This window comes from Mya arenaria, chromosome 13 (assembly GCF_026914265.1).
Source record: "Mya arenaria isolate MELC-2E11 chromosome 13, ASM2691426v1".
Taxonomy (NCBI): Eukaryota; Metazoa; Mollusca; class Bivalvia; order Myida; family Myidae; genus Mya; species Mya arenaria.
In genome coordinates, this window is record NC_069134.1 from 8,146,673 (window position 1) to 8,290,851 (window position 144,179).

The following is a 144,179-nucleotide window of genomic DNA, read 5'->3' on the forward strand; positions in this document are numbered from 1 at the left end:
TCAATTACATTGATAAAATAATCATAAAACACATCGACTCCGATTAATTGTCAATGGCTAACAATACACATAAATTGTATACGTTTAATGCTGTTTAAATCGGTACAAATTACTAGTTAAAAAGACGGTTAGACGGTCATTATTTAACTTCAGCAATCTTCACTTTTAAATTATATCCCCATTTTAGTCATCAAACATATCAAATGTTTTTCAGTTGTGTGACAATAGAAATCAGTTTACGTTTTAATTATATCGAAATGAAAATCAACAGTCAGTTGTAATGAACACCATTCATTTGTTATGGAAATTATTCAAGGTTTTAACAAACGATCATTTCATCCACTTCATATATTTTTGTTTATCTGAACTGTATATTCATCAAACAGAATAGTCCAACTGAAACTGAAAAGGTACTCCAACCAGACTGGTGGCTGCTCAGATATTGTTTAATGGCACAAGGGCCTAAAGTCAAGGAGACGTAGAGGGCACATTTATAGATGGCGCGGCTTTACCATCATATGGTAAGACAAACAATATTGCTACAGCTCTAATGAATAGCTATCAGAAGTTAGTTATAGCTGTTTAAAACTGTAGCTATACATTAGAGCTGTAGATATAAATAAAATACAAGGGACAGTTGTATCTATAGTATAGCTACAGCTATAAACACATACTACTCTATTGTAAAAATACTAAATATACAGCGGTAGCTGTATTTTTGCGCCGACAGTTATAATAGCTACAGCTGCATTTGATAGCTATACTTTGCAAATATAAAGTAAGCTATTAATTACAAGTATACCTTTACGTATAAAGCTTCCAACCAGTCACTTGGTAAGCCATCTTGCCGTGCACTTGGTACGCCATACCAGGCAGCAACTTGATCAAGTGGCTGGCTGGTATTGAGTACCAAGTGGCCGGCTACATGGCTTACCAAGCGGCTGGCTGGTATGGCGTACCAAGTGACCGGCTAGATGGCTTACCAGTCACTTGATACGCCAGACCATCCAGCCACTTGGTATGCAATAAAGTCAGCCCCTTGGTACGCCATACCAGCCAGCCACTTGGTAAGCCATCTAGCCGGCCATTTGGTACGCAATACCAGACAGCCATTTGGTAAGCCATCCAGTCAGCTACTTGGTACGCAATACTAACCTTCCTCTTGGTACGCCATACCTGCCAGCCACTTGGTAAGCCATCTAGCCAGCCCCTTTGTACGCCATACCAGCCAGCCACTTGGTAAGCCATCTAGCTGGCCACTTGGTACGCCGTACCAGCCGGACACTTGGTAAGCCATCCAGTCGGCCACTTGGAACGCCATACCAGCCGGCCACTTGGTACGCCATGCCAGCTGGCCACTTGATAAGCCATCCAGTTAGTCACTCGGTACGCCATACTAGCTGGCCACTTGGTACGCCATTCAGTAAGTCACTTAATACGCCATACCAGCCCACCACTTGGTACGCCATACCAGCCGGCCACTTGGTACGCCATACCAGCCGGCCAGTTGGTACGCCATACCAGCCGGTCACTTGGTACGCCATACCAGCCGGCCACTTGGTACGCAAACCAGCCTGTCACTTGGTACGCTATACCAGCCGGCCACTTGGTACGCAATACCAGCCGGTCACTTGGTACGCCATGCCAGCTGGCCACTTGATAAGCCATCCAGTTAGTCACTTGGTACGCCATACTAGCTGACCACTTGGTACGCCATTCAGTAAGTCACTTAATACGCCATACCAGCCGCCCACTTGGGACGCCATACCAGCCGGCCACTTGGTACGCCATACCAGCCGGCCAGTTGGTACGCCATACCAGCCGTTCACTTGGTACGCCATACCAGCCGGCCACTTGGTACGCAAACCAGCCTGTCACTTGGTACGCTATACCAGCCGGCCACTTGGTACGCAATACCAGCCGGTCAATAAGTTCGCAATACCAGTAAGCCACTTGGTACGCCATACCAGCCAGTCAATTAGTTCCCCATACCAGCCGGCCACTAAGTGGAACGCCATACCAGCCCACCACTTGGTGCGCCACACCAGCCACCCACTTGGTACAGAAAACCAGCCACCCACTTGGTACGCCATACCAGCCAGCCACTTGGTACGTCATACCAGCCGGTCACTTGATACGCCATACCAGCCGGCAACTTGATACGTCATACCAGCCTGTCAATTAGTTCGCCATACCAGCAAGCCACTTGGTACGCCATACCAGCCGGTCACTTGGTACGCCATACCAGCCGGCCACTTGGTACCAAATACCAGCCGGCCACTTGGTAAGCAATACCGGCCGGTCAATTAGTTCGCCATACCAGCCCAACACTTGGTACGCCATACCAGCCAGTCAATTAGTTCCCCATACCTGCCGGCCACTTAGTAGAACGCCATACCAGCCCAACACTTGGTACCCCATACCAGCCGGCCGCTTGGTACGCCATACCAGCCGGTCACTTGGTACGCCATACCAGCCGGCCACTTGGTACGCAATACCAGCCGGTCAATTAGTTCCCCATAACAGCAGGCCACTTGGTACGCCATACCAGCCAGTCAATTAGTTCACCATACCTGCCGACCACTTAGTGGAACGCCATACCAGCCCAACACTTGGTGCGCCACACCAGTCACCCACTTGGTACAGAAAACCAGCCACCCACTTGGTACGCCATACAAGCCAGCCACTTGGTACGTCATACCAGCCGGTCACTTGGTACGCCATACCAGCCGGAAACTTGATGCGTCATACCAGCCGGCCACTTGGTACGCCATGCCAGCTGGCCACTTGATAAGCCATCCAGTTAGTCACTTGGTACGCCATACTAGCTGGCCACTTGGTACGCCATTCAGTAAGTCATTTAATACGCCATACCAGCCGCCCACTTGGTACGCCATACCAGCTGACCACTTGGTACGCCATACCAGCCGGCCACTTGGTACGCCATACCAGCCGGTCACTTGGTACGCCATACCAGCCGGCCACTTGGTACGCAAACCAGCCTGTCACTTGGTACGCTATACCAGCCGGCCACTTGGTGCGCAATACCAGCCGGTCAATAAGTTCGCAATACCAGCCAGCCACTTGGTACGCCATACCAGCCAGTCAATTAGTTTCCCATACAAGCCGGCCACTAAGTGGAACGCCATACCAGCCCAACACTTGGTGCGCCACACCAGCCACCCACTTGGTACAGAAAACCAGCCACCCACTTGGTACGCCATACCAGCCAGCCACTTGGTACGTCATACCAGCCGGTCACTTGGTACGCCATACCAGCCGGCAACTTGATACGTCATACCAGCCTGTCAATTAGTTCACCATACCTGCCGACCACTTAGTGGAACGCCATACCAGCCCAACACTTGGTGCGCCACACCAGTCACCCACTTGGTACAGAAAACCAGCCACCCACTTGGTACGCCATACAAGCCAGCCACTTGGTACGTCATACCAGCCGGTCACTTGGTACGCCATACCAGCCGGAAACTTGATGCGTCATACCAGCCGGCCACTTGGTACGCCATGCCAGCTGGCCACTTGATAAGCCATCCAGTTAGTCACTTGGTACGCCATACTAGCTGGCCACTTGGTACGCCATTCAGTAAGTCATTTAATACGCCATACCAGCCGCCCACTTGGTACGCCATACCAGCTGACCACTTGGTACGCCATACCAGCCGGCCACTTGGTACGCCATACCAGCCGGTCACTTGGTACGCCATACCAGCCGGCCACTTGGTACGCAAACCAGCCTGTCACTTGGTACGCTATACCAGCCGGCCACTTGGTGCGCAATACCAGCCGGTCAATAAGTTCGCAATACCAGCCAGCCACTTGGTACGCCATACCAGCCAGTCAATTAGTTTCCCATACAAGCCGGCCACTAAGTGGAACGCCATACCAGCCCAACACTTGGTGCGCCACACCAGCCACCCACTTGGTACAGAAAACCAGCCACCCACTTGGTACGCCATACCAGCCAGCCACTTGGTACGTCATACCAGCCGGTCACTTGGTACGCCATACCAGCCGGCAACTTGATACGTCATACCAGCCTGTCAATTAGTTCGAGATACCAGCAAGCCACTTGGTACGCCATACTAGCCGGTCACTTGGTACGCATTACCAGCCGGCCACTTGGTACCTAATACCAGCCGGCCATTTGGTACGCAATACCGGCCGGTCAATTAGTTCGCCATACCAGCAGGCCACTTGGTACGCCATACCAGCCAGTCAATTAGTTCCCCATACCTGCCGGCCACTTAGTAGAACGCCATACCAGCCCAACACTTGGTACCCCATACCAGCCGGCCACTTGGTACGCCATACCAGCCGGTCACTTGGTACGCCATACCAGCCAGTCAATTAGTTCACCATACCTGCCGACCACTTAGTAGAACGCCATACCAGCCCAGCACTTGGTACGCCAAACCAGCTAGTCACTTGGTACGCCATACCAGCCAGCCACTTGGTACGCCAAACCAGCCTGTCAATAAGTTCGCCATACCAGCAGGCAACTTGGTACGCCATACCAGTCATTCACTTAGTTCCCCATACCAGCCCACCACTTGGTCCGCCATACCAGCTCACCACTTGGTACGCCAAACCAGCTATCGACTTGGTACGCAATACCAGCCAGCCACTTGATACGCCATACCAGCCAGTCACTTAGTTCCCCATATCAGCCGGCTTCTTGGTACGCCATGCCAGCCGGTTAATTAGTTCGCCATACCAGCAGGCCACTTGGTACGCCATACCAGCCAGTCACTTAGTTCCCATACCAGCCGGCCACTTAGTGGAACGCCATACCAGCCCAACACTTAGTTCGCCATACCAGCACACCACTTGGTACGACATTCCAACCAGCCACTTAATACGCCAAACCAACCGGACACTTGGTACGCCATACCAGCCAGCCACTTGGTACGCCATACCATCTGGTCACTTGGGAAGACATCCAGTTAGCCACTTTGTACGCCAAACCAGCCAGCCACTTTGTACACCATACCAGCCAGCCACTTGGTACGCCATTCCATCTGGTCACTTGGTAAGCCATCCAGTTTGCCACTTTGTACGCCAAACCAGCCTGCCACTTTGTACACCATACCAGCCAGCCACTTGGTACGCCAAACTATCTGGCCACTTGGTAAGCCATCCAGTTAGCCATTTGGTACGCCATACCAGCCGGTCACTTGGAACGCCATACCAGCCGACCACTATGGTACGCCAAACCAGCCGGTCAATTAGTTCGCCATACCAGCCCACCACTTGGTACGCCATACCAGCCAGTTACTAAGTTCGCCGTACCAGCCGGCCACTTAGTACGCCATACCAGCCCACCACTTGGTACGCCATACCAGCCCACCACTTGGTACGCCATACCAACCGGCCAATTTTTACGCCACACCAGCCGGCCATTTGGTACGCCATACCAGCTAGCCGCTTGGTACTCCATTAGCATAAGTCATCACAACCCGTTTTCACACTAAAATATCAATGAATCATTTATCAATAAAGTTTAGGGTTACCACCTTGGAAGTGAATACACAACTGTTCATTGGGGGTAAACTGATGTTTGGTATTTCAACCTCCACAACATTCATCAATAAGAGCATAATTAAACCTTAAAGCCTACATGTAGACAGCATCGAATTTAAGAAAATAAAGTATAAAATAACAAAGATAGCTCTGTTACGATTCGAGAACAGACACGCACCCAGCATCGCTCAAGAAGGGTAAGTAAAGGTTGGCATAACTTGAGACAGATTGTTGTATAGATAAATTTCTAATTATACAAGCTCAGAGAGAACTCTCGTTGTCCACTATACAACAATAATGTGAATAAATGAAAATATGCTAAATAAATTTGGATTTGTCGGAATGATAGTCAATTTTAATGACTTTTCAGAAATATTTTAACAATTGCCCCAACAACCAAATTAAAGAACACGCATAACAAAAATAGAAAGACAGTCCCAAAAATCCAAATTGTATCATCGGCGATTTAAGTCGCAGTACCACCTCGGATTAGAGAATAAAATAAAAGTACGTAGATAGCTATGATAAAGTCTCAGATAGTGTTTGATAAATCCCCGAGATTCACACAATGCTTTATTAAACAGAAATGGATGGGAAAACCCAAGGGATTCCCTTACTCGACCACGGATTGAAAATAGTGGGGCTAAATCTGTGCGCACTAAACCGCGCGATATCATCATTAAATTCGTCAGCTACAGGGCCCGCAACAAGATGTACTCATGCAATCCGAAACTCAAAAACACTGGTTATAAGGGTGTCTTTCTGAATGAGGACCTCACCAAATCTAGATGTCACCTTTACTACCAGTCTAGAGTGCTAGCGCAAAGAAAGCTGATCAACAGCACTTGGACCTCAGACGGCACCATAATCATCAAAAGCCACGCCAACCGCTACTATCGAATTGAGTCTGAAAAGGACTTCACATCTCTCAAACAGGAAGAGGGAAACCGTGGCTAACTTTTGTTCGGCAGTGTAGTGTGCACTGGTAATCCAGTCATGTTTATACTGGTCTATCGAATCGGTCACCTTTACCTGTTCTTATGACATTGTTACGCCGTATTGATTATTCTAGCTACGTTGTATAAACCCTATTTTCGTTTTAATTTATTCGCAATTTTCACAAATGTATTTCCAAAGTTGTTTAGTATGTATGACGTACAATGCTTACATGGATATTGTCATATATTGATAACTACGATACTTCAATTTGTCGTTTAATTCTAAATTTACATTAGATTAAGGTAAAGCCTGCATTATTATGAAACTATCTAATAATGTCATAAGGTTTCAGATCGGCAATGTGGCCAATTGACATGCCTTTCAAGCGCGGTGCGCTCTTTCGTATGGGCGAATATGCATTATATTCAGTTTCATTACTCTGACCTAAGAAATAGGATAATGACACAAATACTTTATGTTACCTAACTATTATCATGTAGTTTATATGGCATTGTATTTTGTAAAGCCAATTTATACATGTAGTTTTACTCTTTTAACATATGTTTGAGCTTTGTAAAATCACTAACATAATGTTTGTATCTTTGCATATTGTTCTACGTTTGTTTCGATTTACCATACACCACCAAGATTTTAATGTTCCTGATTTTTACATATTAGACTTATACTCACATTCAGTCTTACTTAAAGCGAGTATTTATCAACTAGTAATGATCGTAGGCCTATGCTCATATATTAAGCTCTTTTTATGGTAATGTATACAATTTCTATTATATGATATACCAGAGCTTTCGATAATTAAAAACACCCCTTTAATTAAATATCTCACCTACCCTTTTGTAGAATGTGTCCACCAATATCAACCTTTTCGCATCATGCTATACTTCATACCTTGATTGCTTTCTATTTTAGAGCGTTAATTCTCCATTTCGTTGTCATGTGTTCCTTTGTCTCACTTCGATTATTATGCTCTTTTTTCCTCACTTCTATTTCATTCTCGCATTTTAGTTTCATAGGGTGGACTGAGTCAATCCATTTATTTTTTGTCAATTTATCGATTCGCAAAGTTAAGCAGGTCAACTGAATATTGTTTCATATTTTTTAACTCACGATTTCACGAGATTAAGTGTTGACCAAATAGAGGTTGTCATGCCTCATTTCTGTATTTCTGCTCGATTCCCTTTGTTATTAATGCTGTTCTTCCCATTACCAATACTCAATAACAACTGTAGTATACTTTCATTGAAATCAAACTTGCATAGTTCCTATAATGCCCATCTCCTCATCTCTTTTGGAACTTCGACGTATATTGTAGGCGAAACATATTGTAGAAACGCAAGATTTTCATATCAGTGTACCTGTAGCATACTTCTGTTTGTTGCACTTAGTTGGTTAGGATATCTTTTACTATTATCCGGTGACATTCACCCGAATCCTGGCCCAAGCTCAATAAACACCACTTCTTCTGACAGTTCGGTCGGGGACAACTCTTGTAACCTATCGAAGTTTTTAAGTAGTCCTAGCTATTTTTCTGTCTTGCATTACAATGTTCAAAGTCTAGTACCGAAATTGGACTTACTGTCCAGTGAACTTTGCTCTTTCGATATACTTACATTTTCTGAAACTTGGCTTTCTGACGTCATCTCTGATTATGACATCATCATAAATGGTTTTTCTGGACCAGTTAGTAGAGATCAGCATGGAGGTTCGTACGTTGGTGTTGTCGCCTATATTAAAGATGGTATTAGATTTGTCCCCGAAGAAATGATATTGAGTTATTTGATGTTGAATGTCTCTGGTTAGAAGTCAAGATCAGTAGAACAAAAAGTTTACTTGTTGGCGTTTTCTATCACCCTCCCAATTCTAATAACAACTATTATAAACTCATTGAGGATTCAATTGGGCTTGCGAGAGAAAGCGGGATCGATGCTATTATTATAACTGGCGACTTCAATCTCAACACACTTCATGATGTTTCTGGTCGTAAAATACAATCATTGTCTCAACAATTTGGACTTCAGCAAGTCATTTCGGAGCCAACGCAATTTACCGAACATTCATCGTCGATTATCGACCTTTTATTTGTATCCAATCAAAACTCTCTAGTTCATAGTGGTGTCAGTGATCCATTAATCGACCATAACATTCGTTTTCATTGTCCTATATTTGGAATATTCAGATATCATAAACCAGTTAAAAAAATAATTCGACGTCTTATATGGAAATACGACAATGGTGATTATGAATCATTACGACAGAAACTATCGGATGTTGATTGGTCAGCTGTGAAGTGTAATAATGTTTATGACTTTACTTCAAATCTTACAAAAACCATCACTGATATTGCTAGCTGTTGTATTCCAAGCAAGGTTGTTAATGTTAATCATAAAGATCCCCCATGGATGAATGCTGATATTAAATTAAAAATTCGAAAACGCAAAAGGGCGTTCAGAAAGGCTAGGTCCAGTAATAATCCAGTACACTGGTTAAAGTTCCGTGGTCTTAGAAATGAAGTTGTTGCTCTGATTCGTCGGTCCAAATCCTTGTATTTTGATAATCTTGCTTCCAAACTCAAATCCAGCGAAATTAGTTCGAAAGATTGGTGGAAAACTCTTAAATCCTTCATTAGTCCGGATACATCCAAAGCTATTCCTCCACTCCTTAACCCAGCTGATGGTGAACTAAAGACAGACGAACAAGATAAGGCCGATATTCTGAACGATTTTTTTGCTCGTCAAACATACATTGACGACTCCAGTCAAACTTTGCCTCTGCTTGATTCAAATCCTACTCATGATATTCTTAATAACATCCACATTACGCCATCTGAAGTAAAAGATGCGATAAGTTGCCTGGTTGTGGGTAAAGCATCTGGTCCTGACGGAGTAAGCAATCGCATTCTTCTCGAAGCCTCTGCTCAACTCAGTCAGCCTTTGTGTGATCTGTTTAATGATTCATTAAATACTTCTATTATGCCGTCAAGTTGGAAGTGTTTAAATGTTTGTGCAATTTTCAAAAACGGTGATCCTTCAGACCCATCAAATTATCGTCCAATATCACTCCTAAATACTATGGAAAAGGTCTTTGAACGGATTATATTTAAACATGTCTTTAACTTTCTCCGTGATACTCACTTCTTTACATGTTTTCAATCCGGTTTCATGCCCGGTGACTCTACCGTTAATCAACTAACATATATCTATAATAAGTTCTACCATGCCCTTGACGAAGGTCTTGAAATAAGAGTTGTTTTCTTTGATATAAGTAAAGCCTTTGACAAGGTTTGGCACCATGGCCTTTTGTACAAACTCGAACATGCAGGCATATGTGGTTCACTTCATTCTTGGTTTTCAAATTACTTGGAATATCGTCGACAAAGAGTGGTTATTCCAGGAGCCTCTTCATCATTTTCTGAGATTAAGGCTGGTGTACCCCAAGGCTCTATTTTAGGCCCCCTTTTGTTTCTTATATACATTAATGATATTGTAAATGATGTCAATTCTAACATCAATTTATTTGCTGATGATACTAGTCTATTTGTCATAGTCGAAACACCCCAAGTTGCAGCTGAGCAACTACAGTCCGATATCAACAAGTTGTCTCATTGGGCTGACAAGTGGCTTGTGAAATTTAATCCATCTACTAGTAAATCCGAATCTATGGTGCTAACCAAAAAAAGATTAAAGCCCCTTCATTCTCCTTTGCAAATGTTTGATACAGTGATACCCTCTGTAGAATCCCATAAACATCTCGGAATTCATATATCTGAAGATTGTAGTTGGCATGTTCATATTGATTATATTAAAGATAAAGCTTGGGCTGGGATCAATGTGATGAAACGGCAAAGATTTCAATTAGACAGGTGATCTTTAGAAGTTATTTATTTATCTTTTGTCAGACCAATCCTTGGATATGCAGACGTTATTTGGAGTAATTGCACCCAACATGAAAAGAATGAATTAGATAAAATCCAGACCGAGTGTGCCAGAATTGTAACTGGTTGTACACGTTTGGTTTCCTTACGTCTTCTCGAAGTTGAAACTGGCTGGGAAAGTTTACAAACTGGGCGCGAAAAGCACAAACTTCTCCTTTTCTTTAAAATGAAAAAATGGGTTCACTCCTGATTATCTTTCAAACTTGGTTCCCCCAACAGTAGGGCAAGTATCAACAAGATCTCTCAGAAATTCATCTAAAATCTCCATTCCTAGAACTCGCACATCATTGTATATGAACTCTTTCCTTCCTTCGGCCATCTCTTCCTGGAATAGTCTTCCAGCTGAGGCATCTTCTTTAGATAACGTGTCTGGTTTCAAAGAGTATCTCAAGTCAGTTACTTCTAAATCTAGCAAGTTATTCTATTATGGAAAAAGTAAGCTTCAAGTCCTACATACTCGTTTACGAACGGAATGCAGCTCATTAAACCATCACCTTTATTCGAAAAACATCGTATCTTCTCCACTCTGTATTTGCGGACGCCAAGAAACAACATATCATTTTCTTCTTTTATGTCCACTCTACTCCGATCATAGACTTTCTCTGATCGACTCAGTGGAAGCACTGACTGAAGTAACTCTTCGTTCACTATTGTATGGTGCTGACACCCTGACTGAAGAACAGAATTTCAAACTGTTTGATGCAGTCCACCAATATATTCACTTAACAAAAAGATTTGATTAATCGACTCCAGTTTAAATCCATCCTATGACTTTTACTCTGCCTTCCTTCTTTCCTTCTCCTATCTCAACATAGCTTATCATTATCTTCTTTTGCATTTCTTTTTTTTTCATTATCTGATATTAAATTTCTTTAAATTTGAAATTTTACCACCGTTCTATCTAAAATCATCTTACTACTCTGAGAGCTATCATATCAAACCTTTATTTAGTAAAACCTGTATTTAACACTATTGCAAATAACCATTCAAGGAAAGGAACTTTATTAATTAGTTCTACCGTTCCAATCCTTTATTTTATATGTTTGTAACAAATGCTGTATTGTTGTTTTTCTGCATAATAAATATGTTTAAACTAACAACCAAATTAAAGAACACGTATAACAAAAATAGAAAGACAGTCCCAAAAATCCAAATTGTATCATCGGCGATTTAAGTCCCAGTACCACCTCGGATTAAATAATTAGAGAATAAAATAAAAGTACGTAGATAGCTATGATAAAGTCTCAAATAGTGTTTAATAAATCCCCGAGATTCACACGATGCTTTATTAAACAGAAATGGATGGGAAAACCCAAGTGATTCCCTCACTCGACCACGGACTCACTCATGATATGCTATTGAGGTAGGTAAGTGGGAGGAGCATAGTACTTTACGAACAGAGTTGTCGGACTCTTTTTGAGGTTTTTCGACTGGAGAAAATATAACTAGTGAAAAACTGAACATTATCAAATGAAATTACACATGAAGAAAATTAAGCTACTGTTTTTGAAATAAATGTGATGCCAGCATCTTCGAATGAAAAATATCCATGGTGTTTAGTGAAATAGGCCGATTGAATGTGTCGATACTAATTGTCTTATTACTTCCCTTTTATTCAATTAAATATAATTTTGCTTTCAATTAAAATATTCTATGAAAATAACAGTTTAAGTATATTTTTTTTGCCAGCGTTTTCGTTAACCAATACGTTTGGTCCGTAATACCGTTGAAGAAAGGGAGCTGAAATATGTCACGTGGGTCAGTTTTGATTCAAGAAACAACGTGTTGTTGTTTTCTAATTAAGTCTCAATGTACAGCCATGTAGAATAGACAACAATTGAACACTACGGTGCGTTTTAAATAAGTTGATGAATTCGGAAACATTCAACTGCAATGACGAAAATCATGGCTTCCGTTATCGTACTGTATATCTGAACGGTACCATGATTTTATATCGAGCAATGTCCTTTCGAACAGTAGTACTGCAGCTCGACGCCCTGACTCGAAAATCAGTTCAAGTACCCCAAAAGTGAGGTTTTAGCCTATGACTAGCTACTCCTACTCGATGCCAGTGACCTCATAAAGCCAACCATTTGGATACAATGTGGACAGGTGTGTGAAATAAACACCCGCCACACCACATGCCAACCGCAAATTTGATATGTTATGCTTTATGCCAACCTTTTCTGATTGTTATTTGATATAAGAAAAGTGTATGTGTGTTTAATGTACCATTTCCTGCTGAGTCGTCAATTTGAGTTGAATGCACCATCGGTTAGTTCATACGTTCTTTTTATCGAGTGTTTTGAGTGTTTCTCTTTCAAGGCAATTAAAAACCTGAGTTTTTAAATCATATAAAACGCGATAATGTCTTCAAATGAAGTCATCGCTGACGATAGAGGAGTTTTACAATGTTCTGTTGCGGATTCTAAATTCTTTCACCTGCAACAAATCACTATTTAGTCTTAATTTATACCACCGTTTTGAAACGAACCGGTAATAATGCTTTGTTTTGTTTTTGACAGTTTATTATCACCATTACGTTCCCACGTGTTTCAGTGTTTCCCCAACTGATGTAATAGAACATAAACTGTTTTCTAATCTTGGTTTACTTGAATTGTTCTTTACCATAACTCAGTTAGCTGTTACATTATAATTATAAGCCGTGTAAATGCACTTTTCTTACTAGTACAATGCCCATTATCGTGTTTCATCTGTTTAAAAGCTATGTTATTGTGTAATACATTAGTTTAGAATATTAGTAGTATTGCGTATATACGCTGGCGTCTTGAACATATAACTCTTTATACCTTTTATGACTTGCCAAAGGCAAGATGCCAATTTGCCAATAAAAAATGTAAACTTGTAGTGTCGACACTTTTGAAATAAGTGCAAGGAATCACTCCTCTAACCATACAGATCCTCATCGAAACAATAAAATGAAGCTCTTTTGTTCTTTGCAGAATATTATATTCAGTGAATACCGTTCTCGAACTCATGTTTTTGTGAACAGGTTTTCTTGAATCCTCTTGCTTACATGTCTGTCATTGTTTTGTTTTTGTTCGGAACAGTCTTGGCTGTCCTTACTTTATGTTCATTTCCTGGAACGCCGCTGTGAGAAAAGTGGAAAGTTCGTACAATATCATCCTTTGCCGGGAAGTTTCTCATGTATGCTATAAGCGCTGCTTATTTTAAAGTTGTTGGATTAACCTCATGCTTTGAGATGACATTGGATTTGACTGTTGATTTCTATACCGCATACATTTTTAATATAATCCAAATGATTCGATAGGAAATTACCCCAGTAATATAGAAGACGAACTTGTTTCACTGAATGCAAGAGGATCATGTTAGACATTACAAAAACAACTCATACAAGGCTGCACAGACATAACAAACACAACTCATACAAGGCTGCACAGACATAACAAACACAACTCATACAAGGCTGCACAGACATAACAAACACAACTCATACAAGGCTGCACACAAAGATTAAATAGCAGCACAACCGTTGGTTGTTAAATAAATGATACGGTTGAAATGGTTAACAAAATCCCTTGGGATGAACAAACGCGGGGTTTAACCGGGTTTTGAATAGTAGACAATCGAACTCTTTATTCCACATTCAAATACTAGCAAAAATGAAGTATTAAACAGTTCGAAATGAACCTGAGGACAAACTCATTATTGAAGTTATTTGACGCCATCATAATGATATTATTATTATCAGATCGAAAGACAACTTCAACCGACAACAGCATAGAGACATCGTTTGAAAATATTAAACAACGTACGTCTGGAAAAATCCAACGCACGAAGACACATTCCGCCTCATGAAAGGTTTAATCTTTGTATTTTACTGTAACAAATAACTGCATCATCATGCAAACATGCGAGGTAAATAAATTAGATAAATTAACAAAATACATTTGATTTCAATCTTCTTTTCGTATAGACATCTGATAAGAATTAATGCAGCGAAGGTGATTAAAGTGTGGGATTTAAAGTTCGTTTTGTTTTCTATTTGTGTAAAAGGCTTTATTATTGGCCAGTATTTACCATTCTCTTATCTTTTAATTGATTTATTTATCATGTCTAGGTGTGTTGGAAATGTGCCATGCTTATTGGTACTCGGGTATTAATTAATCAATTAAATTTTATTGAGCATTCATATGCGGCAATCCTCAACTGTTGATATGCAATATGCTGAAGTTTGTGCAGTTGTGTGCGGTATTTTATTGGTTTCTTGCCTGTTTACTATAGTTGATGGGGTTTTCCACCGTAATGCACTTTTACAAGACTTTAATTGTTTATTTCTAAAACCAATTCTGATGTATAGGGCGGAAATTTGGCGATACGACAACAATGATGTTTAAGAAAGAGCTCATCTACGATTGCTTAAGTATGAATCTACTCCAAATTATATAGTATATGGTGAAAGTGATATTGAAGATAAAATGCCTTCTGGACAAAATAATTGACTACAGTTAACAATATAACGAAATTTTTGTCAACGTTCTTTTTGTATTACGCATACTTATTCGGTCAACTATAATGACCAACTATTGAAAAGAAATTTCCCATGGACTCATCATTTAAAATGGATCCGAGTGAAGCAAATGTGGGGCTAAACAATATATTGGAGTGTCAAAGACTTTTTGAACCCCAAATGGTTGAGGAACGAAGTTGAGCAAGATTTTAAAAAAATATTTGAAAATAATTAATCATTCAAACGTCTAAAAGACCAACGTTTAACAGAAAATTAAAAACAAGATACAGCATTGAGCCATGCATGTTTTATAATCTATATACTTACATTTTCTAGATAATTATAGCACGAAACAATTGACTCTCAATTGGAACTGATTACTGGAATACTACATAAAAGAGTTCGTTATAATTGCATAGATAAATAACACGGTGAATTCCATTTTCTTTTCGAGTGTTATCTTTTTGATGAAGAAAGGAAGATGTATCTGCAAATAATGTGTTGAAACCTGAAAAGTACCAGGACAAATCCGCGCGCCTCGTTTAATGGTTTAATTTATATATTTTAGAACTAAAAATGGCTTCATTGTACAAACGTGAGAGGTAATCATGGACATTTTAACCATACATGTCCGTGGTTTAGATTAAATAAAATATATACAGACTACATTTGAAAACAAATGGTAATATCTTTTGATCTTAGTTTTCTTGGTCGAAATGTGCAGTATGTGACCAGTAGCCATGTGTATAAAACTATATCATTATTTGGTTTTATCAAAGTGAGCGGGGAGGTTCATTGATTGATCAATATTTATCCAATAATTACTATTAACCAATCAAATAATTGAAATGTTCAAAGTAACCGAAAGATAACCTGTGACGATGTTTGAAGTGCCACGTTGAATTATGGACGTGAAATAGGGGGGGGGGGGTCAAATCGAAAACATTGAGCGTATTCACTTAAAGTTTTGCAAAGATATACGAGCTCATGCAATATGACAGTTAATGGTGAAATAGGGAGATACCCATATACGTAATTTAAAATAAATTTTGGTGTAAAAGTCATGGTATGAAAAAGTAAACAACAGTAAAACTTTATGTACGCATAAATAATTTAAGGAATTCTATATGGATGGTTTACCAAAAGAATTAAGAATGGCTTTGTCTTAGCTAAGATTGCCATCTCATACATAACATATTGTAACTGGCCGATATGGTCGTAATAAAACTGATAGAGCTGATCGCCATTATACTTTGTGTAACTCTAACGATATTGAAGACGAATACCACTATGTCTTAATATGCCCTGTGTATAACAATATCAGATAGGAGTTGATCAAACCATTTTATATTAAAAACCAAAGTATGTTCAAGTTTTTTGAACTAATGAAATTGCAAAACATCGTTATAGCAAGAAATCTATTAAAGTACATTTATAAACCAAGTCTGTCCTCTTAGAAATGCTATGATTGATAATATGTTTTAGACTATAAAGTAATATAATGATATTAGCCTCCCTGTTATTCCAGATATATATACCATTTACGCTTTAATTTAGATATTTAACATTTGTATTTTTGAAAGATGTTGCTTCTCTGTTATGTTTTTGTCTTTATTTGTTTTCCTTGTAAAATGTCATCGATGTTTCATTGTGACCATGTTTATTATTTTTTGATGCATACCATGTTTTGTCAAGAAACTGTTATTTACATGTTTAGGACAATAAACAAATGAACCAAGTTTCATACAATTGTCTGTACCTTTACACATTCCAACACTTTATTAAGTCCCCAAAACAAGCACATACAAGCACTGCACAGAGAACAATCTAGTCTAGTCTAATTAGCATAATTAGTTGAATGATGAATCAACGTACTTGACTATATATAAGACATTAAGCATAGTATAAAGATAAACTACACACTAAGATGGAACGGGATGCCGATAGGTGTTGGTTGGGAATTTAACAATAAATCTGACATAACTTATATATATATATATACACTGAAATCCTAAACAAAAATAAGTATACAGCTGATGTTTTTGAAGGAATATGACATTGAGAACAACAACAAGGGACTTCAAGAAAAAATGTCTCAAAATCGTCTTAATTCTGGAAAAGGAGCATTAATAACGTCAAAGCCTTTATGCCGTGGTCACTGGGGCTGTAGTCTACATACATACACGTTACCGTTGGACATGACATTAGCATAGACCTGATATATCAATGGGAATCTTGGTACACATGTTTTGTAATAAGTCGACAAAATGCCATATTTTAGTTAAAACAAGTATTATCACTCAATGTAAAAATGTAATTTTTTTTCGGAAACGGACTCTCGTTGGCGCTTTGATTGTGTTCCTGACGTTTTCTACATAATAACCCCAATTGTATATAACATATGACTAGCCTTTTTTGGCGCCATTTTAAGCGAAAAATTGATTTGTATTGATGTTTAACATGCGACCAGACAATATTTCCATGGTGCTACAGATAAGCGGTCTTCAACAAGGGAAGTAATTACGTGATGACAATAAAAGGTAGTTCGATACGGGTATTTTTTTTATCTTTGCTCATGGGCAACTTAAGGATTTCAAGCGTGGTCTTATCTAGGGTGGGAGAAAGGGTACTTCCATCCTATATAGCGTCAACACCATCTACAATTATTTCCAACAGAAATCATATCACTGATAAATGAATAGTTCTTAAACGTCTTATTGCGAATGCTGACTACTTTTGCCGACGACAAAGCACTATGTTGAACATCGTCTTAATTGATACAACCTCCTTGAAACTAGTCGGTCATGAGGTTTTATTTCTTGACATATAATTATTGTCCTTATGTCCCCTTTTGTTAGGTCTGTGATACACGTGTCAGTATTGTTGTTTCTTCTCAACTGCTGTATTAGTCTGGACACTTGAAATAAGAACATACAATTATTCTTCTTACTACATAGCAGTTCGTCCTCGAAACAGCGGATCGAAGCTCTTCTATTGTTTGCAAACTATGGTATTCAAGTTTAATTACCATTACTTGCGCCCTCTTGATCACATGTCTGTCAAGTTCTGTTATTGTTTAGAACCATCCTTACTGCATCCACATTTCCTGTTGCGTGGCTATGAGAAAGGTTCTGGATATTAAAGGCAACATCCGGTCAATGTCATCCTTTGCCCGGAACTAAGGTTCTTATATATTCCATGTGTGTTGGGTGTATAAACATGCTTGCATTACTCTCACGTTTTGTGGTGAAAATGGACTGAACAGCTATTTGTATATCATGCCATTCCAAATGAAACTAAAGGACACAAAGCGCATAGATTAACGAATCTATTTCAAACTTACTAGATGCAAGATGATCAGGTTAAACTTTACAAACAAAACGCATGCATGCCCGCTCCCAAAATCCAATAGCAGCACACGCATTGGTTGATAGATAAATGATAAGGTTGGAACGGAAACGGAAAGCCATTGGACTCAATAGACTCGAGGTTTTACCCAATCGCACGCTTGATCCAAATTTGAAAGTAAAGTTATTGTAAGATAACTGCCATCCAGTCAAAACAATATGAAATCAACACCATTACCAGGTAGAATTATGAATGACGTTTAAAACACAACACCGGCCAACGATCATTTGCAAATAAAAATAGTTCGTTATCCCGCCTCATTCAAGGTGTAATTGGTGACTTTAAAGGTAACTGACTTCAGAGATACTCACGGGGGATATTAGCCCTGTATGTCCGTGATGTTTATAAACATAATCATATATAATGACTATATTTGATGAATGGCCACGTGTGAAACTACCATTCTTATGGACATCCGATCAATTTATTACAGCGAAGGTGCTTAAAATACACAATATAATGTGCATACAAAGCTGAATTGGTAGCCCATATTTAGCATTATCTTTTTCTGAATTGTTGGTCGTTCTTTCCTCAATCCCTGTGAACATTGCTAGTCTAACTTTTCAAATAACCTCAACTCTTTTATAAGAGTAGATCTATATGCGATTTGTCCATGGTTTTGTGATTGTTGTATCTTGGTATCCTATTGGTTACTTGCCATCTGTTATCCGGTATAAAAATTCTTGTAAAGTTTCTCGGTCAAACTTCTTGTTTTTCATCATATTTGTTTAAATAGATATACGTAGGTTAAGCCAGCAGGGTTTTACCAAAGCTTTTAAGCAGTTTTATGTGTTGGCATCCGTGTTACCTCGTTGTTGACTCTACCTCCATGTGTTTGTTCACTCGGATTCTTCAGATGGTGAAAAAACAATTTCAAAGCATGAGCTTGCAGATTGCAGTCGTGATTTCTTATCATGTCTAATTTAAATCAAGTCTAGTGTGTGTCATGGACGGCTATGTTTACGTCATTCACAGATGGAAATACCGGAGATTGTACTCTTACGCATTCCAACACTTGATCTAATTCCCTAGACCAAAATAATCTACCGCGTGGATGCAGCAACTGCACAGATATTGAGATACTAACAAAGGAGTCATAAATCTATGTGTGCGATCAATCAAAGTATTTTAAGAAATAATAAATAAAGCATATAATAAATAAATCATATTGACATGTCGTTTATTATTATTATATAATGCACTACCGGTAAATAGAATAGGTGTTTCTCCCACCCCAGATAAGTAGATCCAAAATTTGACCATGCTGGAAATCCTTATCTTGCCCACAAGAAAAAGTACACCCAAAAAGAACCCGTTTGTAAAATATAATTAAATCATTCTTTTACCATATTTTGTTTAACTGAGATGGGGAGAAAACGCATCTACCATGGCCGCTCTGGGAGGATCAGAGGTTGATAATGATAAATTTAATAACTGAACGCATAGCACCATCGCTCTGGTGTACGAGAATGTATGAAAGGCTCATCCCAACCCCCGCGGGGGGTGTTCAGCGGAAACTCAGTAAACTCTTCATATTTGAGGTAAATATACATATGGGAACTTAATGATAAAAAAAACACACAATTATTTGACAGGAATTTGTCATTGAACACACTGAAATTCATTTTGTTGAATTAATGAGTTTGAGGAAAAAAGAGTAAAATCAACATTTACTGTCTTGTCTAATTACTTGATGAACTCGTGCATTTTGTTGAATGATGGCGATAAAAAGATAACAGGAGGTATTGTTAAGCCTTGGTTCCGTGGTCTTCGGTGCCATTGTCATGTTGGACATGTCATGAACTCGGCATGAAACTAAGGAGAAGACGTAGTAAGTGCACATTTAAGTGATGTCAAGGTAAAAGTAGTTCTTGGAGTAGGCCCCTTTGTGAACTGTAACGTTGGTCTATAAAGCATAAGTTCAAGTGCCAGGAGTAATTGCTGTCAGAGTATTGGGTCATCATGATTGACTTGGTTGTGTTTAGACATGTCTATAGGATTGAGGTCTATTATCCGTGTTACAACTTCAGTTATTTCGCCATACGACTTCAAGACGGTAGGCAGTATTCAACCCAAATCGTTTAATGAAGCTTTAAAGCCGGTGTTATAGGTGTTTTAAGGTCACAATAATGACGTCTGTGAAATAAGTTTTCTCGGCTCGTTCCGGTAGTTGGTAGTTGAGTAACAGTTAACGCACCCACAACCCAAATGAAAGAAATCATACACGAGCTCCTTAGCGTGATTATTTCAGTCACGAGGATAGTGGGTGACTAAGTGTTTTGTTCCATGTCGTCAAGGCCAACGTTGGATAACTAGAGTGCAGTGTAATTGAATAGCGCTGTAAACTATCCGCACAACGAATATTGCTATTGAACGTTAAAGCCCCGCCTACATGTTACCGTTTTGATATAGAAGTTCACGTTTAGACGAAAACATTTGAAACACTCTTAATCATGGTACACACAATGATTTAGAAGTCTAGTGTTTGATGCAAGACATTTCAGGTAAACAGGAACGTGAATCAAACTCCACTCGAGAATGCTCACTTTGATGGCATTTCCAGATGAACCTGATTACAAAGATTCATGACATAATAAACTCCAGATTTATGGAAAATATGACCGGTTCTAGATAGTGCACATACCGTAACATTCTCAAAAAACACCAAACTTGAGATATAACTACCCTTGAGAAGCATTAGTACCCTTCTCCATGTCACATGAAACAATTTGGAGGAAAGCAGATACATAAGATAAAATTAGGTTTTATAACGATTTCTTTGCTTTCTATGTTCTTTTTTTCTAAGTAGAAACATAAATTCTGATGCAAATGTACATTAACATGGGTTGCTTTATTTGTGTACTTTTATAATTAAAGCTTAAAACAAGAAGCTTCATTACAAAACATGTTTTGTATAGTAAAATCACCGCAGTTTTGTCGGAAAACACGTTGTTTATCAACTTTCCCTGTGTTTCTGAAGTGCGCTTGGCTTATTATTGCATTAACGAGTTACAATAACATTACACATTATGCATTCCACGTTGGCTTTTTTATAGGATGCTGCAATACGAATCGTAAAGCACTTCCACGATAAATTGGAAATTTACTGGCTTAGATTTAGATTTCTGAAACATTGCACATTGTTCTGTTAATAAACAAAACGGTTACTAAGGATTGGTATTATCAAACAAATGTATTTGTCTGCGAACTCGATCAGTTCACATTGCTTTTTCCGCTACATTCTTTAAGTTTTCTTTGACGTTGAATTTAGTAAATATTAGAATACTTAATGGCTCTTTACAGCATTTGACCTTAATAACCCACCAGCGGATCCAGGTCCAAATCGTCCAAGTTTACTTTTTATGTCAATATCGGAGAAAAAAATATCAGTTTTAAAATACGCTTAAATGCACCATTTCGGACTTGAATTGAAAGATTCCTGGGGGAGTCCCTGCAAACCCGCCTGCAAACATTTTAAACCATATAAATTCCAGTAACGGGGGTGGGGGGTGCGCGTTACGCCCCCTCTGACGTCAACTCCTGGATCCGCCCTGGTTACATTATTGTTTGATGTCGAAAACAAATATGATGAGGTCACTGGTTATATCAAAACGCTTCATTTATCACAATGACGATGGTAAAACAAGGATGTTGCATTGAATACCAACAACTTCTTTTACCCAAGCCATGATTTGTCATATAACTCTAGTCGACTATGATCGACCTATAACACAATGTACCAAAACTTATCCCGTGAAACAACTAAAAGGCTTTGTTTGAAATACATTTAGTAAAATGAAATGTGATGGGCAAAACGTTAATGGTATACATCTTAACCGAATCTGTAGCTTTAAATGGCTTAATAATAATAATGATCGTTGACATTTGTCATTTAAATGATAACATCTGTAATGACTGAAGCTCAAACATGAGGTTACTGAAATCATCACTTTCGTTTATGAAAATGCGACAAACCTAAAATAACTGACCCATTAATGGCCCGATTGTTGTAGAATTCTCCATGTTTTACTAGTGTCATGAAAGCAAAATTTGAAACGAAAATAATTGCTATTTGCGAAGACTCCGCTGTTACGCGATGCATACCAATGTGATTACGGCCCAATTTACAGACATCAGAACCTAATGCATGTTCCGAGTAACATTTTAAAAATTACATTCCTTCCACATTTTAACGCTCGTCCAGGAAAAACCACTTACATTGACTTTTTTGTTTTACATATTTGTTCACAATTTGGAAAGTACTGCTAAGTTTTATATCATTACAAATGTCCGTAAAGATATTTTGGGAACAGTTTAGATATAAGTGCTTGATATTAAGTGTGATACAGCACACGCATGCAATAAAACAACTTGGAGTAATTAGTTTTATTGGATATACATATGACTTCAATTTTAGTAACAACTACATTGGCAAAATACTACAAAAGATAAAGATCTCTAATAGTGTCACATGATTCACAACAACAACACTGCTGCCTGTCTGGAAAATGGCCAAAACATAATTGTAATATATAAATAACTGCATTTCCGTGTATAAATGTGTATATCAAAAAAATCCAAATCCTATACCATGTTACACAATACCAGTTATATAAACAACTTAAAGCCCGCCAGCAAAAAGAAATGTATACTTGGTGGTTTGGTTCTTATATATGAACATGGTGCAGATATTTTATTGCAAAAATAACAATTCAGAAATTATACATGCAGTTAAATAAGATTGAAATTGTAATTTCTCAAGACCAAGGCCAGCAGGATAACAGTCGTAACAAGTCAATAACAGACTGAAAAAAAGATCAACAGATGAAGAAAATAAAATAATACTTTAAGATATCCACAAAACACTCAGTAATAAACAAAACAACTCAAACCTTGTCAAAATATGGTAACTCATATTGACTGGTTGAGATTTTATTTTCAAACATGAGATCTACTGGCAAACTGGTGAACCAAACCCCTGAATGTGTATCATACAAGAAAAACAATCCAACCCACTCTGACAATGGAATTAACATTGAGAGAAAAAATGTCTCATGGCACAATTATTATTTAAGATTGATTTGTTTACTCACTGACTCAAAATCCCTTTTGAAGAAACCTTTCTTTAGAAGTCTTTTTTTGGTAATTTGAAATACTGTTGTAGAAAACAGAACAATAGCAAGGTGTGTAAGAATAATAGTTAACGAAAACAGAAAATAACATATAAAACATTCATAAATATATCACAGACATTCAAAGATATGTACTAACACGTGTTGAAAAACTATCCTTCATTCCAATGAGGCTTATGTTAGTGAATGTAATATTTGAGTATACTTGTTTCCTCAACTTTCTATTAAATAGTTTACCATTGTGAAATATGAAGATAATCTATATAAAATACTAGCATTCCAACCCTGTGTGAAAAATTCATGTATACATAGAGCTCTAGGAACTAAAAATTTAAAATACTAAATAAATAATCTAACAAATTTTATTATAAAAACACTATATTATATAATATTTAAGTCATTTTCTTTTAGATAAAGTTTTTTGGTGTTTTTCAGCATTTCTAAGAAGACCACTATATAATTTCCTAATGTTGTTATTAAAAACGTCTGTATGTGATGTTCCCGTCAATTCTGCCGCTCTTTGAGTCCAGTACTGGCCCGCATCTAGATGCACCCAACTGAAAAATACAGGAGAATTTCTTTCTAAAACATACTTTTTTGTAAAAACAATATCTAACCAATTGAAGCAGTTGTTTAAAAAATATAGCATTAAAAGCAGAAAGCAACTAAAACAACAAAATTGTTTGGCTTCTATTTTACTGTCTGGGATATTAATATATCAACTTTTTGTTAACTTATACAAACAAAAAAATGGAAAATAAAGAATACTTTCTTTTTAACAAGTTAATGACATTTATAGTTTCATATGTCTAGAAGAGATTAACTCTTGGACTGAAATACATCATTAAAGGAATTAATCTGCCAAGGTTTTGACAAAATTTCTCCTCAATCTGCTCATGTTTCTGACAGGCCCACCTATAAATTACCAGCTTCAATGCAAATTTGTTTCAAAAAACGTCTCTAGACCCATTTAATTTATAGCAGTCATACGAAACCTACAAAGCTATTTTCTTTGAAACCTTAATGTCTAAACCATCCTGCCCAGAATAGTAAATGATATTTAAATTTTCATAACTTTAGTGTTCTTTTACATCGATTTGTGTTAGAATACCTAGCTAGCATGCACAAATGCGAGCTTTCATTTCACCCCATCATAAATTTAATGTAATTGAAATCCAACAAAAGCAAAACTGCATTGCAAAAAGCATTGTTTATTTTTGTCTAGTACTCTGACAGCATTAATTCCTTTGTGTAAGACATGCAAAACCACAAATAAAATGTAGGCAAATCTTCAGACTTAATGAGTCATGATTCTTATTAATCCTTGGCAGAAATTACATCTCACCAATTTTTTACAAACATTTTGGCAGTATTTCATGCTGATAAAGATTCACAAAGGATAGTTAACATGTTTACAGAAGAACTCAGTCATTCTGTTTGGGCCATCTTTGTTTGCAGACACAAAGGAATTCCAAATACACTTCTCATACGTTTTTACATATACAGAATGTCTTCACATACATGTAAGACAGGCTTCCTTTTTTCATCACTTTTAATAATAATATACATACAAATAGTGTTTTTTTTTATAAAACTCCAATTAAACTTCTATTTATTTTTTCTTAATGAATACAAATAATTTAAAGCATTAAAAGGTCCTGTAAAACCAAGCCTAGAAACTGAAACAAGTGCTCAAGAGTTGTTTCTCTTTTAAAATATGAAATCTTAAATGTATCACAGAATGTCTTCTCATGTTAGACATTCTACCTTTTTTCTATCACTTTTAATAATGATATACTGTATTAGTTTTTTCTAAAACTCCAATTAAACAATTATTTAAATTTTCTAAATGAACACAAATAATTTAATGAAATGGTTCTGTAAAACCAAGTCTACAAATTAACATCAAAAGATGAAACAAGTACTCAAGAGTTGTTCCTCTTACATGCACTCTTAAATGTATCCTGTTTTTAATAACCACTTTTGTTTTCTAATTTCTTTACTAGAATCAGGTCCATGCTAGAATGTATCTTAGATACATGTACATGCATAAGATAAATTCTTAATTGACAGTTTCTGTTTCAAAGAGATAAACAAAAGCGGCTGCAGGACAGCACGTTCGACTAAACCCTGCATTGTCTTAGAAATGAATGCATTAATGATGTAATATGTGCCGGTCAAAAACAATTAAAACAAGTATAAAAAAGGCAAATAAAAAAGTTAAAAAAAAGAAACAAAGTCCATCAAGGGCCATAATTTGGCTTAAGGATAATATGGCATCATGTTACATAATTGTATAATGGCCGTCAACAATGGGAAATGAATGAAGGGTATGGGAGTTATTAGTGAAAATCTAAACTTGTCCTTTAACTTTAAAACCAAACACAATTTCCCCTTAAACCAAAATTCCTAGTCCACTCAGTGGCCATAATTTGTATTTACGTAGAAATTGAGTTAAGAAATTATGTTACCTAATTCTGCAATGGTACTAAAAAAATGTGCGAAGTATGAAGCGAATTGAATGAAGGGTATTGGAGTGAAAATGCCAGCTTGCCGTAAACCTTTAACCAGATGACTAAACCGATGCTGGGCGGATAGTATAGCCCTCCTTATTCTTCGACTAGTCGAGCTGTTAACAAATTGCTAAAAGTGACCTCATACATAAATCTCAGACTAAACGAACACAAACCAAAAGCATGCTCAACTAAAGTCAGGGCTGAAAACTTGGAAACAAAGCTAGTGATGAATGATTTGTTTCTTTTAAACAAGTGAATAAAACTACATGTAATACAATAAACATAATTATTATCTGTAACACTTTTTTGTAATTTTCAGTGATGATATTATTCATCAACTATGTATCTGGTAAAATGCAGCAGCCCTTTGAATGAAACAGAGCCAAGTTTCCAACCCACTCGATGTCAACACAACAGACGCACCATACACAACCAAAATAATAAAAAAGTTAATAAGAACCTGTTAAATCAAATAGCGGGGATAATACCTCCGGTTCCTCGCAATACTTGTGTCAAGAGCAAGATCATCCATAGATTTGCGCAGAATCTGAAACAACCAGTTGGATTATAGTATGCTTTTTTACAAATGTATAAACATTGACAAAATCCAGTTTAATTTGTACTTTTGTCCTAGAATAATTGCACCAAGGGCTTCATATCTGCTGTGCTGTTCATTCTCCATGTTAATATCCTTTCTTATTTCAGTGGCATTGGGAAGACAGATATTAACTGATATCAAACATAGTGAAGTCCAATTCCTTTGAAGAAATTGAAATGTATGTTTCAAAGTAGTGGTATCTGACATACAGGCGAGTATCTGATGGGTGATGGGCTCCTGCTAAGAGCAATAGCGCGGGCCCTGGCGCGGGAGCGAGCTCTCTCCACAGCAAGTTCAATCTCAAGCTTGTCTACAGCGGAGAGCCCACCAAAGCGAGCACTGTAGGTAGGTCGGTACAGGTATGGGCTCACAGAGCGGGGTCGTGGAGTGGACAGGTAGGACCGGGAAGAAGTAAGTGCAGCAACTTCCTCATCTGGAAGATACAATGTAACGGATGAGTGTCAAGTCAATATTTGTTTATTGTCAGATTCCATATAACATTTGAAACATAAGCTATATGTATATTTTGTTACCAATATATTTTACCAGTGTCATGTGAACATAATGAAACAAATATATGACCTAATGGAAAATAACCCAATTAAATTTTTAATTGAAGTCATACTTGCAACCAAAAATCATATATTGAACCAGTTACACAGTAAAATGTTTTCCCATATATTTGCCACTATAATAATTATGAGGGACTGTAACAGTGACTAAATAATAAAGCGTTACAAACATTGGGGTACACTTACCATCATCTGAGTAGATCTTGGTGGAGTAGACAGGCAGAGAATCAGCTCCATCCCTCAGCACCTGGTCATGCAAAACACAATATTCATAACTGCAAGGATTTTTTTTTCTTCAAATTTTACTTTTGAACATTGTATGTTGTATCAGTTAAATTATTAATGTCATGGAAGTAGATATAGATGAATTATATGATGAAAACTGCTTCATGATATTACATCTTTTACTTAAATTATCTATCAATTTACAAAAACTGAAGCATTACTTAAAGTATCATTGTTTTATTATTGGTAACAGTGTCTATCATCTAAAATGTTTCTAAGAAATAAGATGTTTTGTATACTATGGGATTGTATCACATACTACTGTTTGCAAATGAACTTAGCATTTAAAGATGTTGAAGCATTCAACAGTCGTGGCTTTTGTCCCGCCCAAATACACCTTGAGACTTCTAAATCAAGTGCAAAATCTATTATTTGTCAATCAACTTCACACATCAAAGATAGCTGACTGCCATTGTAAGTGGTCAAGTGTATTCTTTTATGTGTATCAACATGGAAGTTATTACTTAAGGACTTAAGGATAGGCCGACACACCCTAGAAGGATCCATACATGTGCAGTTTGGATCACACCAATTGAATCATAGCCTTACATCACACTCTTTGAAGTGCCAAAAACTTATTGTGTGAAATTGCTTTTATGGCAGTACTTATTGACTGTCTTTTTGTTGCAAAAGGACTTAAGGATAGGCCGACACACCCTAGAAGGATCCATACATGTGCAGTTTGGATCACACCAATTGAATCATAGCCTTACATCACACTCTTTGAAGTGCCAAAAACTTATTGTGTGAAATTAATTTATGGCAGTACTTATTGACTGTCTATTTGTTGCAAAAGGCATTATGATCAGGCTTTTATTATCTGATTGAGAAGTACACTTTGCTAAGTTTATTTGGGAACAGCAGTATTTCTGTATTACAAGTTTTACCTCCTTGACAACCTGTCTTGACCTGTATGATGGACTATAGTCGTCATCTGAGCTAACTACAAGCAGACAGATGCACAGACAGTGAGATACAGTCATGCTAATGTGGATACGGCTTTACAATAAGTAAATTGCATTGCTAGCAGAGTAAAGAATACAAAATACATATATTTCATGCAATTATATGTAAAGCATACATTTTAGGCTTTATGCTGTATAATTAATAGCTCAATGCATATCTTAATTGTAAGAAATCTACCTTATTAAAATAAAGCTGAATAAAGCAAAACATTATTTATGTACAGTAAATGTACACAATGGCTGCATGTACCTCATTTTTCAACAATTTAAACAACTGGAATATTCATTATACAAGTAATTAATAAAATGTATGCTTTTTAAAGGCTTTCACATCTTAAACATAACAAAGAGACAACAGCTCTGAAAATCAGGAAAGTGAATGAAGACTCTTGCTCAGCTTCCGAACATCTGTGCTGGCACAATAACGGGTTGTGTAGCATACATTGATACAGACAGCTGTAAACATTTGTATCACTAGCTCTAATCTGGATCCATGTACAGGTTAGCGAGTAATATAAACAACAGTTGAGGACGGAAAGCTGTATTGGGAGTTACCGTGTTGTCTTTTGAGTCTGAATCTGTTTAAAAATCACATCATTATCAATATGCCACAACATATGTAAATGTCCAAAGCATACAACCTTATGCATGGCATTCAATAGCTAAACAGTTAGTATCATTAGTCATTTTAAACTAAAAATGCATATTCCCATCCATTGGGCAGCTATAATTACCTAGAATATAAAAGATAAGTAATTGCATATCAATATCTATGTATTTATTATATCATTAACATGATGTTTTTGTCGTTCTATTATGAGTTGTAACTATGGATGGTATTTTACCCCAAACATTTTAAACTTCTCCTGTTTGTTAGTTAAAGCCATTCAATGTACTTTTGCCTACCCTGTATACATTGTATTAATTGAGTGAACTGAAAAACTGAAGTGATAAAATATAGTAACTGTGATACTTTGTAATATATAAACTCAAGAAAACAACATACATCATGTTAATTATTAATTAGTAATGTGCTCACAAATGTCCATGGGGGAACACTTAAAATGCTTACTCTTTCTAAAATAAAGTTTATTGTTAAAAGCATGTGAATAATGTTTCACATAGAAAGAAATCATTACCATAAATAATCTCTAAAGAATTACCGTAATTTCGCACAATGGACAATTATGTTTCCACATCACAATGAATACATTAAAGCATGCTACAAAATGGCTCAAGTGATGCGATGTAGGACTGCGGATATCCTTGTGTACCTTCTTCTTTCTGAGGTCGCAACATGGCATCCCTGTGGGGTGAAAATTGGGGCTGTGACCCCAGTAGGCATGCCCAAAGTAGCGTCGGTACGCCCGACACACAAGGCAGTCAACACCCGACATGTACACACAAGTTGTTTTGGAGCACCTTGGACATTTTGCAGAACCTAGCTGAGCTTTAGGCTCATAGGATGCTACAATACGTGATCAAGTTTTACAAATATAAAATAATTTCACAGCTTTGTAGCTCGGGGACACTTCTATTGAATTCCGTACAAAACTTTATTTACTATCCTGAAAGGCAATTACATAAAAAGTGCATATTTTAAGAATGTTTCTATAATGATCTGTTACTATTCGGCTGATAAGTTGAAAAGTACTCTTGTACATGTATATAATTATTAAGTTTTCATTTATTCTTTGTTTATAAGTGAGTGTAAGCCTTATATTACAGCTAGGTCATATCCTATATTTGTTGCATATAAAGTGAGTCTCACCATATCCTGATAGAGCACTTGTTGGCCTGGAGCGTGAACGAGATCTGGAACGTCTCTTCTTCCCCTTCCCTCCCTTGAGTGCAGGGGCCCCAGGGGTGCGACCAATGAGGCTCGTTTCCAGCTACAAACAAGGGACACTACTGTATACAAAAAATCCAAAACTACTAGAAAATTACACAATTGTCCATTGATTGTTATACACAGTGCTTAGAATCATTATAAAAATGTGCATGGGAAATTGTAAATGTACACCAAGATACTTGTTGTGAAATATATAAAGATAGAATATGTATGCTTTTACATTCTGATATATACAGCAGAATTTCATCAAAATATATCAGTAAAACGCTATACATAGCTTAGGTTTTAAATATTACATGATATCCGACATTGACATGACTTGATAACTCCATTTACAAAAATGACATGACCTTAGGAACAAAGAACCTAAGATGCACTGCATTCTATTCATAATGCTGCATGCTACAGCTTGCTTATTTATAGGTTGAACACATACTGATAATAAATAAATTTATGAATACAAAAATAGGTGTATTTAGCACTAAAGTTCATACCAAAGAATACAACTCTTGAGTTTAAAGGACATTTTTTCCATTAAATGTCAAGTATGTTCATTCATATGACATCTAATAAGTGCTGTCATTAATGGATAGTTTATTCAGTAAAGGATTTTTTGTATACATTCACAGCACCTCTCAGGGGAATATTAATGTTCTGAATGGCTGATCAAATAACTTAATACCAGTTTATGAAAAACAGATCAATAGAATCCATAAAGGATCAATATGTGAAAGGAAAATCAAGGAGTAGCTTATATCAGTAAAATAGTAGAAAGTGTTCCAACAACTCTAGTAGGTTAGATTTAAAACATATCGGAAAAATATTCAAATATCAGTATCTACCTTCACCCTTTTGCTACTACAAAATCTATGAAACATTTTAAGACTCTACACAGATTATTAATGAAAAGCACAGCACCAAGATATCTAGAGAGTATTTGGTTTATGATACAGAGAGATAAGGAACTAAGATTAAACAGGGAGTTTTGATTCTCATCTGTCACTTATTAGAGGTTATCCACTTTCATGGGTTGAACCTAGCTAGTATTGATGAAGAGACATGTGCAAACACGCCATAGGTGTTCTAATTTCTTCAACATTAACATTCTCTTAGATCAGTTTGTTACGGCCTGCTTTGCTATTTAGAAATTATATATCAAAGTGCATATTATAGGTAAAACAGTCAAAGATATCCATGAAAATTGATTGAAAAAATATCTGATTTTATAAATACAAGTCCACTGACATGACATGTTCAGTATATTTAAAATAGAAAGGTTGGGATTTTTTTATATTCATCTGCTTGAATCAGAAAGAATGTCATTTTATCACAGTCATTTCACATTGTTTTCAGATATATTAAATTACAAATTCATCTCCTTCTTACAAATTCATCTCCTTCTTATTCGTCTTTTTTATCAAATTTCAGATGAGAATCTCAAGATTAATTTTCTGACTTAGTAAGAAATGTTAATAAATAAAAAAAAAACATGCTGCTTTAAATGTGAACCTACATGTCGTACAACAAATGGTGCTTTGCCTGTTTCCTCGGACATACTTTCATCAGAGCTACGTACCCCTGACTTTGACCTGGAACGAAAAATAGATGAAACCGTAGGTCGCATGTACGACGGTTCAGAGTCATACTCGGCCTCGTCTTCCGAGTCAGAGGAATACGACCTGCCGACAAGAGAAAACAACAACATTATATACAATACAGCTTGGATTTGTAATGACAATAAATCAAGGCGTAAAATGATTAAAAGAAATGAAGTTTGCAAGTAAAGTATTTCTGTTCTGGAGGGTGTATCAATATTTTACTTTATTAAACTCCTTACTTTTACCAAATAACACAAACAATTGTTATGAACCTTTAAAACTCTTTTTTCTGGAGAATATAAAACAAACACTTGAATATTCAAATGACTAGAAAGACTCTATAAAAACCTTACATCTAACAAAAAAAGGATTATAAGAAACTGAGAATATGTTAAAAAGAAAGGCCTTACAAGGATCAAGTAGATTACTTTTATCCTAGAAGTTACACTGACAGGCAGCTACATGTACAGAAAAGGCTAACAAATACTATAGTATGCTTGAATAAAGCTGCATAACAAAATTGACTGTGCCTTGGTGATTAGCAAAATACAAAATAAGTGCTAACAATTCCGATTTGTCAAAGCAGTTTGTTACAAATAATATAATAATGATCAACAATTACAAATCAAAGGTGACACTGAATATTTTATTTTAAAGTAGAGAGTGCATCAATATAATTTACACGAAGTTTCGAAGCTTAATATAAAAAACTGAATAATTTTAAAAACACTCAAATAATATAAAAAAAACGATTGTTTACATGGTGAACATACAGTTGAAGGGATACATGATATAAAAGAAGCAAGGTTAAATGTACAAAGAATCCACCTATACAAAACAAAACAAAAATGAAATGTTATTCTTGCAATAAGAATTCAATAAGTTTATTCTGAACAATACAAATAAGAAGTTTGTTTGTCAAAAGGGATAGTATGTGAGAGATCTTTTTATTTAATTTTCATTCTTTTAAGAAAGCATAGCAGCCTTGTGTAATAAAACATTTTAAAGACACTTGCATAAACAATTTCATACTCAACAAAGTGTTGGCTGGAGCTTAATAATTATCATAGATCAAATGTTTGCTACTACACGACATACCTAGTAATGGTGATACACAGATCATCAGCACTGAATATAAAATTTTATTCAATATAACACAACACAAATAATACAAGGTTATATAATGTAAGTACGTTCAATTCACCTTAACAATTTGTAACTGTATGAAACATATTCAGACATATATACCAAAGTTAACCGAACACATCAGTAGTGAAGAACAGAACATCACTAAGACTAATATACAAGGTTTGCCTTACAATACATATGTGTGTGCTATTTCAATGCAGGGCCAATAATGTCAGACTCACCTGCAGGCTCTGGTTCTGGACAGTGACCTTGACCTAGTGAGGGAGCGACCTCTGGACCTGGAGCGAGCACGTCTAGCCAGCTGCAAAATGATGCACCATTTATTGAAATAAAAAAAAACATGCGATTGTGACACTAAACTGTTTAAAAAGCTGAGCAATAACCATGTTTTATTGAATTCAGCATTAGCCAAATAGGTAAACTAACTTGAAATGCGTAGTTTTGATAATCTATTAGGAATCTTCTGTAGTTAGTAGTCATGCCAATTTACCCTTTCTTCTTCTAAAGCATCTTCAAGAGCATCAAGTTCAGGTGAGCGAGATTCTTTGATAACAGTTTTGGTGGTGAACTCCAGCTTTGGTGAGATACCCTACAAATAGTCACAACAAATGTAGTTCTGGGATCAATAAAAATGCATCAATTGTACAGTGGCAGAACTGCATGAAATGGTGTCAAGCAAACATACAAAGAAACAGAGATCTTCTTAAATTATACTGAATGAACATATATATATATATATATCTGTACAAATATATAACTGTATAAGATAGTTGCATTTTTATCTAAGTGAAGCAATAACTATCCTAAAAAGTACATAAAGTTCTTTTGCTTAAGACATGTATGAAAAATAAAACAATAAGTTATATTCAAAGTGAGCATGATTGCTTACTGGCCATGCAATAGTGCGTGAAAGGAGGATTTCGCGTGAGTCTGATGTGTATGAGGGGCACAGGGATGGGTATGGGAACAGGAATTCCCGGGCACTTGTGGAGAACGAGGCGAGGCGGATAGCACCATTAGAGTAGTCAGAGTACTGTAGCAGCTCTACCACTACAAGCTCATCTGAAAAACAAAAACAACTAGTTGTCATTTGATAATAATAATAGCTATCATAGTAACTTGTGAAAACTTTTCTGATACACCAAATTTTGGGCCTTTATTACTTTATCTAGACTAGGGTTTACATAGTTTGAAGTCCTTCTACTCAATGAACCTCATACTTCAATTCTGGCAAAAAAATAATTTGTTCTGAACACTGAAAACATTTGTTACAAGCTTCAGCATAACTATTTCAAAGAAGTGGTATTCAATTAAAAGTGATAACATAATCATTCAAAGCAGCTTTTTACCTTCTAGAAACTCTGCAACATCCTGAGGATCTAGTGCTGTGTAGTATGTCTGAAATGGATGCCAAATTATAATAAAAAATACATGATTATTATGGTGGAATAACAAATATTGATATCATTGATTATGATAAAAAAGCCATTGCACATGGAAAGGGTTTTGTTTTAATTCAGAAAATGGCAACAGACCTACTGATTACTGGAGAAAACCAGAAATGGCATTATAATCAGTTGTTTCAATTTATAAATTAATTGAAATTTCAAGTTAATAGGAAAATGATAACGCTGTTTAATTATTGAAAATGAATATATGAATTACCTTCTCAAACCTAAATGGCTCATGCAGAATAATTGGGAAGACAGATAAAACATTGCGAGTATTTCTGTACTGTCCAAACAGACTGATACTGATGTAACAGTCTTCTCTGCTTGGCAACCATACCCCAGGGGCAGATACCTAAAATGTAATAGTTTGTGCTTAGTAAATCAATAACTGAAAAGGACATAAATCAATTTAATAAACCTCAGAGAACTAAATTTAGGCTTCATCATTCACTATTTTGTTTATGCATTAAAAATGTAGATCTTCAAAAAAATTGTCTTAATTTTAGTTTCTAAAATTTCATGTAATCATTTGGCTGCAGCAAATATGGCAGCACTATGATTGATCAACCGCAATCTCATTCCACTTCTCTGCTTTACATGTCAAGCCAAACATATTACAGCTCTTTGTGGCTTCTGATAAATATTTGATAGCAATAAATAAGTATGTAACAAGTGTCGTTAAAGTTCACCAGCCAATACTGCACTACCGATATTACAACATTTATGGTTATAGATCAATCAATACTACAAGAAATCAATACATAGTACTACCTTGGTTTAAATACACATCTACACATTTATCAATATTTATGACCGGTTTAATTACTGTTTTTCCAATTTAATTTAAACATGACAGTAAATAACTTGCATATCAACATTTTATGCTTCTTGAATCATTTCCTTCCAATTCATTTTTTAATCAGTTCTTATATTTAAGGAAAGTGGATAGGCGGGACTCCATAAACAAGAGAGTGCTTGCTCTTTGACTTTGTTAGTTGTATGCATTAAGAATAATATCTACAAAAATAACATAAATCTCACCCGTTGAATATTAAGATCCACAACACATCTCAACGCTCTTCTCGGCATTGTTATTTGGTACGGTTATATGAACTTGCAATGCGTATTTACAAAAAAAAGCTGAAATACAGAAACCCCCAACCCGTTGCTCTGGTTCTAAGGACGCCCTTGTATCGACCAATCAAATTGCTCTGACATGATTGGTCTATGGAGAAGTAACTATGCTTCAATGACTATTTTCATAATATCCTATGTTTGTCCTTGCATTTATTTTTTGGTCTTTAGTTATTTTTTTCATTTACAATATCCGTATTTATCCTGTATAAATCGAACATTAAATATGAATATGCACATTTAAGAAATGCAAATAATGGCTAGTCCCTTGATTATGCGTGTTCTCATTCGGAAATTCTCGGCCAATCCCATTTCGATGGAAAATAGGGGAGGTGTTCCGAATGATTTACGCTAGAAAATATTCTTTTACAATAGCACAGTCATGTATTTAAAACAATTTAATACAATTTTCAATGACGAGTATCTTTAATTTCAGATTTTTTTAGCATAAAGAATCGCGATTTACTTGATTCTTGAAAATACCTCAATGCAAGCCAGGTACGATAGAGCAGAGTACGAACCAAACGTAAACAAAGATGTCAGATTACGATAATGTCTGTAGAGGTTCTTTAAAACTAAAAGGAGTCTCGGATCACAAGATAAAGAAGTATGTATACCATATTATACGAAGACGCACATAATCTAAACTACTGGCACCGCAGTTATATCAATTTTAAAAGTTTTATATGTAGGGTATTACATGTTTGTAATGTATTTTCGCGATCACACTTTATGTCAGACTACGTAATACCTTTTACTATTTATTTTCAAATCATTTTATTTCTTCTATTTTTTTATCCTCTTTTTTTTTCAATTAAATTCTACTACGTATTCGATAATTAAGGATTTATATTGACCTGTTATTGTGTGATACGATTGGAACATTCTCGGTCGCTTGTTTCATAAAAATACATTATCAAACTGTTTAGTAGGCTGCGAAATGTCAACATCATGCCATCAATGTTGTTTTGATTTACACCTTAGTCCAGTATATATCTATCACTGGGTCATGGACATTATTGACCATGGACATTGCGAGATTGACCATTCTCTAGATTGTCCATAATGTCCCAAAATATGGTCCGTAATGTCCCAATATATGGTCCGTTATGTCTGGTCCGTAATGTCCTCCTACAATTTAGTACAGAGTTACAGATAATATGTGTATTTGTGTAAATGCGCAATTGAAATCATAGAAAACACAATTTTTTTAAAACTAAGTGAGTAACCAAAAGCACTCAATTCGGTCAACTTATTCAACCTCAGTTAAAAATAGATCATCATTTCCATGATTGGCATTGACATTTGAAAAAAGCTTCCTGTTGATTGCTGAGTAAATACCATGATACAATTCATAGACCCATGCTGCAGGCAGGTGGAAATCATATTTCAAATTAAAAAGGGGAGAAAAAAGTAGAAGTAAATAAACACAAGCAAACGCTTTGACAAATTATTAATGTCATGGTTGCTCTAGTCAATGTTAGTTATGCTAAATGTGTGTTTTGATACTTTTGTTTATTTTCAAATGTTAACATAACAACAAATTACAGTATTAAACAAGTAGAAGTAGAGTTCATTTTGTGGTATGACTTGAAATAAAATATTAAAATAAGATTATTTTCGCAAAATAACAATTTTAACTAAAATATGTATTTCAGTCATAACCCTCATTTTACATTATTAAGTTTGTACATGTTGCTGTTTCATATCACACCAATTAAAGAAAATTGTTCATTGTTGATACTAAAAAAAAAAATGGTGGGGAAATACAAACTTGAAATACTCATTGATAATGTGAGTTACCCAATTTATTTCAAAAGTATTGACTGTTACAGTGTAACTTTGTTAGTATATTGCTCGATAGGTTCTTACTTTCATTGAACACTAATCCAAATATTTCTTGTCAAATTAATAATGTCCAAAGCTTGATACAATGTGCCCTTTTAAGTCGTTTTTATTCGCCATCCTTTTAAAACCTGGCTAAAATCCTGCCCTCAGTAAAGCATTTAAGGTTATATGTAACTTGCATTTGTAAATGATAACAATGAAGGAAATCATACTAATGAAAATAAATTAATCCAAAGGAAGAAGAAGAAGAGGGATAAAATTGACAAAGAGGTTGCTCAGTACCTGGAGAACATTGAGGCTGAAGCCAGTGGATCAGGGGAGCAGAAGAAACGGGAAGACCGCAGGACCAAGGCCGAAATCGCCTTTGAGAAACGCAAGGAAAAGAAGGTGGGCATCGCATGTGTGGTTTTTAGAAGTAATATAAAGGAATGAACTGCCTTGCAACTGCAGTCTTAATTGATATTTTGTGTAATATTATGCTCATGAATTGTTCACCTTATAAAACCAATAAATGACCGAATGGGACTTCAGTAGCTGCTTACTTCTGAAGCTTTCTACATTTATCCTGCAATAACTTTTGCAGAGACATGAAAACAATGCATGTTAAGAGCAAGATCAGGGAGTACAACAATTAGGAACAAGAGCAGTCACAGTCTGCCATATCCCCCACCAAATAAGAACAGTATCAACTTCTCCTTTTGCCAAAGAATACCAGTGAACATTAACAATGTGCTATAACACTGCAGCTAGTGGTATGGTTACTGTGCACTGCACTTCTCCTCAATGTGATCTATCTGTCTTAGATGTTTGAAGTCAATACCTCAAAAGTCTTATTCTCTGTTCAAAAATAAGTATGAATATTAACTAGGAGATATATTAACTATAAAAAATACTGCGGCCAGAGTTATGGGTCCTGTGCACTGCACTTCTCCCTAGTGAGATTTGTCTATGATGTTTGAAGTCAATACCGCGAAGACCTTTTGAGTAATGCTCTGGAAAAAAATATGTAATAAAATAACACAGAAACTAGAAATGTGTCCATAGGACACGGATGCCCCCACTTCGATTTTTTGTCACAGAAAATAAGCCATAATGATTATTCAGGATAATCTGCACATATAGGATAAGTTGAACCCTAAGTAAGGCCCTAACTCCTAAATGATTAAAGCGATTTCCATGGCTATCGAACTTGATCAAGATATTATGGTCACAATCATGTATGTAAAGTTTGGTGAGGATTGGACACATACTTTTCAAGAATTAGATTGGAAACATATATTTTTGAAGTATTTTTGGCAAAAAAGGGCGGTAACTCCTAAATGACTAAAGCGATTTCCATGACTATCAAACTTGATCAAGATATTATGGTCACAAACATGTGTTTAAAGTTTGGTGAGGATTGGACAAACGGTTTTCAAGAATTAGATCGGAAACAATCTTCGGGACGTACGTACGTACAGACAGACAGACGTACGTACGGACAAGGGCAACCCTATATGCCGCCACTTTGTGGGGGCATAAAAACTAAAAAAGTACTGCTGACAGAGAGTTATAGTTCCTGTGCACTGTACGTTTTGGAAATGAACTGTATCTGAATATGAATACTTGAGGCAGAGTATAGAAAACATTCCCAGTTGTCATAAATATAATAACTTTTGTCATTCCATCATGAGATTAAAATTCAATAAAGACTTTATTATCAAGTATTTTAGTGTACGATTATTATTCGTACTGCAATGTATAAGAAAATGAATGACTGTGGATTCTGTGTTGATATTGTAGATGGCAGAGCAAATAATAGAAAAAGCTACAAAGAGTCATAAAGAAAGAATCATGGTAAGTTTTTATTATTAATTAAAATTTACCAAACAAATATAGCATTCATTTGTCCTATTGTTGGTATTTAAAAGCAATAGTTATACCAGATATTGTTCCGGAGTTCATCGCAGTTTGTTGCATTTGTGGATATAACTGTGTACGGGTAATTATAAGGGGCCAGGCATTTTGGCATCTTACCATTTCGGCCCCTTATTGAAACTGGAGGCATTATAGCCCCTGTTTATGATGACTTCAGCCCCTCTCTTTTGAAGGTTAAGGTTGATGATGCTGCTGTATGTAATAAATAAAAATGTGTTTAGATATGGGTGTTGATTTCTGTTATTGTTATCTGTTAATCATTCTACAATTTTTTTCTAAAATGAAGTATTTCCAAAATATTTACAAGAAACAATGACTTTTATTACAACTTTAATTGACATTTATTTAGTTAAATGTTATGTATCTAAAAAGATTTTATCTGTTGCAAAGAATTGAAGATAAAGTTTAATATCAATGATGGATGGGCATATAATGGATGCATAGGATGTCTAGTACACCCACAAGGTGATGTGAGTGAGGAGGCTGTAAAGAGTGTTGGGAATGTCTATAGTGGACATATTTTACCTGTGTGTTCAGCTGTATAATATAATATTATAAATTCATTGTGTTTTCCATTTATCAAGTTTATTGTTCAAATGGAAGGGCTGAAAAGACTCAAAGGCAGGGCCCAAATAGTGAAGGACCGAAAAGCACAAATACCTAATTATAAGCAGTAGATATATATTTCATCAAGGTTACTATTTCAGTGGAGAGAGAGAGAGAGAAAGTACCGGTACATGTTATAATTGATGTTACCAAGATTGTATTGTTATTTATAGGAGTTTAACCATCACCTAGACAGCCTCACAGAACACTTTGACATCCCAAAGGTCAGCTGGACAAAGTAGAAATACGGTCTGAACTCTGGAAGCTGGCTGACATTATGTGCTCCTGAACACTTGTTGGGATACTTTGTAGGGAGGGGATAGAAATGAGAGCAATATCGACTTATATAACACATGATTTATGCCTATGTTGTAATATATTTCAGATAAGTAATGTCCCCTTTCCAGTTTCATCATATTCATCATTAAAACTTTGAAATTATCTGAGTGGCATATATACACAAATATATTCACCTGTCATGACATACTCTGTAAGGTATGGTAAAACCGGGCTAGCTTTAACCTGTATATTTATTGTGTTTTATTGTCATTCTTTTAGATGTAAAAATGTGCATTTGTAATTGGCAAAATATCTGGAATTACAAACGAACCAAATTGAATGTACAAGTCATTATGATCAAGATGTAAACTTATTTGTAATTTATCTTATTCTGATTCACATTTCATTTACATCATTTGGTCAAGAAACTCACATTTTTTATAACCCCCTGGGGCCAATTATATTAAACTGGATACTTATTGTCTTTGTTTGCTCATCCAAGCAATTTAATTGGTCAATAATAACCAACCAATAAACATTTCAACTAACTTTAACCGAACCACAGAATTAACTACCGTAGTTGTATAGAATTGGCTTCAGGTTAGGTTTTGTTTATTTTCAAAACCTGTATTGATGTGAACTTTGTCAATAAATTTACTATAAAACTGTTTTTTTTTAGTATTCATCATTGACTGTTTCGGATTAATGTAACTTACAATCCTGGAGGGTAATTAGCGGTAGAGATACAGACAGTAAAACCTGATAAAAAACTGGAGTACTAAATTTTATTATTGTGTGTGACTTCTCAGTGTTTTAGCCGATTTTCAAATTTGACCAGAACATTGTGACCGTTACCAGTGTCACTGAAGATACTGGTAATTTTCATTGGATAAAAGGTATTTAAGATATCGCCCAAACAGGCAATAAACCAATTATATTTTTAAGAAAAGGTGTTTAAGAGACAGGTCATCTAATGATCAAACTTCATCTGATCATAATGCCGACAAACATTATCACCATGTTTCAAGATATTCAGTGTAAAAGTTGCATACATTTGGGGTTACTGAATTGTTTCATGTGATTATCAAACTTAAACTGAACATAATGCCCACTAACACAATCACCATGTTTCAAGAAATTCATTGTAAAAGGGGCTTAAATCTGGTGTTTCTGTATTGTTTCATGTGCCATTCAATCTTGACCCAGGCTTTATGCCTATTAACATTCACCAAGTTTCATCCTGATTTTGTGATAAAAACTGACTGGATAAATAAATATGCCAAATATGGTATATTTTAGTGTAAAACTGGTAACCCTGATGTTTCTAGGGAAATTTATCTCACAAGCAGTTTTTTCCTGAATGTTATGCCCACAAACAATGTCACCAAGTTTCATCTTCATTGGTTCAACATATATTTAAGACAGTCTGCACAAAAACTAAAACAACTAAATTTTAATGTAAAATAATCATAACTTTTTTGTAACTAGGGCAATTTATCTAACAACCCAATATGTATCACACTATGCCAACAAACATTGTTCCCAAGTTTCATGAAGATTGGATAATAAACCTTTAGTTATTTTCTGCACAAGATATCTCGTACGCCAACATATGGCTCAAAATTCAAACGTAATAAATATACAAGTATGTTGCCATTTTAGGTGAAACAATAAATTTATTTGACAAAGTAAAATGTGTGGTTTCATTTTTATTTTCAACAGTACATGTTTAAGAATAATTGATAACTATTTAAGCTTGATTCCTCGTTTGACTGCAGCCCTTATACCGGATATCTCTCCTCCATATTTATACGTCTCTGTGCGTGGCTCACGGAACTGAAACAACAAATTCCATCATACAACACAAATGTTATTTATATGTATTGCTTTAAAAAAATCAGAAGATATATCCAATTTTAATAACTGTTTTAGCTACAATTATTTCTACAATATCTATTGAAGAAATACTCTATATTTTACATTTTACTTAAACTTTCCTTAACATGAATTACTATAGTGCACTATATATATATATATATATATATATATATATATATATATATATATATATATATATATATATATATATATATATATATATATATATATATATATATATATATATATATATATATATTAAAAACTATAAATAGAACTTATAATCAGCATAAACCACTGTCATTTTACACACACACATATATTTGTTTCTGTAATTCTCTTCAATGACATCATTACACTGCTTGTACAAAAGATGTATACAGAATGACTTCTGTGCATCCTGAGAGATGAAACTGGCCCTACCTGTCCCTTCCTCCTGATATTCGCCTTTCGGAACTTCATTCGGTGTTTCACTCGTGGGTTGCGCAGCTCCTTCTTCTTGTGAGCTGTCAAGCCCTTGTTCTTCTCAATCTGAAAGTGACAATTAAGGCAATGTTCAGATTTATGCAATAATTACCAGCAGTCACACTTAAAGGTCAGCAGCCAAGTGTATAAAGCTTATTTATGATTTAGTTAAAACAACGTTAGCCAAAAAATGTATTGATTGGTCAGTATTGATACATTAAATACTAATAATCAATCAAATCATTTAAATATACAAACTAGCCTGAAGATAACCCTTTAATTTTATACACTTGGCTGCTGGACTGTACTAGATAGCTGGCAGTACATTTTATGTACCAACAATGCATTCAGTTAACAAGCATGTTAATTTTTCTGGAAACATCGAGTTCTCCAATATACATCTACTCTGTTTGGTCAGTGAAAGATTTGTGGATGATTCTTATGTGAACCAGTACCTGGTAATTGATGGCCCGTTTACCGTCCAGCCCATCCTCTTCCTCACCCTCATCTCCTACACCAGCCAGCATCCTGAAGTGAATTATGTATAAAGGAATTACTTTAAAGCCAATTCTTGTTTGTTTGGTGGCAGTGTCTATTTTGAAGTTGTTGCCTTGATAACGGATTAGAATAAGTAATAGCATTAGAAAAGACCTACAGAACAAAACCATAACTTGCAAAAAATCTTATCTCATTCACTAAATAGATTTTGTTTCCTCAAAAAATATCAAATATAAATCAAACAACTTTCCCTCTCTCAAAGCATTTCCAGACTTTGAAAACTAACTGTCAATAATTTCTGCAACATTTTAATCAACTTTACAAAACCCCTACTATCCCAACCCTAACTCTGCTTCAGCCTACCCTTCCACATCCTCCTCCTCTCCCTCCTCCTGCCCCTCATGATCAGGACGCCCTGCCTTCATCATCTGGTAATACTCGAGGGCTGCACGCTCATCCTTTGTCTCATACTGGTCGCCTACAGCCTTCTGAAAGTGTAGAGGTAAAATACACACTTAAAAAATGTGTTATACAGTCAAACCCATTGGCTCGAACTAGATGTAAAGAACTGATTACTTAAAACTGAAAGTAAACACTCCTGCTTGGCTCAAATTTTTCGAGGCTTGAAATATTTTTGCCCAACCCATGATGTTCGAACCATCAGGGTTCGACTGTATTTAGTTCCATGTTGGTTACCAAAAAATGTGTTTAATAGCAAGAAAATTGATAAAATTAAATACAATCCAGCTGAAAGTATATCTTCAATTCAGATATTAGCATTTTTTATGTAAAGATGGTTAAATTCACAGGCCATAGAGAACAGATACTAATGAAAAATTATGAAGATTTCTATTAAATGAATTTGAAAACATGCTCTCAATCATCCCAAACTGTATTATATATAGGGCTGAGGGCTATTGCATTTAAATCCCAGGATTTCTTTATTTTGCCTTCCTTGTTTTATATGATTATATAAAACAGCTCTAACCTTAATCTTTGTTTTTTGAACTCCCACATCCTCATACAGGTCATCAGACTCGGCACCATCAGAGTCAGACACCAGCTCACTGATCTTGCGCTTTTTTTCCACCCCCTTACTGGCCTTGGAGCGCTTTCTTCTACAATCAGATGGATAATTTAAGATGTTGGGATATACTGCAGATTTCATATAAGGCAAGAGTGATGCTTTTTTTTGTATTCCCACTCATTCTTGTCTGAATACTCTTTCTAAACATTTTTGAAAATATAGAATATTAGAGAAACTGCACTGAAATTAAAACAAATCATGTGAAATGCTTAAAAAATTAAAACTAAATTTTCCCATCCTCTTTATTTTTCAAATTTGAAGGATGGTCTAAAGGCTGGGGTTTTCATTTGTTTCTGCCAATGGCATTAGAATGCAAAATAAACTAGAGCTGTAACAGGAGTGATGATTACGGCCTGGACACAAGAACGCTAAAAAATATTTGCTTGAAAAAAAGCCATTACTCTGAGGTTATGGTGTACTGCATTTCCACTTATTATGCCTTACCAAGTGTGTTGTTAAATAATAATCCATTGAGTAATTTAACAAATTAAGGAGTTACGCTGCTGACAAGGAACAGTAACAAAGGTCAACAAATCTGATATAAGCTGAAATAAAGTTATGGTTCTTGTAAACTGCACTTTCTATCATTGTGCTTTACAACTGTATGAAGTTTAATTAAATTCCAGTTTTAAAGCTATGCTCCGCACAAGAAAAAAGTAAGAAAGGGCGTTTACTCTGTAATTAGTTGGAAAAGAGTAAAGCACTTTCTCTTATTGTGCTTTACCATTGGAATGCTCCATTCAAGAAAGAGTAAAAAAGTGCAATTATTCTGTAATGAGCTGAAATAAAATTATGGTCGGAGGTCGAGTACCTTGCATCGGAGTGTATAAAAATATTTTGGGGTTTTCAAGTAGCTTTGACCCTCCAGTTAAGGCCTCGCGCTACCCTAGGGGAAATCGAGATATTTAAGATGACGTCCAATTGAGAGAGGTTTTGTTGCGAATACCATCAATTATTATGCAAATGCATCTCGATTTAACTTAACAATGTATTTATGCAATATAGGTATCATAATAGCATTATAAAGACACATATTTACCAAGATGGCGTCCAATATGGCCGCCAAAAAAGCATAAATTAACACAGACTAAATAAAACGGGCATAATCGTTTACAAATGTATAAAAACAATAGCATTTTTCTTTATTTAAAATTACACTGTAGTTTATGGTAGGTATTAATAGCTTTAGAACAATTACTACATCAGTTCTTAAATAGAGAAGTTAGTTTGTTAATTCAAAGATTTATATATTCGTTTTGTTTGCTTATTGTAGCAATTTTCTTATGCTTGACATTTACTAAATATTGAACATGACATATACGCATTGTTGCAATGACAGCAAGAGTGTTGCATTGAGTATTTGACTGACATAAACATTTTATCATTTTAAGCACATCATATGAGGCCACTGAAATTTGTTTTGGTAATATTATTGGGACCAAAGATCGCGTGTCCTTTTTTCCCAACCAGTTTCAAACGGGTCCTGGTTAGGTTGGTCTGATTTAACTGCACAATTCCAAACACACGTTTGAAAATGTGCTTGCTTGATATTGTCATTAAATGCCTCTGCTATTGGGGGTAGAGAAGCAAGCTTTGGTGCACACGACGTCGCTTTCCTAACCTTAGAACTTAATACCTTCTGTAGAACCTCTGACATGTCGTCGTCAACAACTTCCATGCTGTAACATTCCGAAATGAAACGAGTTGATCCTCGGTTGACTGTCGAGTAGTTAAATGTTTCATCTCAAACACACACGAGTGATATTCGCTTTTAGTACCTGCAATACTGTGCCCTTACCTGTGACGTAGCAGCAAGTAGTAGTATCTGATCCGGATAGTGCGTGTGCTGCAATTTAATCCGGAACTATACGTTTGTATTTGTTGACTGTGACTGTTATATCTATCAATAATCTGTCTTTCACAGGTCATTCCGTAATAACTTTGTTGATGATTTGTTCCAGGTAATGGTGAAGAAGAAGAACAAAGCATCGGTATCGTCTGAAAGTACTCAAATGCCTCTATCATTTTCATTTACTATACTAACAATTTGATGAGCAACAATGTTGTCAGCTTCTTTATGTGTGTTGCGCATGTCATGACGCGTAATTATTACTGTTGGTGTAACTTCACTTGGTGATTCTTCATCTCCACTAACAATAAGCACTCACATGTCTAGGGAATGAAATGTTGCTACCGACATGATCTCTTTCTGAGGAGGAATTTGCATTGCAGTTGTCAACTGATGTACGCGCTTCGTATGTGATCCTCTGTTTTCCCGTGTTTCAGTTTCTGTGCTGTATTGCCTCTATCAGGCGAAGATAGGTAGCCGTCTATAATTGTCGATGCTACTTGCTTTGTTGCAGAACGTGCTGACACCTGAACTTGCAAATAATTTTTCAGCACATGTTTTGGATTTGGAAAGTCACATTCAAGACATCGCTGTTGGAACATGGGACAACTCAGGTCAGCAACCATCACTCTTGTAAAAATTAATTATGTCTTAAAGACCTTCGTATCACCAGCTTGTATACCCTTTTGTGTTTCAGCTTGTGTTTTGGGCCTGTATTCACTTATGGCCTAAGTCTGAGTTAGAGACTTAGGCCCAGAAAAGCGAACATTTAATGTTGTTAAAAAAATGCTATAACATAAGAATATATTGTCAATAGTTATATTAGAGATATTTTCAAACATTTAAGAATTCAGATTTTTTTGCCTGATTCTCAAACTCAGATTTAAGACGTTAGTGAATACGGCACCTGATCTTGCGACTTATCTTGAGATTGAAACTCCCTGGCCAACCATTTTCAAATTCCTTCATTTGTTTGATTCCAATTTTCACATCTTGATCAACATTTACAGTTTCTGGTGCTATCTGACCTGTAACTAAGTTGATGATTTCATCAGGGTAATTCGACGGCTCCAATGGATTTATACAGTCATTTATCGCTCCCTGCAGTGATCTATGATGGTTGCAGTCACTCAATATTCTTGTCTTCATTTCCTCTTTGGGTTTATAATTAGATGGCTTAACTTGTTCACTATTTGCAAGGCTGGAGATATCTGCCTCCAACCTGCTACAAATGTGTAGACCAGGCAACCATATCTTGGGTGTGTCGGATTTCAATGTAATACCAATAATGCCTTATTTTCCATACCAGTATCTCATAAATGTTGTCTCAATGAACATATCACTCGAAATGCCGTTCCAAACGCCAAGAATGAGACGCATCACATGCTCCCCTTTCCGAAATATTTCCCTACATGAACCGGGCATTGACTCCACAGATCGTAAATAGGAGCGGCAATACCAAACATAATGCACGTGTCTTGCTGCAAAGAAGTAGGGGATCGTAGATTTAATAGCTACCAAAATTTATGAAAACCCTAGTCAGTTTCTTTTTCAGCTATGATGTTAAGGTCACCCATGCTGTCTATAATACCACTTACAAATGTTTCTGTCAGAAGTTCTTCAGAAGTAAATTGGAATAAAAATGCCATTGTTTTTTTATACATATATGTAAACGGTTGTGCTCGTTTCATTTAGTCTGTGTTAATTAATGTTTATTTTGGCGGCCATATTGGACGCCATCTTGGTAAATATGTAATTATATAATGTCATTTGTGATATCTATATTGCAAAAATACATTGTAATGTAAAAACGAGATACATGTGTATAACAATTGATGGTATTTGAAACAAAACCTAACTCAATTGTCAATTTTCTATGTTTTGGCGGCTATTTTGGATGCCATGGTGGCCTAATTATGATATGAAATATTTTAGAATTGATCGGTTTGCAATAAAAATACATAATGGTATAATTTTGAACAGGAATTAATGCATTTATCCAAATTACTAGTCAATTGTTGATTTTGGTAAAATTTGGTGGCCATCTTGGACGCCATCTTTAATATCTCGATTTCCCCAAGGGTGGTGTGAGGCCATCAAACAGATTCCTTAACTAGGGGGTCTAAACTACTTAAAAAGCTAAAAACATTGTTTATACACTCCGATGCAAGGTTCAGCCAAAATATCCCATTTGGCTGCCGGACAAATACAGTAGTTTTCAATTAGCTAAAATAGAGTTATTGTACACTGCTCTTCTTCCCATTATGTTCTACCAGTGAATGTATTTTTATTAAATTTTATCCAGTAGTTTTGAAGTTATGCTCCGGACAAGGAAAATTGCAAAAGACCGACCGATTGATTGACCAATAATACGATACTCCCTTCCAACATTGTTAAATTATTTTATTAGAATGTCTTTTCAAATCATCACAGAAATAGAATTTGGCAAGTCAAAGCAAAGAATCAAATTCATCTAATGGAGAAATTATTAATCTTCAAAAAATTGTTATCCAATCAAAGTTTCCATTACAGCAAAGCACATGAACCCACCTGACAATAGTGCCTGTGGGTGTTTGTATTGGGGCAGGTGTCAGGGTGACTTCCTCCCCCGCAGCCAGTCTCCCAACAATGTCGTTTACCTCATCCTCCATCTGGCTGTCCAGTGGGGCCAGTTGCTGCATTATCTGTGAAATATATTGGTCATATGTACTGGGTTTTTTTTATTAATGATCACAAATTGTGAAATAAACAAGTGTAAAAACTTCACATCTTGAAATCAGTTGTATTAAAAATGACATGTTTACTGCATTTTTTTAATTATAAAAATGTATAAAAGTAGTACAACAGTAAGTGTTTAAAATTGAACTCCTAAGAATTTTATTTCCTCAAAAATAAAGGCTGTCCATTATAACCTACTATGGTCTCATTTGTATTCAAAGTGAACTACCCAACCTGGCTACAAGTATATGTTACTGTAGCTTACATTCCTGTACTGGAGGAGGCGTTTGATGACGGGGTGGTTGTGTATGGGGGCCTGCTTTGCCTTCAACATCAGGTAGAATAAGATGTTCATGCAGTAGCTGAAAACACACACAAAAACAACTCTTTTTAATATTAAACGCAGACCGTATCCTAGAAAAACAGTGAAGATATAATTACGAAGAAGAATAGAGAAGACTATATATATTTTCAGATATTAATTATTAAGGGTAAGCTAATTATTATATTTTAATGTATGAATATGGTTACTATTCCGGTAGGTTCTAAAAAGAAAACAGCTGTTTGCTTGAAATGATGTTAAGAGATATAATACTTTTTTACATTGGTAATATAAATTAGTCCCTGACTTGCCCATATTGACTAACAAATGAACATATGGATAGGTATTGAAAAAGCACAAGAACACCAATAACTTCAATAAGGCTGAACAAGGGATGGCATTTTATAAAGCATGTTAACATAATGACATGCACACTTGAACAAGAATGTGGCTTACTTTATGAGGAGCTTAAACTTTGTGTGTACATAGTCAGCTGCCTTGCCTTCAAATTTTTGGCCGGCTATAAGGTCCTTCAGGGGTAACCACCTCTCCTGGAGTTCTGTCATCTATATTGATAATGCGGACAATATTTTAAATGAAACAATAAACATAGTTAATATCTGTTTCATACCAATTCGCATAGTGATTTTTATCACATGATTCTGCATCTATTTTTTTTTTAAATAAATTTTCACTGCCTGTTCTTTAACAATTGCGATTTTTTTCTACTTTGGGAAAATTACAAAATCATGCTTAAAAATAATATATAATAGCAAATATACATGTTTTTACTTTTTAATGCATACATTATGCTATCAAGATTTTGTTTATTTTTTAACCAATTCATTGTTATTTTTATTCATTCACAGTATTCAATAAATTGGGGAAATATTATGGGAAAAATGAAAACATTTTTGCAAAGGGAAACAGCCTTTTAAAGGCAGTAAACTGCACCAAAAAAATCACTGTGCATACATGACAAATATTTATTCAAGGCTTTAAAGTGGCATGATTTTAACAATGAACAAATTTTGTCAACTTGGCCCTTCATACCTTTGTTTTGAAATCATCGATCAATGTCAAGAGCTCAGGGGATTCCTTTTTCAGCAACTGAAAAATTTATCAACAAAAATGAAATATGGTTACCGTATTAATATTAACTACAAATATGATTCTTTGATCACCTGGGAGGCATTTCATCAAAGAATCGTAGGTGCGATATTTTACCTAGGGTTATTGATGGAACAGCCCTCAGTTCTTCAATTTTGTGTAAATTCATGAATACTGCTACCCAGTAAATACACTGTAATACTATCTTTGCCATAATAATATGTGTAAAATCATGTACATCATTAGGGATCAAATACTGAAGTAGCTCACATGTACAAACAGAAGGTATCATACACCAAGCATTACTAGATGTCATAGAAATCCCTTTTTATAAGCTCACTTTCAACAAAAATACCCTCAGTGAGAGTGTCAGTCTCACCTTCAGCTTTTCTTTCCGTGACAGTTTGGAGAGGTCCTTGGTGATCTTCACCCCCTTCCCATGCACTTCCTTGGCGGTGGGTTGAGGACCAGGGGAGGTGGTAAACAGGTCCAGGCCAAGGTCAGCCTCATCCAGCTGGGCAGCCATCTGTCGCTGGAGTTTAAGGGCCTCCCGCTCCTCCATGGCAGCCTCACCATCATCCTCTTCCAGGCCCTTCAGATCTTGGTACAGTAGGGATAGAAACTGTTAATTTAATTCTGTGATGAATGAAATAGTACATTTGCCTTTTGGGGGCAATGTCTGGACACAAGTAAACAAAACCTTTATCTTAACTAGATGCCAAATGATGATATGTCAAGCCCATTAAAAGAGCCTTTAACACAAACATGCTATGGTAACACAGAATTAAAAGGTTGTTTTTTCAAACAAAAACTAATGTCTCTCCCTCTGCACATTATATAAGTATGGAGCCGACACCATTTGTGACAGACAGACAGTTATTTCAAATCCTTTGTTTTGGACATTTATTTATCCTTTTTGTACATAAAAACAATTGTTTTAATTGTGGTAAATCTTATTTGGAAGTAAAAGTGCATCTTATTATCTAAGTTATACCTTGAACTTTGAGGTACAGACCTGGGTCTTGTTCATGACAGGCCGCCTCATCATTGTGAGCCTTTATGGTAAGTTATTTGAAAATCCTATAATGCATGGTCAAAATATGGCCACGATAGAGCCAAGTCCAGACAGGCACACTTGTGCTTGCACTGACACACTTAAGCACATACACAGAACTTTTGGCACACTGTCAATACAGCAGAGATAAGGTTCAGTTTTGACAAGTCCTATCAACTAGGATTTAAGGCAAATTTTAACAAGAGCTGTCACAGAGACAGCGTGCTCGACTATTCCGCTGCTTTTCAATGTAAGGATTGAAAAGTTTTGGCAAAACATGCATGAATCACTGTTAGATTAGATTTCAATGTAATACATGATGTGCTGAGATATTAACATAAATGTGGTTACATGGAAAATTTTAACCAGAATTTTTAAGTCTAATAATAAAGGGCCATTATTTGCAAAATACCGTTATCTAACTTGGTTATTCAATTATGTTGAATACCATTGTATAAATTCTCAATGCAACACATCAAGTAGTTGCTGAGATATTATCCTACGTGTGCTAACATGCAAGACCTTAACCAGAATATCTAAGTCTCATAATAAAGGGGCAAAAATTATATAATATGAAATATAGAGTTATATTATTTGATTAAAGAATAAGGTTAAATTGTTGGGAGCCTGTGTGTAAAATTTCAATGCAATACATGATGTATTCCCAGAATTTCTATGTCAAAAAAAGGGGCCATTATTTGAATTTAATGCAAATTAGAGTTATCATACTTGGTTAATTAAGTAGGTTGGATGGTTGAGTACCATTGAATCAAGTCTCAATGCAATACCTCAAGTAGTTGCTGAGATATTAACCTATGTGTGCTTGCATGCAAAACCTTAACCAAGGTGTGGCGCCAACGCCGACGGTGAGTAGTATAGCTCTCCATATTCTTCGAATAGTCTAGTTAAAAATGGACCGGGTGCTAAAGGAGAAAAGAACACATTGTATCAGACTCTGAGGAACTTGAACATTATGAATTTGACAGAAAATGTTAGGATGTGTACTTTATTAAAGAAATAATGGTTTTCAACTGTCAAAGCCACTGTCAAGTTTGTATGAATTAAAAATTACATTTTCTTTTATAATCAAATCAAAACAATTATTCAATTATCTTCAGCATTTATTTTTATGAAGGCAGGACCGTGACAATGCTTGTCTTCAACAGGGCCGACTACCAGAAAAGTACAGGTGGAAGCATCTTTCCATAACTCTTGAGCTTAAATTTATATCAACAGAACTCATTTTGATCTCTGTGTGACCTTGATCTATGAGGGACAGACCTGGACAAACCGCCTCATCATTGTGAACCTTCATGGCAACCTTCATGCCAAGTGTTTGGAAAATCCTATGATGCATGATCAAGATACAGTCTGGACAAGGTCCAGTCCAGGCCAGTCCTGCTCAGTACTCATTGTGACATTTAACCTCTAAGTGTAACCTTGAGCAATGAGGTACAGACCAGGGTCCTGTGTGTGACAAGCTGTTTTATCATGGTAAACTTTATGGCAAGTTTTTTGAAAAGCCTATAAAGCATGGGCAAGAAACAGGCCGGACAAAGTTGAGACGCACTGTCACATGCCAATGTGACTGCTATGTTGCGCTCACTGCAAGTGGGCTCAACAAAAAATCATATTATGTTGAAATGTGTGTCAAACAATCAAGTCAAATACATGCAAACCGTATTTCCTAACATGTACATATTTAATTTATGATCTGAATAGAAAACTCAAAGTCACGAGAATAAGAAAACCTAGTCAAAAGAAAAATGTACCTATGTCGTCATCTCCATAGTACTTGCTGCGTCTTGAGCCCCAGGCTTTGTTGTCTGGAAGACCTTAAATATATTTAATACCCTAAATTGAATATTTGTCAATTAGGTTGTTTCTACACTTTGGTGTGTGCATTAAAATATTAAACTTTAATATGATAATGGTACTCAAAAAATAAACAAGCAGATTACTTTTTCTTTAAATAAGGCATATATTACAGTTTCCAGAAAAGAACAGTGACTTTGTTACTACTTATTATGACATAACCCTGTAATTTTTATATATTATGCAGCCCCATTGTTCCTAAGATCTAATAATCTGCTGCCACCTTCTTCCTCATCCTCCTCCTCAGACTCATCCTCCATGTCACTGCCAAGGTCAGCCTTGTGCTGCAGGTGCTTCACGCGTCGCAGCTGGGCCTTCAGCTCCCGTATCTCCTCATCATCGCTCTCCTCCGACTCCAGGTCCATAACACCCTCCTGATGGAAGGTAAATGGACATAACTTTATTAATTAAGTATTATATGATAAACAAAACACTGATTGCAAGCAATACATTAGTCCCCTACTGGTTTGGTTTGTCACAGAAACAATATTTTTTTAAAAATCATTATAAAATGAGTACTTCATTGGCAAATAACAGTACTGCAGTAATCACTTAAACACAAGATTATTATCCAGATTTCATGATGAATGGAACGACATTCCTGAATCTTCTCTTGTCATAGCACCCACTTTTTTGGGGCGACAAAGTAATAAAATAACATACCAAAACAAGAGGCCCAGAAGGGCCTATGCTCTACTGGCATGGCTTTTGCGGTCATATCAATCCAGAGCATGTATGTATGGGTAAAAGGCTACAGACATATACTTTATGTTTTGTGTTTGGGTTACCTGAAAACGTAGGACGTTCAACATCTGAGCCCAGAAAGTATTGTAAGCAGATTAGTTGCATGAACTATTTTAATATGTGCCAAGTAAAAGTCATCTGACAAAAAAAATGCTTGCAAAACTGTACTCATAGTAAAAATTTCTGTAGTTTTAAAAGTTAAAAAAAGTTGGTCAAAAGGTCAAAGTCAAGGGCAACCTAGGACAACATTGATCAATTTGAACAAACATTCACAATCAATTGCGCTGAGATGGACGAACACACAAAAAGATTTTCAAACCTTTCCAGATTTATGTTTATCAAACCTGTGAACCCTGGGTGTGGCCAGTAATGACACCAGGTGCATAACTTAAACATTCACAACCAATTTTGTTAAGATGAATGCGCAAACTACAGAACTTAAAGCTAAAAAATGGCCTTTGGGCTTTCAACAAGAACAAGGCAGAGTAATTCACAAAATCAACTGCCGAAGCAAAAAGCAAATTGTCTCTCAAAATCCTAGACTTGCAAATTGTCTCCCTTAACTCTAGACTTGAATTTACATGTACATGTAAACTTGGCTAAAAATAGAATTCACTCATGCAGACTGGCTAAAAATTTCTTTAAAACTTTCATGGCCCATAATCTAGGCATTTATGGGCGTATCTGGCTGGTTTTCGAAAGGAACCGAGCTGTAATGGATATCTAGATACTGTACAAGTTTCATCGAGATACAATCAAAACTGAAGACTGTATCGTGTTCACAAGCAATTGTTTACAGACGCACGAACGCACGACCGCACGGACACACGGATGCACATACTACGTACACATTACCATCGCATAATTATAAATAAAATATTTTTACTATTTTCGGAGCCATAACAACCACTGTTTTTGTCCAACAACTAAAAGGATGTGCAAAAAACCTAAAAGCACTATCTGCAAACCAAGTTTCATAAACAAAGCTTGCATATTTCTACAGGTATTGCAGGTTCCAGTCAAACTAATTCCTTTGCCGTTAATGTTATAAAAGCGTGAAAAGGCAGAAGAAAAAATATTGGTTTCAAAACACCTCGCCGAGGTCTGGGAGCAAACCCAGTAACAAATCAGCATCAAAATGTCTAGAAACATACCCAGTAACAAAACACCAGCCAATGGTCTCGGAACTTACATCAAAAAAGAAATATTGACATATAGAGGGAGACTAGAAGTTTAAGTTCAATAGTTCCACTGACCTCATCCGACATTGGACCCATGTCTTCATCCTTGAAACCTTTCTCTAGCAAAACCTGCAATCAAAAGTTCAATTAGGGTTAAAAATTCAAGCGGAACTGTCAGAATAATTGGACTCTTTTTTTTATTCAAAACAATGCTTGATGATTAAATATCTACTTCATTTATCAATACAAAATCATTTTAACTTTCACTAATGAACCTTTAAAATAAGTAAAAAAAATTTGGTTGCTAAAATCAATCTGATATTCATTAATTAATATAATTTATATATTCTAATCAACTCATCAGTTCAGTTTGAGTTTTTTTATTCCTTACAATGGATTCCAGGTAAAAAAAATCCAACTCAATAACATTTCAAGAATCCAACTTTAGCAAAGCTCCACCAAGAGTACTTTATTTTAAATCAGAAATAAGAATTAGGTATAAACCCTAGTATGAGATATTTCTTCATACTATTGATTGATATTCCATTCATAAAAATATACATTAAACAAAAACAATAGAATTTGTTAAATTAAAAATCCAAGAGGTCAGTTCCGTTGTTTCTGGCTTTGAAGATGCAAAAACCTTAAAATAGAAATTTCAATAAACCAGAAAAAGTTTATCATATGATGTTATGATATCACCAGAAAATCGAAATCACTTCATAGTTGATGAGATCTTGTTTAATCCTTGCACAATTGTAAATGGAAGCAGTGTAAACAATAGTTGTTCGGTATAATAAAATAAATATCAGATGCCATGGATATCTCATAATGTAAACCCTCAAAACGTTAATGCTTTCAACTCGTTCAACATTAATGCTCTCCGGTTTATGTTATATGCTATCAACCATGGTATCTGATGTTTATATATTGACCGCACTTAACCCAGGTTAGTTATTTCAATTAATAAAAAGGCAATAACTCTTGCATTACTGACTTGATTTAGATAAATGTGTTAGCACCATTGTACTGTGATAATACAGTCTTCATATGAAATTTTTTAATACGAGAGCAATAACGCCTGTGTTACTGATTCCATCTAGACAAAACTAATGAGTGCACCACAGCACTATAGTTATACACAATTCACATGAGTTTCATTAACATCTGTCACTGAGTAACATAGCCATGTCACCATATGGACAAACTTAAAAAAAAATTAATAATTTGAGGCCAATATTGAGTTACTAATCCAATCCAGATGAATCTTGCATGTGCACAAGTGCTTCAAAGTTACCGTATAACTTGACATAAGTTTCATAAGTTTCTGTCTAGTAGTTACAAGGTAACAGACCAATTGACACATGGGCAACAGCCGCAACACCATACCAATATCCCTCCGTATTGATGGGGGACAATAACTCTGCCATGAAGTACAGTATAGATAGTTCATGTATGATGCACTTCTTTAAAAAACAAAAATAATGTACACATAATTTTTAACAAAGTTTTGCTGAGATTGAAAGGAATTAAATTTTAAATTGAACTTAAAGATAAAATTTTAATCAATCTGACAAGATGAACATCTTATTCATGCAATAGAATTGATGAAAGTGGACCTTTTCGCGACTGGCGTGAAACTCATCGACATCATCATATATATACTCCCTGGACTCTGGGTCTGGTTTGTCCAACCGTCCGTATAGGCGCTCATCATCAGACGCATACTCCGGCACTACCCCATCACTCTTCTTCTCAACACCTTTCTTCTTTCCCCTAAATATAGGTCAATGTTTTATATCGTATCTTCATATTTTACGTTTATTTATTCTTTTAAGGTAATATATTTGTCTTATGATGTATATTCACTGTTGTTCTTATCAGACTGACCTACTAGTATGTTAAATTGAAACTTGAAACTTGTTTATTTGATTAAACGCCTATTTTTACATAAAATACTCAATGGCGTTGTACAATACAATGATAAAATATTTTAAATAATTTAAAGATATAATACTATCTAGACATCAAACATACTTAATTTGAAATAAATTAAAAATAAATAAATAATTAAGCTAAATACATCGTTAAAGCAAATAAAACAAATGACATGAAGTAAGATAAATTAAAATATCTAAAAATAAAATGAATATAAAACATAAAATAAACAATCATCGCATGCTAATTTATCACAGTTAGTTTTCCACTGTTCATTGTTCAGTCACTGTTTTTAAAACAACATGTCAAATTTTCGAAAGTAATGTGTCTTCAAGTTCTTCTTAAACACTTCTAACGATTTCGATGTTCGTATATCAGATGGCAAATCGTTCCACAGGGCTGGGCCAATGGTACTAAAACTGCGATCAGAGAATGTTTTATGTTTGTTTGTTGGTACGACGTAACAACCCACACTGGATAGCGAAGAACGAAGATTGCGTGGTGGTTGCTTTACTGTCAACAGATCTACTAGGTATGCCGGTGCCTTTCCGACCGAGCAATTGTACATGATGGTTAAAATTTTAAAGTTTATCCTAGCTTTCACTGGTAACCAGTGTAATTCAAACAAAGATTGTTTGGAGCTTTCATATTTGCCTCGAGAAAGCACAAGTTTTGCACACATGTTTTGAATTCTTTGCATTTTCTGAATATCACAGGCAGCAATGCCATACAAGATGGAATTACAGTAGTCAATGTGTGACATTACCAGTGAAAGAACAAGAATCTCCGTTGCCTCTTTGGTCAAATATTTTCGAATGTTTTTAATTCTCATGTAGTTTAGCATGGCTGTTCGGTTACATATAATAATTAAGTTACATATACGTACAGGCTGTTTAAATCGCTCATTCATGTCTTCACTGACTCGGACAGTCAAAACAAATTTACGTTGATATATCTTTTAAAATGATTGATAATGGCAAACTGGTCTATGTTTAAAATACATGTGTTTATCGATGTTAATTTCGTGATTCCACCTTGGACCTTGGACCAATAATAATTTTACTCCCAGCTTGGACTTGGTCTAGTCCATATAAACAGCCGTTTCAGTCTTTGATGATTTTTGATTTGGCGACTCTACGGGTCCATATCCCACTTGTTGTTTTCCTAGCCAAGAATGACAGATCCCAGCACTAATTATATTGAGCGGAAAAATAACGGGCACATGCTAGATGGTTTCAAAATGGCGATGCTTTATTGACAGAAGTCGATCTTAATTAAACTAATTATTTGTGTTTCATAAAACACTTAAGTGTAATAAGTAAAAAGTATTGGCGAAAATAATTAAATTGTAACTTTTGTGTTTTAATTTAACAGTAAAGTGTTACGTATTGTGGAGTAACAGTTGAAGAATATATTTTACATTGGTACGGCTCAGTTGACTTGTGGCATTTAGGGAACAAAATGAATATCCAAATGTTAAAAAAGTTCCCTAAACGCGTATTATTGTGGCTAGATTTGGTCATAAACTTTTGACCAAGTCAAAGGTAGAATCTAGTCTAAAATTATAGACGTGTTATACGGGATTCTTCCAATCCCTAACGAATAAACTGGTTTGTGCAAACACAGGGGGTGTTTGAAAAATATTGAAATTGTATAAAGTGAAGTATTTTATGGTTGAAATGGATAATAAAGGTTTATATTTATATTTTACCATGGAAGTGCAAAATTATTTTGCACAAAACAAGCATTAATGCATTAAAACACATTATTTACATTTCCAATAAAACAAAAGTTGACTGACACAGACAACAATTATGCCAAGCGGAACAACTCAACCGTAGCGTAATTATGTCGGTCAAAAGCTATTCATAGCTTATGTTAAACTGTTGATGATAGTACCCGAAAATAAATAAATATTCACTGACTTGACTTAATAACTCGGCCACCTCCAACTAGCTTCAAGATAGACCTCGTTAATACAATCGTAACAACTCGGCCATGGCCGAAATGTTTTGATTGTTGTAAAATTGTGAACTGCAGCCTTAGAGGTGCCTATCATGTATATATTGTCATGTTTTGATAAAATGAAATGAAGAAAAACCCGTCATAATTATTCGTTGGATAACTCATAATTATTCGTTGGATATTGATTTTTTGTGTACGGAACTAATATAAAATAACATTATCTGGTAATATTTCATGTTTTTATGATATTTTATGGACACAATATGCTTTAACCCGGAATCCCGATCGGAACTACCCACTTTTCGTACAAAACAATTTGTACGTGAAGGATTTGCCCTATCAAAAATCGTAAAAAAATCCGTCAACGTACATTTACTTTGGACTAAGGAACACGAAATTAACATCGAATTTTATTCATTTTTCTGCTCTGCTAATTTTAGCTGTCATTAACACAGGAACTGAACCGCTTTAAAAGAGAAATATTGATATTCTACTTACTTTCGTGGCATTATATGATAAAAGTATAGTAAATTAGTTTCACATGTGTTTGTTTTTATTCTCTGAATTGCTTTTTTTACAACTTAATATAATTTTGACGGGACACTGGATTTACCGAAACGCGCTAAATTACCGAAATACAAATTTAATTACCGAAATACGCAAGAAAATTAACGACATACGTTTTCTTATAAACAAAAATATTTATCCTATTCATATATTAGTTATACGCCTTGTAGCCTAATACTACACAAAAAATATTTGGAAATAATGAATTTATTGCCAAAATAATTCCGCTTATTTAGCAAGTAAGAAATATTTCCGAAATACGAATGAACGGATCCATAAAATTAAAAGAAAAACAATTAAATACATTCGGTTATCTATTTTGTTTTTCGATCATGCTTTACACAAGACATATTCATATGACTGAGATAAAATAGGGAAGGATGCACAAAACATATATATATTAATGAGTGACATAAAATATGGAGCGCTACAATTCAAGGTGTAAGGTCGTTTAACTTAAACTATACATTTCAATATCATTTACAAAGACATATATACATATGAATGACATAAAATATGGAACAATGAAATTAAAATGCAACACGTTGTGTTATACTTTTTAAAAATATAGTAACTAGACACTATAAATGATATTGAGTTTTAAGAAAATAGTAAAAATAACCACTGAATGTACCATGCTTAAATATGGTCATAAATATGGTCATAAGAAGAAAAAAAGCTGTAACTACCGAAGTATATATCGGCATAAGTATATACATTGTAAACGGATGCCTTGAATCAAATGATTATTTTGTTGTTGTTTTTTATTTACAAAAATGTGTTTTTCTTATTTACAAAATTTTTTTTTTTTTAAATATAAATATAATTATGCAGATACGTTCAGTATTGAAATAAACAGTAATACCTTTAAAAAATCTCAATATTTTAATAAGCATGGTGCACAAGAATTAATAGCCAGTTTTGCCAGTGTCTGCAATTTGGGGCGGGATAAGTCTGAGTCTGCCGACGAACGCGGGCGCTTAGTTCTCGTTGTACGGACATTAACCAGGCGTTTGCGGGGTGATACAGGAATCATGTGGACATCCGCTTTAAAAGTAAAATCCACTCGTAACTCATCTATATTAAACAAATAATTTTATTGATTGTACAGATATTGGAACTTATTTTTTTATTGGAAAGATTTATATTCAAATTTTATTGAAAATGGTAAAAAAGTTGAAGCAATATTTCGAGAAATGATCGTAAATCGAAATGAAATCCAGTATTAGAGAAGTAAAATCCACTATATGTGTAAAGGCAATAAAATTATTTGTTAAAATTAAATGAGTTAGAGGTATTTCACTTTTTACGTGGGTTTTACGTAAAATCCACTGGTATTCTGTATCGCCCCGCACCCGAAATAGATGTAATTTCGGACAAAATGTCGTCGCTGGGAGAAGCGCAGAAAGAGTTGAAAGAGTTATTGAATTCAAAACCTACCAGTATCGCACCATTGCCATTTATTCGTGTTTTGTCCGTCTTAAAAATTCCAGAAGGCTCATCAACAAAGCTGACAACATTAAAAACAGTTGAAGCTGCAAAAGCTGGATTTACTGGTGGTAGGTGAAGGTCAAGAATCGGATGGTTTTGGTGTCAAAAAAACTCTTTATAAAGTGTTGTTGTTTTTTGGTTATGAGATACTGTTATGAGAATACTTACGTTGTTCCAACTGTCATTATTTCAAAAACCGCCAAAATCGAAGGACTTGCCATAAACAATTTTGTAAAATTTCCGAGAACCAGGTTTACCAGTAGTATGTGTAGACAATGCAAGTATCATTCAAAGTTGTGTTTCATTGGATATGTCAATGAAGTTCATGCTTGCCACAATCACAGTATATTGGTTCAGTCTGCTTGTTTTTTTTACATTAATCATCAAATTTGATTGACCAAAAAACAAGCTGGAAATATACTAAATCATTAATTTGCTAAAAAAACAACATGTAGCAATAATTTTAAAACGGATACATTAAAATAAATAATGAATTAAAACTGCTTCATATTTCGGTACTCCAAGGACAAAAATGGCAGTCCTTTACTGTGCGATTAATTAGGTAATTTTCATGCAGATTGGTAGTATCTTGAAAAAAAATATCATTTGGTCTTGAATCCTGCATAGTCTAAAATTATAGACATGTTATACGGGATTCTTCCAATCCCTAACTTCTAAACGGGTTTGTGCAAAAACCGGGGTGTTTTGAAAAATATTGAAATTGTATACAGTGAAATATTGTATGGTTTAAATTGATCATAAAGGTTTATATTCATATTTTACCATGTAAGTGAAAAGTTATTTTGCACAAAACAAGCATTTAATGCATTAAAACCTATTACTTACCTTTCCAATAAAACGAAAGTTGACTGACACAGACAACAATTATGCCAAGTGGAACAACTCGACCCAATCGTAATTACTCTGCCACATCCGACAAGCTTTGAGATAGACCTCTTAAATACAATCGTAACAACTCGTCCATGGCCGAAATGTTCCGATTGTTTAAAAATTGTGCCCAGAAGCCTTGCAGGTACCCTTCATGTATATATCACTATGTTTTGACAGCAAGAAATGAAAAAAAACACGTCAAACTCATAATTATTCTTAGGATATGACATTTTTATGTATGGAACTGATATATAATAACATAATCTGGTAATATTTCTTGTTTTTATGATATTTTTTAGATGTTAAATGCTTTAACCCGGAATCCCGATCGGAATAACTACCCACTTTTGATACTAAACAATTTGTACGTGAAGGATTTGCCATATCAAAAAACGTAAAAAAATCCGTAAAAGTACAATTATTTGGACTATAGTATGCAGTGCTGATGGAAAATGTGGGCATTTGATGGGAATTTTATCAGCAGTTTGTCCTCACAGGATGAGGATTTTACCCGGGACTGACTGGACCGAAACTCAAAGTCCCTGCTCCGGAATTGGGGGAGCCCTGGTAACAATTGACTGGTGCATAAGACTGGCATTCAATTTCAGTGTGTTTTTTAAAGCCTGTAATTGCTTCCAACTGGCTCCAAACTAACATAAACACACCTTTAATTCCAGTGAACATTTATTAGACAATGTTTGACTGTGACATGTTTTATACTTTACTATTATAATTGTCCATTTCAGGGGTGTTATCAGGACTATGGGTCACAATAATGGATCAGAAATATGAGGTATCTACAACGTTTACCTTCAGGAAGAAGGCCCTCGTGGATAACGCAGTTCGTTCTGGTGTAGCTGGAAGTAGGTTTTTTACATAATTGAAATTCTTATACATGTGCATATATTTTAAAACATTCAACATCGAGGACTTGGCACCAACAGCACCTAATTAGTGTGAAATCATATATCTGGTAAACTGTTTGCCAGAAAATTCTAAATTTTAATGTTTCATGACATAGAAAACACTATTTTATTGAATATAAGATCTAAATTTTAATGTTTCATGACATAAAACACACTATTTTATTGAATATAAATATGTTAAATGCTTGAACTAAAGTAAATTTATGTTCTGTTCTTTTCTGCTGAGATATTGTCATGGCCTTCAGCCCGCTCATGTCATTAGCAATGTCAAGCAGTATTTTTACAATGGCCATTCAAGATTTTCACAAGACTTGTTTTATCAGTGTCACTGTGACACAGTGCATGTGTGGCAAGGCCTTAAACCCAGCCTAAAATATTAAGTTATACCTTTGACTGACTGAGAAATGCTGTTGTCAATGGCTGGCAGTGAACTTGCTCCTGTATATATTCTCTTATTTTTGTTCTTGATTTTTCTAAAATTAATTGAATGTTGTTATAACAATAAGAAAAAAAAATATGGGAAGTGGGCTGAATATGGAAAGACAAGTGGTCTGAATATGGAAAGTGGGCTGGATATGGAATGTGAGCTTTAAGTAGGCTGTATATGACTTGACTGGATATGTCAATGGCAAACTTTATACTGGTAAGCTGAATATGGTTAGTGGGTTAAATAAAGCATTCTGAATATGGAAAGTGTCTTAAAGTGTACTGCATAGGATAAATGGGCTAAATATGGTAAGTCTGCTTAATATGGTAAGTGTGCCAAATACGGCTAGTAGGCTGTCAATGGGCTGAATATGGCAAGTGTGCTGAAAATGTTAAGTGTGCTGTAAGTGAGCTGAGTAAAATAAGTATGCTGAATATGATAAGTGGGCTGTAGTGTGCTGAGTAAAACAAGTATGTTGAATATGTTAAGTGGGCTGTAGTGTGCTGAGTAAAACAAGTATGCTGAATATGTTAAGTGGGCTGTAGTGTGCTGAGTAAAATAAGTATGCTGAATATGATAAGTGGGCTGTAAGTGAGCTGAGTAAAATAAGTATGCTGAATATGAAAAGTGGGCTGTAGTGTGCTGAGTAAAACAAGTATGCTGAATATGTTAAGTGGGCTGTAGTGTGCTGAGTAAAACAAGTATGCTGAATATGATAAGTGGGCTGTAGTGTGCTGAGTAAAACAAGTGTGCTGAATATGATAAGTGGGCTGTAGTGTGCTGAGTAAAACAAGTATGCTAAATATGATAAGAGGGCTGTAGTGTGCTGAGTGAAACAAGTATGCTGAATATGAAAAGTGGGCTGTAGTGTGCTGAGTAAAACAAGTATGCTGAATATGATAAGTGGGCTGTAGTGTGCTGAGTAAAACAAGTATGCTGAATATGATAAGTGGGCTGTTGTGTGCTGAGTAAAACAAGTATGATGAATATGATAAGTGGGCTGTAGTATGCTGAGTAAAATAAGTATGCTGAATATGATAAGTGGGCTTTAAGTGAGCTGAGTAAAATAAGTATGCTGAATATGAAAAGTGGGCTGCAGTGTGCTGAGTGAAACAAGTATGCTGAATATGATAAGTGGGCTGTAAGTGAGCTGAATAAAATAAGTATGCTGAATATGATAAGTGGGCTGTAGTGTGCTGAGTAAAACAAGTGTGCTGAATATGATAAGTGGGCTGTAGTGTGCTAAGTAAAACAAGTATGCTGAATATGTTTAGTGGGCTTACAATAGTAAGTAGGCTGTAATTGTGCTGAATAAGGCAAGTGTGCTGAATATGAAAAGTGGGCTGAATATGGAAAGTGGGCTGAATATGGAAAGTGGGCTGAATATGGAAAGTGTGCTGAATATGGAAAGTGGGCTGAATAAGGCAAAAGGGCTGAATAAAGCAAGTGTGCTGAATATGGAAAGTGGACTGAATATGGAAAGTGTGCTAGGGGGCTGAATGTGGAAAGTGGGCTGTGAGTGGGCTGAATATGGAAAGTTTTATATAGCAGGCCTTGTTGGATGGAAATGATGGCAAGCATTTGTACAAGCCTTAGTGTGTGTTCATTCAAAATTCTTATTTTAATGACTGCCTACAATACTGACTTAACAAGGACTTAAGTTTATGTATCAAACCCTTTGTTAAAACAATGACTCTTAAATATTTAAGAATATGCCGGAACTTGAAAGGTTATCATTTAGAAATACAAAGTTTTATTAATTCTGGTTCATATTCAAAATCTTTTTTTTTCATTTGTACATGCATGAAAACTAGCCATAGGGACTTTCATTTAATCATAATATGCAAACCTACAATAACACAAGTTTATTTTTTCATTTCTCTATTTTTCAGTAATACTGGGTGGCACATTTGTGGGAGCAATGGAAGCCTTGGCCAGACTGAGGAATGGGAAAAGCGACGCCCTCAACGCCTTTGGAGCTGCCTTTGCCTGTGTTGCCCCGTTTGCTATATACAGTGGGTGTCTTTTATTTCATTTTTATGTTCCCCTAAGCGAGAAACATATAGTCTTCACCAGGGCCGTAACAAATAGTCTCCACTTGGGCCGTACATCCTTCCATTTGTCCATCACACCATTTTCAGTAGAATGACTTCAGAACTAATAATAGGATAGATATAAAACTGTATATACTATAGATAAATGACAGTCGGAGTAAGCGCATTAATGACACAAGAACAATCATGCATATGTTTTTAGTTATCTCCTCCGTGATTTTTTTGTGTGCAATTTACTGTCTTTTAAAGGCTGTTTCCTCTTGCGAAAAACTGTTCATTTTGCCCAAAATTTTATATTTTTTCCCAACGCGATAAATGTAGATTACATAAACAAAAAAAAGCAATGTATATTTGCCATTATATTAGCTATTATGGCCTGATTTTGTATTTTTCCCAAAGTCATCTTTTTTCCCAATTTGCAAGGCACAGTCGGTATAAATGATTCCCTAAAAAATCACTGAATTGTGTCTGTGAAAAACTAAGCATGTACAAACTAGAAGCGCCGCAATGCGACGAAACCAGGTTTTTGTTTTGGGCAATCAGAAATTATAGCCAATTAATTTGTTGTATGACTTTATCTTTACTTTTATCAAAAAGAGAAGTAACTGAAAATTACTCTAATTAAGTTTCTTATGTGTAAAGAGACGTAACTGAAAATTACTCTAATTAAGTATCTTATGTGTTTAGTTTCGCTGCAACATTCATACTAAGTCTCATGTGACCTATTTATTTTGCATATGACAATGATTTAACTTTCTGCAAGCCAACATCACTGAATACCAATGACAATTTATTTTTACAAAGCAAAATGTTTAATCTGATTATTAACACTTTTATAAAATGCAAATGTCAATTTCAATGAAAATTCACTGTTTGCTGAGCAATATTTGAGAAATTGGTGAACATATTTAAAATCATATTCAATGTTAACACACTCTTATTTTGTCACACCAAGTTTTATCAATATCTATCAATGCTAACTAAAGTTATTTGGCGGACACCATTTTTAAATATTAGTAACAGTGACCTTTGACCCCACCCCCCTCAAAAGCAATCCCAAGCTAGCTCTTTACATAAGCTACCCACACACCAAGTTTAATCAATATCTATCAATGCTATCAAAAGTTATTTGGCAAAAAACATTTTTCTATTTCAAGTAACAGTGACATTGACCGTAGCCCATCCCCACTCAAAAGCAATCCCAAGCTAGCTCTTCAGATGCTACCTACACACCAAGTTTCATCAATATCTGTAAATGCTAACATGTTATTGGGCAGAAACCATTTTTCTAATTTTAGTAACAGGCGACCTTGACCTTAGCCCCACCCCCCTTAACAGCAATCCCAAGCTAGCGATGTACATAAGCTACCTACATACCAAGTTTCATCAATATCGGTCAATGCTAACTAAAGTTATTGGGCAGAAACCATTTTTCTATTTTAAGTAACAGTGACCTTGACCATTTTTCTATTTTAAGTAATAGTGACCTTGACCTTAGCCCCTCCCCACTCAAAAGCAATCCCAAGCTAGCTCTTCACATAAGCAACTTACACACCAAGTTTCGTCAATATCTATCAATGCTAACTAAAGTTATTGAGCAGAAACCATTTTTCTATTTTTAGTAACAGTGACCTTGACCTTAGCCCCACCCCCCTCAAAAGCAATCCCAAGCTAGCTCTTCCTATAAGCTACCTACACACCAATTTTCATCAATATCTATCAATGCTAACTAAAGTTATTGAACAGAAACCAATGTTTGACGCCCGTCCGCCCGCCCGCCCAACGACAACCTCATTCTAATTACCCGGTTTTCGTTGAAAACCTGGTTAAAAATGGTTTTTAAAAATATATAGTTGGCAATTAGAGCAAGTGCAGTGCACAAAAACCATTATCCTGTTGAACATGTTTCTTATTAAAGTTATTTCCCTTTCTCCAGAGATTTTTGGAAATGTGTGTTTTTCGAGGCCCTATCTTGGAAAACAGTCATGTATGATTGACTTTCCAAAGTGGTCAATTGTATATGGAATAATTTATCAGTTGTTCTTTTCCTTAACTGTCTGCTTTAAAGTAAAAAAAAGTAGTCACACTGAAATATATATTTAATTATCAACAGCTATGAAATAAGTTTGTTTATAATAAAATATTTCAAAAGTAAACATCTCTGTTTTATTAATACTTAGTACTACAAAACTAAGTTACCTAGTATTATTTAATATAATTGTATGCATATTTGTTTTGTTTTTCTTACAGGGCGTAACCCAATGATGTTTTTAGCAGCCGGCATTACATGGGGCTCCATTGCCGGAGCTTTAAGACTTGCCAGTGGATCTGAATACTCTTCCTTTTTGAAGCGTGAACCCGATGCTCCGTCACAGCCCAGTATCTACCCTGAAACAGTTGTATACTTTGAAAATCTGAAACGTGAAATGGCATTTAGAAAGAAGCAGCAAGAAATGAATGAGGCGTGTACGAAATAGATTTTGGAAGGGATGACAGCAGGGAATAGATTTGTGACTATAAGTGTTGAGAAGCTTCTGTGCAGGGTTTTCATTGGTCTCCATCATGTGAAACTTAATGGCTGTTAGAGAGCTATGTAACAACTTATTTATATACTGAAAGCTGCAGATAATAGACTTTAATATCGTCATATTGAAATATGTTAGAAAAGGAGACAATATTTAGTGTTTAACTGTTTTCAGAAATAATAAAATGTTTTGATTAGGAAATAGAAATTTTAATTGAATATATTCCTTTCTGATTTATTTCATGCCTTGCTGAAAAAATGCATATCTTAAAGGATGGGAATTTTCTGCATTGTTTTACACCCATCATTGTATAGAAATCATGTTATCCTGTCCATGGTTCAATCTTACATTTTTTGTCAGTCCATTTTTGGAGTCTTTATACACACATTTACTATGATTGATATTAGCTAAGAAAAATGTTTTGTTAAATAGAGCATAGGAAAATGTGTTCTGTCATGGTCACTTTATTGAGCAGAGGCCAATGCATTGGGTCATGGTCACTTCATAAACCAATGGGGTAATTTGTTAGGACAGTGTCACTTCGTAGAGCAGAGAGAAATGTGTTCGGTCATGGTCACTTTATTGAGCAGAGGGCAATGTGTAGGGTCAAGGTCACTTCATAGAGCAAAGGGGTAATTTGTTAGGGCAGTGTCACTTCATAGAGCAGAGGATTATGTGATCTGTCATCGTCGTTTTATTGGCCAAAGGCCAATGCATTAGGTCAAGGTCACTTCATAGAGCAAAGGGGTAATTTGTTAGGGCAGTGTCACTTCATAGAGCAGAGTATTATGTGTTCTGTCATGGTCACTTTATTGGCCAGAGGCCAATGCATTAGTTCAAGGTCACTTCATAGAGCAAAGGGGTAATTTGTTAGGACAGTGTCACTTCGTAGAGCAGAGAGAAATGTGTTCTGTCATGGTCACTTTATTGAGCAGAGGGCAATTTGTAAGGTCAAGGTCACTTCATTGAGCAAAGGGGTAATTTGTTAGGTCATGGTCACTTTATAGAGCAGATGGCAATTTGTAAGGTCAAGGTCACTTCACAGAGCAAAAAGGTAATGTGTTCTGTCATGGTCACTTTATTGAGCAGAGGCCAATGCATTGGGTCATGGTCACTTCATAAACCAAAGGGGTAATTTGTTAGGACAGTGTCACTTCGTAGAGCAGAGAGAAAAGTTAGGTCATGGTCACTTTATAGAGCAGATGGCAGTTTGTAAGGTCAAGGTCACTTCACAGAGCAAAAAGGTAATGTGTGAAGTCATGGTCACTTTATTGAGCAGAGCGCAATTTGTAGGGTCATGGTCACTTTATAGAGCAAAGGAGTAATGTGTTAGGTCATGGTCACTTCAGAGAGCAGAGGGTAATGTGTAAGGTCAAGGTCACTTAACAGAGCAAAAGGGTAATGTGTTAAGTCATATCACTCTATAGAGCATGTGTAAGGTCATGGTCTTTGTATAGAGCAAAGTGTATTGTGTTTGGTTTAGGTAACTTTACAGAGCAGAGGGCAATTTGTTAGGTCATGGTCACTTTATAGAGTGGAGAGCAATGTGTTTACAGTTTGGTGAAGATCACATTATAGAGCAGAGGGTAGTGCAATAGATCAAGGTAACTTTATAGAGTAGTGGGCATTGTGTTAGGTCATGGCCACTTTATAGAGTTGAGGGTATAATGTGGTCGGTCAATGTATAGAGCATAGGCCAATTTGTGGTAATGGGCATCAATCATTGGTTTTACCACCAAATAAGCTACCATTGATGGACACTGTAATGAAAGTTGGTGTGTAGGTAACTTATGTGAAGAGCTAGCTAGGGATTGCCTTCAAGAGGGTAGGGGTCAAAGTCACTGTTGCTAAAAATAGAAACAAGAGGCCCAAAAGGGCCTATGCTCTACTGGCATGGCTTTTGTGGTCATATCAATCCAGAGCATGTATGTATGGGTAAAAGGCAACAGACGTATAGTTTATGTTTTGTGTTTGGGTTACCTAAAAACGTAGCACATTCAACATCTGAGCCCAGAAAGTATTGTAAGCAGATTAGTTGCATGAGCTATTTTAATATGTGCCAAGTAAAAGTCATCTGACAAAAAAAAATGCTTTCAAAACTGTACTCATAGTAAAAAATTCTGTAGTTTTAAAAGTTAAAAAAAGTTGGTCAAAGTCAAGGGCATCCTAGGACAACATTGATCAATTTGAACAAACATTCACAATCAATTGTGCTGAGATGGATGCACGAACACACAAAAAGATTTTCAAACCTTTCCAGATTTATGTTTACCAAACCTGTGAACCCTGGGTGTGGCCAGTAATGACACCAGGTGCATAACTTAAACATTCACAACCAATTTTGTTAAGATGAATGCGCAAACTACAGAACTTAAAGCTAAAAAATGGCCTTTGGGCTTTCAACAAGAACAAGGCAGAGTAATTCACAAAATCAGCTGCAGAAGCAAAAAGCAAATTGTCTCTCAAAATCCTAGACTTGCAAATTGTCTCCCTTAACTCTAGACTTGAATTTACATGTACATGTAAACTTGGCTAAAAATAGAATTCACTCATGCAGACCTGGCTAAAAATAGAAAGCATTTCTTTGAAACTTTCATGGCCCATAATCTAGGCATTCATGGGCGGATCTGGCTGGTTTTCGAAAGGAACCGAGCTTTAATCTATATCTAGATACTGTACAAGTTTCATCGAGATACAATCAAAACTGAAGACTGTATCCTGTTCACAACCAATTGTTTACACAATAGCATTTTTTTATACTATCAAGGGCCATAATCTAGGCATGCATGGGCGGATCTGGCTGGTTTTCGAAAGGAACCCAGCTCTAATGGATATCTAGATACTGTACAAGTTTCATCAAGATACAATCAAAACTGAAGACTGTATCGTGTTCACAAGCAATTGTTTACAGACGCACGACCGCACGGATGCACATACTACGTACACATTACCATCGCATAAGCTCTTCTGGCCTTTGGCCAGTAGAGCTAAAAATGGTTTCTGCTCAATCTTAGTAAGAATTGATGGATAGTGATGGAATTTTGTTTTATAGGTAGCTAAAATGAAGTGCTAGCTTGGAATTGCTTTTGAGGATGGCTAGATCAAAGATCACTGTAAATAAAAATAGAAAAATGGTTTCCGCCCATGAACTTGAGTTACAATTAATGGATAGTAATGCAGGTCGGTGTGTATGTAGGTTATGTGAAAAGCTAGCTTTGGACTGCTTTTGAAGGGGATGGAGTAAGGGTCAAGGTCACTTACTTTAAATGGAAAAATGACAGAAGCATTGGTTTATGCCCAATAACTTACATTGATGGATAGTAATTAAAGTTGGTGTGTAGATAGCTTATGTGAAAAGCTAGCTTATGGTTTCTTTTGAGGAGGACCAGGTCAAGGTCACTGTTATTTAAAATAGAAAAAAAGGTTTCCAAACAATATCTTATTAAAGTTAGAATTGATTGATAGTGGTAAAAGTAGGTGTGAAGTAAGCCTATGTGAAGAGCTAGCTTTGGAGTGTTTCTGAGGGGGATGGGGTCAAGGCCAATGCCACAGTTACTTTAATTAGAAAAATAGTTTTTGCCCAACTACCTGAGGCTGCTACTTTTTCCAAACTCATCCAAGAAATGAATTGGCTATAATTTCTGATTGCCCACAATCCATATCAAAAACCTGGTTTTGTCGCGTTGCGGCGTTTCTAGTATAAAAACATTTACTGAGGGTTGAGTTCACATATTCTTAAATCATAACTGGTTATTGTTGGATATATCTTACAGATGAGTTCATGTATTTTTAGATCGACTATTTGAAGAATAAGGAGAGCTTTACTACTTACCCTGGCGTCGGCGTCACACTTTGTTAAGGTTTTGCATTTAAGACTTTATCTCTGCCAATACAACACATATTGCATTGAAACTTTGGATATGTGTTTCCAACTATCTAACCATCTTAATAAATAAAGTTTGATAACATTATTGTAAATATATCAACTAGGAAATTCAGGTTACGGTCTTGCATGTAAGCACACATAGCTTAATATATCAGCAACTACTTGATGTATCACACTGAGACTTTACACAATGGTTCTCAACTATCCAACCTACTTAAATAGCCTAGTAAAAAAAAGAGTATGTACTCTACCTTCTGACAGAGGGGTGCTAGGGAATATATACTCTACCTTCTGACAGAGGGGCGCTAGGGGGTATATACTCTACCTTCTGACAGAGGGGTGCTAGGGTGTGTATACTCTACCTTCTGACAGAGGGGTGCTAGGGGGGTATATACTCTACCTTCTGACAGAGGGGTGCTAGTATGTATATACTCTACTTTATGACAGAGGATGGCTAGGGGGTATATCCTATACCTTCTTACAAAGGGGTGCTAGGGGGTATATCCTCTACCTTCTGACAGAGGGGCGCTAGGGGGTATATACTCTACCTTCTGACAGAGGGGTGCTAGGGTGTGTATACTCTACCTTCTGACAGAGGGGTGCTAGGGGGTATATACTCTACCTTCTGACAGAGGGGTGCTAGTATGTATATACTCTACTTTATGACAGAGGATGGCTAGGGGGTATATCCTATACCTTCTTACAAAGGGGTGCTAGGGGGTATATCCTCTACCTTCTTACATAGGGGTGCAAGGGGGAATGTATTCTACCTTCTGACAGAGGGGTGCTAGGGGGTATATACTCTACCTTCTGACAGAGTGGGCTAGGGTTCATATTATCTACCTTCTGACAGAGGGGTCCCCTACGGCATATTTTCTCTACCTTCCAACAGAGGGGTGCTAGGGGGTATGTACATTACCTTCTGACATAGGGGTGCTAGAAGTCATATTCTTTACCTTCTGACATAGGGGTGCTAGGAGGTATATACACTACCTTCTTACAGAGGGGTGCTTAAGGTCATATTCTTTACCTTCTGACATAGGGGGTGCTGGGAGGTATATACACTACCTTCTTACAGAGGGGTGCTAGAGGTCATATTCTTTACCTTCTGATCGAGGGTTACCAGGGGATTATACACTACCTTCTTACAGAGGGGTGCTAAAGGTCATATTCTTTACCTTCTGACAGAGGGGTGCTAGGGGGTATATACAGAACCTTCCAACAGAGGGGTGCTAGAGGGTATATTATCCACCTTTTGATAGATGGGTGCTAAGAGCTATAGATACCTTCTTTCAGAGGGGTGCTAGGAGGTATATACTCTACCTTCTTACAGAGGGGTGCTGGGAGGTATATACTCTACCTTCTTACAGAGGGGTGCTAGAGGTATATACTCTACCTTCTTACAGAGGGGTGCTGGGAGGTATATACTCTACCTTCTTACAGAGGGGTGCTGGGAGATATACACTCTACCTTCTTACAGAGGGATGCTGGGAGGTATACACTCTACCTTCTTACAGAGGGGTGCTGGGAGGTATATACACTACCTTCTTACAGAAGGGTGCTAGGAGGTATACACTACCTTCTTACAGAGGGGTGCTAGGAGGTATATACTCTACCTTCTTACAGAGAGGTGCTGGGAGGTATATACTCTTCCTTCTTACAGAGGGGTGCTGGGAGGTATATACTCTACCTTCTTTCAGAGGGGTGCTGGGAGGTATATACTCTACCTTCTTACAGAGGGTGCTGGGAGGTATACACTCTACCTTCTTACAGAAGGGTGCTAGGAGGTATACACTCTACCTTCTTACAGAGGGGTGCTGGGAGGTATACACTCTACCTTCTTTCAGAGGGGTGCTGTGAGGTATATACTCTACCTTCTTACAGAAGGGTGCTAGGAGGTATACACTCTACCTTCTTACAGAGGGGTGCTGGGAGGTATATACTCTACCTTCTTTCAGATGGGTGCTGGGAGGTATATACTCTACCTTCTTACAGATGGGTGCTGGGAGGTATATTCTCTACCTTCTTACAGAGGGGTGCTAGGAGGTATACACTCTACCTTCTTTCAGAGGGGTGCTGGGAGGTATATACACAACCTTCTTACAGAGGGATGCTGGGAGGTATATACACTACCTTCTTACAGAGGGGTGCTGGGAGGTATATACACTACCTTCTTACAGAGGGGTGCTGGGAGGTATATACTCTACCTTCTTACAGAGGGGTGCTGGGAGGTATATACTCTACCTTCTTACAGAGGGGTGCTAGAGGTATATACTCTACCTTCTTACAGAGGGGTGCTGGGAGGTATATAATCTACCTTCTTACAGAGGGGTGCTGGGAGGTATATACTCTACCTTCTTTCAGAGGGGTGCTGGGAGGTATATACACTACCTTCTTACAGAGGGGTGCTGGGAGGTATATACACTACCTTCTTACAGAGGGGTGCTAGGAGGTATATACACTACCTTCTTACAGAGTGGTGCTGGGAGGTATATACTCTACCTTCTTACAGAGGGGTGCTGGGAGGTATATACACAACCTTCTTACAGAGGGGTGCTGTGAGGTATATACTCTTCCTTCTTACAGAGGGGTGCTGGGAGGTATATACTCTACCTTCTTACAGAAGGGTGCTAGGAGGTATATACACTACCTTCTTACAGAGGGGTGCTGGGAGGTATATACACAACCTTCTTACAGAGGGGTGCTAGAGGTATATACTCAACCTTAATACAGAGGGGTGCTAGGAGGTATATACTCTACCTTCGTACAAAAGGGTGCTAGGAGGTATATACTCTACCTTCTTACACCCCTAAAATGATGATGATGATGATGGTGATGCTGCTGCTGCTGCTGCTTTTGTTGCTGCTTTCGCAGCTGCTGCTACGACTACTACTAGTACTACTACTACTACTACTACTGCTGCTGCTGCTGCTGCTGCTGATGGTGGTGGTGGTGGTGGTGGTGGTGGTGGTGGTGGTGGTGGTGGTGGTGGTGATGATGATGATGATGATGATGATGATGATGATGATCCTGATGATGATGATGATGATGATGATGATGATGATGATGATGATGATGATGATGATGATGATTTTTGCTAAATTAAATAAACTACTTACGCTTGTTACGCTAAAGAACGTTCGTGAAAATGGGGCCTGGGAAACAATAAACAAGATCAAACTGATTATACACTTAGGGTCATGGTAGATCTAATTCGTACACAAAATAGTTGACAGCTGTATGTAAATATTATTTGAATTAAATAATGTTCATATTGTTTCATAACATGTAAGACAAGCATGCTGTAGCTTGTTAAAGGAAACCACATACCTGTGTAATCAACGTAGATTCACTTTTATGAATGAATTCAAACCGCCATGATATGATTAAACAATTGTGTCGTTAGACGTGTATTTAGCGATTAGCTTGGTGTATGGACAGACTACAGAATGGAAGTAAAGAAGGCTTAATTAACAGATGAATGAAACTACTGTACAATTCAACAATAATGCTTGCTCATCAAAATTTCGCTAGTTACGGTATATCTGTGCTAAATGTCCGTCCGTATGCTTTCCACCTACCCATCCATACGCGCCTCAGTCTGTCCACACATACAAGTCTGTATGTATTAATCTTTGTACACTTTGTACACACCACTCATGAAATTACCTTTCAAAGGTTGATGTATAATGCCTAATTTTGCCTACCGTGTTTTAGCAAATTTGGATATGTCAAAAGGGTTAACGTTGACGATTTTAACACGTACGCAGTTAACATTTGCAGCGCAACGGTATTCATTGAATTACAAAACCTGGTGAAATAACAACCATCCATGACTACTTCCAAATTCTTGTTACAGCCTCTTGGCTCTGTAGCTAGCAGTCCTTACATGTATATGTATGTTAATTTCTCAAATCGTTGGCGAAACTAGGGTCCGTTCTTCATAGATCATAGTCGATTTGAGACGCAAATTGCAAATAACTCATTGCCATAGTCTTGTATTTTTATTTTGCTACATATTGGTGTAAATTTAATTTTGGCCAGTATACCTGGACACAAAGTTAATTAAAATTTAAAAAAAATATCACCTTGTTGCTTTGTGATATTCTACAGAATCAAGATGATGGAAGTAACGACTAATATACTTTTCTGAAACGCGCCTGTGTTCCTTTGTATTTGAACGCAATCCCATTTTCAAGCGCAAGAAACGTCAGAGGGCGGAACACGGTGTATCCAGCTATAGAAGGCAAGTGGGCGACGGAGTGTAATTAATAAAGTGTCAGGGCAGGCGAAATAAACGCTCGCACGTCCTGACAGCCTTGGTCTGTCAAACAACCCCCGACATGGGACGGTTCAATTACCTGTGTGCTTGTGGTGGATTGTTGTTTCTCCGTGATATTTTAACTGAAACTGATCCTTTAAATAATAAGGTAAGCGCTTTTATAAGCTTACAATGTTTGTCTTCTTTAACCGCCGTTTCTGTACCTTTTCGTATTTTGGTATCTTATTTACTAGCATGATTAATAAGCTTCGACGTCCTTTCTGACAATCATTTTTGTGGCAAATATAATTTTAAATTTTGTCCAAAAGGAAAAAAAAGATCAAACTTTGCTTCATGCACCAATAACTATATGATATGTATTTAAGAATATTTGACGTCTAATTGAAATTGAACGTTAGAGCGGAAATAAATTTAATTAATTTTCTTCTTCCGGTAACAAAGATGTCAAGTCACGTGACGTAACTCGTTAACGTGCACTGGGTGGCCACTTCAAAACACCTTGGTCAGACCAATAAATTACGTTAACGTTTGTCGACGTCTTCCTCTTGTTATGGAACGGTGTAAGACACAGATGAACGAACTTAAAACAACAAGATGGCGGCTTAGGGCGGGTAAAAAGACCCTGGGGGACAGGTTATTATTCTTAAACGGCAGACGACAATTTACGCTACCCGCCACGTGGTCAACGTATATAATTTGACGTTCAACGCTAATGATCTTCATTCTCGCTCGCTAACGTTAAGTGATAGCAGTTAAGGGTTTTAGTTAAGTGATTTTTCAAAATTGAGAATATAAATTCTTCAACAATTTCTTAAGAATTTAGCTATCTTGATAAGTAGGGGACTTATCTTTATGGCTAGGGGCTGTAAAGGGGGTTCGCTTTGCAAACATACCTCGTTCCTTGATATCAGTGTTGTTATCAGTCCAAGGATAAACACGGTTGGACATTGGGTAAGACTAACCACGCTTCATGTATACTGACCACCGATAGTGGACACTGCGCTGGACATTGCTGTGAACAATGGGACGTTAGCTGAATTACACAGCCTCAGAGGTAAGAAAATATGTTGAATAATATGTAGTTTCGTCTATTTCACACTTATACTTCAAGTTTTAAGATGAATACCATGTTTTCACTAAAGGATGTCAAGTATATTTAATTTGGGGGAAATAAAACGTAATAAAACCGTCAATTTTCATGTACTGTCTTCGTATTAAGTTTAGAGTAAAGTAGAGCGGTGGTGAGTTTATGATTTAGATTATGCAAAAAATTACCATATATGAAATTATTAAATTATTCAAGGAATGAAATATTTTTAAAAAAAATATTTGCAACGGCGTATTATATAAACACGATTGTTTCGAGAATAAATGTTAAATATTTTAGAACAGTCTCGCAACTTTATAAATCCGTGTTTCTATCATTTCACTTCACAGCCTAGTGCATACATTGCGCTCATTTCTATACATGTATTTCCATTTTATCAAACTCGGTAATAACTGGGTTTAATTAGGTTAAGTTTGTTCTGGACAGGAAACTATGCTTGTATTGCAAAATTAATGGTTGAAATATATCAGGTTAATATAGAGGTTTATTAGAGGTATACGTTTATGATGTGGCTGAACAAATAGCCAGGGGTCATTGTCATTCATCATAACTGTTTACGATCATGTCGAAAAGTCATAGCTCTGGTCATATAGCCCTTGGACAAGTATGGTCAAAGATGGCCGAATCACGTGGTAACTGGGCAACGCAAGATAACGCGCTCGAGACATGATAACGTTCTAATCAGATAGGCGAAATGTCCAGTTTACAACGCTGGTCAAGTTTCAAAAGCCTTTATTTAGCCCGAACAAATATACTTGATAATAAAATAACCATGTATCTAAAGGTTGGAGCGACTCTTACGCCATATATTCATTGCAAATTTGTGTCTTGCAGATACCATGAAAGTAAATCCCCTTGCTGTCATGACTAGTATCGAAATCAGAAAATCCATAAAAACAATGACCGATAAAAATAAATAAAAGCTTAATATCTTTGATTATATTTCCTTAAACATCTGAAGAAAATAGGAGTAACATCATGAGTATACTGAAAAGGATGTGCCCAAATTAGTTTAAGAACGTTTAATACATATTCTAAATTTATTTACTGATGAGATTGGTAAGTGTGCGGTTTCAGTTTCAGCTGTAAAAGCCAGGGGAGGGGAGGGGGGGGGGGGGGCATTTATTGCAGTGACTGAGTATTTAGAACTTTAATGCGTACCATATGGTACTAGTTCTATAAATAAATCCAATATGTTGGCGCATAATGCGGACTATTAACGAAAATGGAAATTATGGTAGAGTCATATTTTCGTCATTTTGACAGAAATTAGTATGAATTGAACTTAAGCCAGTATTACTGAAGGCGCACAATGGAGGTTGATGTTATTTTCTTTTCTAAATGTTAATTATCGTGTTTAACTCATTTGACTTTAATGTTATAAAACACGCATATGATCTAGGTACAGATAAATAAATATTAGCGATGTTTTGATGCTTTTTTTTTTATTTGGGTTGTTATAACTCGTGGCCCAATCCCTTTGTATGTTTGTTATTTAATTATTTGTCTCAAATTCCATGTAAAGCTGTTTATGTTGTATTGATTGTTACATATTATTCAACTTAAACTATTAATTTGGGTAAAAACAACAACAACAACACTCTTTTATAAATGCTAATATATTTTCATCCGTACCTAAACCATATCAATTTTTAACGTTCAAGTCAGATGATATAAACATACTAGTGCATTAAAATTATATTTTATTGTTTTTACATAAACTTAATATTGCGCGCCTTTGAAGGTGAAAAAAGTTAAGATGACAAAAATCAATACGTTGCCATTTATGACGATTATACAGCTTGAAGATGACTAAGTTACGACTAAGATCCTTTAATGAAATAATTAAAAGGGCCGCTGGATAAATAGCGTTATCAAAATTGCCGGTTTTTCTTTTTATCCTTGACTATTACTTCTGCCACATGATTAAACACATAGGTGAATAATCAATGCTATTTTGCCGGAGTAAACTCAATGAGCCCTTCTCTGCAACATATGTATGCAGCAAATTCAAATTAAAGTACTTATTACTTACCAATCAAGTATTGCTTATTACATTACCAGCAGAATGTCAGCGGTATAAGTCACGTTATAGCCAGGAATATTTATTGTTACCAAATATCAGACTGTGTTGTGCGAAACCACATATACCATCATCATATAAAATTATGAGTGTATATAAACATGCCGAGTACAGCAGCACCAGACCAACTCTGTGCTGTGTAGGGTCTGGTTATGAGTGTATATAAACATGCCGAGTACAGCAGCACCAGACCAACTCTGTGCTGTGTAGGGTCTGGTTATGAGTGTATATAAACATGCCGAGTACAGCAGCACCAGACCAACTCTGTGCTGTGTAGGGTCTGGTTATGAGTGTATATAAACATGCCGAGTACAGCAGCACCAGACCAACTCTGTGCTGTATAGGGTCTGGTTATGAGTGTATATAAACATGCCGAGCACAGCAGCACCAGACCAACTCTGTGCTGTATAGGGTCTGGTTATGAGTGTATATAAACATGCCGAGTACAGCAGCACCAGACCAACTCTGTGCTGTATAGGGTCTGGTTATGAGTGCATATAAACATGCCGAGCACAGCAGCACCAGACCAACTCTGTGCTGTATAGGGTCTGGTTATGAGTGTATATAAACATGCCGAGCACAGCAGCACCAGACCAACTCTGTGCTGTGTAGGGTCTGGTTATGAGTGTATATAAACATGCCGAGCACAGCAGCACCAGACCAACTCTGTGCTGTGTAGGGTCTGGTTATGAGTGTATATAAACATGCCGAGCACAGCAGCACCAGACCAACTCTGTGCTGTGTAGTGTAAATAAACATGCCGAGCACAGCAGCACCAGACCAACTCTGTGCTGTGTAGGGTCTGGTTATGAGTGTATATAAACATGCCGAGTACAGCAGCACCAGACCAACTCTGTGCTGTATAGGGTCTGGTTATGAGTGTATATAAACATGCCGAGTACAGCAGCACCAGACCAACTCTGTGCTGTATAGGGTCTGGTTATGAGTGTATATAAACATGCCGAGTACAGCAGCACCAGACCAACTCTGTGCTGTATAGGGTCTGGTTATGATTGTATATAAACATGCCGAGCACAGCAGCACCAGACCAACTCTGTGCTGTGTAGGGTCTGGTTATGATTGTATATAAACAAGCCGAGCACAGCAGCACCAGACCAACTCTGTGCTGTGTAGGGTCTGGTTATGAGTGTATATAAACATGCCGAGTACAGCAGCAACAGACCAACTCTGTGCTGTATAGGGTCTGGTTATGAGTGTATATAAACATGCCGAGTACAGCAGCACCAGACCAACTCTGTGCTGTATAGGGTCTGGTTATGATTGTACGTTTCGTTTAAAGTACTGATAAAAATTCACAGCATCTCTCAATGTTTAAAATTGATCTAGTTTTCCTTGGCCATCAACCTTTCTTTAAATGCAAATGATCAAATCGTTACGTGGCACATGGCGTTTTCGCAGCAAGTTCTGCCCCGCTTTCCCTATGGACTATCCCGTGCTATCAGGTGTCCACTGTTTTACCTGTACATGGCGACGCCACTTTCCTAGACACACTGTACATGTGGAACTTTGTAAAACAAACATTCCAAATCTTCACGATAACCTTTTCATGGATATTTCGACATGTAGAAACCGGACTATACAACGCTTTTCATAATAGGTTAGTAGCACTAAACTTGTACTCCTACCGATTATGCTGAACGACTCATTTTAGTTCGCTATAAGCTGGAACTAGTTACCTAACAGAATGTTTCAACAAACTTACTGAACAATTTAGTTCGAAGTAGTCATCTTTTTTACTATTAATACAAAAGTATACGAAGTTTATGCGGTCGCGCTTGTTTACAGTCAGGTTAATACTTTGGGAGAGTGAAACTGAATAAATATAGTTGCTGATGTTGTCAAATCTACACCAAAAACAGCTAATGACAGCCAACAACATTGCCAACAAAGTAAACAGATAAAATAATGTGGGTTTTTTCTCGCCGATGGCCCAAGGTAGAGGCTAGGCTGATGATTCATGCAGGTGGGTATACTTTCTTTTATCTTTTGTTTAAACCTATATGATGCTGTGACACCTCACTCTGCCCTAATGTAGACACTATACCTCCGGGTTTACACTCACACCGTTACTAATATAAATTCCTTCCCCTGGGCATCAACCTTGCTGCTTTAATTCATGAAAACGACATACTAAACCTGCATCAAACATTTACATAAGGCAAAATACAAAGCTAAATTATAGTTCCACTGTTGAAGAAATATATATCAAGTTTATAGGCGTTGAAGCCGTAGATTTGAGATATAAAAGTTGATTGTGCTTTTTTTATACATGTACATCACTTATATCATTCACGTTTGATCATTCAATTCATCTAATGAAGTATATACGCAGTATCGCTATGACCAATTACAGCATGCCATGTGTTGTTTTGATTTGGTTCTTCTTGTGTGACATGTTTATTGTTTGTTTACTTCATGTATCTGTTGAAGTAAGTCCGCATAAAAATGCTACTTAAGTTTCTAGCATTGTCATGAACACTTGTTAAAAAATCAAAAACTATTCTACCAACACGCATGGACAGATACATTGTCAAAGGAGTCGTACACATTTGATTCAGTTACATCAACTTACGATTGAAACAAAGACAGATGAATAACAAATGTGATTGTTCAGAGTTTGACGTTACTGTGACAAAACTATAGTGATAGCTTGTGTTATATCCAACCACAATTCATGATGGAGAAAGTAAAACCATATCAGTTGATTACGGTGACATTTTGACCTCGATTTTGTGTTTTCATATTGATGTTTGCATTCTGATGGTGAAATGTATAAAGATATCGGAGGCAGTTGAAAGAAGAGGGACTATATTGTGTTTTATCTAACGGGTGATAACATGTTATGTTACTTTTACAGGAAAGATGGTCGCTGGCGTGTTATATACGTCCTCGTGGGGCTGTATAGGGACGGAAAATGAGCGGGGAAAATAAAACACCATTTGAAACAGGTGAAGTAGACATTGAAGACATTTGTAATGAGCATGTTTGTATTTGTCAGTTTACATAGGAGGTGGTCAATACATGAGACTCAAGAATGGCACAATTTTTTAAAAGCTCAACTCATTACCAGAAAAACTTCACCAAAGAAGAAGGATTTCGTTGCAACCGGCAGATAACAACAATGACTGGAAGCTTCATCCTCAACCAATCAATGAATTTCGTGAATAAAAGCAGAATCCATTGTATAAATATTTGTATTATGCTGTTATTCACGAAAGAACAAACAATATCATCATGAAATTATACCGGATGAAACGGATTATCAACTAGAAGATGAAGAAACGTCATGTGAGAATTTCAGAGAAAACGAGGTCAGTAACATTTTCTTCTTTTTATATATATACAAAATACATTTTTTAATTGTGTAAAACTTTCACACTTTAATATCAACACATAATGCTGTCAAACATCTTTTAATGTCTTATTTCTGCCCTAACTTTATTCCAAAACCGTTGCGAATTCTCTAAGGCCAAGAAAGTAAGTAAATGGTTACTAGAGTTAGGGTTAGGTTAGGGTTAGGGGTAGCGGTAGGGGTAGGCTTAGGGTAAGGGATACATACTTAAAAAATAGTCTTTATGTTTGAACGGTATTGGAGAATGTTGTTAAATACTCTTCTGTATAAAGCTATAAAGTTTATAAACTTCATAATAAAACACACCCTTTTTTCTACGACTTCATTGGTGACGTCTAAGTTATAGCCGGAAATGCACAGTTATCCGATTTTCTTCGATTCGCATTACTGTTTTAATGTCATTCTTTACCAGCGATCAAAAATATACGAGAAACTCTTTATGGCAGCACCTTCAGAAGAGGGCTTCAGTTTAGTTTCCGGTTCAGGTTCCTTTTCATCTTCATGTTTAGCATCGACCAAGCCTGCTTCTTGACTTGTGGCGGCCTTTTTTGCTATGTCAATGATGTTTTTTCCTGCGCAGTCGGTTTCCAGCACCAAGTCAATGTTGCACCGTTCTCCTGAAATGTGAATAAGTATACATATGTGTGCTGTATAGTTTTTTAAAGTTCTCCATAGAATACAGTTATAATCAAACAACACGCGGAGTCTTTTTCAAACAAACAACAACGAATAATACTTTTGTTCAAGAGAGAGAGCCCTAATACTATACGTATTTTTTAAACTGTATTTCAAGTTCATAATAAAATTGTTTATACCAACTACTCACCATATAAATCCCTAACTAAGCTGTCCCCGATGGAATGAGGTGGGCCTAAAAGTAAAACTTGGAACAGTTTAACCAAAACCTGGGCACCATTTCAATAAAGGATCTTAGACTTATCTTCCAAAATCTTAAATCAGTGGGATCGTCACTGTTGACATCAAGTGAATTATTTTCGTTTCATTAATAATATTACTGGCTAAATAAACATCTAGCAAAATAAGAAAACTATCACTCCCAGAAAATTCCAGTTTACCACTAAGATCTTTATTGAAACAGACCCCCATGATCATTCAAGAAACGCCAGGAAACTGTGTATCATCATTCCGCTCATAATAAATTAAAGCAAAGAATATTAACAATACTACGTTAATGTAAGTTACTATTACAAATGATTTTAGGTAATATACTTCAGACTTAATTGTAAATACCGTAGCACTCACATTGCACAAGACATTCAGCGGATGCCAATGTTTGAAAATATTTGCAATTTGAACATATTTTATAGTATCTATGATATTTGAATAATATTGTTGTTCATAATTTATTTCAAAAATCTGTTTGCATTTTTCAAAGGGCCATATTAAAATATAATGTTTTATTATTATTATTATTATTATTATTATTATTATTATTATTATTATATAATTATGTAGCATGACAACTATTTATGGCAGAGTTATGGGTATTGTTTCAAGTGTATGGATTCATTGGTAACATGTGAATTGGGGTTTTATGTGGGGGTTTCTGGGTTATAGCTAAAGGTGTAGGTTTTTTGAATGACATCGCCGACATTAATGACGACGGCGACGACGATACCAGCGCTACGGCAACACCTCGACTCATGTTACACAAAAAAGCCAAAAATCAGTCCAGCTAACTTCGCGGGTGTCCGTACCTGGCCATACTGCTGGGTCAAACTCGAGCACTGAGAGGTAGTACACCTCGTCTGGCTTCATCAGGCTCAGCAGCAGGTCCCGATACCTGGAGATAGGTATTTGTAACACTCACACAACCTTTCTTGGAATATTTTCTTTAAATGTCTACCTGTCAGGTGCAATATTTTTGATGGAACTAATTGGATATAATTAAGGCACTTGTGTTTCCTAAATGGCTCGAGGTGATCGAGATCTTGTTAACAACGAACTGAGCACGCGGTGCCTTTTCTACAGGAAAAGTAACTGAAAAATTGGTATTACTTGTTCATACTTAATAATAGTTCATAGTTTATGATAAGATTGAGTACACATTACATTAACTGCTGATACAATATAACTAAATTTTACAGCTTTACAAAACAATATAAATAGTTTCACTCTTTGCATCACCAAAACAAACATTCTACTGATATCAAACAAATAACGGATATATATTGATATGAACTGATCGTTAGTAAAAGGTATGCAAAATATTTAATACTATCTCTTTATTCATGTATATATGTCTGCCCCTACCTCCGATAGTCAGCAGTGTTGATGGCCACAAGTGAGCGGCGTTCATAGATCACGTCAAACTGACCACACACGGCCCTGCAGTGGACACAAGGGGCACACAAATCATCACAGCATGTATACTTTCACATGAACAAATTCACATCAGTTTGCTTTCAAATATTTATTGGGTATACAGATATAAAGAAATGTTAACTGTGGCAAGATTCACAGTGAATTACAGGGTAAAGGTGCACTATAAACTACATCTGCTGAAAAAAACTTACATTGAGAGGTCGAACAGGTCAGCAGCGTACAACCTTAGTCGGCCGTCCTTCGTCTACAAACAAATCAAGTAGCCTGTCTTAGAAATAACATATACTATAGAAATAAGACAGTGGTAATAATATTAGCTTTCAGCTAACTTCTCAATTTCCGACGATGATTCATGTATAATATTTGTTTCCATGTATTTTCATTTAATTAATAATGTTTAACTAAAAGAAATACGATAGTTTAATCATTATTTATGTGATGAAAATATATTGAAACAAATACGTTTGTTAACTTAAATGTCATCTAATAAGCTTCTCACACATTCTTGGACTTGGTCGCTAATAAAAATCAAAATTGATGAAAACATTTTCAACCAGTCCTTTAATACATTGTAATTGGAAATGAAAAGATGTTGTTGAATTTTATGTATAAACCCTGCCCCGACTCATTGCTACCTTCGCGTAATGCTGCCTCCCGTGTAAAGCGTGGGGTTTTTAGGAAAGAGTTTTGGGAAACCCTGATCCCACTACTGGTTGATCGTGATTTAATACCAGTGTGCTAGCTATGTACCTTATTTGTTCACTTTCCCTATGTTCGCTTTCAGTTTGATGAGAATTCCTCCATTCTTTGTCCCCCTCCCCCTTCCTCTGCTTTCTGCGACAACCATAAATACTGATAACTATGTATACTGATAACCATACATTTTGATAACCACTGATAACTGTGAATACTGATAACCACGTATACTGACAACTGTGTATACTGATAACCATACATTTTGATAACCACTGATAACTGTGAATACTGATAACCACGTATACTGATAACTGTGTATACTGATAACCATGTATACTGATAACCATGTAAACTGATAACCATGTATACTGATAACCATGTATACTGATAACCATGTATACTGATAACCATGTAAACTGATAACCATGTATACTGATAACAATACAATTTGATAACCACTGATAACTGTGTATACCGATAACCGTGTATACTGATAACCATGTATACTGATAACCATGTAAACTGATAACCATGTATACTGATAACCATACATTTTGATAACCACTGATAACTGTGAATACTGATAACCACGTATACTGATAACTGTGTATACTGATAACCATACATTTTGATAACCACTGATAACTGTGAATACTGATAACCACGTATACTGATAACTGTGTATACTGATAACCATGTATACTGATAACCATGTAAACTGATAACCATATATACTGATAACCATGTATACTGATAACCATGTATACTGATAACCATGTAAACTGATAACCATGTAAACTGATAACAATACAATTTGATAACCACTGATAACTGTGTATACCGATAACCGTGTATACTGATAACCATGTATACTGATAACCATGCATACTGATAACCATACAATTTGATAACTACTGATAACTGTATATATTGATAAGCACGTATACTGATAACCATACATACTGATACCCATGCATACTGATAACCATGCATTTTGATAACCACTGATTATCATGTATACTGATAACTTTGCATACTGACAACCATACAAACTGATAACCATGCATATTGATAATCATGCATTTTGATAACCACTAATAACCTTGTATATTGATAACCATGTAAACTGATAACTATGCATACTGATAATCATGCATAATGATAATTATGTATACTGATAACCATGTATACCGGTAACCATGCATACTGACAACCATGTTTACTGATAACCATTTATTTTGATAACCATTGATCAATGTGTATACTGATAACCATGTATAATGATAACCATAAAGACTGATAGCCATGCATACTGATAACCAAGCACTTCTGATAACTACTGATAACCGTGTATACTAACAACCATGCATACTGATAACCATGCCTACTGATAACCATGCATGCTGATAACCATGTATACTGATAACCATACAAACTGATAACCATGCATACTGATAATTATGCATTTTGATAACCACTGATAACCTTGTATACTGATAACCATGTATACTGATAACCATGCATACTGATAACCATGCATACTGATAACCGTGTTTGCTGTGTAATAGTGGGTTACAGTCTTGTAACACCCTTTCTACATCATCCACAACAGCGTAGCTCCTCTAACCCACCCTGTTGTTACAACCAGTTCTACCCTATCAATACCATTGCCTTGTCTCTCGTTTACATAGACTAAGTTCCAACGGTTTCCACCTCCTCTAGTTGCCAGGATATGGCCTAACTACACCCTTTCTACATTCACTTCATCATTACTCTGCCGACCCTATACGTAGCTCAGTCCTTTTTCATAGGCATCTTCCCTTGTTTTGGGAAACATTATCACTAAAATCGGAATTGCCAGGAGTCACCTGTCAAAAATTGGGAATTTTGCATGATTTATTTAACAACTGTACGTGGAATACCTAGACAAAGGCATACGTCGACATATTTTGTCAAAGCGGTTACTTTTCCTTTCCATATCATGCTGTAGGAGGCTTAGTGCCTACCGTATACAGCGTGCCGACGTTTTCCACGTGCTCTTTGTCCGGCACGAGTCCGTTTTCCTGGAAGAACTCGCGCACCGCCTGCTCCGCCACCTCCACACCCACCACAGTATGGCCTCGCTCCCACATCCTGAAATACATCGATTCCAATGAGACAGTAACGTTGAATGTATTTGCTACTTTTTGAATAGACACAATAAACGCAACAATAAACGTAACCGTTAATATATAGATTTACAACAAATGGTCGTTCTAAATGAACAGACTGACATATAAGGACGTCTTTGGGGTCTACATCGTCGGATACCCCCGATACACACTACGCTATGCTTCGTTGTACCGTGGGCAATTTGGCTAGGAAAATCTCGTAATCATGAATAATGAATGAAGTTCCATTGGTTCCGCAAAGTAACAAAAATTGAAAAATATTCAGCCGATTGCCGGAGTTGCACCGGGTACGCCTTCTCAGTACTATAATATTTGGCAGTAGTCAAGACCACACGGCTACGGAGCGTACTGACACTGTATGTTATTGAATAATATTTGAGTGTAACATGCGAATTGTTTGGAAGAAGAGTTGTCTCTCCTGCCTCATGCATATTCATTAATACGAGATTGTCAGTCAATTGTCCCACGGTATGTATGAAGTGAAACGGAAGAAAGTACCGTGGTTGCCGACGATGTGAGGTCTAATACTTGCAGCTAAATGAATGTCTTGAGTAACAATAAAAATGCGTTTTTTTTCCTATTTTCTAGCTAGTTCAATGTAAAGCTGTATTATAAACTCAACCTTATTCAATATGAGGATATAGAGATATATGATGTAATATAATGGCATATATGAAGAACTGCCTGCCTGGGAAAATGTCCGCAAGTATTATGAACTATTAAAATCACAGCCTGACATAGAACTGTCCAGTTGTAATAGGCTGGTCAATAGTCAGTACAAATACTACAGTTCGCAGCCCTTAAGGCAGCCGACTAGTGTAGCCTTAATTGTGACCCACTTTCCAAATATACGAGGACGAGGTAACGTGTCAGTATTCAACACTGTGGTTCTATGCTTTGTGTTTGTTTTGTTGGTGGATACATGTCTGTATATACTTGTATTATGATGCTAGTATCCAGTTTGTGACTTGCCATGGTACATGAACTGGACAGTTGTTTTCTTTTTTGTGATCGTAATATCATGTGGTGTAAAACTGGACCTTAGTTTTCCAGAACTGTGCTTGTCCAGCACAGTCGGCTCAATGCATACAGAGTGTCATGTTACCACGACTCGTAAGGGTCACAGCTACCTACCAGATCATGTCGGTTTTCTTCCCACACAGCGGCTGAAACACGGTCCTTGGTTGACCGCCGAACATCCGGACCTCCTCTTCAGCCAGGTACCTGAAGGTCAAGGGGACATGTGAGACACGTGTGCAGGCAAACACGCGCAAATTCTAAACTCATTTTAATATAAGTTTCTTGTTTTTTTTAATTAAACCTCTAGATAATTTGATGAACACAGCACCCTGGTTTTGTGTATTTGGCTGTTGCGCATTGACCTAAAGAAAACTAATACAAGAACAACTATTGTAAAATTTCCGTGCAAGAACGGTAAATCACAGGTAAAACAGTCATGAACGCAAGGTGTCGTAATAATTGAACCCCAAAGAGCAGATACAACTGACTGCTGGGTAAAAGCAATGATCTCGACCGCTCTCTTCAAAATCTAGCACATCCCTCCCCAACCCCAATCTCAAGCTGAAACATTGTAGGTCTTTAACTAGTGTTGACGGTCCGAGAGTTGATATCAGCCAGGATGTTGAAGTACAAATTTACATTCAAGATTCATCATGTTGATTCAGAAAAGTTAAGCACACTGTTTTTGTTCAATGAAAAATAAGCTACGCACGTGTCCGGTTTGGCCTGGTGGAAGGCAATGTTGTGCACCACCCATCGCTGTATCCACGCCTTATTCGACATCGCAACGTTCCCCGGTTCCACCTCCACACCGCTACCGGACATAACTCACGTCTGCGTCAAGAGTGGCCTTGGAAATCTAAAGACGGCAATAATTGAAACTCAAACCGTTCTGCATATATGCAAATCGTGGTGTAAGTGTCTGATACACACATTTGGAAGTTCATCGTATCGTGAGAATCTGTTACAGTTCTTGTGCATGCTTATGTTTGTTCTCCCATGGAACCAATGTGGGCAACAGCTAGACGTTAATAGTGAACCAGACATATCGAAGGAAACGTGACAAATGCAGATTGGATAGCCATTAGAATATAACATATACTTTTGTTGAATAAAAACGTTTGATTAAAATTCCATGTATCCTAACACATAGTCATGGTTCTCAACATTCCATCCACAAATTCAACATTAATTATGCATTTATTGTCAATAATAACATTTATTTCGAAAATTCGAGCCATTGTAATGATTCCACAACACAGTTACCTTAAGTTTGGTCCGACGAGCAGTATGGTCCCAAGTATGATCTGTTGGTACTAGAATGGAAGAAAATGATCATTATTGATTAGAACCTAAAAATATAAAAGAAAAGAACGCAAACGTAACTTGAAAACAGCACATGGGAGATATGCTTGGAGAAAAATACGACAACAACCAAACTTCAAGCAACTGATGTCCGTTGAGTATTCGATCACGATTAGACCTAAAAAATAATTGTTTGTTTAGGGTAACATCCCGAAATCTACTAGATAGGGTTGGTATGGATTATTTTTAATTTATTTTTTTCAAATACAAGGAATGTCATGAAGGTATTTATCGTGCAAATGAGAATGTCTTGCAAAATCACTTCCATATATTGCTGCTGTTTAGATATGGAGCTCTATTCTGTCAAATACTGATGTCAGATAGTAAGATGTTTTTAACAAGTTCATGTTTAAGTGGGAATACAAACTCGAAATTATCTTGTTGGCTAGTTTAATTACTTTAATACCGACATATTAAACCAAATGCAGTACATTACAATGGTTTTTGCTTCTGAACTGACAACTAAATTGAAACACAACACTATCGTATTTATATATACACAGTGTGTGTATACCACGTGATAAATGACGTCATATATGCTACGTCGGAAGGCAACATTTTGCTTTTTTTAAAATGAAGAATTAAATCAAAGATAACTTTTCTTTTACAACACTATTTTAAATGAAACAAAGGGCAGTCTAAAAAGCTTAAAGAGCCCCGTATTTGTTTTATTACCGAAGTTTGATAAGGTGATTAGTTTCATCAAACACTTCGACAAACCTGTTTCCAAAATAATGTTTTGACAGTGCTCCGTCAGACGGCCGTATTGTGAAAAGGTTTGTCGAAGTGTTTTAAAAAACTAAACTCTCACTCAAACTCTGGTAAAAGACCGAAAGCTGGGCTCCGTAAGCGACGTAGACTGCGCCATGTTTCATTTAAAATGGTAAACATAGTGAAGTTATCTTTGTTTAAAGTATTTTTTTCAAATCAAATTTTGCCTTCCGTCGTAGCATTTATCAGGCAATTTATCACGTGGTATTCACACACTGATAAAGTGAATACGGCAGCTCAGTTTGGAGAGGGTTAGATTTATAAAAAAATATATATAGACAAGCACGGATTCGGATGTGCGTTCATAGTATACCATTCCATTATAGACGGAAGTACGTTCATAGTACGTATGTTTACTTGGTTGGTAATATTCAAATTAGCAAAGCCAGGACTCCCTGTGGATTGAGAATTTACTGTATATATTATATAGGAAATGCAAAAGTGGCTTCGAAAATGACACAAACTCTTCACTTTTAAACGGAAATAATTCGGTAAAGTTAACTCACCTGAATCTGGTATCACATGTGGAAACTAGCTACAATAAGGAAGCGATCAGGGATACTTTTTTATTATTTTGTCATTTCTTATGTATCCCTGTAACGCTGTACAACTCCCTGCCATTTAACACCGGGCGAAAGAATATATAGTAACATTATGCATCGATGTTGAATAATAATGACAAAGTTGCTCAATACATACCCGACAGTGCTCTTAACCGGATTGAATTTGTCCGATGATTTAATAGAGTCTTTGTTGTCACATAAATATATTCTGGGTCACGAATACCGTTTTGTATATTTACACACCCTCTCAGATTTGTACCAGATTTACATATATCGGGATACTTGATAAACAATCGACATATAAGTGTTCTATGATATTTGAACATGTGTTTTTCTTTTTTGGCATAATGACATTTAAATAAATATGTGTTTAATAGTAGGCAATAATATTTTCGTAGAAATTTCAATTTATAACGGAGATAATTTCAAAATTGTGGTCGCGAGTATTCTCGTTTGTTACCTTTTGCTGGGATGGTGGACGTCACGAGTCTGCCATAGTAAAAAAAATCGTCGAAAGACTAGTTGACGGCCATTTAAGTGTAAACCCCCATAAACAAGGGGTGTTACTTCTGTGTTACTAGATTCGCTGTCCATGCATAGTTATGCTTAGCATTTAATATCAGATCTATGTTAATCTACTTTCAGGTCGCTTGGCCGCTGAAGTGCTCGATCGACTTTTTTGGAAAAGAATTGAAAAACGCTTCAAAGTGATAATTTTTGCATAAAAACAGTAAATCCATCTTTGTTTTCGAAGAACAGACATGTTTAATGCTTTGAATTAGCTGACTGCTTTATTGACGTTATTGGAAAAAAAAATGTTGATAATCGCTTCAATTTGTTAATGTGTGAATAAAAACAGTTAAAATGTCATTGTTTCAGATGAAAATGCATGCATACATGCTTTGAAGTAGGATTCAATTTAGGCCGCTAGGCCGCCAGGCCGCTAATTTCACGCCGTCAGGCCGCTAGGTCGCTGAAGTGTTTGATCGACTTTTTTGAAAAAAGTTGAAAACGCTACAGAGTGATAATTTGTACATAAAACAGTTAATTTAAAATTGTTTCAGAATAAAAGGTAAAGAAAAAAATTCTTAATAGATAACAATTTAAGGCCGCTATGTAACTATATGAAAAAACAACAACTTTGATTTATCATTGTTTTAAAAAAAAAACGCATTTACAATTGCTTGGAAATAGAAAAAATAATTAGGCCGCCAGGCTGCTAGGCCGCCAACTTCACGCCGCTAGGCCGCCAGGCCGCCAGGCCGCCAGGCCGCTAATTTCACGCCGCTAGGCCGCTAGGCCGCTAACTTCACGATGCTAGGCCGCTAATTTCACGCCGCTAGGCCGCTAGGCCGCTAACTTCACGTACATGTTAATTGCAGCTATTTTAAAAAAAGAGGGCCAAGTTGGCCCTGTATCGCTCACCTGATTGGATAAACGGTTCTTAAGTTATTGATCGGACAACATACTGTACTTCTCCTGCCTGTACGTCGCAGTTGAAACTATACTCAACCCATTTTTAAAAGGTCTTATACAACATGGAAAAATAATATATGTATTAACAAGAGCATTGCCTGCGGGTGCTGAAAGCTTGTCTGATTTTATGCTTTTACGGTTTATTTATTTCATATTGTACATTTGATAGTAAACATGTATTCCAAAGTTTGAAAGTGAAAGCTTTGATAGTTTGCATGTAAATGACCCAAACACAACACTTAAATAAGAATTATTATAACAACCTTTCCGACAAATTTCCAGGATATTTGGACTTAAAATGTTACCTCTAGAGTGTTAACAAGGTTTTTTTTCATATTTGGGCTCCGTGACCTAGTTTTTGACCACAAATGACCAATATTCGAACTTGACTTAAAATTATCAAAACAACCGTTCTGACAAATTTCTAGGATATCTGGGCTGAACATGTTGCCTTTAGAGTGTTAACAAGGTTTTTCTATATTTCGGTTCTGTGACCTAGTTTTTGACCCCAGATGGTTCATATTCGAACTTGATCTAGAAATCAACGGAACAACATTTCTGACAAATAAACTTCACGGATATTTGGGCTGAAAATGTTAACGCTAGAGTGTTGAAAAGGTTTTTCCACATTTGTGCTCTGTGACTTAGGTTTTACTATATTTGGGCTCTGTGACCTACATTTTGACCCCAGATGACCCATATTCGAACTAATGCTAGTATTCAACGAAACATTCTTTCTGATAAATTTCCAGGACATTTGGGCCGAAGATGTTACCTCTTGAGTGTTAACAAGGTTTTTCCATATTTGGGCTCTGTGACCTAGTTTTTGACCCCAGATGACCCATATTCGAACTTCAGCTAGAAATTATCGAATCAACCTTTCTGACAAATTTCCAGGATATTTGGGCTTGAAATCTTACCTCTAGAGGTTTAACAAGGTTTTTCTATATATGTGCTATGTGACCTAGTTTTTGACCCCAGATGACCCATATTCGAACCTGAGGTAGAAATCAACGAAACAACCTTTCTCACAAATTTCCAGGATATTTGGACTGAAAAAGTAGCATCTAGAGTGTTTACAAGATTTTTCTATTTTGGGGTCATGTGACCTAGTTTTTTTATCTAAGATGACCCATATTGGAACTCGTCCGACTTATTACTTGGACGAATATCCTGACCAAATTTCATGACAATTGAGGCAAAAATGTGACCACTAGAGTGTTAACAAACTCAGTGTGGACGGACGACGGACGACAGACGACAGCCGACTGGCGACGGACATTCATCGATCCTAATAACTCACCCTCAGCCTACGGCTAAGGTGAGCTAAAAAGATATATGCATTTTTGTAACCCGGAAATGAATTTCATCCACGAAATTTCATTATTTTTCTGAATGAATTTCTTATTTGACCTAAGTTCTTCATCAAGATCTCTCAAGACATTGTTGAATAGGTAGACTGGGTCATTTTGACATGAAAGCGAAGTACTAATGTCGACAGACCTTTCCGTAATACATGTAATGTGAATGCTTTTTGATCAAAATCTGTTTAAATATGTTTTTGTAAAATTTGTTTAACTCCTTACTAACCCAAAACATGTCGTCAAGAATAAATGTTTCACTCTCAAAAAATGATCGCTCCTCAAAGCTAAATAAAACATGTATTTTTAAACGTTTTAGTTTTGACCTTCCCCACCCACTTTTGCATCGCTGCCGGCCCTTAAAGTTCTTAACATATGGTAATATTATCTCTTGATGTGCAAACATACGAAACTAAGTTGTAGGGCAGTCTACGTGTTCATTTAACCTCAGTTATGCATTCAGGTATCTTGGATATGTAACACAAATCAAGTCGTTTGATTGTTACCTGACCATACGGAGGAGTTAAACTCGAGGGCCCCGACACAGTAGACACCGTCTCGGGACAGGACATATAGCAGGAGGTCGCGGTACCTTAGATGGATTTGGATGTCCTGCATTGATTCCATTACCTAACGCAGATACATTCATTTGTAAAATATAGCTGTTTTATGGCACAATGCATATGTTGCTGCATCTGTTTGATATTAAAACGGAAAAAACAAGACTGAAAGACACCGAGAATGTTTTTGAAATATGATACAAACATCCTTCAGTAATTGAAAAATATCGGATTTTCAGCTCAAGGTCACCAAGACCTACCTTGACTTCTGACAAACTGACGTCAAATTAGGTCAAGTTTGACGGACCTCTATCAAGTTCGGGGTCTTTAGGTCTAAGCGTTTTACAATTATTGATAAAAAACTGCGCTTTTTCAGCTTACATTCACAAAACCCTCTACCTTTGACCAACTGCCCACAAGAGCAAAAGGGTTCATCTGCCGGTCATGACCAGCTTCTCTACAAAGTTTGAGGTCCTTGGGCATTAGCTTTCTTAAGATCTTGGTCGGAAAAAGATTTTCAGCTCAAGGTCACAATCAGTTTGACATTTGATCCACTGACCTCAAAATGAATACGGTTCATCTGCTTGTCATGACCAATCATACTACCAAATTTGAGTTCCCTGTGTCAAAGCGATCTTCAGATATTGAATGTAAACCGATTTTAAACTTAAGCTCAACTCGACCTTTACCCTCGAAATCAATAGAGTTCATATCATACCTATTAAGTGTAAGATTCCTTGACCTAAGTTCTTCATCAATTAATCGGAAACCGATTTTCAGCTAAATGTAATATTAAGGTCAGCACGTCATTGACATTTGACCAACTTTTGACCAACTGACCTCAACATTAAAAGGCTTTATCTGCTGATCAACCTGTACACAAATTATTAGATCACTGAGCCATAGCGTTCTTTAGCTACTGATCGGAAACCTTGGGGACGGACGGATGGACAGACAGAAGAACAAATAACTAGATCCCATTTTTTGTGGCATAAAATTCTAATTGCTGTTATACTAACAATTATAAACTTAAGGTTCATCGCAGTTTTAAATAACGCAAGCTATGGATTAATAAGGGAAAACCTATATTCGAGTGTATATAAGGGTTATGATCATAAAAACTGAGATGGTATTCATAAAACACCTTCAGTCATTTCTTAACTTGACTTCTTAAAATGTTCATGGTCAAAATTAGTAAAAGTTTACATAAAGTTATGTGTATGACACACATTTAACGAAATTACAGTATTTTAGATATCATTAAGTAATTAAATCATACGACCAGTGAGATACTTTACCTAAGAAAATGACACAAGTAGGGACATGACTTAAGAGTTTTATGAATGCCCGCGCCCATTGGCTTCATTGTATCCCGACCCCGCCGTGACACCATCACGACTTTAATTTTGTTTTAAAATACCATAAGTAACACGACATAGATCTGCCAGCGAATCGCAGTCAAACCCAGGCATCTGGAGACATTCATCTGGAGGACTTGAAGAAACAGTGGGATACCAGAAATCTGGTGGGATACCCTAATTCCTTTCGAAGAGACCTCTTGGTTATAGACTATTTATGTGCTCGGTGAAAAGCATCGATACACGGAACACAACTTTCCTGGGTTGAAATTTAAACGTCTTTCGGTTTGACACCCGACCTTCCACATTCGAAGCGAACACTCTATATCAGTGAGCTATCGGGTCAACGAATACCATGTTGCAGTATATACTGTTGTTTTTTAATTATAACTCCGAAGTAATTCGTTTATTTTTTTAACGAAATATCATTATTACACTATTTTCATTAACTATTCAATTGAACGTAAAATTATATTAGTAAGAAGAAAGGGGGTCATAAGACAATGATACGGCCATATGATACGGCCATGCTTATTGGATAGTTGGGTAACGTCAAGTCCTTACTAGTTCGCACGTTACGTAGTATAGCGCAGAACTTTTGTCTTAACATTTTGGCGCGCAAATATTAGTGCGCGGTTTAATCGGGTGTAAAAGTCAGGTGACCAGTGGCTATTGGTTAGCGGTTTAGGCGGGATAATGTTCGTGGCTATTAGTTCTACGCTCGACAGCGATCTAACTTTTCAGGCAATCAAATTCAAGTTTTGTTGTTTTACAATATATGATTTTGTAAAAGTAATGTACAAATATAATTCAAAGTTGTCTTAAAGCATGACACAATTATATTCGCATATTGTATGTGGTATGTTAAGTATATTTTACGGCGAGTCTTAAGATATAATGGGAACAGTTTTCCAGAGTATTTTACACTCTTTTGTTGGGGCGAAGTTTATCTCTGGTTTTTAATCTGACCCATAATATCTTTGCACATAGTTTGTAGTTTAACAGAGTTCAACAATTGAAAGCAAATACTTCGTAGAAAACGATTTGAATAGATGTTGTTTATTGTTGTATATTGTTGTAACGATGTTGTATGTGCTATACTAGCGAACTGCTCACGCTGTTTCAAGCAATAAAACGCTTGTCCTACCCCGGCAAATGTGTTTGTTATTTGTAATAGGAGTGTTCAGACTATATTATATTATTGAAACTGTCATATATAATGAATTGTCATTTTACTTCAAGATAAATCTTTTTTCATATTAAAAATCCGACTGTTTTGAAGGAAATTATTATTTTTATTATTATCCATCGAGACCTTTTTCTGAGCTTTGATGAAGCATCATAACGTTCGTAAACAAAACTATAAAAAAAACGCAGCCTACGAGTTTGTTGACATTTTTTTAAATACCCAATAAATGTGTCCGAAGCGGTTTGTAATAACGGTATAATACAAACGTTTTTTGGTATCTTGATGTTTTTTTCTTGAAACGGTTTCTAAAATTTATTTTGAAAATTATATGACATATGCATCTTGTGATACGCCATTCAATAGTGTGCAGATAAATATATCGACTATAGACAAGACAATTTAGTATGCTGTTATTCACGAAAGAACAAACAATATCATCATGAAATTATACCGGATGAAACGGATTATCAACAAGAAGATGAAGATTCGCCATGTGAGGATTTCAGAGAAAACGAGGTCAGTAAAACTTTCTTCTCCATTTCATTTGCTTTTCATACATATAAAAAATAAAACTTTTATACTTTCATACCTAACACATAATGTTGTCAAACAACTTTTAATATCTTATTTATGCAAAAAATAACAAGAAACGCCGCAATGCGACGAAACCAGGTTTTTAATGATTGACAGAAGGACTTCAGACTGTGTTTGTTTTTCTATTTTTAGTAACAGTGAACTTGACCCTAGGGACCCCAAATGCAATCCATTGAAAGGTATCCATAAACTCTTCCTTTATACCAAGTTGTGTCAGGATATGTCAACCCTAACTTAAGTTATTCAGTTTCAACCATTTTTCTATTTTTAGTAACGGTGACCTTGACCTTAAATCTAGGGACCCCAAACGCAATCCCATGAAAGGTATCTATAAAATCTTCCTGTACACCAAGTTTAATCAAGATATGTCATCCCTAACTAAAGTTATTTAGTTTCAACCGTTTTTCTATTTTTAGTAACAGTGACCTTGACCTTAAACCTAGGGACCCCAATCGCAATCCCATGAAAGGTACCCATAAACTCTTTCTATACACCATGTTTGGTCAAGATATGTCAACCCTTACTAAAGTTATTCAGTTTCAACTGTTTTTCTATTTTTAGTAACAGTGACCATGACCTTGAACCTAGGGACCCAAAACGCAATCCCATGAAAGGTCTCCATAAACTCTTCCTATGGACCATGTTTAGTCAAGATATGTCATCCCTAACTAAAGTTATTCAGTTTCAACCGTTTTTCTATTTTCAGTAACAGTGACCTTGACCTTGACCCTAGGGACCCCCAAACGCAATCCCATGAAAGGTATCCATAAACTCTTCCTATTGACAAAGTTTGGTCAAGATATGTCAACCCTTACTAAAGTTATTCAGTTTCATAGGTGAGTTTGACACCGCCCGGCCGCCCGCCCGCCCGAACAACGACGTTCGCCATTCTAATAACCAGGTTTCACTATGTGAAAACCTGGTTAAAAATGGTTTGGTTACAGGTAGGGTAAGAGTTACATCGGTTTTAAAAAGTCCTTATGTTTGAACGGTATTGGAGAATGGTGTTAAAATACTCTTCTGTATGATACTTGAAAGTTTTTAAACTTCATATTAAAACACACTCTTTTTTCTGTGACTTTATTGGTGACGTCTTAGTTCATGTTGTAAATGCACATTTATCCGATTTTCTTTGATTCGCATTACTGTTTTAATGTCATTCTGTACCAGCGATCCAAAACATACGAGGAACTTTTTATGGCAGCACCGGCGGAAGAGAGCTTCGGTTTAGTTTCCGGTTCCGGTTTTGTTTCATCTTCATGTTTGGCATCGATCGAGCCCGCTTCTTTACTTGTGGTGGTCTTCATTGCTATGTCGTTGATGTTCTTTCCAGAGCGATCAGTTTCCAGCACCAAGTCAATGTTGCACTGTTCTCCTGGAATGTGAATAAGTATACATACACGTACGTGTGCTGTTTAGTTAATAAAGTTCTCCATAAAATATAGCTAAGATCAAACAACACGCGAAGTCACGTCTTTTCCAAAAAACAACAACGAATAATACTTTTGTTCAAGAGAGAGCACTAATACAATATGTATTTTTAAACTGTATTTCAAGTTCATAATAAAATTGTTTATACCAACTACTCACCATATAAATCCCTAACTAAGCTGTCCCCGATGGAATGAGGTGGGCCTAAAAGTAAAATGAAACTTGGAACAGTTTAACCCAAACCTGAGCACCATTTAAATAAAGGATTTTAGACTTAACTTCCAAAAATCTTAAATTTGTGTGATCGTCACAGTTGGCAACAAGCGAATTATTTTCGTTTCATTAACACTAATACTGGCTCAATAAACACAACATCAGCAAACTACCACCCTGGGATAACTCCACTTTACGACTAAGCTCTTTATAGAAATAGATCCCCAGGATAATTATTATTGTTATATGTTTTATGTGAATATCTGGATTCCAGGTAAAAGCTAAAGGTTCAGGTTTTTGAATGACATCACAGACGATATTGACGGCGATGGCGACGACGATACCAGCGCTTTACCAACACCTGAGTCTAGTTAAACAAAAAACAAAAGCCTAGCTCAAATCAGTCCAGCCAAATCCACTGAGACCGTACCTGGCCACACTGCGGGGTCATACTCGAGCACTGAGAGGTAGTACACCCCGTCCGGCTTCATCAGGCTCAGCAGCAGGTCCCGGTACCTGCAGATAGGTATTTGTAACACTCACACAACCTTTCTTGGAATATTTTTCTGTACATGCCTACCTGCCAGGTGCAATGTTTTTGTCGGAACTAATTGGATATCACCAAAACATACATTCTACTAATATCAAGCAAACCACAGATCAATATTGATATGAAATGTATAAGATCGTTATTAAAACTTATGCAAAATATTTAATACTATCACTTTATTCATGTACAAATGTCTGCCCCTACCTGCGATGGTCAGCAGTATTGATGGCCACAAGTGAGCGGCGGTCATAGATCACGTCAAACTGACCACACACGGCCCTGCAGTGGACACAAGGGGCACATAAATCATCACAGCATGTATACTTTCACATGAACAAATTCACATCAGTTTGCTTTCAAATACTTGGTACTAAATACAAAGAAATGCTAACCTGCAAAGATTGACAGTGAATGACAGGGTTAAAGTGCACTGTAAACTACATCTGCTGAGTAACTTGTCAAGAAAAAGACTCACATTGAGAGGTTGAACAGGTCAGCAGCGTACAGCCTTAGTCGACCGTCCTTCGTCTACAAACAAATCAAGTAGCCTGTGTCAGAAATATCATATACTATAGAAATACGACAGAGGTAATAGTTTTAGCTCTCAGTTATCTCCTCAATCCTTACGATGACACATGTTCAATGTATAATATTTGTTTCCAGTTATTTTCATTAAATAAACAATGTTACTTAAGGAAATAAATTAGTTTAAACATTATTTATTTCATGAAAATAGACTTGAAAATGAAGTGCGAACGGTTTCCACCTCCTCTTGTGGCTAGGATATGGTCCGACTCTATACGTCGCTCATTCCTTTTTCATAGGCATTTAGGGAAGAATCATTTGACCCTTGTGTTAGGAAAAAGAAATCGCTTAAATAGGAACTTCAAGGGAGTCACCTGTCAAAAATTGGGAATTCTGCACGATATATTTAACAACGATACGTGGAAAACCTAGAAAAAGACCTCTGTCGAGGTATTATATCATAGCCGTAACTTTCCCAAATCATGCTGTGTGGTGCTAAGTGCCTACCGTATATTGCGTGCCCACGTTTTCCACGGCCTCTGATTCCGGCGTTAGTCCGTTCTCCTCGAAGAACTCGCGCACGCCCTGCTCCGCCACCTCCACACCCACCACAGTGTGACCTCGCTCCCACATCCTGTATCACACCCATTCCAATGAGGCAGTAAAGCTTAATGTATTTGCTATTTTTTTCTAGACATGATAAACGCAACAAACCATGACATACAACAGACTGTCAATTCTAAATGGACAAACTGACATGTAGTAAGGAAGTCTTTGAGGTCTAGTTGCAGCTAAATGAATGTCTTGAGTAAAATGTATATTTTTCTGGAACGCTATTTTCTAGCTTGTAACGGGTGAAGCCAAATAGTAAACTCAAACTTATTTTGATGATATGAGGACATATGGTGTAATATAATAAAATATGAAAAACTGTCTTAAAATAAAAAAATGTCCAGCTATGATAGGTTAGTCAATGGTCAGTACAAACATAAATGTAATCAGTCCTTTAGACGGCAGACTTTATCATGACCTACCCCTACCTCTCCCATACCAGGTAACGTTTTAGTACTCAACACTGGTTCTATGCTTTGTGTTTGATTTATTGGTAGATACATATCTGTATATGATTGTATTATGATGCTATCCAGTATGTGGCTTGCTATGGAGCGTGAAATGTTCATTTGTTACCTTTCGGTGGTGTAACATCAGGTGGTGTAAATCTGGACATTATTTTCGAGCACTGTGCTTGTCCTTTACTGTCGGTGCATTTCATTCAGAGTGTCAAGTTATAATGATCCGGAAGGACCACAGCTACGTACCAGATCATGTCGGTGGTCTTGCCACACAGCGGCTGAAACACGGTCCTTGGTTGGCCGCCGAACATCCGGGCCTCCTCTTCAGCCAGGTACCTGAAGGTCAAGGGGACATGTGTGACACGTGTGCAGGCAAACACGCGTAAATTCTACACTCATTTTGATATTAGTTTATTAGTGTTTTTTTATTAGACCTCTAGATAATTTGATGAACACAGCACCCTGGTTTTGTGTGTCTTGCTGTTGCGCGTGGACTATTAACACAAGAACAACTATTGTAAAGTTGCCGTGCGAGAACGGTAAATCACCGGAAAAAAACAGTTATGAATGCTATTACAGAAGATACAACTGACTGCCGGGTAAAAGCAATGATCTCGACCCCTGTCTGAAAATTCAAGCACACATCCCCCCTCAGCTGAACTAATGATATTGGGTGTCCGAGAGTTGATATCGGCGAGACAATTTAAGTATAAATTTATATTCAAGATTCATCATGTTCATAAAGAAAACTTAAGATCGCTGTTTTTGTTCCATGAAATAAAAGGTACGCACGGGTCGGGCTTGTCCTGGTGGAAGGCAATGTTGCGGTCCACCCATCGCTGTTTCCACGCCTCATTCGACATCACAGTGTCACCGGGTTCCGCCTCCACACCGCTACCGGACATAGCTCACGTATGCGTCTACTGTGGCCTTGGCGAACTGGAGACGGCAAGAATATAAACACATGTAAATCGTGGTATCAGTGGATATTGTCTGATACACACGCCTTTGGAAGGACATAAGTATTATATACCAGTATACTTTTTTGTATGGTCGATAAAACGTTAGATTAAAATTCCGTTTATCTTATAAAATAGTCATGATACCTATTATAACATCCACAAATTAAACATTAATTATACGTTTAGAGTCAATTACAGCTCTAGCTAGCCCTATATAGCAGGGCGGAGCACCCTGCTGCCCTTTGTGCTACACTCTAACGTGCCCTTTTGTTTGAAAGAGTCAGTTTTCAGAAATAAGTTTAAAACATATACTAGTATTTAAACAATATTCTTTTAATAAATATACATAATGCCTTAATTTTGACACTAAAATAAAGATAGCAGCTAAGGTATTCATAACAAACTGTTACTTTTGAAAGTAGAAACAACACATACACAATACAAATTGAACATAGCCCTTCTTAGTGCCCCATTAACTCTCACGCAATTCTCATAAAAAGTGCCCTTTTTGATCTAGTACCCTGCCCTTTTCAAATTCTGACTGGATCAGTGACAGTGTTCTATAATATCACATTATTACCGAAAATCGAGCCTCTCTAATGATTCCACACCACAGTAACCTTAATTTTGGTCCGACAAGCAATTTGGTCCCTGGTAAGGTCTGTTGGTACTAGAATGGAAGAAAATGCTCGTGATTGATTAGAAACTTAAGCTATAAAAGAAAAGAACGCACACGTAAAAATGTAAACAAGACATGGTAAGTATGCTTGCAGAAAATACTACACCAACATTTTTTTCAAGCAACTGATGTCTGTTTATTAATCGAATACGAATTTACTCTACATACGGACAAGAGGCCCGGCAGGAGGGCATATGCTCTACTGTCATGGCACTTGTGGTCATTTTCAATCTTAAGCATTGGTGGGGGGGAGGGGGGGGGGGTAAAAAGCAAGATACTTATAATTAATTTGGGAAGCACTGTGTTCGGGTTAGCTGACGTCGTTGCATGTTCGACATGTTCAGACAGAAAAGGTAGTAATCAGATGAGTTCAATGAACTATTTTAAGATGTGCCAGTGACAGTAGTTCATATGCAAAGTATGTACATACTACCAGTAACAGCACCAATTTAAAGTGAACCATGTGTTTTAAATTGACTAGCTCATGTTTTAGGACCAAACATTAGTTGTCGCTGTAATGCATCTGAAAAAACTTAATATATCATTACAGTAGTCTACTTAATCATACGGAAATTTCAGAAAAACAACATGAAATTAAGTATGAAATATCTTGGGTATTAAATATAAAATATCTTATATCAACCAATTGGTCTTGAATCCTAGTATGCTGATGGAAAATTGTGTAGTTGTGGTGCAAGTCTACCTAAAAATATTTCACAGATAGTGCCTAAAGTGTTCCGATTTAGGTACTCAACAGTACGTGCTACATTTTGAACTAAGCGGAAACGTTGTGTAATACAATTTACATTATTTGTTAAAAACTCTCCTGCTGATTGTTTGACCAGTGTTTGGCAAATCAACATAGTCAGTTGTAAAGTGGTTCTTCTTGCAAAGGTTGATTCGAAAATTGCACAAACTAGTCACTTTTAAACGGAAATAATTAACTAAAGCTAACTTACCTGAAGCTGGTATCACATGTGTAAATTCTCACAAACAAGGGACGCTACTTCTGTGTTACTAGATTCGCAGTCCATGCATAGTTTTGATTAGCATTTAAAATATCGGATGTCGGTCGATGTACTGAAGATTTACAATACATACTGTTGACATTATTCTCGCTCTTACTTTGTTAGTTTTGTCCGATATAAACAACAAATGTTTTATTGTATTAGTACGAAGATTGTATTAAAGTCGCACTCTTACTCCCAAATAAGATTTACCACAAGTAAAACAATTGTTTTAATTTACGAAAAAGGATGAATAAATGTCGAAAACAATGGTTCTTATGAAGGATACCGAGTTTAATTTGAAAGAATTGTGAAAAAACCACGGTATTTCGACCTTATGACACGATAGAAGATCACGGTAAATCTTTTAGCATTCACCAATCACATTTAATATTTTTGCCTTTCTTGCTATTAAGAACACCTTTACAACCGTGTCATCATTGATTAATATTTTCCATAAATGCATAATTTAGTAAGGGTTATCGCGCAAAATTTATGTTCGTTATACATGTGTATGTATTGATTTTGAATAAGAGTGTCACTTTAAAATATTGAGTTCTTCATGCCGTGTATTGTGTTTGTATCGTCCCGAATTGTATCGCCTGCCCTTGGTTTGTATCACAGTTACTAAGGCTTAATATTTGGATAGCATTTTTGGCCAGTCGAGCTAACTGATTCGTGCGATTTGGTCCCTAGGGTGATCACTTGGACTGAAAAATCATAAACAAACGTGTTCTAATACACTATGATACACGTAATAAACAAATAATCCACTTTTGGTTGTTTATTTTTTATTATTAAATATTCTAAAACTTCCTACACTTTTGAAATAAGCGTAAAGGTAAATTGAGAGAAAATGCAAGTCATATTTCAACATATATCATGGCACTTACAGAGACTACTTTTCATTAAATAATGGAAGAAAATATTTCAGTAATACGGCAATACACACTTATACATAGACACGTTCATTTATACATATACATAAGGTTCAAAATTGTAAATATAGACCGTAGTATTTCAACCATGATTTAAGTTAACCGTTTTAAAGTAATTAATTATAGAGATACTTTCAAATTTTAAAACAAATTTCCTGTCCGGGACAAGTTCTATTTTGAGAACAATACCACTGATTAGTCATTTTTCGCTGGAGGTTAAACCAGACTTTCTGTCAAAATATCGGAACCCAATGACGAGGCATTTCCTTCATTTAAATTTCATCTTGTACGTGCGTGCGTACAGGTACGGTGAGCTTTTCAGTGCGAGCCCGGCGTCGTTAAACTCGACCATCTTTTCTTCACTCTTTAAGGTGGACAACGTTCGTCCCGTCACGTTCATTTCATCTATCAGCTCCACAAGGCACTCCGCTAGATGGGAGGAAAGGTTACAGTATGATATAAAACACGATAATCGCTCAATATGTAAAACGGGCCATTTAAAGAATGAACGTTTTAAAGCTCATTGAATATTATGTATGTTAGAGACAAGGGTAACAAAGCCTGTGATTCGAAATATGACCCATGGTATTGACGAATGATCCTTCATCGGACGCGAACGCTTCCGCTCGTCCGTTTTCTCAAACTTGTAACTGGAGCAATGTTTCTTGCTTAACTCATGCATCGTCATTATGAACAAGAGTGTGGGGTATGTGTTAAATATTATTAGCTAGCTAAGCAATGCACTGCGACGACAACGACGCCGAAATCGCGTCAAATACAACACCCATATGTTGTTCTCAGTTTGCAGCTCGGAAATAAATAAATAAAATTATCTTCACTTACGGAACAGATCTTCGATTGCTTTCCTGTCCATGGTGTGTGGAGGACCTGAAAAGTGTCGACATTTTTGAGTTTGAGCTCAATAACGTTAAAGTTCTTAACCGTTGGCATATGGTCATATTATCTCTTGATGTGCAAACATATGAAACTAGGTTGTAGGACAGTCTACGTGTTCATGTTACCTATATGCCGTCAGTTATTTTTGATTTATAACACAAATCAAGTCGTTTGATTGTTACCTGCCCATACGGAGGAGTCGAACTCGAGGGCCCCGACATAGTAGACCCCGTCCCGGTACAGGACAGACAGCAGGAGGTCCCGGTACCTTAAATTGATTTGGATGTCGTGTATTGATTCCATTACCTAGCACAGATACATTTATCTGAAGAATTTGAGCTGGTTTATGACACAATGTATAAACAAATATGTTGCTGCATGTGTTTGATATTGAAAACGGACAAAAACCAGATTGATATTGATGCATAGCATAAAAAGACGCCGAGAATGTTTTTGAAACATCATACAAGCATTCTTCAGTAATTGAACAAAATCAGATTTTCAGCTCAAAGTCACCAACACCTTGACTTCTGAACATCTGACGTCAAAAACGTTCCAAGTTTGACGGACCCCTACCAATTTCGAGGTCTCTAGGAAAAGCGTTTTTTTAATTATTGATAGAAAACTGCGTATTTACAGTTAACGGTCACAACGACCCCTACCTTTGACCCACCGACCACAAAAGCAAAAGAGTTCATCTGCTAGTTATAAACAGCCTCCCTACAAAGTTTGAGGTCCTTGGGCCATAACGTTCTTCAGATCTTGATCGGAAACCGACTTTCAGCTTAAGGTCGCTACCAATTTGACCTTTGCTCTACTGACATCAAAATTAATATGGTTCATCTGCTTGTCTTGACACATCATACTTCTAAATTTGAGGTCACTGAGTCAAAGCGATAGATATTCAATGTTAACCGATTTTAAACTTACGAACACCTCGACCTTGACCCCCAAAATCAATAGAGTTCATATCATGACCTACCTACCTATTTAGTTTAAGATTCCTTGATCTAAGTTCTTTATCGATTAATCGGAAACAAATTTTTAGCTAAATGTAATATTAAGGTCACCACGTCATTGACATTTGACCAACTTTTGACAAAGTGACCTTAAAATTAAAAGGCTTTATCTGCTGATCGACATGCAAACAGGGTTTAAGAGCCCTGAGCCTAAGCGTTCTTCCGCTATTGAGCGGAAACCTTGGGGACGGACGGATGGACGGAAAGAATATCAGATATCTATATCAAATTATTTTGGGCATAAAATCCTTAGCGCTGTTATACTAACAATTATGAACTTTGGTTTCAACGCGGTTTTTAGTTACGCACGTGGTAGATGAATAAGGGAAATTCTATATTCGAGTGTATAAGGGGTATGATAATAAAAACTAAAAACTGGTATTTATAAAACATCTCCAGTCATTTCGTAACTTCAGTTGACTTCCTGTAATATAAGTTTACACACAGTTATGTGTATAATATACATTAAATGAAATTTAAGTATTTGAGATATTATTAAGTTATTAAGTCATATGACCAGTGAGATACTTCAACTAAGAAAATTACATAAGTAAGGACATAACTTAAGACTTTTTATAAATGCCCGCACCCATTGGCTTCATTGTATCCTGACCCCGCCGTCACGCCATCACGAATTTATTACTTTAAAAAAACCATGAGTAACATGAGACAGAATGATAGTGATTCGCAGTCAAATCCTGCCATCTGGTAGACTCGAAGAAACAGAGTGAGGTACAAGATATCTGGTGGGATACCCTAACTCTTTGCGAACAGACCGTTTGGTTCTTTTATGTGCTCGGTTAAAAGCACCGATACACGGGGTACAACTTTCCTGGGTTGAATTTTAAACCTGTTTCCGTTTGACGCGGCCGGGGTTTGAACCCCCAACATATCGCATCCGAAGCGAACGGTCTATCACCGAGTTATCGGGTCAAGGAATACAGTATTGCTTTATATATCAATATGTTTTAACTTAGAAGTTATTCGTTGTTTAACAGATAATCTTCATTTCACTGTTATTTTCATAAAACATTCAATTGAAAGCTAGATTATATTAATTTGAAGAAAGTGGTAATAAGACAATGATACGGCCATGCTTATTGCATAGTTGGGTTACCTCATGACCTACATTATATTATTGAAACTGTCATATAAAAATATATATAATGAGTTGTCATTTTTATTTAAGATATAGCTTTTTATTAACAATAAGATAATTTTAAGCAAATTATTATAATAAGAAAATCATCCCCGAAACTTTTTCTGAGCTGTGATTAGCCGGGTCCTAACATTCATAAACCATGCTATAATAGCGCCGCAATTTAACAATTGTTTTTTTTTTATCAAACATAATTCATAGTTTTCACAAACGCAAGTTATTTTGTAAACTATATGATAAATGCATCTTGAAGACCGCCATTCATTAGTGTGCAGATAAATAGAATAATAAAAGACAAGAATGTTTATTAAAAAATATACTACACAATGCATATTTAAAATGATCAAACTTATGTAATACAATGGTTTATATATACATGTCAGGCGAAACAGATTTATGAACAGATGTATTCATATCGCAGTTGTAACAACTATGTATTTTAATATAATTGCTTACTTATTGCTTTTAATAAAGATTTATCAGTGCAACAAAAATGATTTGGAGCGACAAAATGATTACTTCGTCTCTTTTGATTTTTATGTTTTGATGCTCACCCGGTTAAAGATATATTGCGATCTTACACTAGGACAATCAATCTTCTCCCACCTCAGGTAAGTAGATCCAATAATTTAACCATGCTAGATATTCTTTTCTCCCACCTCAGATAAGTAGATACAATAATTTAACCATGCTAGATATTCTTATCTTGCCCACGGGCGAAGATAAAATGCCCGTATGGAACTCCTTTTACCACATTGTAATTACATCCCTTGTTGAAGACTGTCGTCAGTAGCATCAAGGAAATCTTGTCTTATGGTAATATTTAGAACGCTAATTAATTATTTCTCGCTTCAAATGTCACCATAAAACAGTTTTCAGGCACCATTCAAGAAATAATGCTTCATTCTTCTTAGAACTATTTAAAAAGACCGATTTGACTATTAACATTAACTGGATCACTGCGCGTATATCCATGACAACCACTTGCTATCACATATCCATACGCAGTTATTTTCACTAAGCAAAAAAGAGTTCCAGCAAAAAATACATTTTTACTTAATTTTGTTTTACTGAGGTGGGAGAAAAAGCATCTACCATAGCCGCTCGTATAAGATAGGTTCATCCCGACCCTCGCGCAAGGTGTTTTGCGGAAACTCGGTAAACCTCATTTCCGCAAAACACCCTACGCTCGGGTCGGAATGAATCTATCTTACACTCTCGGCCATGGAAGATACTTATAATCTTGCCCACGGGCGAAGATAAAATGCCCGTATGGAACTCCCTTTTTAATGGTCACAACATTGTAATTACCTCCCTTGTTGAAGACTGACGTCAGTTGCATCAAGGAAATCTTGTCTTAAGGTAATATTTAGAACGCTTATTAATTATTTCTCGCTTCAAATGTCACCATGAAACAGTTTTCAAGCACCATTCAAGAAATAATACTTCATTCTCCTTAGAACTATTTAAAAAGACCGATTTGACTATTAACATTAACTGGATCATTGCGCGCATATCCATGACAACCACTTGCTATCGCATATCCATACGCAATTATTTTCACTAAGCACAAAAGAGTTCCAGCAAAAAATACATTTTTACTTAATTTTGTTTAACTGAGGTGGGAGAAAAAGCTTCTACCATAGCCGCTCGAGTAAGATAGGTTCATCCCGACCCTCGCGCTCGGGAAACCTCGTTTCCGCAAAACACCCTACGCTCGGGTCGGAATGAACCCATCTTACACTCTCGGCCATGGAAGATACTTTTAATCTTACATATATATGGAGAAGTCGTGATTAAAATAGCATCCATAAAGTTTTCATACTCACTTTATTCTATCGGCGACATTGATGGCAACTATGGACTTCATGTCCCAAATCACATTAAATTTGCCGACCAAAGACCTGAAAAAAATGTTGAATATGTATGACCCCTGCTTAATATTCAACTTATACTGGTAATTAGTGTTGAATACTGTGTTTCGTTATTATACATATGTAATACTTTTAGGCATATTCTAGGCTATATTATTAGTTAACTTACTCGGATATGTCAAATATATCTGCAGCGTAGAGAAGTAATCTCTCATCATTGCTCTGAAAAACAAGAAAAGGCGATACAAATGCAGTTGTCCTAACTTTAATACTACTTCTCGGACTCTGAAGATACCAGACCTCTACCATGACTGTGTTAGAATCAATCAATGTTGAAAGTCGATTAATCATAATACAAAAAAACACTATTTTCGCGACAAAACAAGTTCTGCAGTCATGCAGTAGTTCACGCCCACTAACGTGTGTATAACTAAGCGTGGGCTTGCTCAGCATTTTCTGACATGCGTTTTTAACCTTAGATGTGCCAGAAACCGCTTTAATACGGACATTTCACTATATATATGTGGCACAATACCTTGTAAAGTTTACCGACGCCGGCAACTTCGAGGACTTGGTGAGGTATGTCATGTTCCTGGAACAGCTCTCGTATCGGCTGTTCTGCTATCTCCACCCCAACTACCGTGTGGCCACGCCCGTGCATCCTGACAAAAATATTGCACGCGATTCAGGGTTTTTCGTTCTTTTTTGTTTTGTTTTATATGGAACACTTCAAATTTAGCTTGCATAGCAATAGTTAAATGTGTTTGGTAACTATATAATTCTGTTTTACGGTATAACTAATAGAGAATTCTGTCCTTAGCCATTGTGAAGTATGACGGTCACGAATTCCACTTGACACGTGCACTTTTTCGTTATCTGGCATTATGGCTGACATTACTGGTGTGTCCAGACATACAAGCTAAAGAGTGTCATTGTTATCGAACGGAATCGGATTTCTGGAGTTTAAACCTAGAGTTCAGTATTTATTTCGTGTCGACAAAGTGTTGGTCTCTAAATCTCATATAAAACTTTACCAAATCATATCTTTGGACTTTCCACACAAAGGTACAAACACGTTCTTCGGTTCATCCCCGAATATCTCCTCCTCGTGCTCGTCCAAATACCTAAAATATGGAGAGGCATAGAAGAAACCTTATTGAAACTAAATATATATCTTGCTTTGTGATCTGCTCTTCAACATGATCAGCAGTATATTGGAGCTCAATGAACATGAGCCATTGTTATTTGGGTACCAAATACTGAAGAAAAAATAATTTAAAACCGAAACAGTTCCTACTCCTGCCGAGAAGCTTGCCCGCTAGTAGGAGCAAAACCTGCTCTGCCAACCATTGCTTTACTTGTACCATGAGTGCCGACAAATATGATAGTTATACTTACAACTCTGATACTTGCAACATCTTTCTTTTTGACAATACCATTGTTGAAATGTACGTGGCGACATATAACATACTCACGGGTCATGTTTGTCGAAGTGGAAGCCTGTGTTCCCCAGCGCCCAGCTCTCCACCCACTCCGAGTTGGCCATCATGCCCCTCTCCTCTCCCGCCGCAACCTGGTTTCCAGCCATTAGCACACTAAAAATCAAAGCGCTTAAAGCGTTGAATGGCTTTCAGCCTGCAACGTTTTGTGAGTATGGTCATGTAATTGTAAAACATAATTATTAACATAAAAATCTAAAGATAGTATATGCTCGCTCATAATTTCCTTTGGCAAAATTTTTAGAGTTTTATGTTGATTCTCAATTAGCTCATGTAGTATAAGTCACTTGAAATGTGGAATACGCCAAATATATACGTATATGGTATGGAGTAATTCTCAATATCATATAAAACCTCTGGAGCTTTGGTTTCAAAAACAATGCACTGCCACGGATAAAGCATTTAGGAATTTTATTAAAATCGACTCTACAATTTAAACTTGACTTAAGCGTATTAAATTTACTTCCAGGATATGCCAGCTTAACCAAATGCATCCCAACAAAATGCATTGGACATATTAATTAGGTTTATGTTTAAGGCTTTTTTCTACAACGACAAATACCTGGATCGAATCCCCCGAATACTACCATATATTCCCTGTATGTTTGATGTATATGTATCTTAATAATGCCCTCAACCTATATCACAAAATGAACAAATTACTCATTTATATCAGTGGTTTTTAAATATGCATATATGCATTATACTACATGCTCAAGACTTTGGTCAGGAATTACTGAAACAAACTGAGAAATATTTACACACTTTCTGTTTCATTCGGCATTACATGACTAAGATACAAATTGTAGCAGGTCGATAGCCTGTCAATGCTTTACGCGATTTGATTTGAATGGTAAAAGTGTATAATATGCATTAGTACTGGTTAAAGGTTGTTAGTATGTACTTAAACAAGAGAATGTTCTTACGCGACACCGTCATTTTACAAACACACGGACAAACTATCAATCTTAGTAAAAATGTCAAGTAAGAGCGATTTAAGCAATTTAAAAAATAGAAAATATTCTTATGAATGAACTTCAATAACCAAAAATAAACTGATTGTAGGATAAAAATAAAGAATTATAATTTCATTTAAAACATTATGGTTTGATATCTTACGCCTAAATAGCATTTAATTGCATCATAAAACGATCCATATTTTTTCCGTGTTTTAACGAGTACTCAGAGTTTATTTCCGGGAAATAAAACCTGTCTGAATGCGATGACCCAGATTCTATTATTAACTACAATGTACATGTAGATATTATCGGTCCTCGGCCTTACATGTATTTATTTGATTCAGTACGCGTTCATTTAGAAACTATTTGCAGATTCTGCTTTTTATATTGCGTTCTGTAACTCGCCGATATTGAAATAATTGCTTTTTGTACAATTTTAATCGCGTTATATTACGCTGAACGCAGCTTATTCGAACTATATTAACCACATAACGAAGATTGAAAACTCCTAACAGCGCTACTTTTAGCTAGCTAATAAATATGCAGAACGCAGTCCGTAGCAATTGAAGCAGATTGCTTACTAGGTATTTTCGATGAACTGTTAATGTAAATTAGGTTGCTGACCAACGCAGTTTTAACTGCGCTGGGGTTGAGACGCCCGTGCGCGCATTAATTCGCCAAAAGTTAAAAATGTTATGTCGATCTGCCGATGCGATTTCCGAGATACGGTTAGGCCTAAACAAAAAATATGCCTGTTTCCTGTAACCTGACCGACCGTAATTTTTTACCGCCGACCGCAATTTTTTTATGCCCCAAAATTCGAAAAGTCCGACTTTTAGCGTTCTCTGGCCTGTGTTGACAACGATAATTTAAATAATTTAGTATTGTCCGAATCGTTGCATAGTTACAAACGTTTCCGGTTTGACCAGTTGAAACAATGGCAACAACCTTAATGGCTGTGACGTTAAACTGCAGGGCTTTCAATTGACCCGAGCTCCCGTGTTTTGACGCACATAAATCGTAAATGACCCGAAATCGACGCATCATACATTTGTAGTATGCGTCAGTTTTGACCAGGGATATTTCGGTGTGAGAGTCGGTATCATTTGAAAGGAGCCTCAATGCATGATCTGAATGTTTGTACTGATCGGTAACCATGTCAATTAGCAGCACTCAAACTCAATGACGTAATATTAGCTCCGCCCATTATGCAAATTAACGGATACCTTCCGCTTTTTCGGTAAGTGCGATGGTTTTGAAAAACAACAATGCTAAGATTAATTTTGTTCATTCATTTTAAGTTGTTTTATTATATCTCCGGTTAATTAAAAAATATTCTTATAAGTTTTTAATGAGTTAACAGAAAAATAAACACTTTTCGTACCACATGGTCTAAAAACGCGGGAAACAGGTGCACGCTAACTTCCTGTCAATTTTAATGAAAGTGAAAGGAGAACTGCGTAGATCGTTGTCAGTGTTATAGTTTAGATATAACAAATCATAATTGTTTAACAGTTATGGTTATGCCATTTATGAAAAATACGATGTTGCAATATTGGCAATAGGAACGTTGAATGTTTTTGTTTACTTCCGGAAAAAAGATAAACCTGAAAGTGAAACTGAAAGTTAAAGTAAGAAAGATGTCGTTGCAACTTAACAATCGCTGGTGCATATTGGAATTTGACAAGGATGCGCTGGGTTACATAACGAAGATGCATTAACTAAATAATACGTTCGTCAGAGAAGAAGAAAATGGTATTCATTTTTTATTAGTTAGTCTAAGCTTTTTTGATACTGATTCTAGTCTATTTAAACATATTCCAGTCCAATCTATTATTTTACACTGTTCGCTGCCGAGTCAGCAGGTAAGGTTTAAGTGTCCAAGTAGTGAACAGCGTAGACCTTGGGTCTACACTGGTCCCAAAGATCTGTACAATTCTGACAGCGCTCTAAGAGCTTAATGGTTTAGTCATTGTTTCGAGTCATTTATCCTTCGACGTATTGATTTATATACGTTTTGTGGAGATTCTTGCTTGTTTTTTTTTTGTAACAGCATTTTATTTTATAATAGTTGTCATGTACATTTAATTGTAATACAACTTGATATTATTACACAGTCTATCTTAAAATAGTTTGTGCACTAATATCATGTTTTATTATTACAAAATGAATGCATTTTGAAAGTTTTGTTAAAAACATTTGCCAAAAATAAATTGTCTAAATGATATTTGATTCACTCTTTCACTGGGTTATATTTGCAAAGTGTAAAGATGAACTATAATAATAATAATAATAATAATAATAATAATAATAATAATAATAATAATAATAACAACTTTATTTAACGAAGGTTACATACTAAGTGTACAATCATTACAGACATACTACTTATTTCCAGCATGGCCTTCACACAAAAAGTATTACAAAAACACATGTACTATACATATTAAGCAACATACATAACATACAATCACACTATCACTATCATACATTTCTTCGACAAACACAACTCAGTTTAATATGATGATTATAAATTACAATAATTTCATACTGTAAATAATGTAGATATATTCAGTAAAACCACATTCAATCAATATATTTACATATTTGGTAGTATCCATTACAAGTTGTTGCAAGAATGTCATATACGTACATTAACACAATTCATGTAAACAATGAACTATTTATTATAATGTGATTTAAATAAAGTGTCAAGATTTTTTGTTCATGTGATAAAATTATTTTGCCAATAAGTAGCCTTTTAATGCATGTTTAAAGGCTGGTAGCTTATCTTGACATTTTATGTATGTAGGAAGATTATTCCAAATTTTCATTGCTTTATAGGCAAATGTATTTTTGATATAGTTTGTTCTAGGTTTTACAACAAAAAGATCCTTGTTTTCTGAAGAACGCAAGTTATAGTGCTCATTTTTGGCAAATGTTAACAATTCTGTGAAGTACGAAGGAGTCAAACAATTCATGCTTTTGAGAGATGAGTAATGAGAGATGATAATAGCACCTGTCTTCAAAAGATAGCAACCCAGACTGTTTGAACATGTTTCCACAGTGGCTAGTTCCCGACTTCATTATTAGCTTAATCGCTCTTTTCTGAATGTTAGTGATTTTTGTGGTATCTGAGGAATGTGTAAGTCCCCAGACACTACAACAGTACTCCATGTTTGACATGATATATGCATTATAATACAATGATTTCATCTCGTCTGTTAAATAATATGCTATTCTTCTTAAAAGTGCCAATTTTGAATTAAGCTTATTCACTACAGTCTTAACATGTGTATGCCATGACAATGTCTGATCAACATGCACCCCGAGGACCTTTTGACATTTCACGTTTTCTACTGACAATCCATCTATTGATAGTTCAAGTTGCAATGCATGTTTTGCCTTATAATTAGTACATAGAATCATACATTTGGTTTTTGATGGATGGATTGACATATTATTTGTCTCACACCAACAGCTCACACTATTAAGACTTTTTTGTAGATCTGACTGAATGCTCAATATACTTGGACCTATTTTGTATAACGTGGAATCATCTGCATATAAGTCAATACATGAATTGGAAGAAATTAAAGGCATATCATTGATGTATATTAGAAAAAGTAAGGGACCGAGTATTGATCCTTGAGGGACACCCGACATAGTTTTCATTTTCTCTGAATTTATGTTGTTCCCTTTCACAAATTGCATCCTGTTAGTCAGATAGGACCTAAATAACTTCATAGACCTTTCTGTGAAGTGATAAAGTTTAAGTTTGTGTAAGAGTATTTCATGGTCGACTAAGTCAAATGCTTTTCGGAGATCGAGATAAATGGCCCCTACATAATCGCCACTGTCTATACCCTTCAACCAAGTATCTATAAGATGGGTTAATGCAGTCTAACTGCTTCCCTGGTGAACATACTGACAATGCTCTTAATTGCACATAATGTTTCCACCGCTGGGAGTCGAACCCATGGCTTGCCCTTCAAAAGGATGCATTCTACAACTGAAATACATGTACAATGGCTGTCAAGCTAGCAGTTTTAGCTTATTAGTGGCAGAAAGATTGAATCTATATATCACACTGAATCCTTTTAAAAATAATTCAGCTGAAACAAACATGAATATTGGATCATTCTGACATTTAAAAAAAATCCCTACCTACCGACCCATCTTTTTTCAGCATGTTACAGAAAACAGACATATTTGTTTAGGCCTGATAAAAGTGTGCAGGCCTAGCGGCCTACAGCCTAACAACACAACCCAACAACCGATCCGACTATAGAAAGGGGGTGGCTTATCTGTTAGGGTCAGTACCGATGAAGCATTTATAGCTCAAGAATGTAAACAAACATAACCTATATTGAATTGAGTAGTAGGTAATGTATTGGAATGCTTTCAGATGTTGTTAAATAGGGGCCACATTAACAGATTATAAAACAAAGTGTTAACAGTTTAACTGGCCTAGAAATGTTCCAAAATGTGAAGTCTTTAACCCTCACCAACTGACCCATGCTGATAGGAGCAGGTCATAGATTGTATGGGTGGTATTTGTTGCAGTAAAAGTGCATTTTTATATTCAATGTTTTAATGCTAACACTCATGTCTATAATCTATGTTCTTGGACAATTTAAAGAATGGTCAATTTATATAGACATTCTTTTTCATAATTACTCTAATAACAAGCATGTATATAAGCGCCCTACCCTGCTCTCTCCTATGCAGCCATTATGTTGGATGGCATCATATTGTGTATCACCGGGATGAAAATAAGGATTTTGATCTGTCAAGTTTAGTATCCATAGAGCAAAAAATAACCACTGAATATTCAATCACAATAATTGGGATTTTGTTAAAAAATGACAAATAAATAGATGGAAATGAACAGTCATCACAGGATGTGTTGCATAATAATTTAGAAAATGAAGGCATGGGTCGGAGAATACATTGCCTTCAAAATCAGAGGGAGAATTTTGGAAACTGATAATATTCCGTTCATGTCAGTAACACTCGGAAGAGGAGTTGACATTAAACAGAGATAGATAGATATACAGGCAAGTGAGAAAATGATGAAAATGATGTTAAAGATGGAACATGTACAGAGTATTTGTGTTCACCACCTGTGACAACACATGAACAGGCATGACTACCACATGGACAACATTTAATATCAAGCAGAGATATAAAATGTTCAGGTCAATGTTAGATTACAGTCTAAATGCATGAAAAAATCAGAAGTATTTAAAACAGAAAAGTAGACTATTGCAAATAGTGTTGATGGACACTTTTAAATTACATGCCTAAAATTTTATTGGATATAATGGTTTGATTTAAGGTCTAAATTTGGAAAAAGCTTCCCTGATTTGAAATGCCTTAAAACAGAGGAAAACACCCACCCGCCATTACCTCCCTTTTATATACCAGTTGGATACTTATTCGGTGCGTGTGCAATCGTGCGTGCACTGCTTATTTATGACCTTGTCCAGGCAAACTTACCACCGCAATATCATGGTCCTGGGTGTTTTAATGTTTGGTTTTTATGAACGTATATATATATAAAACTAAATTTAGTATTATACCTAATGTTTACATAGTGAACTTTGAGAACACATCAAGACAACTGTGTGTCGAGCAATATAACAGCTAGTATAGCAGGGATATCATATTATTTTAGCTGTTTAACTGTTTCAATAAGACTTTTGACCATTTAACTTAGCCTCCGACCCCCGGAAGCACAATAGGCGATATCTTCTGGTCAAATAAGCTAACCACTGAGGTCAAAGCGGTAAATTATTAAAAGCCGTACTTAATTGCCATAACATGCTATTATCGTGCTTATAATCAACAAGGCGGTGTTCTCAATTGTGAACCCAAAGGTTCAATGCTACCTTTGGAAGAATTCATTTACTGCGTGAGTAAAACTGAACGGAGTACAATAGTGCATTTGCCATAGTGTCACACAGGAAGGTGCACAAACCATGTCGAGTATATGATGAAAGTTAAAATAAGGTATGAACCATATGAGCTGAAACCTCTGGTATATTATAAACTCTTACCTTAAATCTAAAACATACGACGGCCGGTTTCGATCAATATTGAAGTTATGTTAAGCACTGGAGTAAGAAAAAAACACAAAGGGAGATAACAATGCATAATGTTTTGATTTGATTTACAACATTTATTACGATGAGTTTCAGAGCAATATCTAAAGGCGCAAAATATAGGTTGATGTTTTTTTTTATTTTAAAGCGTCATCATGTTTAAATCATTTTACTTTAATAATCAAAACAAAAAATGCGTTTGATTTAAGTACAGATTATAAGCTTCTGGCATGTGTTTCCGGTCTGGATAGAAAAATCCAACCCGTGGGGCACGTAAGCCGGTAAAGAGGCTTGCCTAGCACCTAACCACTACTGGAGTGACGTCGTCTGTGATCTAATTATTTTCTGCGTGTTAAGATATTTTTTAAAGAGGTCTTTGTCATGGATATTTCAGCTACTTTTATAATGCACCAGTCAATTGTAACCAAGCCCCCCCCCCCCCCCTCCACCCCAGGTCCGGGGAATAGCGGGAACTTTGACTTTCGGTCCAGCAAAGCCCGGGTAAAATTCCCGCCCTGCGCAGACGAATAGCTGGTAAAATGCCCGCCAAATGCCCCCGCACCCCAGGGACCCTAGGTAGGGCCTAATCCCCGCTATATTTGGCGCGAAGACAAAACCACTGCATTCACCCGGATCTGCTTGGCCACCTGGAAGGTAAAAACACGGCCCGTTTCCCCGACTATGCCCGGTATACCCACTGGCCTGGGGACTGGTCACAATACGGGCGCTCAAGATCATATCAGAATATGTAACCTGCTTCAACCTGAACACAAGCAGAACAGTATACGTGTCTGTTGTTCCATGCCATCAAACATGCGTCCATTCTTTACGAGGTATTCGATTTGAGGTATAACTATATGCTTGCACATCAAGCATAATTATATGCTCTGAAATTGTACGATACTGATGTTATTAACACAGTGCCGTAAAGGTAACCAAAAAAAATATGATAATGATATACTGTACGTAGGTTCAGGCGCGTAGCTGCCTGTACGCGAGTACGCGGCTGAATCCACTTGATTCTGACAATACTTTTTTTAAAAATCGGCCCAAGATGCAGTATGCCTACAAGACTACATGATCCTCAAACTTTTCATTTTCCAGTACTAAATAAAGCACACCAGAAGGCCCAGAATGCACCAGATTGCACCATGATTTTCAAAAATTTCCGAGGGGGCAATCCCCCGAATCTCCTTAGCACAAATATGAATCCATATGACAGAAGGCTAGCTACGCCCTTGACGTTAATACTGTTCAATTTGCATCTGAGTCGGGAGCTTCCTCCTGATAAATAACTGGCTTAATATAATCTTATGAAGTATTTTTCTTAAGTTAACATTTTACAAAACACGGATGATGTTGTTTTAAAAGTTTTAAAGATCTACCCGCGCCTACTACGCATATGTACCACAGAGCGACTGAGGGCTTATCGGCTAGTAAATTACTTATAACTGTTTATCTCCCATTAACTGCAGGAAGCCTAGCCATCACTAATTGGCCCTCTCTGATCATATCTGGGTCTGTGAAGTTGATTTCTGAAGGGTCAAGCTTTTATTATTTATTTCATTAAAATAAATACATTTCTTAACTATAAAGAAGATGTGTTTCATGCTTTATTATCTTAACGTAGAGGACATTGACTGAATGCAAATTTATCAAATAACAAGGGAATATTTGATTAATTCTCTATTTTAGCGTTTTTTTTTAATTGATTGAAATACTTCAACTTCTTAATTGCGGAGTAGATGCGTTTTATAATCTATCATTTTACAGTTTTTTGGCATCATATACACTTTTTAACTTTAAAATGAATGAAATCAATTAGACCTATATGAATAAGTTCCATATTTATGTGTTTTAATGATCGTGATAATGGAGTTTGGAATGGTCTTATGTTTTAATTATGAGAATATACATGTATTAATATTTACATTGTATGGTAATTATGGGAACAAAATAGAAACCAATACATTTTTTCATCACATGAAGGTAAAACTTCAAATCGCCGTCCTTTTGTCTGGTTTTAATGTTTCAAGTCTGTTTCATATGCACAGAGAAGGGGGAGAAATAAATTGGCTCGAAAACTTGTCGCGTTCAAGATACTGCATTACGTATAACCTTATACTGATATTGCTACTTGAACTTCTTTTCAGGAACTCTTCAAGAAAACAATAGGGGGGGGGGAATTGTCGAAGAGAAATAGAAACAATATGACCCCTAATTAGGCGTTGGAATTATTATAAACACTCAAACTACATGATAAATTTTGTAGTCTTCATTGAGTATGTGATTTTGTGCATTAGTGTAATCATGTTGCAGTACCAAGTCAAATAATGATGCTGTATGGTTCCTGCCAGTTTTAGTTGGTACAGAAAAAAACTACTTGGTATGAATGAAACTTCCCTGAATGAAAAATAATAATAGCACTGAAATGTTTTAATCATTCATCTTTTTTATTAAGTTTATGTTTAACTTGGATGAAATGTATATTTTTTAAATATATTAGTTTTATAGTGAATTGATTATTACGATTTGAAAATTGACAATGCATTTTTCTGATGTTAACTGAATGAACAGCTATTCTTAGACCGATCTCACTTGCACAAAGTATTACTTCTTAACTGTCTTGAACTGTTGTAGTTGTTAATTTAAAGTATCGGTTGAACAGTTATATTCTTATTGTTTAAGGGGTTACGTCAGTACGTTCCGCTTCTACAGGCCACAATCGTCTTATCCGAACTTCCGGCGATGGAATGGCCGCCTTCTTATCAGACCAATAGGTTGAAACTTCAGACCGAGTCAAGGGACTCAAAAACGAGCACGCTGTTTCCGCTGACGGCACCCTCACCTAGTATGGTGACTACGGCCGTCACCGCCAACCATCAAAACAGAGCGCAAATAGCAAGCGTCAAATACCGACACATCAGAGCAGTATGAGGATGAAATAAATACTGATACAAGAATATCTACTAATGTTATAGTTGCAGGTTAAGCGGTACAGACAACAAATTCAGTAACTGGTAGATCGGCAAAATCGTTAAGGTCCAGGAAATTCTCAAAAGCACAAGAGGAAGGTGAAGAAAATAACGATGAAACGATTGCTCTCTTGAGGGAAAACGAAGAACTTGTCGACGGCCTGTGTAGTTTGAAACTAGAGTTTGGGGGAAATGAGGCAATGCGGCAATGAAAGCAATCAATTCGAAATCAAAGCTAAGGTCGGGCACGGCAAAGCAGAAACATTTACAGTTTCTTTCGCTAATGATCATTTTCCACCGCTAGCAACAAACAGAGCTAAGGATGTTAGCGAGCCCAAAGCCAAGATTTGGACAGAAAAACATGGGATAGTGGCAAGCAAGGCTAGCTAAATAAAATCCATGACTACCATAGGCAACTTATTGACCGTCCTTCGAAATGGGCGATGATACACCATGGCAACGGCGTTCAGTCGAAAATATGGACTTTCGTTTACAGCAAACCAAACGCATGTTGGACATCAGTTTACAGTATCAGAGCTTCCGTCGGAAGTCTCGACAGATTGACAAGTTGTCGAAGAAACTTCTTCGTAAAACCCAATTTCGCTACCTGAACTAACTAAGTACAGGACCCAAGCCGATGGCGACCCTCGACCTGGGCTGCACAACGCCAGGCGGCCGGCTCATCATCGCCAAGCAGGACTTCGATAAGTATCTGCTGAACTTCCGGAAGGCACGCGACGCCCGCCTCGATGAGTCCAAAAATTCGCAACAAACTTATTTCGAAACAGATACAGAACTTCAAAACTTGGAGCCCCTAATGTGTCTTAAAGACTTAGCATGTCTACGAGTGTCCATGAGAACAATACAGGCTTGATTATGCCATCTGATGTATTGTTTTGAGATATATTTATATCTATATTTATAATTATATATTATTTTTCCGACAGCTTTAACAAAAAACAACATGATTCATATATATATATATATAGTTTAAAATGGCTATTAAATGTAGAATAATTACAAATGCGTCAAAAGTATGCCGTGAGGAACTATTAAGCTATTTTAAATTGCACAAAAACGTTAAGACAAAGTACAGCAATGTACTCAGGTAACACTATGCTGTCGCCGCAATGGACAGTAAATCAAAGCACTTAAAGCGCGAACGGCTGTCGGCCTGCTTGGTTTTGAGTCCAGTCAAGTAATGCCGAATGCAGCGGAAAGTGTGTGGGGATCTCTCAGTTTGTCTCAGGAATTTCAGCCCCAGGTCTTGAGCAAGATTCATATGCATATTCATAAACGACTGATATGAATATGTTTATTTTGTCCATAGTGACATAGGTTGAGGGCAATATAAAGATCGTCAATATACATGGAATAAAAAGTGCGTGGATGATTCGATCAAGAATAATTTTGAACAAGGATCCTGTCATTGCAAAAAGAGACCTTAAACAAAACCTTTATCAACATGTCCTATGTATTTCGTTGGATAAAATTGGTTTGGCGGCCATAGTAAATTATATACGACTCATGTTCGAAGTGTTGACTATATTTCTACGGTCTGTATTGAAAATACTAAATGAAATGTCTAAATGCTTTATCTGTGGCAGTACCTTGTTAATCTTACCAAAGTTCCAAATAAGGTTTTATTTGCAATTGAGTATTACTCCATACTTCTGTAATTGATAGGGTGTTTCACATGTTTATGAGAATTTCAAGTGAATATTTGCGAAGAAATTCATGGGAACGCATACCCTATCTTTAAAGATTTTAATGTTTTATTTGTTTTCACATAACGTAAGGTGTTTTTGACTCTCCTTAGTCAATGATTTCATCAATTATTGACACTGCGATGATATTTGGATGGAATGACAGCACACAGTCTGTAGTCATCTCATATACGGTGCCATCGAAAATGTTCTTCGTCTCACTTGTTTTAAATAATTGGTTAAGTTGCGGGAATCTGATCACTTCTATAATAAAAAAAAATGCTTTCACGCCTGCAAGAAATAAACATGTGATTTTCCGCTTTCATCCGGCTAAGATAGAAATAACTCGGCTATCAACGGTAAGCTGCTTAAGTCATACGCCGAAGTCTCTCTTTATTTTCGGTTTGGTTCCGACAAAATGATAAGCTAATCAAGGAATCATTAAAATATCATTATGAAAGAAATATTTAACAAACCCTTTTTAAAACAACAAACAAGAAACTATTCTTATAAAATGAGTACATACCAAAACATAAAAAAATAAAATGTATCCTTATTTTTTCATTTGACTTTTTCATGTTTTTGGTCTGCCTTTTTCAACTTCAGCAGTGTCCCTATATTTCTACATTGTCAGCTAGCTGATCAGCCTTTTAGAAAATGTGCCGTAAGCGACGACCAAGATTCTATTTTCATGCAAACGAATTGTTTCGAGATCCCCGTGAATACTCCTAAATACATGTATGCGGAATTGAGAATCTTACTTTTATTTTTATTCATCCCGAGTTAATTTTGAATCTATTTGCCTGTTCTGCTTTCATAATGCGATTTATTACTACTCGATTTTAAAACAAGAACAATTTTTATGATTTTAATTGCGTAATACGCAGCTTAATAGCAATTTGTAACCGCATAATGTTTATGAATGTTCATTACAGCGCTACATTAAAAGCTTCTCAAACATACCGCAGCTCTGTACACATAAGAGAAGATTGGTAATACAAATTAGGTTGTTGACCACTGCAGTTCTAACAGCGCTCGGTTGATACACCCGTGCGCGTATTACTTCGTCAAATGTTTAAAATGTTATGTTGATATCCGTTCCAGGAGTTGATTATACATTTAAAATGCTGATAGTTTTGGCATTTGTTCTTTTGCCTAAAGCTAGTTTGGATTTTATCAGGAATGGCTTTCATTTGACTATCAGAGAACTACTTGATTAAGGACTAGCTGTCTGCTTCAAGATATTTTTAACCGCATTGGTTTCATTGTGGCATCTTGATAAGGGTAACAGCATCCTGTCAAAAAAAGAATAATAGGGCACTGGCACCGGATTTTCAAATTTAATCATTTTTTTAAAAAATCAAAAAAAAATCTTATAATTCCTTACTAAAAATTATAATACTGAATATGTGAAAAAATATTGAACAATATTTTTTTTAAATATGCACTTTGTACTGTATAATATACAAAATATATTAAAAAAAAATATTTTCCAATATTTTTTCACATATTCGGTATTATAATTTTTAGTAAGGAATTATAAGATTTTTTTTGATTTTTAAAAAAAAAATGATTGAGTTTGAAAATCCGGTGCCTGTGAAGTAGGGATATGATTTCATGCACAGGTGCTCGTCACATTGCCTGGATAATAATTTTGTTCATTTTTTTTCTTCTTTTTTCATTTTTTTATTTTTTTATTTATTATTTTTTTTATTTTTTTATTTTTTTGGTCAAGATGGTGTTTATATGTCAACAAAAATATTCCACAATTTTTTCATGAAAAACGTAGTATATATATAAATAATAAGAGTATAACTGGTGAGCCTATCTTTAACCACAGGCAGTGTGGTGCTGTATGTTTCTGAAGCTATGAAAGCTTTCCTGAGTCATTTGACTTAAACTCGTACAGCGATCCTGGAAGGTCCAGCAGGGCTCGTCTATTAAAGTCATCAGCAAGATCATTTCTAGAAAATAGTCTAATTGTTTCCTCAAGAACATTCTGTTGAAGTGGCCTTGACAGACTGTTGATGAACTTTTCTCCTCGAAAAATTCCCGGAATATATTTCACTGATAGTGTTAATGAGTAATGGTTCACTCTGTCTCACAATGGTGTCAAGCACAACTCGGTGTGGAAAAAGAGAGCTTTTAAAGCAGATATTACCATTATCCTCATAGTTTGCATTTGTTATCATAATACAAATTGATATTAGCTCGATTGGACAGCTTGCAAATGTCAAAAACACACAAACGAAGTAATCTGACAATCTGAAGTTATCTAAGAATTTTCGAAATATATTAAAATTCAACGATTAAATGTATCAAATTGTATTATTTACACACGTGTGTTGATTGTTTACATAATACTTTCGCCCAGTCGCAACGTACTCCATCATATATTAAGCAGGGAGCCATTGCTTATAATGTACTTTATACAATGCCCCATCACGACCTGAATTAACACAATGAAGCTGGGAGCCAATAACGACCAATGAAAACGGTTCTTACAATGCAATGACGCAATCAAGATGTCTGTGAAAGTGAAAGTAAACAATCGCGAAAAAGAATTCGTCTCGTATGGATAAAAACGCGTCCCAATCAGCGAATAAACTGAGGTAGGAATGAAAGTTCCAGCTACTTGTTGTAATGCATGCGCAAAGTTTGCATGTCAGTTTGAAGTTTACGTGTTTGGGGGGGGGGGGGGGGGGGGGGGAATCCTATGTTTTTCAACCTCCCGGTTCTTTGTAAAGGTCAATCTAAATGGCATAAAAGTTATAATTTTCTTGTAGATTGGAACTTACCATCAGCAGTGTAAAAATTATTAGATTATCTCCATTATTTTAGGAACAATGTTAGATTGATTAGGTCCGTTTGGAATTGATGAAATTTTGGACATGTTTACCTTAAATTTATTTATATATATATACTAACTTTTTCATGAAAAAATGTGAAATATTTATTTTTTGGACATATAAACACCATCTTGACCAAAAAAAATAATAATAAAAAAATAAAAAATAAAAAAAATAAAAAAAAATGAAAAAAAAAAATGAACAAAATTATTATCCAGGCAATGTGACGAGCACCTGTGATTTCATGTTTCCATTGCATTATGAGATTTTATTTTTACATGAAAAATATCGTTATTGGTGATGGATATTACGTTTTTTAACTGTTATTAGTCGCCACGTATTTGTTTTCAACTAGCGCCCATTCAAGTCATTAATGTAAAGAAGTGTACCGTGAAACCCATAACCGGGTCTGAAGCTGATGAAAATGGGTGGAAAATTGTATTAAAACAATTGATGAATTTTAGCCATTATAGGCAAAATGCTGACAGTTCTATAATTCCTTTTGTGAAGAGAACTGTTGTTCAAGTGCACCGGTGTAACATGGACAACGTTCAACTTGCCTTGGGAAATTGAAGTGCTGAATTAACAGTTTACCAAGTTTGTAAGCGGATCGACAATAATAAACTTGGAAAGCTTAAGTAATTTAGTAGATGTGCAATCCTAAGGAGTGGCATTCTTCACTGACAGTTAACTGATCTTTTCCTGAAAGACACAATGCTTGGATGGGCAACATCTACAAGAGGAGAGTCTATACCCGTATTCGTGGTTATATTTACAAAAAGCTAATAAAAATCACACAAACTTCCGCTTGATCATTAAACAAGGTACATATTTACAAAATAATGTATCTTTACTGTCTTTGTTACCTTTGATATTTAAAAGAGTTAAACAGTTGACTAGGAAGAAACTCATATTGTTTGAGACAATCGCGTAACAGCATCATGTTTAAACACTTCTTCCTTGTTAGTGTCCTTTGTCATCATACATTCAGCAATATCATGGACAGATTCAAGAGTAATACTACGCAAGGATATTACAAAATCTATCTATTAGCTATTTGATTCAGTATCATGCATTGTTAGCAAATATATGATTAAATAGTTATACTGATAATGTATTTATTAATTTCTTATTTTGCGAATATCGATTATTCTTTCCATTGAAGTACATGCATCTCGAAATGCCTACGTAATACAAGGTTGCTCTGGCTCTCGTGCACGTTTAGTTTTTAACTTGTTTTTACCAGACAGGCTTTCAAATGTATATATAATTGCCTTTGTCCCTATTGTAGTGGTTTTACACGGTAAAACATAATTATACAAGAACAAGATTGATGTTGCTTGGGATAAATCGACTGAAACAAGTGCGTTTGATGAACGTAAAAGCACTAAATGAAAGATACTATATTTATTTACTTTGTCTGATTGTATTGCCATATTTAGTCCAGAACCAGATATAAGTTGAACTATTCTTGGTTGAAATTATGACAGAACAGGCTATCCGTCTAAATGTACCCAAATACCACAGCCTGCCCCAAAATGCAGACAAATGACTCATGCCATGACCTAGGGCAAGGGTTAGTCAATGGTGGTACTGGTGGTCGTGGTCCCTTTTCTTATCTCAATGTTATTTCGTTCTCCATAGCAAAAATACAAATTGTAATAAAGAACTTAAAGTACATGTATCAGACTATCCGAATGTCACCATTAAACCACAGGCCATTCATTTTATATTGTGATATGAATGTGATATATACATGCCGAGATACATAGTATCTTATCATTCATAAATATGCTTAGGCAAAATTCCGGTGATGCGGCGAAACGGTGTTGCGGTGCTTCACGCACATAGCTCATGTCTAGTTGATAAAAGGCCGGTGCTATCCGACATCCAGTATATGTTGTTTGGTCGGATCTATGAATATTAAAAAAAAATTGTGAAAAAGCGATGCCGTACTGTGTTCTGGTTAGGTTATTCTCAACTATAAAACTACGTAGCAAATGTCTACTCAACTTTTGTCATAATAACTGTCACTTGGCCTGATATTAGAAAGTGTTTCGAATCATGTTCAGTATTTTTGGGGTGAATTGTTCATTGAATATTATCAAGTGTAATGGAATAAAGTTAATAACGTTATCGCCAGGGGTTTTACATGAACGGTACGGCCCCTTGTGCGTACATACAGGCCTTACTAGAATATAGCCATATACGTATAGCTAAACGTAGAAAGACCATTTACGTTTTATTTCGCAACCCGTAACATCTTCATAAAAAAGCTGCATTCTAGATAAAATAACAACATGTCACCGCGATTTTTTGAAAAAAGTAGAAATACAATATTCGTCAACGTGTTCCGTGAGTGTCGTCTAGAAGGACAAACATTACTGAGTGACGTTACGACAACCGGTAGTAGAAGTCAATATATGCTCAGCTCAGACCTAAATGTCTCCTAAGGTAACAATCAGTAGGTCGGGTTTTTTATATTCAGCTCAGGCCTAATATATCCACATAAGTGTTTACTCTTACGTCGATAAACATAAGGCTGAGGTCACTATAATTCTGTTCAGAGCAGGCCTTAAATGTTCCGCAAAAGGTCTCTTAAAGCGACAACCAGTAGGCGGAGGTCATTTTATGTTCAGCTCAGGCTTGTTCCCTATGTATGTGTCTCCTTAGGTGACAACCAGTAGGCGGAGGTCATTTAATATTCAAGACTTTAATGTCCCTACAATGTAGGTCCGTGAAATGTAAGGCGACAACCATCAGACGGAGTTCACTATATGTCAAGCTGAGGTCTAGTACGTCCCTAATATATGGATGATACGGCGACAACCAGCAGAATGAGGGCATTATCTGTGTGTTCAATTCAAGACTAGAACGTCCGTATGATGTTTATTATAAGGCGACTAGCAGTAGGCGGAGGTCACTATATATATATGTATATATATCCAAGGCGATAACCAGTAAACGGAGGTCATTATGAGTTCCGTTCAATACTAGAACGACCGTATTAGGGTCTTTTAAGGCGACAACCAGTAAACGGAGGTAACGTTATGTTCAGCTGAAGTCAAGTATATCCCTTTGTCTTTTATGGCTACAACCAGTAGACCGAGGTTATTATGTATTCAGCTCAAGACAAGGGTCTTTCAATTCTTCAACTAGTAGACGGGGGACAATAAATATACAGTTTAAGACTAGAATATTCCTTTAATGTTTTGTGAAAAGCGACAGTCAGTAGACAGGTACTATATGTTCAGCCGAGGTCTAGTATGTCCCTATTATGTGCCTGTTTTGGCGACAACCGTTAGACGGAGGTCATTAAATATACAGTTTAAGACTAGAATGTCCATATTATGTATTGTATAAGGCGATAACTAGTAAACGGAGGCCTTTAGATATACAGTTCTAGACTTTAATACTTTTTATCGGCTGAGGGATAGTATGTCCATATTATGAGCCTATTAGGACGACAACCAGTAGGCGGAGGTCATTGTTTAGCTGAGGTCTCATATGTCCAAATTATGTGTCTATTAGGGCGACAATCAGTAGATGGAGGTCATTGTTCAGCCGAGGTCTCGTGTGTCTATATTATGTGCCTAATATGACGACAACCAGTAGACGGAGGTCATTGTTTAGCCCAGGTCTCGAATGTCCATATTATCAGCCTATTAGGACGACAACCAGTAGACGGAGGTCATTGTTTAGCCGAGGTATCGTATGTCCATATTAAGTATCTATTAGGGCGAAAATCAGTAGGCGAAGGTCATTGTACAGCCGAGGTCTCGTATGTCTATATTATGTGCCTAATATGACGACAACCAGTAGGCGGAGGTCAGTGTTCAACCGAGGTTTCGTATGTCCATATTATCAGCCTATTAGGACGTAAACCAGTAGACAGAGGTTATTGTTCAGCCGAGGTCTCGTATGTCCATATGATGAGCCTATTAGGGCGACAACCAGTAGGCGGAGGTCATTGTTCAGCCGAGGTCTCATATGTCCATATTATCAGCCTATTAGGACGACAACCAGTAGACGGAGGTCATTGTTTAGCCCAGGTCTCGAATGTCCATATTATCAGCCTATTAGGACGACAACCAGTAGACGGAGGTCATTGTACAGCCGAGGTCTCGTATGTCCATATGATGAGCCTATTAGAACGACAGCCAGTAGACGGAGGTCATTGTCTAGTATTTCCCTTAAATGTACCGATGCCTATATTCGAGACTAGATCGTCCACATTAATTTCTTCTCAGGCGATAGCCGGACTGGGGTCATTACATATACAAAGACTAGAATGTCCCTATTACGCTTTCTATAAGGCGACGAGCAGTCGGCAGGTCTAGATAGGCTCATCTTTGACTCGATATTTAAGATGTTTTCCGAAAACATTTGTTCTTATATATATAATATATCAATGAGCAAAGACAAAATAAATACATTTTTGAAATGTTAGAAACTGATTTCCTTAGCGTCGATAAGTGTTAAATGATTTCACTGCAAATAATACACAAAAGTTCATTCCTTTAATATTTTTAGTACCCGGCAAGCGTGAGGTTTGGCACTACTAACTGGTTTAAATCCTCTTTGAGTTTCACTCTCCGTAAAAAGGGTAATTACGGGATTAATCATGAAATGGATTCACTTTGGTTTGTACTTTCGATAGCTCTGAATTTCCCTGTGCATGATGACCTCCATCTCCTCCTCACACCTGTTGGACATACAATATTTAGATTAGGTAAGGGTTGAGACTTTCAGAACATGACACTTATAATTAATAATATTCAATAACATTCATATCTAATTTACTTTTCATTTTCATTTACTACAAATCTTATATAGAAGAAAATTCAACCAAAAGAAGCATTCTTAATACCTGTATCATACTATTTTTAAAGAGCAAGGATTACACAGACCATAAAACAGTGATTTCCACATACTATTAGAGATATCACTGGGAATTATTCCTACACAAACCATGCAGCCATTTTGTATGTACATGGATTTACAGTTTAGGTTGGCTAGACAGATAGAAAGATATTTTCTCAGCAGGTAATAAAAATTGCAAAATTATTTTTAATGAATATTGATTCCAAACCCTAATTCGCATTTACCTTTATTGAACATTTCATCAGCTTTTGCTTTCAAGTACCCTTTCTTCTTGTAAAACCTCATGGTTGCCTGGAAAATTGGACATCATTTAAAAAAATGACAATAAGGCCTCATTAGTTAGTGGCAGAAAAAGACCAGATATGAGCAATATACATGACAATAGTCAGATTAAATACTGTCAGTGTTCTATCAAATCAAGATGACTTATCTGATAGTCATGAACACTTCACACACAAAATTGTGTAAGACAAGCAATTTCTCACCTCTAAAACTAGGACATTTAACTCGTACATGTGGTCAATAAGAGCTTAGAGTTCAATCTCTAACACATATTTCAAAACATTTACATGTTTCAACTTATATGAATGATAAAATCTGAAGAGAATCTAAATTCTAGCAGAGCTCACCTCAGGGACCCTGACATCAAACACATAGTCTATGTGTTTTATTGTGTCTAGTTTCAGCTCTTCAATATATCCAATGTATCCCTCTACTACACCATCAATATGAGGGGGCAAATAATAAAATCTTGTATTTCACAAAAAATATGATAAAATAAGACACATATATTGCCTTAAAAGCATCAGAAGCAAATATCCTAATAATTTTAGAACTAAAAACTCTTACACAAAGGATAACAAAAGCCAAATCTACCCATAAATGTTAAAAAAAAATCAGTAAGCCAAGTCAACAAATGCACCTGTTCATCATCATCATCATCATCATCATCATCATCATCATCATCATCAATAGGACCAAAAATAATCTTCAGTTGGTATGCCTGATAGTGTAAACTAGACTAAAATGAATATGAATATTATCCCTGCCACACTGAATTTAATGTAAAAAGTGCCATATACTATTTTTGGAAGCATTGTGTGCCCTGCACTGTTGTCCGGCCTTTTTTCTATGAAAATAAGTGCAAAGTTCAATTGCTGTTTCTCTAAGGCTATTGTGATAGTAATCATTTCGTAACCGGAAAAGACAATGTGATATGTACTTGATTCAAATAATTCACTATGTTAAGCAGGAGTATATTATAGATTCTGTACACATGTAGCATGTGTTACATTGGACTTATTATAATTCAATAAACAGCCAAATGGGCAGAGTGTATAATAAACATGTATGTATAAATATAGTATGTACAGTAAAACCAAACAATCTTGGTACAACATTCAACAGCAAGAGTTGAAATGTAAAAACACCAAAAATTACATTACATTGACTTCCTCAGACAACAGGAACTGCAGTAGGATTTCATTCTTTTCTTTCATTTTTTGCAACCTGCAAGGTAGATATTAAATTTCATTAACCAACCAAAAACAAGTATAGTTTGAGGCAAACCATGCTAATCACTGTTTATCATCACATCGGCACCTTCCAGAATGTGTTTGGAGCACAATCCGGATTTTTTTATGTGAAACTTCATATAATTTATCCATAAAGGCTTATTCTTTTTTTACCTTTCTTTGAAAGCACATCCTTTGGTCTATTTTGCCTTGAATTCCCCTTTCTCTGGTGTTTCTCCATGATGCTCTCTTGATCTTAAAATAATCAAAAATCAAAAGCTTATTGGTCTAAACTTTAACACAAGAAATTGATGGTATATTATGATCAAAAGTATTTTTGTACTTGGCACATTTGGATATGTGCTCACCCATAGGATTAATGTACACCAAACATTTTGCACCTGGAACTATGATCTGAAAAATGGGTCAGATAATCAGGATACCCCCTGAATGCCGCCTGAACATAGGAATGGCAAACTAATTCTTTGAAAAGAAGCCATTAATCCAAGATTATGTTACACTGCAAGGATTTTCCTCTCATCCTGCTTTAACAAAGTATGTAATTTAGAAGTTACGCTGCTGACAAGAATAAGTAACAAGGGCAATAAATCTGTTTATTTGAAATAGAGTTATGGTTCTTCTTGTACACAGGAAATCAACTCATTTTGCTCAACTGTTGTTTAAAGTTTAATTAAATTTCATCTATTCGTTTTTCTCTGGGCAATAAAGAATACCAAATGGCAACATCTCTGTAAGAGGTTGATATAGAGTTATGGTTCTTGTGCACTGCACTTCCTCTCCTTATGTTTTGCCAATGTATTAAGTTTAATTTAACTTCGATTGTAGGGGATAGAACCATGAAGTACAATGAAGTGTTCATAAAGAAAACGCATGCTGAAAAAACACAAACAGAAACCGGATCTTGCAAGAAACATTGTCTAATTTCATTCTTACCATTAGAACCCAATGAACCTGATTTTCATTGACTGCACCAACCAAAGCATCACACAAGGGTATGCAAGGGTATCTGAAAAGATAGGAGCATGGTTAAAATTCAGACTAGTAGCAAATTTGATTTTCATATCAATAGCATACACATGTTTAAAATAGTTATACACTTTTGCAACATTATTCAGCCAAAATATGACAAGAGATTACGTGTTAAATTCTATGTTAAATTAATGCCCCACATGTATACTTTAATTCATTTTGGATTTAATTGGGTAGCAAAAGGCCACGCAGATACAAATAACTCTTATCATACTTTTTACCACATAATAAATCCTAATGAAATTATACATTCTGAGATAATCATGCAAAATACAACATATACCAGGGCTCTTCAAGAATTTTGCAGACTTAATTAATATTAAAAAAACGAGAGCTGTCGTAAGACAGCGCGCTCGACTACACCGCTTTGTCTTAGAAGTGAAAACAATGATGAAAAATGTGTCAGTCGAAAGCAATAAAAAAATCAAATTAAAAGTAAACAAGAACCCCGATGTGACAAAACCGGGTTTTTTAATGATTGGCAGAAGAGATTCAGTTTCAAATTTTTTATTCTGTTTTTTTTTTGTAACAGAGACCTTGATCATAGGGGCCCCAAACACAATCCCATGGAGGTCCTCCATAAACTCTTAAGTTTAACATATCAAGTTTGGTCACAGTATGTCAACCATAACTAAAGTTATTTAGTACCAAACGGTAATCTATTTTTAGTAACAGTGACCTTGACCCTAGGGGGCCAAAAAGCAATCCGATGAAAGGTCTCTATAAACTTGCCCTATATACAAAGTTTGGTCACACTATGTCAACCTTTACATAAGTTATTCAGTACTAACCATTTTTTCCATTTTCAGCAACAGTGAAATTTACCATATCTCTTGGGGCCCAAAACATAAACTCGTAAAAAGTCTCTGGAAAAATCTACATATACATTATATATACTAAGTTTGGTCGCAATATATCGAGTCTTACTTAAGTTAATCGATACTAACTATTTTTCTATAAATAGTAACTTTGACCTTGACCTTGATTCTAGGGGCCTCAAACGCAATCGCATAAACTCTTCGTATACCTAGTTTGGTGACTATATGCCAAACCTAGCTAGAATTATTCGATACATAAGGTCACTTTGACGCTGTCCTCCCGCCAGCATGCCCGAACAATGACACAAGTTATTCTAATAAATAGTTTTCCCTTTGTGAAAACCTGGTGAAGAAAATAAAAATGCGAAACAGAAATAAAAAAAAATGAAAAAAAATGAAAAAAAGGGCCATAATTTGTAATTAAGGTTAAAATGGAGTTATGTAACCTTGTTGTAAGATGGTAGTCAATAATTCTGCGAAATATTAAGTCGAGTGAATGAAGGGTATAGAAGTTTGTTTTATTAAAACTCCCAACTTGCCTTAAAACTTGAACCTGCCTTAATCTTTAACCTAAGTTCCTTATTCAGTAAGAGGCCATAACTTGTATTAAGGATAATATGGAGTTATGTAACCTCATTGTATGATGGTCTCGAACAACTGTGTGAAGTATTAATTAAGTCAATTAAATGAAGGATAAAGAAGTTATTAAAAAATATCCCAACCTGCCCTAAAACTTTAACCTAAGGTCCATAGTCAATCAAGGGCCATAATTTGTATAAAGTATAATATAGAGTTATCTAACCTTATTATGTCATGGTCCTGAACAACTGTTTGAAGTATTAAGTGAATTGAATGAGTGTATTGGAGTTATAAGTAAAATATTCAATTTGCCCTAAAACTTGATCCTGCCCTAAAACTTTAACCTAAGTTTCTAAGTCAATATGGGGCCATGACTGTAAAAAAATATCGAGTCCTAAACAACTGTGTAAAGTATCAAGCAATTTGAAAGAAGAATATAGAAGTTATTAATAAATATTCAAACCTGCCCTAAAACGTTAACCTCCTTATTATTCGAATAGTTGAGCTAAAAAATGGACAGGATAAACACTTCATGTTTGTCATCTTCAAAAATGCTAAAATCTTATCAGACCAACTTAGCTCAAGGAATCCACCAATACAGTGATGTACATTGCTCATTTTCGCATTAATTACTTTATTTTCAAAAAAAGAATAACTATACGTTTGTAGTTACCTTGATCAGGACTGCCGAAGGTCACTTAATTTTTTTTTCCAACAGAAAGGGCTTCAACAATAAATATGTCAGTTGTCAAGGATGCCAATGGAATCTATTTTTAGAAATGGCTCAAGTGAGGTCCCTCAAGCCAATATCTTCATCTACACCAATCAGATTGAGTAATACATTTGCACTGTCCACGCCAGCATCTTTGTAACTTCCTGTTGTCACAGCAACTAAATAGCATAACACTGAAAATCATGGTTTAAATTTCAAATCAAAATCAAGTCCAAATGAGAGGCTGTTAACGACTATACGCCATTTGGCGAAATGTGAAAGAGACTTTGACACACACAATTCTCTTCCATGCAATTGCATTACAGAATAACATGGAGTTGAAAAATACATGAAACCTGTGACACTACGCCTCAGCATTGTTTTTTGAAAATCCCATAATGCATGGTAAAGTTATAGCCCTGATATGGATTAGTCTTAAACAGTCTTATCAACAGTACTAAGTTTGACATTTAAGTTTTAAGTGTGACTTAAATCTTCAATGAACAGATCTTGGTCTTTTGTTTGACACGCCACCTCATCATGGTGTACCTTCATGGCAAGTTGTTTGAAAATCCTATAATGCATGGTCAAGATACAACCCAGACAAGGATCATTTCAATCTTTGATCTCGAATCATGAGCTTGACCTTTGACATACAGACCTGCATCTTGTGCGCGAAACATACCACCTCACGATGGTGGACCTTCATGGCAAGTTTTTAGAAAATCCTATAATGCACACTCAAAAGAAACAGCTGGGACAAATTCAGTCTGCATTTATGTACGGACACACATGAATGCACGCACAAACACGGAACCACCGTTGTGACAACTATGTCTCACTCACCTCAAGCAGGCTTGTCAACAAATGCCCTTTTACTAACACTTAAGCTTTGTTTGAGCGTTTATACTGTATAAACGCAGTAGAGCACATCAGCTTACTCGAAAAAGTCAACTGATTTCTTCCTTGATACAAAGTTTGAAAGCAATTAACATTAATACCAGTACTTAAAACCCAACATTACATGGGAAGTTTAAGTACAAGGAATATTTATATACCTGGCAGGCTAGGGGTGCATTTCCATACTGCTTGTAGTTCTCTACAGATTGAACCATCAACTTTGTCAAGGGCAAGCCAACGGTCGACGTAGCACATCAGCTCCTTACTGCTATCCTCATCATGCATTTTCACCTGAGTACAAGGAAGTTTTAATATAAATATTGACAGTGACAAGGATTTATTAACATGTTTGCAAGACAGAGAATTAGTAGAGAGGCTAAATAACAATCTCAGATGTCATGTATAATTTAAATGAACTATGGCCCATTATAGGATTTTAGGGCAATGTATTATAGTACAAATCATGATTCTCATAATGATCATTATTCTTAGTGTCTAATGGCTAAAGTCAATCAGAAGGAATGCACAATAAAATCAGCAATATCGTACATAATCAAGCCTCCAGTCAGGTTGAGAGCCGGAGTTGTCACATTCTAGTCGGATCTTACTCAGCCAACCTGCCCGGTGCTGATATGGAACTCAGACTCTGCCCCGGAAGTGAATGCCAGAGTCCCAGGGTCTGGAGAGGAGAGGAGGAGGACTGCAGTGTGGCCACTGGTGCCATACTTAGTGATTTGAACCTTCCCTGTGGTGGCCCTCCTTTTACCCTCGCTTGTCTTCACAGTCACTGTCCATGAGCCACCTAATTTAGGAGTATTAGTTATAAAACAACTGTTGAATGGCTAGTGAATAAATTCTTCTTCCACAATCATGATTGGGGTGCATGATGTACTTTTAATCAAACGGTGGTGATCTACCTCAAAATCTCATTTTATTTTGTTTTTGGTAATCTTCAGTTGAAATGATTTTTAAAATAAAAGTTTATAAAGTGTGAACTAGATTTTTTCTTTTCCTTTGTTTATGGTTGTTTTTTGTTTGTGTCAATGACAACTGAACATTATTACTATTATTCACTAAAATATTTATTTTTCATTCCACCTAAGCATCACAAAACTTTCGAAGAACAGTACACTACACAATAAAACTACGTTTCTTACACAAGTACAGCGCATAATCTTTACATATACCATTTTGAGTCTAGTAAGTACCGATAATTCTGATCAATGTACGTACCAATCATTTTTAGCCAAGTACATACCAATGATCTTCAACCAAGTATGTACCAATCATTCTGAGCAGAGGTATATCAATAACTCACAGCCAAGTACGTACATTCTGAGCCAAGTATGTACTAATCATTCTCCGCCAAGTACTTACCAATCATTCATAGCACGTGCCTCGTGTGTGACTTGTCCCTGCTCCTTTCTGTGACAACAACCTTCTCCACCAACACGCCAGCCCCGTGTCCCCTACCATCATGAAACAACGACAGTTGCTCTATGTGTCCAACTGCAAAATGACTTAAATGAGTAAAAGCAATATCTCTTTAACATTATATAATTCACAACAATCGAGAAGAAAGTTTTGACTTATACTTAGTCAGTCTCATTGGCACAATGTTGCCAAGTGTGTGGTCTTGTGTTGTGGAGGAAATCAAAGTAAAAGGAAACCCTTTCCCGCTTAGTGACCACTAACCAAACTCACATGCGCCGAGGCTTGGAACCACTGCGCTAACTGGACAACCTGAAAACACATACTAAGGACATGCTAAGTCAGATTTGAACAATAGGAGCTTGTGTTGGGACTCGGACAGAAATATTACTATCGATAATCGGTTTATGAAACCGATAAATGATCGATTAATAATCGATTTCATCATTATTTATCTTATTATCTTTGGTCATCATATTTAAGGCATGTAACAGATACAGTACATACACCGGTTTAAAGCACCAATGTTCGCTTATAATATCGTTTGTACAGTCCTTTGTATAAATTACATTATTCATTCAGAACGCCACTATTCTTTAGCGTTAACAAGTTACTACTACAGAACATGAGACCACAGGCTCTAATTTGTGTCTTACATTTAGTAGTGTATACATGTGTAAAATAAACACAAAGAAATATATCAATTTCATTTTAGTAATCAGTCAGTAACGAGTACAACTAGCAATTGAATTTTCTATTTTTAACAAGAACATATTCTTTCAGAAAACTGAGAAAACTAAATTCTTACATGGTAAAAAGTAAACGGTAACACGTTTTAAAAATCACTTTTTAACAACAAACATGAGAAGTTGAGAACTAATTTTTGTAGCAGTTAAATTACGAAATAAATTTGTAATAAAGTACTGTAGTGACTTACTGGCTTGATAAAAATGTGACTAGATAACTAAACATAGTAACACCTTAACATTTCAACATTAACAAGCATTAACCAGAAAAAGAAAATTAGTCGGTATCGGTTATGTCCCTTGTTTCTATAATCGATTGTTCAAATTTCACTATCGATTGTCGCCGACATAGGCCTTTCCGATCAATTGTCGATTATTATCGATGATCGGCACAACACTAATAAGAGCATACTCGAACAGAGCTGATCATACAGTGACCTCCGCCTACTGTTTGTCGCCTTAGGAGATGTTAACGAGGGACTTAGTCGGTCAGAGCTGAACAAATAGTGACCTCCGCCTACTGGTTGTTGCCCAAGGAGACACATAATAGGGACATACTAGGTCAGATAGGGATACATAGTGACCTTCGGGACTGGTTGTCGCCCAAGTAGACACATAAAAGGGACAAACAAGGTCAGAGAGGAATACATGCCGACCTCCGGATACTGGTTGTCGCCCAAGGAGACATATAACAGGGACATACTACGTCACAGCTGGATACATAGTGACCTCCGGATACTTGTTGTCGCCCAAGGAGACACATTATAGGGACATACTAGGCAGAGAGGATTACATACTGACCTCCGGATACTGGTTGTCGCCCAAGGAGACACATAATAGGGACATACTAGGTCAGAGCTGGGTAAACAGTGACCTCCGGATACTCGTTGTCGCCCAAGGAGACACATAATAGGGACATACTAGGTCAGAGAGAATGCATAGTGACCTACGGCTACTGGTTGACAACCTAGTAGACACATTATATGAACATACTAGATCCTAGATCAGAAATGAACACATAGTTACCTCTAGCTACTGGTTGTCGCCCTAGTCAACACATAATAAGAACATACTAGGTCAGAGAGGAACACATAGTGACCTCCGGCTGATGATTGTCGCCCAAGGTGACTCATAATAGGGACATACTAGTTCAGAGCTGGATACATAGTGACCTCTGAATACTGGTTGTGGCCAAAGGACACACAAAAGTGGGACATACTAGGTCAGAGATGGACACATAGTGACCTCTGGATACTGGTTGTGGCCAAAGGACACAAAAGTAGGACATATTAGGTCAGAGATGGAAACAAAGTGACCTCTAGATACTGGTTGTCGCCCTAATAGACACTTAAAAGCGACATACTAGGAATACATAGTGACATCCGGATATTGATTGTCGCCCTAGTCAACACATAATAGGGACATACTAGGTCAGAGAGGGATACATAATGACCTCCGGCTACTGGTTGTCGCCCTAGTAGACACATTATAGGGACATACTAGGTCAGAGCTTGATACATAAAGACCTCCGGCTACTTGTTGTCGCCGTAGTAGATTGCTACTAGTTTTCACCCCTGTAGACACATAACAGTGACATACTAGGCTGGACGGCATTTTAGAATGACTAGACCTGAGCTGAACAATATTGCTATACACTAATTCAGACATAATTAGTTATTATAAGCTTGCCTAAAATGGTCAAAACGATGAATTTAGATGATAATATTATTAACAATTAGTATTAAATAAATCGCTCGAAAACATATTTTATATGATACCTCGAATTTATATTACAAGGTAATTAAATACCTGGTAGTTCAAATCTAATTTCTTAGACATTGACAAGGGAAAACGTTTTCGATTATTTCGAATCGAAAATTAGCTCGTGGGCATATTTAATCGGCAGATCTTATGCTATAAAACATTTTTCATGTAGTCTCATCAGTCGATTTGGTAGCCATACTTATTTTGTGACGTTTGCAGCACGTCACACAAATACCACCTTAGACCACCCTAGACTCCGCCTCCTCGAGAGACTGGATGTCGTTAAGTATAAACGTTGATAAAGTAGTGAATCTAAAAAGTGTTTAAAATGGCTGTAACAAAGTACTGTTCAGTCTTTTAGTAGGGAAATCACTTCGCTGAATCTGTCGCCAGACAACCTCGTTCTACGACCTTGGCTATGTGAGATATTGCTTTAGCTTTATAAACTCGGGCCATCACTTCGCTGAGTCTGTCGCCTGATTACCTCCTTCTACGACCTTGGTTATGTGGGATCTTGCTGTAGCTTTATAAACTCGGGCCATCACTTCGCTGAGTCTGTCGCCTGATCACCTCGTTATACGACCTTGGCTATGTGGGATCTTGCTGTAGCTTTATAAACTCGGGCCATCACTTCGCTGAGTCTATCGCCTGATTACCTCCTTCTACGACCTTGGCTATGTGGGATCTTGCTGTAGCTTTATAAACTCGGGCCATCACTTCGCTGAGTCTGTCGCCTGATTACCTCCTTCTACGACCTTGGCTATGTGCGATCTTGCTGTAGCTATATAAACTTGGGACATCACTTCGCTGAGTCTATCGCCTGATTACCTCCTTCTACGACCTTGGCTATGTGGGATCTTGCTGTAGCTATATAAACTTGGGACATCACTTCGCTGAATTTGTCGCCTGATTACCTCCTTCTACGACCTTGACTATGTGGGATCTTGCTGTAGCTATATAACCTTCATTCTACGATCTCGTCTGTTTGGAATATTTCTGTACCCTGATTACCGCCTTTTACGCGTTTGGCTTTGTGGGATCTTTTTTAGTCGTAAAAATAACCTCCTACGATATTGGCTGTGTGGGATCTTGCTGTGGCTTTATAACCTCCATTCTACGACCTTGTCTAACGCGCTTAGGTGTGTGGGATCGTTTTTAGTCGTATAACCTCCTACGACCTTGTCTGTGTGGGATCTTGCGGGTGTTTCTAGGAAATTGTCTTTATGGAGTCTTGCTGTAACCTGATACTAGTATCAAGTTTTATTTTGATGTTCATTCAAAAGCCATCACTGGTTCATTTATGACGTAACTTTTAACATAAACATATATTCGAGTGTGTACTGGAATAGAGTGGTGACTTAACACACAAAAAACCATTTCGTCGCCAAGCAGATGAAGTTCACCAGCATTCCAAGTTTGAGGTACTTGGATACAAGCATTCTTCAATTGACAATTAATGTCAAAAGTTAGGGTGCTAGTCAAATTTGAGGTACCTCTATCAAGATCGAGGTGCCTAAGCGGTTTTTGATTATTGATATAACTGCGTATTTTCGTATTTACGACCGTTTATCAGCATTTTCCTTAATTTCAGGTTTTACCAATAAAAAGCGATCTACTCGTACATTCAGAAAAGTTGATTGATAGCATTCATTTAAATTTGAAAGAAGCTTTATTTAATGAAATACAAGTGTTAACATATTCAAAACATCTTGGTGTTGCATTAAGAATAACCAAAACTATCTTTAAAATAAATAATTATATAATATGTAATTTAACACTAAATTAAATAACTCTTCATTATATAACTACAATCGAAACTCGTTGGCTCGATATCTCATGGCTCGATATCCTCGTTGGCTCGAACCAGATTTTTTTACTCTTTGTTCATATAAAATTCGATCGGATGGCTCGATATCTTGAGGGTCGATATTTCTCCACGCTCGAAGTCATTTTCGCGGTCCCAAGTAAGAAGTTCACACTTTGTTTTGTTTGCTTGGGTCGATGTCATTTTCGCGGGTTCATTTAAGAATCTCACACCTTGTTTTGTTTGCTTGGCTTCATTTAGCACATGGCGCTAATCGATTAAAATTGATTAAAATTGCTTGACTGGTATTATAATTCTCATCAATTTAAATGGTTTAACAGATTGAAACATGCCATCACTTAAAGTTCTGTCTCTAATTGCTATCCATTTATAAATTTCTATGCATTTTGATATACCTTATAAGTTATGTCTGTGTTTCCCACTGTTTAAAATTGCTTGTTTGTTGTTTTCGCATAAATGTATTTTTAAAATAAATTAAAAAAATAGATGGTATTTTCTAAGTATCGAATAAGTCATGTTACGAACTTTACATACGAACTATGTCCAATAAATACTCTTCTCTTCTCTTGCGGAGATTGCGTAGCCAATAACAAACGAGGTAAACAATGCTTTTTGTAACGAATAAAAAAAATAACATTCTGTAAGCAATCCCGCTTGGCTCGATATTATTGAGGTTCGAAGTATTTTGGCCGGTCCCTAGAATATCGAGCCATCGCGTTTCGACTGTATATATAATATAATAGCTCTTTATTGTATATGATTTGTCCTCATCATCGATGTCAAAATTATCGCGTGGACTCCGATGTTGTAGATTTATATAGTGTATTATGGCCTGATGGCCTTAAACATTAATTGTTTACCATTGACTTTCTGTCCGTCATGAACGCTTCATTTACTGAATCCAACTTTAAATTTGTTTCTTCATGACTTGTGATTATTAAGTTAAATTCCAGTTAATCTGCTGTTCCAAACTTTTGTTTATTTTTATTCATTTCTGTAGTTTTAATAATTATGTTTTTATCGATGCAATATAATATATCTGAATATGCACCACGATTAAAGCTGCGATTCTATTTATTTAAAAGTGTTTGAAAAAAAAAGCTATTTCGTTTTATACATGATAGGCTTTTTAGACCACATGCTTCGACCACGACACGAGATACTTTGGTGTTCTTAACAATTTAGGTTAGGCGAGTACCAATGATTACTTTGCTCTCGGTAGTCCCAAAAGGTTTCAAGAACTATGTTTATAAAGCAGTAGCGCATAATTGCCAGGACTTGAGAAACAATCTGCATAAGTAATCTTGGTAATCGATAGATATCCTCTTAATCGAATTGTTCTAATTGTACATCAAACGTGTGTGTTGATAAATGATTCATGAGTTGGGCATCTTTCTTAATTATTATTGCGTTTTAAGACTTCTTCTAGTGAAAGTGGTAACCAGGGATTGCGGGACAGTTAGTGCTTGCATTTTCTTCTGGCTGCGAGTTAATTATTAACACATCGGCCACTTAACAATGGTAAAAAACAAC

General features: G+C 36.3%; 7 protein-coding genes across 17 annotated transcripts; 2 read left to right on the forward strand and 5 right to left on the reverse strand.

Annotated features, from left to right (window-relative positions):
• Positions 1-22,703: 22,703 nt before the first annotated feature.
• Positions 22,704-35,659, reverse strand: LOC128214684 (spermatogenesis associated 6-like protein). 10 transcript variants are annotated; one of them, XM_052921305.1, is made up of 14 exons: positions 35,492-35,659; positions 34,665-34,802; positions 34,349-34,397; positions 33,889-34,061; positions 33,490-33,588; positions 33,221-33,300; positions 32,949-32,978; positions 31,766-31,931; positions 30,172-30,292; positions 29,675-29,868; positions 27,337-27,397; positions 26,788-27,011; positions 26,469-26,527; positions 22,704-24,021 (listed from the first exon to the last, which is right to left on the reverse strand). In XM_052921305.1, exons 1-14 carry the CDS (start codon positions 35,537-35,539, stop codon positions 23,862-23,864), a joined length of 1,602 nt encoding a protein of 533 aa, XP_052777265.1. In that variant the 5' UTR covers positions 35,540-35,659; the 3' UTR covers positions 22,704-23,861. The 10 variants fall into 10 exon arrangements, with proteins under 10 accessions (XP_052777265.1, XP_052777257.1, XP_052777255.1 ...); XM_052921297.1 differs by having other exon boundaries at positions 26,441-26,527; positions 31,829-31,931; positions 35,492-35,657; XM_052921295.1 differs by having other exon boundaries at positions 26,441-26,527; positions 35,492-35,657.
• Positions 35,660-35,926: 267 nt separating this feature from the next.
• Positions 35,927-40,904, forward strand: LOC128214058 (protein FAM32A-like). Of its 2 annotated transcripts, XM_052920296.1 has the most exons (5): positions 35,927-36,191; positions 37,669-37,819; positions 39,215-39,268; positions 40,129-40,206; positions 40,241-40,904. In XM_052920296.1, the coding sequence occupies exons 1-4, from the start codon at positions 36,121-36,123 to the stop codon at positions 40,195-40,197; spliced, it is 345 nt and encodes a 114-aa protein (XP_052776256.1). In that variant the 5' UTR covers positions 35,927-36,120; the 3' UTR covers positions 40,198-40,206; positions 40,241-40,904. The 2 variants fall into 2 exon arrangements, with proteins under 2 accessions (XP_052776256.1, XP_052776255.1); XM_052920295.1 differs by having other exon boundaries at positions 35,928-36,191; positions 40,129-40,904.
• Positions 40,905-41,930: 1,026 nt separating this feature from the next.
• LOC128214057 (something about silencing protein 10-like) lies at positions 41,931-59,520 on the reverse strand. The gene is made up of 15 exons (XM_052920294.1): positions 59,417-59,520; positions 56,635-56,791; positions 55,091-55,144; positions 53,314-53,464; positions 52,988-53,050; positions 50,541-50,761; positions 50,105-50,161; positions 49,508-49,617; positions 48,995-49,091; positions 48,562-48,695; positions 44,064-44,193; positions 43,439-43,563; positions 43,033-43,105; positions 42,536-42,643; positions 41,931-42,070 (listed from the first exon to the last, which is right to left on the reverse strand). Exons 1-15 carry the CDS (start codon positions 59,425-59,427, stop codon positions 41,981-41,983), a joined length of 1,581 nt encoding a protein of 526 aa, XP_052776254.1. The 5' UTR covers positions 59,428-59,520; the 3' UTR covers positions 41,931-41,980.
• A 1,317-nt stretch (positions 59,521-60,837) lies between these two features.
• Positions 60,838-68,017, forward strand: LOC128213119 (uncharacterized). The gene is made up of 4 exons (XM_052918648.1): positions 60,838-61,044; positions 62,614-62,730; positions 65,113-65,235; positions 67,525-68,017. The coding sequence occupies exons 1-4, from the start codon at positions 60,867-60,869 to the stop codon at positions 67,749-67,751; spliced, it is 645 nt and encodes a 214-aa protein (XP_052774608.1). The 5' UTR covers positions 60,838-60,866; the 3' UTR covers positions 67,752-68,017.
• A 14,919-nt stretch (positions 68,018-82,936) lies between these two features.
• On the reverse strand, positions 82,937-89,589 carry LOC128213847 (probable thiopurine S-methyltransferase). The gene is made up of 8 exons (XM_052919913.1): positions 89,477-89,589; positions 88,879-88,968; positions 87,580-87,706; positions 85,069-85,121; positions 84,806-84,880; positions 84,250-84,335; positions 83,358-83,402; positions 82,937-83,148 (listed from the first exon to the last, which is right to left on the reverse strand). The coding sequence occupies exons 1-8, from the start codon at positions 89,587-89,589 to the stop codon at positions 82,937-82,939; spliced, it is 801 nt and encodes a 266-aa protein (XP_052775873.1).
• An 8,341-nt stretch (positions 89,590-97,930) lies between these two features.
• Positions 97,931-104,505, reverse strand: LOC128213017 (probable thiopurine S-methyltransferase). Its single transcript, XM_052918484.1, has 10 exons — positions 104,394-104,505; positions 103,336-103,425; positions 102,586-102,732; positions 102,040-102,129; positions 101,228-101,354; positions 100,671-100,723; positions 100,400-100,474; positions 100,076-100,161; positions 99,592-99,636; positions 97,931-99,376 (listed from the first exon to the last, which is right to left on the reverse strand). The coding sequence occupies exons 3-10, from the start codon at positions 102,696-102,698 to the stop codon at positions 99,144-99,146; spliced, it is 822 nt and encodes a 273-aa protein (XP_052774444.1). The 5' UTR covers positions 102,699-102,732; positions 103,336-103,425; positions 104,394-104,505; the 3' UTR covers positions 97,931-99,143.
• Positions 104,506-105,221: 716 nt separating this feature from the next.
• Positions 105,222-118,917, reverse strand: LOC128213301 (probable thiopurine S-methyltransferase). Its single transcript, XM_052918903.1, has 9 exons — positions 118,849-118,917; positions 111,804-111,923; positions 111,363-111,452; positions 110,864-110,990; positions 110,498-110,550; positions 110,284-110,358; positions 106,459-106,544; positions 106,223-106,267; positions 105,222-105,808 (listed from the first exon to the last, which is right to left on the reverse strand). The coding sequence occupies exons 2-9, from the start codon at positions 111,914-111,916 to the stop codon at positions 105,648-105,650; spliced, it is 750 nt and encodes a 249-aa protein (XP_052774863.1). The 5' UTR covers positions 111,917-111,923; positions 118,849-118,917; the 3' UTR covers positions 105,222-105,647.
• Between the last annotated feature and the right edge of the window lie 25,262 nt (positions 118,918-144,179).

Excerpts from the sequence above, each read along its gene's own strand:
- LOC128214684 (XM_052921305.1), bottom strand. The coding sequence starts at position 35,539 with ATGCCGAGAAGAGCGTTGAGATGTGTTGTGGATCTTAATATTCAACGG. Across the intron at positions 33,589-33,888 it reads CACGCACTATTGCATGGCCA|GGTATCTCACCAAAGCTGGA; the intron begins GTAAGCAATCAT and ends GACTATTTGTAG. Across the intron at positions 24,022-26,468 it reads AGTATTGCGAGGAACCGGAG|TTGGGTGCATCTAGATGCGG; the intron begins GTATTATCCCCG and ends TGTATTTTTCAG.
- LOC128214058 (XM_052920296.1), top strand. The coding sequence starts at position 36,121 with ATGTCAGATTACGATAATGTCTGTAGAGGTTCTTTAAAACTAAAAGGA. Across the intron at positions 37,820-39,214 it reads AGAAACGCAAGGAAAAGAAG|ATGGCAGAGCAAATAATAGA; the intron begins GTGGGCATCGCA and ends TTGATATTGTAG. Across the intron at positions 39,269-40,128 it reads GTCATAAAGAAAGAATCATG|GAGTTTAACCATCACCTAGA; the intron begins GTAAGTTTTTAT and ends TGTTATTTATAG.
- LOC128214057 (XM_052920294.1), bottom strand. Across the intron at positions 50,762-52,987 it reads CTATGGAGATGACGACATAG|ATCTGAAGGGCCTGGAAGAG; the intron begins GTACATTTTTCT and ends TACTGTACCAAG. Across the intron at positions 49,092-49,507 it reads AAGTTTAAGCTCCTCATAAA|CTACTGCATGAACATCTTAT; the intron begins GTAAGCCACATT and ends GTGTGTTTTCAG.
- LOC128213119 (XM_052918648.1), top strand. The coding sequence starts at position 60,867 with ATGTCGTCGCTGGGAGAAGCGCAGAAAGAGTTGAAAGAGTTATTGAAT. Across the intron at positions 61,045-62,613 it reads AAAAGCTGGATTTACTGGTG|GGGTGTTATCAGGACTATGG; the intron begins GTAGGTGAAGGT and ends TGTCCATTTCAG. Across the intron at positions 65,236-67,524 it reads TGCCCCGTTTGCTATATACA|GGCGTAACCCAATGATGTTT; the intron begins GTGGGTGTCTTT and ends TTTTTCTTACAG.
- LOC128213847 (XM_052919913.1), bottom strand. The coding sequence starts at position 89,589 with ATGTCCGGTAGCGGTGTGGAGGTGGAACCGGGGAACGTTGCGATGTCG. Across the intron at positions 85,122-87,579 it reads ACGTCGGCACGCTGTATACG|ACGAAGGACGGCCGACTAAG; the intron begins GTAGGCACTAAG and ends ATTTGTTTGTAG. Across the intron at positions 83,403-84,249 it reads TGACCCAGCAGTATGGCCAG|GCCCACCTCATTCCATCGGG; the intron begins GTACGGACACCC and ends TTTTACTTTTAG.
- LOC128213017 (XM_052918484.1), bottom strand. The coding sequence starts at position 102,698 with ATGTCCGGTAGCGGTGTGGAGGCGGAACCCGGTGACACTGTGATGTCG. Across the intron at positions 101,355-102,039 it reads AAGACCACCGACATGATCTG|GATGTGGGAGCGAGGTCACA; the intron begins GTACGTAGCTGT and ends GGTGTGATACAG. Across the intron at positions 100,724-101,227 it reads ACGTGGGCACGCAATATACG|ACGAAGGACGGTCGACTAAG; the intron begins GTAGGCACTTAG and ends ATTTGTTTGTAG.
- LOC128213301 (XM_052918903.1), bottom strand. The coding sequence starts at position 111,916 with ATGGCTGGAAACCAGGTTGCGGCGGGAGAGGAGAGGGGCATGATGGCC. Across the intron at positions 110,991-111,362 it reads AAGTCCAAAGATATGATTTG|GATGCACGGGCGTGGCCACA; the intron begins GTAAAGTTTTAT and ends TATTTTTGTCAG. Across the intron at positions 110,551-110,863 it reads GCGTCGGTAAACTTTACAAG|AGCAATGATGAGAGATTACT; the intron begins GTATTGTGCCAC and ends CTTGTTTTTCAG.